This window comes from Oncorhynchus mykiss, chromosome 2 (assembly GCF_057628025.1).
Source record: "Oncorhynchus mykiss isolate SJ-2025 chromosome 2, ASM5762802v1, whole genome shotgun sequence".
NCBI lineage: Eukaryota > Metazoa > Chordata > Actinopteri > Salmoniformes > Salmonidae > Oncorhynchus > Oncorhynchus mykiss.
The window spans coordinates 76,407,558-76,509,481 of record NC_143023.1 but is presented as its reverse complement, the minus strand read 5'-3'; the positions used below and the strand labels follow the sequence as shown (position 1 = coordinate 76,509,481).

The window sequence follows — 101,924 nt, the reverse complement described above, 5'->3', positions numbered from 1 at the left end:
GATCGTTTATTTCAGCTCGTGAAACATGGGACCAACACTTTCCATGTTGCATTCATATTTTTGTTCAGTGTAACACTGCAAAACATTTGGCAAAGCATTTCACTTTTTGTCCTGAATAGAAAGTGTCATGTTTGGGGAAAATCCAATATAACACATTACTGAGTAGCACTCTCCATATTTTCAAGCATGGTGGTGGCCGCATCATATTATGGGTATGCTTGTAACCGTGAAGAACAGCTGAGGTTTTCAGGATAAAAAAGAAACGGAATGGAGCTAAGCACAGGCAAAATCCTAGAAGAAAACCTGGTACAGACTACTTTCCACAAGACACTGGGAAATAAATTCACCTTTCAGCAAGACAAGTACCATAAAACACAAGACCAAATCTACACTGGCCTTGTTTACGAAGAAGACAGTGAATGTTCCTGAGTGGCCGAGTTACAGTTTTGACTTACAGTAAATGTGCTTGAAAATCTCTGGCAAGACCTGAAAATGGTTGTCTAGCAATGATCAAATACAGAGCTTGAAGAATGTTGAAAATTATAATGGGAAAATAATCCATGTATGCAAAGCTCATAGAGACTTACCTAGAAAGACTTACATCTGTAGTCGCTGCCAAAGGTTATTCTAGCATGAATTGACGCAGGGCTGTGAATACTTACGTAAATGTAATATGTCTGTATTTCATTTTCAATAAATTTGCAAACATTTCTAAAAACATGTTTTCACTGTCATTATGGGGTAGTATATGTAGAGGAGTGAGAAAAATATATATATAGGGGTACGAATACTTTCTGAAGGCACTGCATTTAAATGGGAACCATCACTTTTTGGATTACATGAAATGGTCATTACCAAAACATAAAGCAGTTACACAACTATTTTGAATAAATTGCTACTGAAGGGCCATTAGCCACAGTTCTAGAGTAAAAAGGGGCCATGCAGGATTCTATCCTTGCACCTTACACTTTTGAATTGTATCTGACCATTATTTTTGTTGTTGGATGAACTACCACACACTAAGATACTGACAGAACGGCAAAACCTCCAATGACATGATATGTGTCGGTCACGAAGACCTTTCTCAAGGCCATGACCAAAATGTTGGATGTTAGCAAATGTTACACAACTGTTTTGAATACTGTGCTACTAAAGGACCATTAGCCAGGGAATTCGATTGGCTAAAACCTTGACTCCTCATAAAAGGAACAGTCAAATAAGGAGGGGGCAGGTTTCCAATAAGTAAATAACTCTCCATCCATTATAAAAGCAGCCACAACTCCTTCATCCTCCTCAGAACATCCAGTGAATATTGAGGATCACTTCTTGTCGTGAAGCCATCGCGATGAAGTGGAGTCCAGTTTGCCTCATGGCAGTGGCCATGCTTATCGGTCTATGTGACGCTCAATCCGTGAAAGGACAGAATTCACTACCGACGTGGCCTTCCCAACCGCTTCCTCAGGAGCCTGCTCAACTCCTTCCTCAGACGCCTGCCCAACCCCTTCTTCAGAAGCCTACCCAACCCCTTCCTCAGCGGACTACCCAACCCCTTCCTCAGTGGCCTGCCCAACCCCTTCCTCAGAGGCCTACCCAACCCCTTCCTCAGAGGCCTACCCAACCCATTCCTCAGAGGCCTACCCAACCCCTTCCTCTGTGGCCTGCCCAACCCATTCCTCCGTGGCCTACCCAACCCCTTCCTCAGAAGCCTGCCCAACCCCTTCCTCCGTGGCCTGCCCAACCTCTTCCTCAGTGGACTACTCAACCCCTTCCTCAGCGGACTACCCAACCCCTTCCTCAGTGGCCTTCCCAACTCCTTCCTCAGAGGCCTACCCAACCCATTCCTCAGAGGCCTACCCAACCCATTCCTCCGTGGCATGCCCAACCCCTTCCTCCTTGGCCTGCCCAACCCCTTCCTCAGCGGACTACCCAACCCCTTCCTCAGCGAACTACCCAACCCCTTCCTCAGTGGCCTGCCCAACCCCTTCCTCAGAGGCCTACCCAACCCCTTCCTCCATGGCCTGCCCATCCCCTTCCTCAGCAGACTACCCAACCCCTTCCTCAGTGGCCTGCCCAACCCCTTCCTCAGTGGCCTTCCCAACCCCTTCCTCAGAGGCCTACCCAACCCCTTCCTCAGTGGACTGCCAAACCCCTTCCTCAGTGGCCTGCCCAACCCCTTCCTCCATGGCCTGCCCAACCCCTTACTCAGATGCCTACCCAACCCCTTCCTCAGAGGCCTACCCAACCCCTTCCTCAGAGGCCTACCCAACCCCTTCCTCAGTGGACTGCCCAACCCCTTCCTCAGTGGCCTGCCCAACCCCTTCCTCCATGGCCTGCCCAACCCCATACTCAGATGCCTGCCCAACCCCTTCCTCAGAGGCCTACCCAACCCCTTCCTCAGTGGCCTGCCCAACCCCTTCCTCAGAAGCCTACCCAACCCCTTCCTCAGAGGCCTACCCAACCCCTTCCTCAGTGGCCTGCCCAACCCCTTCCTCAGAAGCCTACCCAACCCCTTCCTCAGAGGCCTACCCAACCCCTTCCTCAGTGGACTGCCCAACCCCTTCCTCAGTGGCCTGCCCAACCCCTTCCTCCATGGCCTGCCCAACCCCTTACTCAGAGGCCTGCCCAACCCCTTCCTCAGAGGCCTACCCAACCCCTTCCTCAGTGGCCTGCCCAACCCCTTCCTCAGAAGCCTACCCAACCCCTTCCTCAGTGGCCTGCCCAACCCCTTCCTCATAAGCCTACCCAACCCCTTCCTCAGAGGCCTGCTCAACTCCTTCCTCAGACGCCTGCCCAACCCCTTCTTCAGAAGCCTACCCAACCCCTTCCTCAGCGGACTACCCAACCCCTTCCTCAGTGGCCCACCCAACCCCTTCCTCAGAGGCCTGCCCAAACCCTTCCTCAGATGCCTGCCCAACCCCTTCCTCAGAGGCCTACCCAACCCCTTCCTCAGAGGCCTACCCAACCCCTTCCTCAGAGGCCTACCCAACCCCTTCCTTTGTGGCCTGCCCAACCCATTCCTCCGTGGCCTACCCAACCTCTTCCTCAGAGGCCTGCCCAAACCCTTCCTCAGATGCCTGCCCAACCCCTTCCTCAGCAGACTACCCAACCCCTTCCTCAGAGGCCTACCCAACCCCTTCCTCCGTGGCCTGCCCAACCCCTTCCTCCGTGGCCTGCCCAACCCATTCCTGAGAGGCCTGCCCAAACCCTTCCTCCGTGGCCTGCCCAACCTCTTCCTCAGAAGCCTGACCAACCCCTTCCTCAGAAGCCTGACCAACCCCTTCCTCAGAGGCCTGCCCAACACCTTCCTCAGTGGCCCACTCAAACTCTTCCTCAGTGGCCCGCCCAGCCCCTTCCTCAGAGGCCCACCCAACCCTTTCCTCAGTGGCCTGACCAACCCTTTCCTCAGTGGCCTGCCCAGCCTCTTCCTCAGTGGCCCGCCCAACCCCGTCCTCAGACGCCTGCCCAACTCCTTCCTAAGAAGCCTGCCCAACCACCTCAGGCGCCTAAGTTACCCACTGGCCCAATACACCAAGGCCCAAAGCAGACCTGTGATGTTGAGGGCAATGACAAGGTGCAATGTGGACTTCCTGACATCACTGGTGCCAAATGTGAGGCCATAAACTGCTGTTTCGATGGGCGTATGTGCTTCTATGGGAAAGCAGGTAGGTGTTGGACCATGCTCATTTTAATCTAGAACTCTATGTTGTAACAGTGTGATTTGAATGTTTATAGCCAGCTGGGCACATTCCATTTGGATGCAGATGACAAAATGATGTAAAAGGAATAATAACGCCATCTGCTAGCCGGTTGGGCTATACTGGTAGCAAAGAGAAGCCAGCAGCCATGTGGATGAATGGAGACCAGGCTAAACGTGTGTTTGTCACCAGAGCAGTTTAGAACACGTTGTGACGTATTCCCAAAAATATAATACATTGATTTTGGCTAATATGTTAGTTGCCACTAATGTAACCTCTAAGCTGAGCGCCCACCGAGAGAAGTATGAGATTGAACTTCACTCAACTTTCTAGAGCAGTGGTCACCAACCGGTCATCTACAAGGCCTTACCTGTCGATCGCAAACATTTCTGTAAAAACCCCAACGATAAAGCCTTGTGGCCATTTGATAATTGTTCAGCAGTCTTATGGCTTGCCGGTAGAAGATGTTAAGGAGTCTTTTGGTCCTAGACTTCAGTACCGCTTGCCGTGCAGTAGCAGAGAGAACAGTCTATGACTTGGGTGACTGGATTCTTTGACAATTTTTGGGGCCTTCCTCTGACACCACCTAGTATATAGGTCCTGGATGGCAGGAAGTTTGTCCCCATTGATGTACTGGACCATACGCACAACCCTCTGTCGCGCCCTACGGTCAGAAGATGCAGAGAGTTTTCATACCAGGCCGTGATGCAATTGTTATGAGTTCAACCAAGCAGAGCTACTGTTTTTATGAGTTAATGTTTATGTTCTTACTCAGCACTGTCAGCACATTTTAATAAGCCTTAAAAGGCGCGTTCTTCCTATTTCCACTCAGCGCTACAACTAGCACAGCAGCAGTAATGAATAAGTAGGAAAGCATATCGACAGACTATTTCAGTTTCTCTGTTCATAGGAGTAACAACATGAATTTGTGCATGAGGCAGAAATAAGCATAAGTTGATTTTGACATTCATGCGCTTCACTCCAAAATGGCCAGCATGCATCTTGGTCAGCACGGCCTCCTTCTTCTCCTTGGTAAAAAACACCCTCCTGTGTAGCTGGATATCCTTCCCCCGTAGGTAGTCTAACAAGTTGGAAGAGAAGAGTTATTGAAATACTCAAGTCTAAGTATATTTGCACTGTTGTGTTTCTCTCTCCATCTCTCTGTCTTCCACTTCCCACCTTTCTCTCCCTCTCTCACCATTTGATGGATCAGGTTTAACTGGAAAACACTTGGTTTGTAATTTTGTATTAAATTAACCGCTATTCATTATATACCAATACAGAACTTGTTTTTGCGTGGATTCCTCAACTCGGTTAGCTTTAACAGCTAGGATTGCTATTTCTTGTCCCGGATTCGCGCTTAACAGAAAGGTTGAAGCCTGCTTGACAGAGACGCTAAGCTGCTAGCCACCAAGCTAATGAAGTTAGTAACAGATTACTTTTGCAATGGAGCCCTCTTTGTCTGGAGAAATAAATTAACGGTTCCAGCTCTGTATCTATTATGCTTTGTTTCGGGACAAACCGGATAACTTGGAGTACCAATGCAATTGCCAAGGATTATAGGCTTGGCTTGAGATGGCTTCCTTGATCATGCAGGTCGCCAGCGAACGTAAGAAACTGGGGAAAACGCAGAAAGGAATGTTTACATTTTCGACACCGGTGGCTGGACGGCATTTGCGCTTGTTGGATGTATCTCCACTTTGTAGTTCGTCATTATCCGACTGGCCGGTGTTGCCCAGAGCTCTCCCATCTGATAGCGTAGTCAAAGGAGCACAGCATGAGGAAAAAGGCAGTCAACGATGGTCGCATGTTACGAGCAGTGGAAGCCGAAGACAGCGACCTCCCCGCAAAGCCGTCAACACTCCCAACGAGAGACCTGGAGGGGATACAAATTAATACTTTTGCCGTCCTGGAGCCTGATCTTCCTGCACCTTCATGCCTACTACTACATTTTCAAAGTTGGATCGAGCAGGGCTTTTCCATCTGTCGAAGGCCTGAATCCTGTGAAGCGTGGGGGTGGGTGGATTTCCTCGTTCTTTTCGCCAGCAGTGATTTTGGGCAGCTCCATGATAATAATTGTGACCGTTCCTGATGCAAAAACAATGTCCTATCCAGGAGCGAGCGTAAATGACATTACTAAGCTGCTCCCGAATGTACTAGGCCAGGACATGGAAATCGATTCTATCATAGTCCATGTGGTTTTAATGACATTATGAAGGGCTGAACAGTTGAAACTGGATTTTAAAGAGCTGATTGACTCACTGCTTGACACTAACAAAAGACCCATCATATCTGGCTCTGTGCCCTCTGAATCGTGGCATTGAACGCTTTAGCAGAATTCTTTCTCTTCACAACTGGCTACGTGATTATTGCAGCTCAATGGAGGTAACTTTTGTTTACAATTTCGATAGATTTTGAAAACAAAACACATTTTATAATGATGGGATCCACAAATTTTTGGGATTCCTGGATCCTGTCACAGCATTATAAGACTGCGTTGAGACAATGACTTACCAATTACCCAAGCCCAGCTCAGCTAATCACTACCATTGTGACGCAGAGTTGTTATAATGCTTCAGCAAATGTACATTACACCAGGGGTGTTGGTAGAAACAATATAAGTAACAATTTGTCTCTCTAACTGCTCTGAATGCCTCTGCTGATCCTACTGCAGTAATCATGTGCCTACTGTTAGGTTCTAATTATCAGAGAAAGAACTCGACAGATACTATGCCACATGTAATCGTTTTCCCTGCACTCAGCACATTCCAAGCTTAATTGCACCCACGATAACCCTTCCTCCTACAGAACCATTAACTCCTGGCGTAGACCCTCGACTACGGCACCCCTCATATCTCTAGCGTAACTAATGATTAATATTCAAAGTTTAGAAATCTGAACTCATCAGTCCCTCTTTGAACATTTGATATCATACTGTTGGGTTCGACATTTTGAACATTGAGAAATTAAATAAATGATAGAGAAGAAGCATAGAATCAAAGGAGAAAGTTAAGGGTTCCCTTAAGGGAGTAATCAGGGTTTCTGTTGAAGTATCTGGTTACCTTCTTCCTGTTGGGCATAAACTGTATGGATTGGAGAGAGGGAGTGTCTTAAGTGGGATATAAATATCTGTATGTGACAAATGTTGGGTTGTCTGATTACAGTTGTACAGAACTTTTAGGAAGAATTCAACTTGGTTAAACTTCTCTAGTGTCCGTGGGTTATTTACTTTGAAAAATAAGAACCTAACAGATGGTGAGCTTGCCAGGAGTTCACCATGATTTGTAGTCAAACCAAAAAGAGTCCAGATCAGTGGAGCAGAGCTGGCAACAAACAAGGTAGGCTAGTTCCTTTGTCTGTCTCCACTCATTTTGACATATTGGGGAGATGAGATTCGTTGGCTGAATTTATTATAGGATACGGACCTGGAGAACCAAAGTTTAATTCTATTGGCCCATTGTGTAATGACCTAGGGGGTAAATCCCTAGTAGGTTGGTTCCTGCTAGTACTATAAAGTCAATAGTAACTCCCAGTGGGTTAATACCTGTGATTACTATTAATAAAGGGTGAGTCCCGGAAGGTAAGCCTGCGCAGGTTGTTAACCTGCGAAGGTTAAGTCCTAGGGGGCAAATACCCTGCATAAACTCCCTGCATAAACTATAATGGAGTGAGAGCCTAGTTCTAGTAGCCATAAAACTGAGTGTGTGAATGGGAGGTTAGTTGTGTGCCCTGTTGGGGTGATGAACCATGGCAGATTATGTGGAAATAGGAAGGCAAGCGTGAATAATGTTGGTGATGTGTGTTATCAATAATAGGGATATTGGAGGAGGTACGGCACAAAGCCATTAAGTTATCCATATTCTCCAGTAAAAGATTTGCAGATGCTATGGTATCAGTTCTAAAACAAGGTATTAACTGTTGTGACCAATTAATTATTATCCTGGGAAGTGTGTAGTGCTATTTTAGAAAATAGTTAATAGAAGGTGTGTATTATAGACGGGAGTGAAGAAATCTAAAATACATGAACACTGTCGGGAGTGTTAGGGAATAATAATCATAATAATTATTGATATGGCGACAAACGGACCCGTTTCTCCCTGTAATATGAAATTTAATAAAGCCATGGAGGCGCTAAAAGAAGCGCACCAGCATTCTACCAATTCAACTGGAATATGAAAATTGTTTTGCTGCTGACATTTTCCTGCTGACGGAGAATTCAAATCAAATAAAGAATTCAGGGAGACAATTATGACTTGGCACAAGGACATAAAACCCGAATCAAAAGCTAAATATACCAGCGTTTTGATGTCAGTATTCTATAAAAAAAAAATCTATCACGATAAAGCCAGAAGGTGTAACACCAGTACACTAATACAGAAGGACTGGGAACAGAAGTGTATTAGCGCTTCTGCTTTAATGACTTAGTTGAACCCTGTGATAAAACGATCATTGTGGGGGTAGTAGATTTAATTAAAGACAATGTTTTGAGAGTGGAATATGACTACGCTCACCTCGCAGACGTGCGAGGGGTTAATAGGGCCATAGAGAAAATCACTAACTATAGTTTCAATGGCCAGGATAAAACGTAGAAATGTAGCGAAAAAACATCAAAGCATAAGGAGATAGACTCACATTTAAAACAGGGAGCTATCGGGCATTGGAAGAATGAGTGTAAGGTGATACTGGAACCTAGTGCATTAGCAGGAAATGCAGCTATACAAGAGTTTGCATCTTTTTCAAAAGATCAACAAATACTCGTTTTGAGGTTAGCATGAATGGAACTTTCACCTGGCGGTGTATAGTCTCTGTTCAATCGATAGGTGGTACATAGATATTACAGTTTCTATGTGAAGGAAGACGTATGAGATAATGTTTTACTTAACTGTTTAGGAAAGATCAGTAATGTACTGGAGTAAATCGCTAGACTCAGTGGCAAAAAGAATGACACCGTGCCTTAGGGCAGTAAAGGCGACAGAAATGGTGTTGCATCACATGGCTTCCATTATAATGGGTAAAAAACTAAATAGATGTGTATGTTCCACACGCAGTAGTAACCATAGTGGACAGCACGAGAGCACAACATGTTACTCGTGCAAGATGGACAAATATTAAATGGGGAAAATCTACAATTTCATAAGATTGGTGCTTTGAATCCTGCGTTGTTAATGCTGTTGCATGGGGAGGGTGAATCGCATACATGTGACCCAGATCAGGTTACTCCAAAACTTAGGCCTGATTTGCAATAGACAGCATTAGCATCGGGAAAAATATTGTATACAGGCTCTAGTTATATGAACAAAGAAGGGAATAGAGCAACGTGGTATGCATTTGGAGTAATTCATGATTTCGGTACATTGTGGTCACCACCGGGCAGGTTAACCTCTCTGGGATATGTACTGTTAGGGAAAATGCACTCAGGGAAAATGCAGAGCGCCAAATAAATTACTTTAAAAATCTAATTTTCATTAAATCACACATGCAAGATAGCAAATTAAAGCTCCACTTGTTGTGAATCCAGCCAACATGTCAGATTTCAAAAAGGCTTTTCGGCAAAAGCAAACGATGCTATTATCTGAGGATAGCACCTCCGTAAACAAAGAGAGAAAAGCATATTTCAACCCTGCAGGCGCAACACAAAACGCAGAATAAAAATATAATTCATGCCTTACCTTTGACAAGCTCCTTTTGTTGGCACTCCAATATGTCCCACGAACATCACAAATGGTCCTTTTGTTCGATTAATTCCATCGATATATATCCAAAATGTCCATTTATTTGGAAGGTTTGATCCAGAAAAACACCGGTTCCAACTTGCAAAATACAAAATATCTCAAAAGTTACCTGTAAACTTTGCCAAAACATTTCAAACTACTTTTGTAATACAACATTAGGTATTTTTTTACGTAAATAATCAATAAAATTGAAGACGGGATGATCTGTGTTCAATACAGGAGCAAAACAAACTGTAGCTAGCTTTCTGGTCACGCCCCTCTATCTAACAGTACACTTCAAGTGACCCTCATTCAAGATGACCGTACTTCTTCATTACACAAAGGAAAAGCCTCAACCAATTTCTAAAGACTGTTGACATCCAGTGGAAGCGATAGAAACTACAAGAAGGTCCCTTAGAAATCTGGATTCCCAATGAATACACATTGAAAAGAGAGTGACCCCCCCCCCCCCCCCCCCCCCCCAAAAAAAAAATCTGAATGGTTTGTCCTCGGTGTTTCGCCTGCTAAATAAGTTCTGTTAAACTCATAGACATGATTCAAACAGTTTTAGAACCTTCAGAGTGTTTTCTATCCAAATCTATAGAAAACACTCTGATAATATGCATATCTTATCTTCTGGGGATGTGTAGCAGGCAGTTGAATTTGGGCATGCATTTCATCCGGACGTGAAAATACTGCCCCCTGTCACCAAGAAGTTAACAGCAACAGGAACACCAATAAAAAGGGTCTGGAGGTAAAGGTAATTATTAGAATAATGTCAGTTACCCAGTAAATTAACAGTGGTGAAATGTGAAGCTCATATTAGTCGAACAGATAAAATCATCATAGGTAATCGTAAAGCAGACGAAATGGCTAAGGCGGCTGCCTTGGTGAGAGAAAGTGTTATGGAACCACATGTATATATTGTGGATTCCTTACGATGAGACATTGGCTAAATTTGCCACAGGAAAATGTATTATGGGTTGAAGATTCTAGGCGAAATGCCAGGGAATGGATTCTAAAGACAACACCTTTAAATTTTATGACCGAACACTCATTGCAAATGCAGAAGGCCTTAGGGTTTGTTTAAATAATTAGACATTTATGTGGTTTTATTTTTAAATACATTTACATTTGATTTTGTCTTATTCTGGAATGGGATTCTAGAATGGTCGAAAGGGTGGAAGGGTCACGAGGAATTAGCATTGGGGTTACCAAACCAAAAATGAACTTTACATTTTTTATGTGGTATGATGGTTACAGAGAAGAGGATGATAAACCCCAGATTAAGCTGGAATGGCATTTTGTTGTGTGATCATAGTTCGGAGGCCATAAGTCTCTGAATTTGTAAACTTCGCAGTGACTGTCTGTTCATTGTTTGTTCATTTGTTTGTTTGTTTAATTAATGTTTTATAATCATTTCTTAGTTTGTTTTATTCATGTTTTATTATCATTGTTCTACATTTATTAGTAATTTCCAAGTTTATATGAATTGAACATTAGGATGCTATTGTTCAAGAGGAGGGACTGTTGGGTTTGACATTTTGAACATTGAGATATTAAATAAATGATAGAGAAGAAGCATAGAATCAAAGGAGAAAGTTAAGGGTCCTCTGTAGAAAGCCAGAAGGCTTTGGAATGTGTTTGATGGAGGAGAGGAGAGCGACGTGTTGATATAGGGAAGACAGGTGGATATCTGTGGATTAGGTGAAGGTGGGGTGGAGGTCAGCAAATGAAGGGTGAGGTTAGTTCCCCTTAACCTGTCTGGGAACGGGGTTCTACTAGTGGAACACCTCGCCAACAGCCAATGAAATTGCAGGGCGCCAAATACAAATCAACAGAAACCTCATAAATCAAATTTCTCAAACATACAAGTATTAGGCACCATTTTAAAGATGAAATTGTCATTATTCCAGCCACAGTGTCTGATTTAAAAAATGTTTTACAGCGAAAGCTCCACAAACGATTATGTTAGGTCACCACCAAGTCACAGGAAAACCCAGCCATTTTTCCAGCCAAAGAGAGGAGTCACAAGAAGCACAAATAGAGATAAAATTAATCACTAACCTTTGATGATCTTCATTAGATGACACTCATAGGACTTCATGTTACACAATACATGTATGTTTTGTTCGATATTTATATCCAAAAATCTCATTTTACATTGGCGTGTTATGTTCAGTAGTTCAGTAGTTCCAAAACATGTGGTGATTTTGCAGAGAGCCACCTCAATTTACAGAAATACTCATTATAAATGTTGTGAAAACACAAGTGTTATGCATGGAGCTTTAGATACACTTCTCCTTAATGCAACCGCTGTGTCAGATTTCAAAAAAACTTTACGAAAAAAGCAAACCATGCAATAATCTGAGTACGGAGCTCAGAGCCCAAACCAGCCAAAATAAATATCCGCCATGTTGCGCAGTCAACATTAGTCAGAAATAGCATTAAAAGTATTCACTTACCTTTGATGCTCTTCATCAGAATGCACTCCCAGTAATCCCAGTTCCACATTAAATGTTTGATTTGTTCAATAAAGTTAATCATTTATGTCCATTTACCTCCTTTTTTTAGGGCGTTTGGTTAACAAATCAAAACGCGCGTGCAACTTCCAGCGGAAAGGTCGGATGAAAATTCCAAAAAGTTATATTACTGGTCGTAGAAACATATCAAACGTTGTATAGAATCAATCTTTAGGATGTTTTTATAATAAATGTTCAGTAATGTTCCAACAGGAGAATTCCATTGTCTGTAGAAAAGCCATGGAACGAGAGCTAACTCTCTCGTGGCCGTGCGTCACGAGCCTGTGACACTCTGCCAGACCACTGACTCAAAGAGCCCTCATTCCCCTCTCCTTTATAGTAGAGGCCTCAAACAAGTTTCTAAAGATGGTTGACATCTAGAGGAATCTTTAGGAAGTGCAATTTCACCCCATAGACACTGTATTCGATAGGCCAAGCTTTGAAAATCTATAAACCTCAGATTTCCCACTTCCTGGTTGGATTTTTCTCAGGTTTTCGCCTGCCATATGAGTTCTGTTATACCAACAGACATCATTCAAACAGTTTTAGAAACGTTAGAGTGTTGTCTATCCAAATCTACTAATAGTATGCATATATTAGCATCTGGGACTGAGTAGGAGGCAGTTTACTCTGGGCACGCTTTTCAAGTGGGATATAAATATCTGGACGGGACAAATGTTGGGTTGTCTGATTACAGTTGTACAGAATCTTTGGGAAGAATTCAACTTGGTTAAAGCTTCTCTAGTGTCTGTGGGTTATTTACTATGAAAAATAAGAACCTAACAATATTATTCAACATTGCAGAAACCTGGAAATTACTTAAAAATGTACAAACAATGACACAAAAAAAATCTAAAAATTAACATTCACAGTGAGGTTTACAAACTCAAGAGAGTTATGGCCTCTGTTCTACAATCACATCATACACAATCGTATTTCCATTTTTCATAGAACACTGATAATAACATGTCCACTGGAGCTGTTGACTTCTTCCATTTCAACTTTCTCCTTCTGGTTCCTAAGAGAGTGATAGCACAAGACTTGAAAAGCAATGAGAATCACAAAACATTTTATATATATATATATATATATATATATATATATATATATATATATATATATATATATATATATATATATATATATATATATATATATATTCTATATCTATATTTATTGAGTATCCAAAACATACAATATACTTGCAATGAAGCCGGTCAACAACTACACCACACCAGTCATCCAACAGACTCCCATTCAGAGTGACACACCGAAGCATCCTGGGTCAATGACCCTGGCAAGGGACGTAGACAGATCTCCCACCAGGCAAAAAAACACTATTACATGCGTGTGTCCTGTATGTGTGTATTTGAGTGTGTGTATATGCATGTGTACAAACACCTGCATGGCATCACCCTCAGGCAAACCAGCATTAGCCTTTAAAACACTGCCTCTCAGTGTCATTCAAACATACTTTTTATTGTGTTTATTTTTACTTCATTTTTTACCGTCATTCTATCTCCAGCACAGTAACTCCACTCCCTCTTGTCACCAATTCCACATCCCAACCCTCAGCTTCCCTCAGCCCTTCCCACCTATCTCTGCTGGCCAACCTCTTCGGAATTCTACGCAACATATATCTTTCAACTATGCTGTGATGTTCAACGTAAAACTACAATCTATCTAATCGAATAGAATCCACAGATTGCGAATTGAAGATGAATAGTTTTACTAAGGGTATTAGTATATTAGTAATTGACTGACCCGGTCTTTCCATATCTCCTAACAGTACTATATCCAGGGTCAATTTTAGATCAATGCTATGCATTTTCAGCCATTCCTGAACCTGAGACCAGAAACAGGCTAACAGAGGGCAATAACAAAATAAATGGTCTATTGATTCTGTATCCTCACAACAAAATCTGCAGAGCTTCGATGATTTTATGCCCCAAATATTCAACATTTTGTTGGTGGCAAGCATTCTATATAATAATTTTAGCTGAAAAGCACGAAGTCTTTAATCTTGCGTCGTTTTACATATCAACTCATACACCCTGTATCACGGAATCAATGTATCATGAATCATGAATTCATGAATCATGTATCATGAATATCATGAATCAAAAATCTCAAACTATTTTGCAATCTGTGTGGCACAGTAGTCAACATCCTGGTCTTCAAATGAAACTGGTATACTTTGCTATTTATGCTCTTTTTATTCCTCCACCAGTTTTGATCCTTCATATTGGGCAGACAGACCAGTTCCCTACCTCCTCCCGCTGCCACCTGCCTCCTCCATTTTGGGGGTAATGCTGTAATCAGTTGGTTGTACTCTTGGATTGAGCAGACCTTCCCGCACAATTCTGGAAACTCCATGAAGGACATAACTCCACCATTCCAATTTACAATATAATTTATGAACAAAATACCCTTTTCAAACATCTTTCCCATAAATACAGGTATTTTATCAACCAGCACATTTGATTTCAGCCATAATAATATATATATATATTTTCAGGGGGATGAAATTGTAGCCAGCTCTGCAATGCTTGATTGAAAAAGAGAGATATGTTGAAAAAAGTATAATTTTCAATTAATCGAAAATGAGACATGGCAATCTGCACAAGGGCAAAAAGGCAATTTTTAAACAATGGATTAGCTTTTCTTAGTAATCTACTTGAGAACCATTTAGAGTTCAAGGTAAGCTTTTGAATAAGTGCAGCTTTTAGAGAGAGGTTTAGTACTTCTATATTTAATAATCCCAACCCACCCAATTCATATTCATTATATAGATAGCTTATATAGCTTTATTTTGCCTGGTTTAGCATCCCAGATGAAGCAAAATATGTATTGCTCATATGATTTGAAAAATGAATCAACAGCAGAAGGCAGCACCATTAATGAATAAACTGAGATATGACTAAGGAGTAAAATCAGGGAAATTTTCCAGAAAGAGGCAAAAAAACACTATTACATGCGTGTGTCCTGTATGTGTGTATTTGAGTGTGTGTACACACAAAATCTACAATGGAATGGTTCAAAAATAAACATATCCAGGTGTTAGAATGGCCAAGTCAAAGTCCAGACCTGAATCTAATCGAGAATCTGTGGAAAGAACTGAAAACTGCTGTTCACTAATGCTCTCCATCCAACCTCACTGAGCTCGAGCTGTTTTGCAAGGAGGAATGGGAAAAAATGTCAGTCTCTCGATGTGCAAAACTGATACAGACATACCCCAAGCGACTTACAGCTGTAATCGCAGCAAAAGGTGGCGCTACAAAGTATTAAATATCCAATAAATGTCGTTCCACTTCATGATTGTGTCCCACTTGTTGTTGATTCTTCACAAAAAAATACAGTTTTATATCTTTATGTTTGAAGCCTGAAATGTGGCAAAAGGTCGCAAAGTTCAAGGGGGCCGAATACTTTCGCAAGGCACTGTATTTACCTCTCCATGGTTGCAGGATCTTGTCTATTTTTACAATCTTTCTATTGAAATTCATTGTGATATGAATACAGAGTATGTCTACTTCACCATCAGCCTGTTTTATAGGGAAACTGCAGGGTAATGTAAAAGTTGTATTTTTTTAAAGATCCAATACGTAATATTGTGCACAATTAGGTTTTAGTCCAGAGAGTACAGAAAAGTTATCTAAATCTACAATGAGACATTGCAGGGATCTAGCTTGCGGACTTAATATAAAACTTGAGTCATCGGCATACATGGACACCTTTGTTATTAAGCCTTGGATTTCTAATCCTCTAATGTTGTTATTGGATCTGATTTTAATAGCAAGTATTTCGTTGGCCCTAACGAATAGATATGGTGACAGCGGACACCTTTTTTAACAATTCAAAACTCGGAGAAAGACGTTATTTACTATTTTACACCCGGGGTTGCTATACATTACTTTTACCCATTTTATAAAGAGACTCACCAAAATTGAAAAAAATCCAGGCATTTATAAATAAAGTCCAGTCTTGTTTTATCAAATGCCTTTTCAAAATCCATTATAAATTCCAGGCCTGGCTTCTTAGATGTTTCATGATAGTTCTATTATTTCTAGTAGTGTTTGTATATTATCTTCAATATATCGCCCTAGTATTTTTGCATCACAACATTGAAGTGTAAGGGGCCTCCAGTTTTTTATATAGACTACATTTGCCATCTGGGTCTTGTTGTAAAAGATAAATTATTGTTGGGGCAGGATGGCGACGGTCCGTCTGCCTTGGGCCCGGGGCCTGAGGAGGCGGCATGAACCATCTCAGGGTCTCCCAGTCCCTACGAACCTTATCGGTCTGCTCCAGAATCTCATCAACCCCTAGGCCAAGCGTCAGCCCTGGGGTGATGGGGAGAGTGGTAAATGTGCTCTGGAGATCAGCTGGCAGACGTAATTGGGCCAGCCAGAGATGGCACCGGGGGGTAACCACCTGCACCATGGCCCATTCGTTGGCTCTGGCCACATCCCTCTGGAGCATGGAAAGCAGGCGAGACACCTCCATCGCTTGCCGGAGGACCTCCTCTGTACCCTCCTGCAGCCGGGGCAACAGAGTCTGCAGGAAGGCCTGCAGCAGCATGGCCACATTGGTAAAGTGGCCAAGAGAGCAGAGGGACCCATATGTGGCGTTCAAGTACGCATCAAAGACTCTTGGGGGTCCCGGGTTTAGTCGCAGATTACACCCTATAAATCAGAACTATGGCAGCTATCATGATGTCCATGGTCGGGTACTCCCGGAGGCACAGTGACTCTGCACCTACAACATAACTCAATGGTCTAGTCTCTTCTTTGAGTCGGAAGGGCCCCTTCGCAGAGGCCCATCTCTCCTGCAAGGCCTCGTGGAACTCAGCGGAGATGGGGACAGATGACAGGAGAGTCATCACTGTCTACCAGTATGATGTCCAGTGCAGTGGTTACCTGAGTAAGTCGGCTCCTCATAGCCTCTCGGGCCGCTGGGGGCAATGAAGCCCCGCTGCCGGTTTCTGATGGCCTGTTAGCCCCGCTCATGGTGGTGAACAGTGCCAGCATCATCCCCCAAGAACAGCCCATCACTGGCCAACAGAGAACAGCTGTCGTCGCCATCGAAGCTATCAACCTCCTGATGCAGGGCATGTGCCCTCCGTTCAAGGTGGCCCCAGCAATCTGACTCCTGCCCCTGTCCAGGACTAGCAGCAGATGGGCTCTGCCTGCGGTGGCTCCGGCCACGCTTCCAGTGTGGGGTACTGGGCCCAGTAGAGGGACTAACAGCTCACTGGCGCACCACTCCTGAAGGAGGGAGCTCATCCCCAGCCTGGCCAACCCACTCGCACAAAGCCTCCAATCGCACCAGGCGCAGGCGTTCTGAGTACACCACACAAAACAGGCATTCAGCACCGCCCTCTCTGCATGGCTCAAACCCAGATGGTGCATACACGAGGTATGCAGATCCCCAGGGGGATGCCACCATCACATCTGTCACAAAGGGAAGCCATAATCTCTGCCAAGCCAACAAGACCAAGCCCTGGGAGTGCTCATGTCGTGACCCGCTTGGAGGAATAGCAACCCTGTGAGGGATAAATGACCCAGTACCCCTGCAATAAACAGGGAAGACCCGTGTAGGAAAAGCATGCAGACAAAAAAACAGCAACCAGGTAATGGATTTTATTTGTTTTTTGTTTTACGCCAACTGCAATCTTACCTAGCCGGTTTAATATCCAAGCAGTAAAAGCAGCACCATATGATGGAGTAACTACAAAGAAACTACAAAGTCTCAACGTAGTGGAAAGCCCACCACGATACTATTACACACTGCAGGGGAAAAAACATGAAAAAAAACCTGCAGGGTAATTAGCAGAGAATAGCATGTTAAAGCAATTCACAACACACACATCGAAAAAGCCAGTCGGCAAGAAGTGTAAGGAAAATTACAGTTTGTGGCAGCAAGAACCACCACACAAATGGATGCACACGGAGTCGTAGTGTAATGCTAACGAAACAAGTATGACAAACCACAGGCGGAAGATACAGATCAACCGCATGCAGAGAGTAGATCACTCAAGAGGGGCAGGCCATACCTTTTGCCCATGGAACGCTGAGCTCCCCCCATTGTTTTCCTATGGAGAGACATACTGGTATATTTCGCCAAATATCTCACAATGTGTATATTTAGATTTTTTCAAGTTGGACACCATTTTAATCAGGATAATATCCTCTTTCTAATTACATAAAGGTGGGCAGCGAACTCTGCTGTCATCAATCGCTAGACCAGAAATAGTCAGAAGTTGCCATTTTTTTCCTATTTCCTCATTATGCAGACATAAGCAAACTTGGCACCATCGAGGTGCGGATTTTTACTTTCTACACAAGTTGTTATTTTTTAGTTTTGTCCTAAAAACATATTGTAGTGGTAAAATGAAAGGGGATACATTTTTTGGTGCCATTTAGGACAAATGGAATTCTAAGAGTCACTCCAATCAAAACAGGCTCTGCAAACATTCGATTCCATTCATCTTCTATGAGCTCACACTAGTGTTCCTGCTTAGCCAACGTTCTTTCGCCATTTTTTTGACAGAAAGCTGCAATAACAGTTATTCAGTAGCTTATTTGCTTCCTAAATACAACTGTCCGGCTTGCTAACTAGGCAGGCTGAGGTACAGTTGAAGTCAGAAGTTTACATACACTTAGAATGTAGTCATTAATACTCGTTTTTCAACCACTCCACAAATGTCTTGTTAACAAACTATAATGTTTGCAAGTCGGTTAGGACATCTACTTTGTGCATGACACAAGTAATTCTTCCAACAATTGTTTACAGACAGATTATTTCACTTATAACTCATTGTATCAAAATGCCAGTGGGTCAGAAGTTTACAAACACTGAGTTGACTAACTTTAAACAGCTTGGAAAATTCCTGAAAATTATGTCATGCCTTTAGAAGCTTCTGATAGGCTAATTGACATAATTTGAGTCAGTTTGAGGTGTACCTGTGGATGTATTTCAAGGTCTACCTTCAAACTCAAGCTTGACATCATGGGAAAATCAAAAGAAATATGGCAAGACCTCAGAAAAATAATTGTAGGCCTCTATAAGCCTGGTTCATCCTTGGGAGCAATTTCCAAACGCCTGAAGGTACCACGTTCATCTGTACAAACAATAGTACGTGTCTCCTAGAGATGAACGTACTTTGGTGCGAAAAGTGCAAATCAATTCCAGAACAACAGCAATGGACCTTGTGAAGAAGCTGGAGGAAACAGGTAGAAAAGTATCTATATCCACAGTAAAAACGAGTCCTATATCGACATAACCTGAAAAGCCGCTCGGCAAGGAAGAAGCAACTGCTCCAAAACCGCCATAAAAAAGCCAGACTACGGGTTGCAACTGCAGATGGGGACAAATATTGTACTTTTTTGAGAAATGTCCTCTGGTCTGATGAAACAAAAATAGAACTGTTTGGCTATAATGACCATCGTTATGTTTGGAGGAAAATGGGTTAAGGCTTGCAAGCCGAAGAACACCATCCCAACCTTGAAGCACTGGGGTGGTAGCGTCATGTTGTGGGGCTGCTTTGCTGCAGGAGGGACTGGTGCGCTTCACAAAATAGATGGCATCATTGGAACGAAAAATTCTGTGGATATATTGAAGCAACATCACAAAACATCAGTTAGGAAGTTAAAGCTTGGTCGCAAATGGGTCTTCCAAATGGACAATGACCACAAGCATACTTCCAAAGTTGTGGCAAAATGGCTTAAGGACAACAAGGTCAAGGTATTGGAGTGGCCATCACAAAGCCCTGACCTCAATCCTATAGAACATTTGTGGGCAGAACTGAAAAAGCATGTGCGAGCGAGGAGGCCTACAAACCTGACTCAGTTACACCAGCTCTGTCAGGAGGAATAGGCCAAAGTTCACCCAATTTACTGACCTAAGACAGCAAATTTTTACTAGGATTAAATGTCAGGAATTGTGAAACACTGAGTTTAAATGTATTTGGCTAAGGTGTATGTAAACTTCCGACTTCAACTGTACAAGTACCGTAGCTAGCAACTTCAATCTATAAAACAGCATACGTTCTTTTTTCCTATTTAACTAAGACTAATAAACTCAGCAAAAAAAGAAAAAAAGAAAGGTCCAAATAACTTCACAGAACTTAATTTCAAAGTGTTTAAAAACTGTTTCCCATGCTTGTTCAATGAACCATAAACAATTAAACCTCTTAAGGATCCGCCTCTTTTTTTCAATTTTCGCCTAAAATGACATACCCAAATCTAACTGCCTGTTACTCAGGCCCTGAAGCAAGAATATGCCTAGTCTTGGTACCATTTGAAAGGAAACAATTTGAAGTTTGTGGAAATGTTAAAGGAATGTAGGAGAATATAACAACAGATCTGGTAAAAGATAATATAAAGAAAAAACCAAACGCTCTTTTTTATTTTTTTGTACCATCATTTTGAAATGCAAGAGAAAGTTCATAATGTATTATTCCAACCCAGCTGTAATTTAGATTTTGGCCACTAGATGGCAGCAGTGTATGTTCAACGTTTTAGACTGATCCAATTAACCATTGCATTCCTGTTCAAAATGTTGTACCAAGACAGCCCACATGTCTAATTTGTTTATAAATAACTTTTCATGTTCAAAACTGTGCATTCTCCTCAAACAATATGGTATTCTTTCACTGTAATAGCTACTGTAAATTGGACAGTGCCGTTAGATTAAAAATAATTTAAGCTTTCTGACAATATTAGATATGACTATGTCCTGGGAAATTTTCTTGATTACTTTCAATCTCATGCTAATCGCATTAGCCTACGTTAGCTCAACCGTCCTGTGGAAGGGACACTGATCCCAAAGAAGTTTTAATGAACATGCACCTGTGGAACGGTCGTTAAGACACTAACAGTTTAGAGACGGTAGGTAATTAAGGTCACAATTATGAACACTTAGGCTTCTTTAGTGTCCTTTCTACTGACTCTGAAAAACACCAAAAGAAAGATACCGAGGGTCCTTGCTCATCTGCGTGAACGTGCCTTAGGCATGCTGCTAGGAGGCATGAGGACTGCAGATGTGGCCAGGGCAATAAATTGCAATGTCCGTACTGTGAGACGCCTAAGACAGCGCTACAAGGAGACAGGACAGACAGCTGATCGTCCTCGCAGTGGCAGACCACGTTTAATAACATCTGCACAGGATCAGTACATCGGCACATCACACCTGCAGGATAGGTACAGGATGGCAACAACAACTGGCCAAGTTACACCAGGAACACACAATCCCTCCATCAGTGCTCAGACTGTCCGCAATAGGCTGAGAGAGGCTGGACAGAGGGCTTGTAACCTGTTGTAAGGCAGGTCCTCACCAGACATCACAACTACGTCGCCTATGGGCACAAACCCACCATTGCTGGACCAGACAGGACTGGCAAAAAGTGCTCTTCACTGACGAATCGCGGTATTGTCTCACCAGTGGTGATGATCAGATTCACGTTTATCGTCAAAGGAATGAGCGTTACAACGAGGCCTGTACTCTGGAGGGGGATCGATTTGGAGGTGGAGGGTCCGTCATGGTCTGGGGCGGTGTGTCACAGCATCGGACTGAGCTTGTTGTCATTGCAGGCAATCTCAACGCTCTGCATTACAGGGAAGACATCCTCCTCCCTCATGTGGTACCCTTCCTGCAGGCGCATCTTGACAAGACCCTCCAGCATGACAATGCCACCAGCCATACTGCTCGTTCTGTGCGTGATTTCCTGCAAGACAGGAATGTCAGTGTTCTGCCATGGCCAGCAAAGGTCCTGGATCTCAGTCCCATTGAGCACATCTGGGACCTGTTGGATTGGAGGGTGAGGGCTAGGGCCATTCCCCCCAGAAATGTCCAGGAACTTGCATATTCCTTGGTGGAAGAGTGGGGTAACATATCACAGTGAGAACTGGCACATCTGGTCCAGTCCATGAGGAGGAGATGCACTGCAGTACTTAATGCAACTGGTGGCCACACCAGATACTGTTACTTTTGACCTCCCCCCTTTGTTCAGGGACACATTATTCCATTTATGTTAGTCACATGTCTGTGGAACTTGTTCAGGTTTTGTCTCAGTTGTTGAATCTTGTTATGTTCATACACATATTTACACGTTAAGTTTTCTGAAAATAAACGCAGTTGACAGTGAGAGGACGTTTCTTTTTTTTGCTGAGTTTACATGGTAGAGAAAGTGCTCTCTTTCCACTATTTTCAGTCCTCTAAAAACATCGTCATTGCTGAACAATTCTGAAGTAATAGTTTTGCGCGGACTTAGCGAGCATTTATGCGGTGAAACAGAACTAGAACTGCCTGTTATAATTGAGCCAAGCAACCAGCACAGCAACAGACGCTTTGGTTCATTACGTAATCTGATCAGAATGTTGCAAGTTCTAGCAACAATCCTAGCAACAGAAGCTAGAACTAATCTAATCCCATTGTGACGTAGAGGGAGACACTATTTGGCGCGACGCCTCCCCCCATCTTACATTCAGAACCTTATTGGGGTTTCACACATCTTTCACCTGTGTCATCCATGCAAATGAGTTTTTCATGAAATACCATGAGCACATTTGGTTTAGTCACCAATACATCACATAATGATACGCTAGTAATTTAGTCATTTTAACTAACATTTAATCCAATAGCAAAACATAGAATAAACATTTCTGAATAGAAAGAATAGCAGATGGTAAATATAATTTTCCAAACATTTGTCTTGACATGCAAAACCTTTATTTGTTTTATCCAATGGCATATTGTGAGCATGTTGAGAATCTTTTATTTTTTAAACATTTTTTTATATATATTTTTTTAATATTTATTCAAATTTTCTATTGTGAAACAAACAAGAAATAAGACAAAAAAACACAAAACTTGAGCGTGCATAACGATTCACCCCCCAAAGCCAATACTTCGTAGAGCGACCTTTTGTAGCAATTACAGCTGCAAGTCTCTTGGGGTATGTCTCTATAAGCTTGGTACATCGAGCCACTGGGATTTTTGCCCATTCTTCATGGCAAAATTGCTCCAGCTCCGTCAAGTTGAATGGGTTCCGCTGGTGTACAGCAATATTTAAGTCATACTACAGATTCTCAATTGGATTGAGGTCTGGGCTTTGACTAGGCCCTTCCAAGACATTTAAATGTTTCCACTTAAACCACTCGAGTGTTGCTTCAGCGGTATGCTTAGGGTAATTGTCCTGCTGGAAGGTGAGCCTCTGTCCCAGTCTCAAATCTCTGGAAGACAAACAGGCTTCCCCTAAAGAATTTCACTGTATTTAGCGCCGTCCATCGTTCCTTCAATTCTGACCAGTTTCCCAGTCCGTGCCAATGAAAAACATCCCCACAGCATGATGCTACCAACACCATGCTTCACTATGGGGATGGTATTCTATGGTTGATGAGAGGTGTTGGGTTTGCGCCAGACATAGCGTTTTCCTTGATGGCCAAAAAGCTACATTGTTGTCTTATCTGACCAGAGTACCTTCTTCCATATGTTTGGGGAGTCTCCAACATGCCGTTTGCTTCTTTTTTCTATAAGCAAAGGCTTTTTTTCTGGCCACTCTTCCATAAAGCCCAGCTCTGTGGAGCGTACAGCTTACTGGTCCTATGGACAGATTCTCCAATCTCCGCTGTGGAGTTTGCAGCTCCGTCAGGGTTGTCTTTGGTCTCTTTGTTGTCTCTCTGATTAATGCCCTCCTTGCCTAGTCTGTGAGTTTTGGTGGGCGACCCTCTCTTGGCAGGTTTGTTGTGGTGCCATATTCTTTAAATTTTTTAATAATGGATTTATTGGTGCTCCATGGGATGTTAAAAGTTTTTGATATTTTTTTATAACCCACGCCGGATCTGTACTTCTTCACAACTTCGTCCCTGACCTGTTTGGAGAGTTCCTTGGTCTTCATGGTGCCACTTGCTTGGTGGTGCCCCTTGCTTAGTGGATTTCCAGACTCTGGGTTCTTATAGAATAGGTGTATATATACTGAGATCATGTGACACTTAAATAAAGTCCACCTGTGTGCAATCTAACTAATTATGTGATTTCTGAAAGTAATTGGTTGCACCAGATCTTATTTAGGGGCTTCATAGCAAAAGGGTGAATATATACACTATGCACGCACCACTTTTCCGTGTTTTTTTTTAAACAAGCACATTTTTTTTTCACTTCACCAATTTGGACTATTTTGTGTATGTCCATTACATGAAATCCAAATAAAAATCCATATCAATTACAGGTTGTAATGCAACAAAATAGGAAAAACGTCAAGAGGGATGAAAACTTTTAAAAGGCACTGTATTTTTAAACACTTTCTCATGCTTGGAGTCCTCCCAGATTTGGCCAAGAATGTGTGACAAAACATTAACTTTATTTCCTTACATTTATGACACTGTTTTTTGTTGTTATACCATATACTAAGCATTTAATTATTTACTTTCACATTGACCTTGATCCTGTGAAATCCTGGATATTACTGTCAGATTCTTTTGTATGGAGATCTCAGAAGTGTACTGTAACCTCATAACATTTAGTATCACCCTATGTTACATGTGAACACACATCTAAAATAATGTATGTGATTGACAAATCCAAAGCTTCAAACAGAAGGTGTAACTTTAATATGATTAATAAAACAAAAATTGATACCATCATTTAAACCTCTCTAGGGTATGTGGGACACTAGCGTCCCATCTGGAAAGAAAACAAAACATATTTTACATAGGTTTTGTGAATCCAACCACAGTGTCAAATTTAAAAAATGCTTTACGGCGAAAGCATACCTTACGATTATTTGAGAACATAGCCCAGTTGACAAATTATTACAAACAGTAACCAGCAAAGCAGAAGCGTTACAAATCTCAAATAGCCTGTACTGAAGAGCTCAGTGACTTTCAACGTGACAACGTCATAGGAAGCCACCTTTCCAAAAAAGTCAGTTCATCAAGTCCTGCCCTCAATGTGAAGCCCCACAATCAGACTTGTCTCCGTGCGCCAAGCTGTTTGTTGCTATTTGGCAAACTTTTCGTTTTTTACTTTCGTTTTTTACGCCTTTGTTTTTTCCTGCTCAACATTTTTCATTCAACCTTTTCACCCCCGGACATGGTTATATGGACATGGTTCTACAGGACCTCCACCATCTGAAAAAGCTAAGTAGTAACGTTAACACTGCCATCTAATTGCAGTCGCTGTACTCATAATATACAGGAGCAGTATCGTCTTATGGTGAGGTAGCCGTGTTGCAAGCACAGCTTCAGATGCAATCATTAGGCAAGTGCAATTTAAGCGTAGGAAAGGATGAAACAGCATCTGTGCCACCAGTATGTACAGATAGTAGTATAAATCCCCCCTACAGTCCCCACAGCCGGACAATTTTCTCAAGACTTCTGAAATGAAATACTATCGCATGCTCAACCGGTGTCGCTCATTCAACTGACAAACTTTTAACCTTTTCTCCACATTGAGCAATGAGTCGGAGTCAGAGGCGGAGCCTTCTCAGGTTAGGCTGGACTATAGAATGAGTCAAAATTCACCCAAGGCTGAAAAACAGCAAAATAACTTTGGCTAAGCTGGAACACTAGCGCGAGCCCATAGTAAATGAATGGAATCGATGTTCGCAGAGCCTGTTTTGACTGGAGCGATGCTTAGAATTGAATAAATTATCCCTTTTTATTTTATCACTACAATCGGTTCGTCGGACGAAACTGGAAAAAAAACAAGTTGTGTAGAAAGTCAACACCCGCACCTCGATGGTGTCAACTGTGCTTATGTCTGCGTAATGAGAAAGTTGGGAAAAATGAAAACTTCGGACTATTTCTGGTCTAGTGATCGATGACCAACGAGCTTGCTGCCCAGACTTACATAATTAGAAAGAGGAGATTCTCATGAAAAAAAATCTATATACACATTGTGAGATATTAGGCAAAATAGACAGGCATGCCTATATTTCCCTTATTGGAATCAATGGGACGACCTCAGAGTTCCATGAGTAATTTTGTTTACATGTTAACTATAAACAAAGTGAGCAAAGCAGGCATTGTGACGTAAAACAATACGCTGGGAATATAACTTTCGGAAGGGGAGTTGTTGCCACGGAGCTCAATAGAATTAATAGGAGCTGGCAGGATGAAAAATGCCCTAAAATAAGGCCTGTTTTTTTGTGAATACTTAAACGGTGGCAAGCAGCTGAGAAATATAGTCATATTGTGACACTGGGCTCCACACAGCGGATGGAATGAACTGGTTATCAGAAAAAAGCGTTAAATTCCATGTGTCCAGCCTACACAGGTCTTGCCTCCACCGGTTACGGGGTCTGAGCCGCTGAAACCTCCTACCATTAGCTCTGACAAATTGAAAACCCTAGTCATTAGTGACTCCATTACCCATAGTATTAGATTTTAAAATAATCATCCAGCGATCAAATCAAATCAAATTTATTTATATAGCCCTTCGTACATCAGCTGATATCTCAAAGTGCTGTACAGAAACCCAGCCTAAAACCCAAACAGCAAGCAATGCAGGTGTAGAAGCACGGTGGCTAGGAAAAACTCCCTAGAAAGGCCAAAACCTAGGAAGAAACCTAGAGAGGAACCAGGCTATATGGGTTGGCCAGTCCTCTTCTGGTTGTGCCGGGTGGAGATTATAACAGAACATGGCCAAGATGTTCAAATGTTCATAAATGACCAGCATGGTCCAATAATAATAAGGCAGAACAGTTGAAACTGGAGCAGCAGCACGGCCAGGTGGACTGGGGACAGCAAGGAGTCATCATGTCAGGTAGTCCTGAGGCATGGTCCTAGGGCTCAGGTCCTCCGAGAGAGAGAAAGAAAGAGAGAAAGAGAGAATTAGAGAGAGCATACTTAAATTCACACAGGACACCGGATAGGACAGGAGAAGTACTCCAGATATAACAAACTGACCCTAGCCCCCCGACACATAAACTCCTGCAGCATAAATACTGGAGGCTGAGACAGGAGGGGTCAGGAGACACTGTGGCCCCATCCAAGGACACCCCCAGACAGGGCCAAACAGGAAGGATATAACCCCACCCACTTTGCCAAAGCACAGCCCCCACACCACTAGAGGGATATCTTCAACCACCAACTTACCATCCTGAGACAAGGCCGAGTATAGCCCACAAAGATATCCGCTACGGCACAACCCAAGGGGGGGCGCCAACCCAGACAGGAAGATCACATCAGTGACTCAACCCACTCAAGTGACGCACCCCTCCCAGGGACGGTATGAAAGAGCCCCAGTAAGCCAGTGACTCAGCCCCTGTAATAGGGTTAGAGGCAGAGAATCCCAGTGGAAAGAGGGGAACCGGCCAGGCAGAGACAGCAAGGGTGGTTCGTTGCTCCAGAGCCTTTCCGTTCACCTTCACACTCCTGGGCCAGACTACACCCAATCATATGACCCACTGGAGAGATGAGTCTTCAGTAAAGACTTAAAGGTTGAGACCGAGTTTGCGTCTCTTACCAGGGTAGGCAGACCATTCCATAAAAATGGAGCTCTATAGGAGAAAACCCTGCCTCCAGCTGTTTGCTTAGAAATTCTAGGGACAATTAGGAGGCCTGCGTCTTTTGACCGTAGCGTACATGTAGGCATGTACGGCAGGACAAAATCAGAGAGATAGGTAGGAGCAAGCCCATGTAATGCTTTGTAGGTTAGCAGTAAAACCTTGAAATCAGCCCTTGCCTTGACAGGAAGCCAGTATAGGGAGGCTAGCACTGGAGTAATATGATACATTTTTGGGGTTCTAGTCAGGATTCTAGCAGCCGTATTTAGCACTAACTGAAGTTTATTTAGTGCTTTATCCGGGTAGTCTAACCTAGAAGTAACAAAAGCATGGATTAATTTTTCTGTATCATTTTTGGACAGAAAGTTTCTGATTTTTAAAATGTTATGTAGATGGAAAAAGCTGTCCTTGAAATGGTCTTGATATGTTCTTCAAAACAGAGATCAGGGTCCAGAGTAACGCCGAGGTCCTTCACAGTTTTATTTGAGACGACTGCACAACAATTAAGATTAATTGTCAGATTCAACAGAAGATCTCTTTGTTTATTGGGACCTAGAACAAGCATCTCTGTTTTGTCCGAGTTTAAAAGTAGAAAGTTTGCAGCCATCCACTTCCTTATGTCTGAAACACATGCTTCTAGCGAGGGCAATTTTGGGGCTTCACCATGTTTCATTGAAATGTACAGCTGTGTGTCATCCACATAGCAGTGAAAGTTAACATTATGTTTTCAAATAACATCCCCAAGAGGTCAAATATATAGTGAAAACAATAGTGGTCCTAAAACGGAACCTTGAGGAACACCGAAATGTACAGTTGATTTGTCAGAGGACAAACCATTCACAGAGACAAACTGATATCTTTCCGACAGATGAGATCTAAACCAGGCCAGCACTTGTCCGTGTAGACCCATTTGGGTTTCCAATCTCTCCAAAAGAATGTGGTGATCGATGGTATCAAAAGCAGCACTAAGTTCTAGGAGTACGAGGACAGATGCAGAGCCTCGGTCTGATGCCATTAAAAGGTAATTTACCACCTTCACAAGTGCAGTCTCAGTGCTATGATGGGGTCTAAAACCAGACAGAAGCATTTCGTATACATTGTTTGTCTTCAGGAAAGCAGTGAGTTGCAGCGCAACAGCCTTTTCAAAACATTTTGAGAGGAATGGAAGATTCGATATAGGTTGATAGTTTTTTATATTTTCTGGGTCAAGGTTTGGCTTTTTCAAGAGAGGCTTTATTACTGCCACTTTTAGTGAGTTTGGTACACATCCAGTGGATAGAGAGCCGTTTATTATGTTCAACATAGGAGGGCCAAGCACAGGAAGCAGCTCTTTCAGTAGTTTAGTTGGAATAGGGTCCAGTATGCAGCTTGAAGGTTTAGAGGCCATGATTATTTTCATCATTGTGTCAAGAGATATAGTACTAAAACACTTGAGCGTCTCTCTTGATCCTAGGTCCTGGCAGAGTTGTGCAGACTCAGGACAACTGAGCTTTGAAGGAATACGCAGATTTAAAGAGGAGTCCGTAATTTGCTTTCTAATAATCATGATCTTTTCCTCAAAGAAGTTCATGAATTTATCACTGCTGAAGTGAAAGCCATCCTCTCTTGGGGAATGCTGATTTTTAGTTAGGTTTGCGACAGTATCAAAAATACATTTTGGATTGCTCTTATTTTCCTCAATTAAGTTAGAAAAATAGGATGATCGAGCAGCAGTAAGGGCTCTTCAGTACTGCACGGTACTGTCTTTCCAAGCTAGTCGGAAGACTTCCAGTTTGGTGTGGCGCCATTTCCGTTCCAATTTTCTGGAAGCTTGCTTCAGAGCTCGAGTATTTTCTGTGTACCAGGGAACTAGTTTCTTATGAGAAATGTTTTTAGTTTTCAGGGGTGCAACTGCATCTAGGGTATCGCGCAAGGTTAAATTGAGTTCCTCAGTTAGGTGGTTAACTGATTTTTGTCCTCTGGCGTCCTTGGGTAGACAGAGGGAATCTGGAAGGACATCAAGGAATCTTTGTGTTGTCTGTGAATTTATAGCACGACTTTTGATGTTCCTTGGTTGGGGTCTGAGCAGATTATTTGTTGCAATTGCAAACGTAATAAAATGGTGGTCCGATAGTCCAGGATTATGAGGAAAAACATTAAGATCCACAACATTTATTCCATGGGACAAAACTAGGTCCAGAGTATGACTGTGACAGTGAGTGGGTCCAGAGACATGTTGGACAAAACCCACTGAGTCGATGATGGCTCCGAAAGCCTTTTGGAGTGGGTCTGTGGACTTTTCCATGTGAATATTAAAGTCACCAAAGATTAGAATATTATCTGCTATGACTACAAGGTCCGATAGGAATTCAGGGAACTCAATGAGGAATGCTGTACATGGCCCAGGAGGCCTGTAAACAGAAGCTATAACAAGTGATTGAATAGGCTGCATAGATTTCATGACTACAAATTCAAAAGACGAAAACGTCTTTTTTTTTTTGTAAATTGAAATTTGCTATCGTAAATGTTAGCAACACCTCCGCCTTTGCGGGATGCACGGGGGATATGGTCACTAGTGTAGCCAGGAGGTGAGGCCTCATTTAACACAGTAAATTCATCAGGCTTAAGCCATGTTTCAGTCAGGCCAATCACATCAAGATTATGATCAGTGATTAGTTCATTGACTATAATTGCCTTTGAAGTAAGGGATCTAACATTAAGTAGCCCTATTTTGAGATGTGAGGTATCATGATCTCTTTCAATAATGACAGGAATGGAGGAGTTCTTTATCCTAGTGAGATTGCTAAGGCGAACACCGCCATGTTTAGTTTTGCCCAACCTAGGTCGAGGCACAGACACGGTCTCAATGGGGAGAGCTGAGCTGACTACACTGACTGTGCTAGTGGCAGACTCCACTATGCTGGCAGGCTGGCTAACAGCCTGCTGCCTGGCCTGCACCCTATTTCATTGTGGAGCTAGAGGAGTTAGAGCCCTGTCTATGTTGGTAGATAAGATGAGAGCACCCCTCCAGCTAAGATGGAGTCCGTCACTCCTCAGCAGGTCAGGCTTGGTCCTGTTTGTGGGTGAGTCCCAGAAAGAGGGCCAATTATCTACAAATTCTATATTTTGGGAGGGGCAGAAAACAGTTTTCAACCAGCGATTGAGTTGTGAGACCACTAACTGGGAGGGGGCCAGAGACAATTACTCGATGCCGACACATCTTTCTAGCTGATTTACACGCTGAAGCTATGTTGCGCTTGGTGATCTCTGACTGTTTCATCCTAACATCGTTGGTGCCGACATCGTTGGTGCCGACGTGGATAACAATATCTCTACACTCGCCAGATTTAGCTTTAGCCAGCACCATCTTCAGATTAGCCTTAGCCAGCACCATCTTCAGATTAGCCTTAAGGTCTGTTTACACTGTTTACCAAGGGGCAGGTCTAGCGACATTAAGGCTAATCTGAAGATGGTACTGGCGAAGGCTAAAACTGGCGAGTATAGGCATATTGTTATCGGCGTCGGGAACAACGATGTTAGGATGAAACCGCCAGGTCACCAAGCGCAACATTGATTCAGCGTGTGAATCAGCGAGAAACATGTGCCGAAAAGCTCCCCCCTGACAGAATTCTCCCCCCCCCCTTTGCGTGAATGCACACACACTCAATTCTTCATTGCTCTAACTTGCTTGCTAGTTGAGATTTCTGGTCACGTTAGGCTCCGTTTCATTTTATTTTCTATGTCGGTTTGATCATGGGGAGGAACTAGTAATGTCTTCAGTTTTCAGTTTGGCTATTTGTTTCAAGTGTATTAGTCTAAATAAATATTTTTTTCCCAAATGTGTCATCTCTCCCATGTCTTAATCGACTAGTAGTTGTTCTGAACTGTTTATTGCTTGCCTACATTTTACTCCCTCCTCTATGTTTAATATAACACACATACATTGGTTACTGATTTCAGTTGCCTATTCTGATGTGAAGTTTGTTCTATAGAAAGTATTTGACTGATGTGTTCCACAGAAAGTATGACTCTAGCAACAAAATTAAGGAAATTATAAGTGAGAGGGATTTTTGGCAAGGCTATTTTCTTGCCTGAAACGATTTATACTTTTACTTTTGCTAAAGTATATTTTAGCAATTACATTTACTTTTGATACTTATGTGTATTTCTTTTAGACTTTTACTCAAGTAGTAATTTACTGGGTGACTTTCACTTGAGTCATTTTCTATTTAGGCATCTAATTTTACTCAAGTATGACCGTTGGGTACTTTTTCCACCACTGGTGCAGGCCAGGCAGCAGGCTGTTAGACACAGTTAGTGTAGTCAGCTCAGCTATCCCCAAATGGCTAGGTATTTATTTTTAAAATGTAACCTTTATTTAACTAGGCAAGTCCGTTAAGAATAAATTCTTACTTACAATGATGGCCTACTGGGGAACAGTGGGTTAACTGCCTTGATCAGGGGCAGAACAACATTTTCTTTACCTAGTCAGCTCAGGGATTTGATCCAGCTACCATTCGGTTCCTGGCTACCTGACGCCCCTGATCCTGTAACCTTGTCTGTGCCTTGATCTAGGTTGAGCAAAAGAAAACATGGCAGTGTTCGCCTTAGCATTCTCACTGGAATAAAGACCTCCATCCACCTCCATTGATGTGATTGGCCTGACTGAAACATGGCTCAAGCCTGGTGCATTTACTGTGTTAAATGGAGTGCTCTCCTCCTGGTTACACGAGTGACCATATTCCCTGCGCATCCCGCAAAGGCGGAGGTGTGTTGATGACAGCAAATTTCAATTTACAAACAAATTACTGCGTTTGTCTTTTCAGCTTCTAGTCTGGTGTAACCGAAGTGAAATGGCTAGGTAGTTAGCGCGCGCTAATAGCGTTTCAAACGTCACTCGCTCTGAGCCTTCAAGTAGTTGTTCCCCTTGCTCTGCATGGGTAACGCTGCTTCGATGGTGGCTGTTGTCGTTGTGTTGCTGGTTTGAGCCCAGGGAGGAGCGAGGAGAGGGACACTGTCAATACTAAAGTGCCTATAAGACCATCCAATAGTCAAAGGTTAATGAAATACAAATGGTATAGAGGGAAATAGTCCTATAATTCCTATAATAACTACAACCTAAAACTTCTTAACTGGGAATATTGAAGACTCATGTTAAAAGGAATCACCAGCTTTCATATGTTCTCATGTTCTGAGCAAGGAACTGAAACGTTAGCTTTCTTACATAGCACATATTGCACTTTTACTTTCTTCTCCAACACTTTGTTTTTGCATTATTTAAACCAAATTGAACATGTTTCATTATTTACTTGAGGCTAAATGTATTTTATTGATGTATTATATTAAGTTAAAATTAGTGTTAATTCAGTATTGTTGTAGTTGTCATTATTGGTCCTCCAATAATCGGTATCGGTATCGGAGTTGAAAAACCATAATCGGCCGACCTCTACCCTAGATACAGTCGCACCCCTAAAAACAAAAAAAACATTTGGACATATTCATGAAAATCGTCACGTCCTCTAAACCGTCAAGCTGCATACTGGACCCCTATTCCAACTAAACATACTGAAAGAGCTACTTCCTGTGCTTGGTCCTCATATGTTGAACATAAGAAATGGCTCCCTATCCACCGGATAAAAGTGGCAGTAATAAAGCTAAACCATGACCCGAAAACGCAAAAACTATCGGCCTGTATCGACTCTCCCATTCCTCTCATTTTGAAAAGCCTGTTAGGCAGCAACTCACTGCCTCCCTGAATACATAATGTATAGGAAATGCTTTAGTCTGGTTTTAAACCCCATCATAGCACTGAGACTGCGCTTGCAAAGAAGGAAAATTACCTTTTTAAATGGCTCTGCATCTGTACTTGTGCTCCTAAACCTTAGTGCTGGTTTTGATACCATCGATCACCACATTCTTTTGGAGAGATTGGAAACCCAAATTGGTCTACACCGACAAGTTCTGGCCTGGTTGATATCTTATCTGTCGGAAAGATGTCAGTTTGTCTCTGTGAATGGTTTGTCCTCTGACAAATCAACTGTAAATGTCAGTGTTTCTCAAGGTTGTGTATTAGGATCACTATTGTTTTCACTATATATTTTACCTCTTGGTGATTCCATTCAGAAACATAATGTTAACTTTCACTGCTATGCGGACGATACACAGCTGTACATTTCAATGAAACATGGTGAAGCCCCAAAATTGCCTTCCCAGGAAGCCTGTGTTTCAGACATAAGGAAGTGGATGCCTGCATATTTTTTACTTTTAAACTCTGACAAAATGGATGCTAGTTCAAGAAACAAAGATCTGCTGTTGGATCTGAAAATTAATCTTGGTTGTACAGTTACTTCAAATAAAACTCAGAAGGAGTGAACGTCAAGGCACTGGAGCAACGAACTGCCATTTGTTGTCTCTGCCTGGCCGGCTCCCCAATCCACTGGGATTCTCTGCCTCTGACTCTATTATGGGGGCTGAGTCACTGGCTTACTGGTGCTCTTCCATGTCGTTTCTAGGAGGGGTGCGTCAACTTGAGTGGGTTGAGTCAGATGTGATCTTTCTGTCTGGTTTTGCGCCCCCTCGGGCTCGTGCATTGGAGGAGATCTTCTTTGGCTATACTCAAGCTTGTCTCAGGATAGTAAGTTGATGGTCTGTTGCCATACCTCTAGTGGTGTGGGGGCTGTGCTTTGGCAAAGTGGGTGGGGTTATATCCTGCCTGGTTGGCCCTGTCCAGGGGCCAGTGTCCCCCAACCCTTTCTCCCACAATGTCCCCCAACCCACCGCTGGTGGTGTCCTGTGTGAATTTAAGTATGCTCCCTCTAATTCTCTCTCTCTCTCCTTCTCCTCCTGGAGGACCTGAGCCCTAGGATGATGCCTCAGGACTATCTGGCATGATGACTCCTGACTGTCCCCAGTCCACCTGGTCGTGCTGCTGCTCCAGTTTCAACAGTTCTGCCTGCGGCTAGGGAACCCTGACCTGTTCACCAGATGTGCTACCTTGTCCCCTACCTGCTGTTTTCGACTCGCTCTCTACCGCACCTGCTGTCTCGACCGCTGAATGCTCGGCTATGAAAAGCCAACTGACATTTACTCCTGAGGTACTGACCATGCTTACCCTTTACAACCACTGTGATCATCTTGAAGAATAATCTGGCCTTAAATGTCCATGTACTCTTATAATCTCCACCCGGCACAGCCAGAAGAGGACTGGCCAACCCTCAGAGTCTGGTTTCTTCCTAGGTTCTGGCCTTTCTAGGGAGTTTTTCCTATCTACCATGCTTTTACATCTGCATTGCTTGCTGTTTTTGGTTTTAGGCTGGGTTTCTTTATAGCACTTTGACATCTGCTGATGTAAAAAGGGCTTTATAAATACATTTGATTAAAAATTGTAGGTGCTGTGATTTTAAAGTGGAAACGTCTATGAGCAACAACGGCTCAGCCGCAAAGTGGTAGGCCACATAAGCTCACAGAATGGGACCGCCAAGTGCAGATTCATGTAAAAAATAATCTGTCCTCAGTTGCAATACTCACTACAGAGTTCCAAACTGCCTCTGGAAGGAAAATCAGCACAATAACTGTTTGTCGGGAGCTAAATAAAATGGGTTTCTATGGCCGAGCAGGCACTCACAAGCCTAAGATCACCATGCACAATACCAAGCATCGGCTGAAGTGGTGTAAAGCTCATCGCCATTGGACTCTGGAGCAGGTGAAACACATTCTCTGGAGTGATTAATTGCACTTCACCACTTTTCAGTCTGATGGACGAATCTGGGTTTTGACGGATGCCAGGAGAACACTACCTGCCACAATACAGTGCCAACTGTAAAGTTTGGTGGAGGAGGAATAATGTATGGGGCTGTTTTTCATAGTTCGGGCTAGTACCCTTAGTTCCAGTGATGGGAAATCGTAACGCTACAGCATACAATGACATTCTAGACAATTCTGTAATTCCAACTTTGTGGCAAAAGTTTGGGGAAGGCCCTTTCCTGTTTCAGCATGACAATGCCCCAGTGCACAAAGGAAGGTCCATACAAAAATGGCTTGCGGGATTGCTGTAAGAACTTGATTGGCCTGCACAGAGCCCTGCCCTCAAACCCGTTGAACACCTTTGAGATGAATTGGAATGGCTACTAGGCTATTAAGCGAGCCAGGCCTAATCGCCCAACATCAGTGCCCAACCTCACTAATACTCGTGCCTGAATGGAAGCAAGTCCCCGCAGCAATGTTCCAACATCTAGTGGAAAGCCTTTCCAGAAGAGTGGAGGCTGTAATAGGACCAACTCCATTTTAATGCCCATGATTTTGAAATTAGATGTTCAATGAGCAGGTGCCCACATCCTTTTGGTCATGTCATGTATATCCTAGCTAACCATTGGTAATCTTTTAAATGATGCTATACATCCAAAACAACAGTATCAATTGCTAGACTAGAGATATGACTTAGCTATAGATAATCAGGGGTTGCACATCTAACTAGCTGAAATGAAGCATGGGTATGAAGACATGTAAATATATCCTTTCACTGTTTACAACAGGTTTCCAGCTACCCAGTCCGGTCTGATCAGCTTGATAGGGTGCCGTGGTTGTCCAGCTTACACCTGTGCAAATCTGTGTATAGCAATGTAATTAAATATCCAACCAATACCTCAAGCGTCAAGCTGTAGGTCCACCACACACCCAAGGGGTTGTGGGGTCGTGTCCAGAAATAACCCTTGTGAAGATCTGAGAGAATTGGGCAGCGTAAGCAATAGTGCCAAAATTCCACCAAGCATATCAGAGGGTAAGGTGGAGCTCTCATGTCACGACCCATCAATCCCTTTTAGATCTCCACAAATGTCTAGACTCTGGCCAGTAGGGGTTGTTTCTGGACAGGCCATGGGTATCATGGTACCTCAGTCAGCCAGGCACTGTCAAAATATTAATAGCTGTCAAATACTTGCGTCCTCTGTCTTTGGGAGAATCTCAATTTCATTCCTTGATTCGTTACATCCTTTCATCTCCTTCTCAAAACGTACATTCCCCAGCAAGAAAACCAAAGTGTCGCTAAAACAGGACTAACAGGGTCACTGACCAACAACCAAAACAGATTGGGTTTTAGTAGGGATTCTGAAAGAATCATGGGGGTGTTCACTGGAAGTTGATTAGCAACAACACCTGGAAACTAAAAGATACCCATCATGAGCTCCCACTAAACAAAAGAAAACCCACACCCGTCTTAAAGACAGGGAGCAAAACTAAATGAGGGAAATCAGACAAAGGTATCTTTTCCTAGAACTCAAAATAAGGAGCGCCAAATAAATGTGTTAACTCTCCACATCAATCAAGGCAACAGGCGCACTGGGCCAGCCACTCTTAAATAGCACCTGGGCCAGCACAGCTGAAATACCTTCCCACTAACGAGACGGCAACCAGCACAGGTGTAACACATACTGCTGTCAGGGGTTCACCTAAGGGTCATGATATGGGCTGTATCAAATGTTTGATGTATTATAATGATAGATTATCCTTATGTTGTATTAATAGAAGACCCCGCCCTCCTTACATGTATAGGGTCCTAGACTACAGATTAACAATATATATATTCATTATAGAGGTTTAATATTGTTCCACAGTTGTTTTCTAGTTTCTCTGCCTCTTATGAAGAAACGGTCTTAGAAATGTGTGACTGAGACAGAACTCTGTAGGGGAGTGTATGAGATAGGAGACTAGTCAGACATTCCACAATAAATCAACTTGGGGAGTGGACATTTATGGCCTAGGCCTTAGAAAATACTGGAACTATTGTATCTCTCTTGCAAATTTATATAGCTGTGTATACATGGGATTGGTCTGATGAGTAGAAGGTAATGACATATGCAGTGACATCACAATGATTGGACTTTGGGTTTAATAAAAGAACTTGGGACCTTTTATATTTTGCAGAACTTACTCAGAAACATGCGTTATGTTCCTGTTATCAACTTCTGTCTGCAATTTCATTAATAAAGGTTTTTGAATGATTTAAATGAAATATATTGTCATAATGCAAATTTCACCAATGAGCCAATGATTGGCATGGAACAAGGAAACTAACCCCAGCATTGTCTAATGAGGTGATGCCAACCAGTGTGCCCTATGTGCTAACAAGCTATATGTGCTGAAGTCCAACCTCAAAACATAAATGTAAAACCTAAGCCTGTAACACCTTGCCTCTTAAGACAACAAATATAACCTATATATCCTATCCTAAGGTTGCTCACCACCAACAGAAAACAACTTCCATCTCACAACATAATCAACTTAAATGTGTCGCCTTCTCGAATGTATACATGGCATCTACTGGCTGTCAGCAATTAAATAGAAGACAAAACATCAACCTTATTAAAAATAAAAAAATACAATATTTTTATTATTATTTTTTCCCTTTTTAAAAATTATTTCTATAGTTGCCTAAAAGTTTTTGAAAAACGTATTTCCTTCTATAACACTCATCCCATTGGATCGAGTCCAACCAAAACAAAATTAATCTCCAAAATGTATAGTCAAAATAAATTGTGAGCAGGGCAACACCTAACTAAATGCAAAACTTATTGACTGCACCCCCCCTGAGACAACCAAGTTGTCCTTACCACGGACATGTTTAATTTCCAGGTGAAACTCTTGCAGTATCCGTAGTTACTTTCTTTTCGTGATTTGCCTCAGTAGAATTTGTTAGATTGGGGGAGAGTCCCCAATGTCAATGTCATGCTCTAGTACATTGTCTGGGTTGAAACATCTGAGAATAAACTCTGATATTCTAAAAGCAGCGCAACCAATGTTGCCTTTTTCCTCTGGAGACAAGTGTGCCACAAAGACAAAGGTTTTACAGAATCTCTGAATTACTCAACCGTCCAACCGGCACAGTGTGTATTGGACTTTCCTCATACCCTTGGAAGACTATAGTCAACAGTGACAGCAGTGGCCAGAGGCAGAACATCCCTAACGGTTTCCACTGACTTTGCTGCCAATTGTAGTGGGTGAAGTATGGTTTCAACATGTTGACATGACACAGCCTGTTTATTTTCCTGTGCTCCAGTGTGGCAATGATGTAATGCAGATCACATTTTTTTTTACTATGGGGTAAGGTCCTAAAAAGGAAGCCTGCAGCAGTGACACCAGAACGGGCAACAAAGCCAGGACTTGGTCACCCACATCGAAAGTGTGGTTTCGGGCATTTCATTTTAGTTTGCGCCCTCTCAAGATTCTCACTGGCAAACTCACAGGCGCGGTGCAATCTCTATCGAAAAGCGCTTACGTGCGCCAACAGATTATTTTTGTTTTTAAAGTGTCGCCCTGCAACAACCTGTCTCTCAACAAATTCAAGGGACCTTCGACATGATGTCCAAACATGAGTTAATTTGGACTAAAACCAAGAGATTCCTGAACAACCTCCCACGCTGCAAAGAGCACAAGAGGGATCACTTCATCCTAATATTTTCCAAACTCAAAGCAGTAGGCTCTCAACATAGACTTCAAAGTCTGATAATCTCTCAAGAGCACCTTGAGACAGTTTCACATGAAATTCAAATTGCACAAGTCCATACGTTTAAAATTATTTCACAAGGGCCTGGAGCCATTTCACAATACTGGTAGCCATGATTTTCTTCAGTGGAATAGCCTCAGGGAAACGAGTGGCAGCACACATTATGGTTAACAGAAACTCGTTACTACTCTTGGCTTTGGGCAAAGGACCAACACAGTCCACCAGAACCCTGCTGAAAGGTTTGTCAAAAACAGAAATAGTCTGCAAAAGTGCAATCGGTACAACGTTGTTCCGTTGACCCATCCACTGCCAAACATAACAGGATTTACAGTAAGACACAACATCCTGTTTCAGACCAGGCCTGAAGAAGTTACCTAAGATAGTCATACGTCTTGTCGACCACAAGATGGCCTGCCATACTACCATTGTGAGCCAACCTCAGTATCTATTGTCAAAGCGTAACTGGAACAACAATTAGAGATACACTGGTCCAATCGTCTTGCCCAGAAGTGGAGCAAGAATGCCATTGCCTCATTAGAACACCATCTCTGTCAAAGTAACCCACACAAACTTCCTCAAACGCCTAAAGAAACATCTTTACTCTGTTCCGAAATCAGCTGCTTCCTAGACATCAATGTGTCAACTGTAGGGACCCTCTCTTCCTTCAGAGGTCCTACAAACTAACTCACCTTTAGAGTTTAATGGATAGGTCAACTCAGGATGTTTAGCGAAATCAGGATCACCCATAAACATATTGGACAGATCGACCATGGTGGGATTGAATACATCCTCCTCAACTTTTCTGATAACCCATCAGGTTCCTCTACTCAGGCACAACCTTCCCTCCAGCCAAATTGTTTCCCAAAATGAATGAGACTCCCTTCACCGTTAGGCTAGGCCTCACTCCGATGACAATGGAATCAGAAATAAGATCAGACTCGAGTTCCACATTATACAAAGGAACTTCCATGCAACCCATTTCCACGCCTTGTACAAACACTCTGTAACCAGTTGCTGAAGTGTCAGACAAAGGCAAAACACCCTCCAAAATGATGGATTGGGCCGCCCCAGTGTCTACTGGTATCTTCACCAGCTGCTTAAAAGCATTTCCACTCTGCAGAAACACAAACCTGTCTGAAACAAAGGATTCATACACATCTGATCCAAAATCTTGTTTAGGAGATACACCAACCGCAACCAGAGACTTAATGGGCTGTTTCAACTTGGGACACAGACACAAACTGGCAGATATGAAAAGATCTGCAGAAAACTGGATTTATCTTTAGGAACTGTAGAAAAATACTCTAACCTCACAGTAGGAGGTGACTTCTCTGGATTGATTTTTGTTAAGGTAACTTTATGTGTCAAAACAAACTCATCTGCAAGAACTACAGCTTTCTCAAGAGTGAGATCCTTGTGCTCCTAAATGTAGGTTGCAACCTTTTTGTGAAGGCAATTCTTGAACTGTTCTAGAAGTATGAGTCTTTAAATCCTCATGGTCCTTGGCCTCTTGAGAACCACACCACTGATAAAAAATACATGCTTGTTGCCTTGCGAATTCAACATGGCTTTGTGATTCTGTCTTTTGTCATTTACAGAACTGTTGTCTCTGTGCCTCTGGGACCAACTCGTAAACCTGAAGAATAACGGCTTTAACAGTGTACATAATCTGAACTCTGGTCAAGAGATAAAGCGGAGTACACTTTGAGCCTTTCCCACAAGAACACTTTGGAGGAGCAGTGACCAAATATCTCCCGGCCATTTTAGGTATGGCAATCTGCTCAAACCGAGTAAAATATACATCCACTTATATCCACTTACTCATCCACGTAAAATATACATCCATTTTTCGTTGAAAGGCGGTACAACCTGTTCCAACCAAGATCAAACTCTGAGTGTCACGTTCTAACCTTAGTTCCTTTGTTTTTGTCTTTGTTTTAGTATGGTCAGGGCGTGAGTTGGGGTGGGCAGTCTGTTTTTCTATGTGGGTTTTTGAGTTCGGCCTAGTATGGTTCTCAATCAGAGGCAGCTGTCAATTGTTGACCCTGATTGAGAATCATACTTAGGTAGCCTGGGTTTCACTTTTGGTTTGTGGGGGTTTGTTTCCGTGTGAGTGTTTGGGCCACACGGTACTGTTTCGGTATTGGTAAATTCACGTTGTCATTTCTTGTTTAGTGTTCTGAGTTTTAATTAAACATCATCATGAACACTTACCACGCTGCACCTTGGTCCTCCTCTCTATCTCCAGATGACATCCGTTACACTGAGGGTGTAGGATGGCCTGACTGGATTTGGAGTACTTCCAGATCTCCCTTTGTCGCACTTCCATCTCCATCTCTTTCAATCGAATGGCATGTGCATGTTCTTCTTGTTCTAGTGTGTTGTTCTATTGTGTTGTATGTTCTTGTCTTTCCCTGTGCTCTAACTCTAATTTCTGTTGTTCCCATTTTGCCTTTAGTTCTAACTCTCGCAGTTGCACGTATATGGGGTGTACTCTACCAGCCGTAGGACCCTTTTCATCATCCTCACTCTCTGGAAGGATTTCCTCCTCCACTAAAACTCTTTGACTTCTGTTTTTGGATCGCCAGATGCCACCTTGATGTTATAATGCTTTGAAATGATACGCAGATTCGCCTTTGTACATTTATCTAGCATCTCCCATGTAGGGTTTTCCACAAATGCTTCCAACTTAGTCCATGTAGTTTTTTGTTATTAGCCTGTGTTTATGCAAATTTCAAAATGATTCCACCAATCTAATAACCCCTCAAGGTGGATGTCAGTGACAAACTCTACCACAAAATTGTATTTTGAACATTCCAATATCTGAGCACAGCAGAGCTTCAGAGTAGGGGACGAGAGCGACTACCATACTCATGGGAAACATCCCGGACGAGCCCCCATTTTATGTTAACCAAATAGTGTCACTCAAACAGGACGGGGAACTAACAAATGACCAACAACCAGAACTAAACCGGTGGGGTTTTAGGAGGGGTTCTGAAAGACACTCATGGGGGTGTCCACTGAAAGTTGACTGGCAACAACAACTGTAACCTAAAAGACACCCACCATGAGCGCCCACTAAATTTACCTAATAAGAGGCAAGCAAAAGAAAAACTTACACCAAACTTAGACAGGATGCTAACCAAAAAAGTGGAGCAAAATGAAATCAGACAAAGGAATATTTTTTTTCTAGCTATCAAAATAGGGAGTGCCAACTAATGGGGTTTCCCTCCGCATCTATCAAGACAACTGGAGCACTGGGCCAACCACTCTTCAAAAGCACCTGTGCCAGCATTAACGAAATGGCAACCAGCACAGGTGTAACATATACTAACTAAAGAGGTCACACCAATTGGTGTGCCCTACATGCTCATGATCTATTTGCACTAAAATCCAACCTCAAACCATAAATGGAAAAACCAATGCCTGTAACAAAACCGATTGGATGAGAAGGTCCCTCTCACCTTCTTATCCAATGGGTTTTGAGAAGGAGGTGAGGATGTGAGGAATGAAGGAAATGGAATTGAGATTCTCCCCTTGTTTCCTCCATTCCTCACCTCCCTCTCAAAGCACATTGGGGGAGAGGAGGGAATGTTCCTCCCCTCAGGCTCCAATGCACTTTCAAGGAGAAGCAAGGAGTGGAGGAAACAAGGACAGAGGAAGCAAGAATGTGATGTCTGGTGTTCAGGCAGGCAGACAGACAGATGGATAGACAGACAGGCAGGCACGCAAGCACACATTGCTTGAAGAGTTGACTGATTATAATTATTTAATTCTTATTCATATTGTCAATTTTTTTTTTGACCGAACCCATTGTATTATATTATTGTATTAAATGATTAAATAAACTATTAAAAAAATATATTGAAATGCAGTTTTTTAGGTTTAGCATGGCTATAAATTATAGAGAAGTTGACTAAAGCACAAACAGACCTCGCTACTAGCCATGACAAAGAAACATGCAGTGTCCACATTTCATGTGATATTTTGAATGACATGTAGATATTTTATTGTTGCTAGGAGTTATGGTCTCAGTGTGAAAATCTTGCCTGTTATTCCTGCATCTACAAATGTGAAGCTGCAAGAAAATCATATTGAATGTATTTCAAACCATTTTGAAATGTTGACCCTTGTGTCACACATTGGCCCCTTTACTTATAGAAAGACTAACATACACAGGACAAATCATAAGAAATAGGGGTATTGTAAAGATTTGGCTATTGTAAAAACATAGCAAGGTGTTGTATGCCATTTCTGCCCCATGCAGTATTGTACTAGATCACCTTTTCTACATGACTTGTCAACTGATACCGTACTGCAATTCATCAGCTTAGTGTATCAACGAAATTCAGATAATGAGTGGAATGTATTGTTATATATGTACCCGACACTATAATTACAAATGGTAGCACATAAAGTGACTCTTCCACTCTCTTCTATTGAAGCACACTGGCTGATGGAGAATTATGACATAATATTTACAGCCACTCCCATACGGAATCTTAATTTGAACATTCTGTTGTTGCAGTATTTTCCTTCATTGCAGGAAATGCAAACTAGTAGTGTATTCAAGATTTAAAAAGGCTACGAAAGTTTGTAATTTCCTCTTTAAAATGTCAGACGTGATTAGCCCTGAAGAGAAATGTATCAACCCCTACAAGAAATAAAGATATAAAGAATAAAGAATAAAAATCCACATAATAGTTCACATTTCCTATTGCTGCAGGATTATTTGATAGAGTGATTTGGTGCAGTGAACAAGTGAATTTTTGAATTTGTTTGTTGTACCCAGTCAATTCTAAATGTTGTTAGAGTTTTGAAAATGTACCAAAGATGTAATAAAGGTTAAGCTTGTACACTTGCAGTTCTGCAGTCTTGTTATATATTGACATAAGTGCAAATGATACTAAAGAGCCATTAACAAGGTTAAGTTAGTCACAATTTTGATGCATTATAATATCACATCTGAAATGTCGCAAATAGTCATGGAAATTCTTAGTCTTTTCGGTGAGCTTAATGGTTTTTATCATTAACTTAATATTCTTCCTATGCTCTGTAACTAGTGACTGTCCAGTGTACCAGGGATGGCCAGTTTGTGGTGGTGGTTGCCAGGGATGCCACTCTGCCCAACCTGGAGCTAGATTCTATCAGCCTGCTGGGGGGGAACGAAGCCCACTGCACCCCTGTCGGCATCACTTCTGCTTTTGCCATCTACCAATTCAAAGTCACTGAATGTGGAACTGTCATGACGGTACGTATCAGCTGTATTTGGCTTCAGTCTAAGTACAGGGAGGTAGTTCCTCTCTCCTTCAAAGAATTGGATCACATCATCCATATTAGTTGCAACAATGATCATATCATTGATTGTTTATTCAGGTTTAAAGATGTTGCCGCATTGTGGCAAAAGCGCTTGGTCTAACCTATGATGATTTTGCCTCTTGAAGATGAGCTGTATAAGAGTTGTGTTTATTGCAGGAGGAACCTGGTACTATTTTCTATGAGAACAGGATGTCCTCCTCATATATAGTGGAGATGGGACGCCTCGGCACCATCACCAGGGGCAGCCAATTTAAGTAGGTGATTTAAAATAATAATGATAATAATAACAACAATATCCTAGGGAAGTCTAAAATAAGCTAAAAACTGTCATGTTTTTTTCTGTATATTGGGACAGTTTGGGAATTTTGACAAGACACTGGAGTTAACATAATTTATCTTCTTAAATGTGTAATGGGATCTTTAGTAAAAATAAAATACAATTGTATTTGTCATATACACAGATTACAGCAGGTGTGCTAGCTCCCTCAACATTGCAGTACAATAATAAATATCAATAATAAAGAGTCAAATGGTCGGAGTGGATGGGTGGGAAGATACCAGTAACGTCTAGCAACCAAAAGGTTGTGTGTTCGAATAATTAGTGCCCAAATTTAGCATTTTAGCTAATTAGCAACTACTTACTACTTTTTAGCTACTTTGCAACTACTTAATATGTTAGCTAACTCTTTTCCTAACCATTACCTGAACTCTTTAACCTAACCCCTAACCTTCTTAACCCCAACACCTAACCACTAGCCTAGTGAATGATGGCCACCTAGCTAATGGTAGTTTTAGCCACCTAGATAGCAAAAACATCAAATTAAATCAAAATTTATTGGTCACATACAGATGCTATTGCGGGTGTAGCAAAATGCTCTTAGCTCCAACAGTGCAGTATTATCTAACAATTCACAACAATACACATCTAAAAGTAAAAGAATGGAATTAAAAAATATATAAATATTAGGATGAGCAATGTCAGAGTGGCATTGACTAAAATACAGTAGAATAGAATACAGTATATACATATGAGATGAGTAACGCAGTATCTAAACATTATTAAAATGACTAGTGTTCCATTATTAAAGTGGCCAGTGATTCCATGTCTATGTGTATAGGGCAGCTGCCTCTAAGGTGCAGGGTTAAGTAACCGGATGGTAGCCGGCTAGTGATGGCTATTTAACAGTCTGATGGCCTTGAGATAGAAGCTGTTTTCAGTCTCTCGGTCCCAGCTTTGATCACCTATACGAACCTCGCCTTCTGGGTGATAGTGGGGTGAACAGGCTGTGACTCGGGTGGTTGATGCCCTTGATGATAATTTTGGCGTTCCTGTGACATCGGGTGCTTTGGTGTCTTGGAGGGCAGGCAGTGTGCCCCCGGTGATGTGTTGGGCAGACTGTCCAGTAGTCAAGGTGCAACAAAACTAGGGCCTGTAGGACCTACCTTGTTGATAGTGTTGTTAATAAGGCGGAGCATCGCTTTATTATAGACAGACTTCTCCCCATCTTAGATACTACTGCATAAATATGTTTTGACCATGACAGTTTACAATCTAGGGTTACTCCAAGCAGTTTAGTCATCTCAACTTGCTCAATTTACACATTATTTATTACAAGATTTATTTGAGGTTTAGGGTTTAGTGAATGTTTTGTTCCAAATACAATGCTTCTGGTTTTAGAAATATTTAGGGCTAACTTATTCCTTGCCACCCACTCTGAAACTAACTGCAGCTCTTTGTTGAGTGTTGCAGTAATTTCAGTCGCTGTAGTAGCTGACGTGTATAGTGTTGAGTAATTCACATAAATAGATACTCTGGCTTTACTCAAAGTTAGTGCATAGGGCCTAAACAGCTACCCTGGGGAATTGCTGATTCTAACTGGATTATATCTGAGAGGCTTCCATTAAAGAACACCCTCTGTGTTCTGTTAGACAAGTAACTCTTTATCCACGTTATAGCAGGGGGTGTAAAGCCATAACACAAGTTTTTCCAGCAGCAGACTATGATCGCTAAAGTCAAAAGCTGTCTAATAAGACAGCCCCCACAATAATTTAATCAATCAATTTCTCTCAGCCAATCATCAGTCATTTGTGTAAGTGCTGTGCTTGTTGAGTGTCCTTCCCTATAAGCATGCTGAAATCATGTTGTCAGTTTGTTTACTGTGAAATAGCATTGTACCTGGTCAAACATATTTTTTTCCAGAAGTTTACCAAGGGTTGGTAACAGGCTGATTGGTCGGCTATTTGAGCCAGTAAAAGGGGCTTTACTATTCTTGGGTAGCGAAATGACTTTAGCTTCCCTCCAGGCCCGAGGGCACACGCTCTCTAGTAGGCTTAAATTGAAGATGTGGCAAATAGGAGTGGCAATATCATCTGCTATTATCCTCAGTAATTTTCCGTCCAGACTGTCAGACCCCAGTGGCTTGTCGTTGTTGATAGACAACAATAATTTTTTCGCCTCTTCCACACAGACTTTACGGAATTAAATTATTGTCTTTCATAATATGGTCCGATATACAGTACTTGGATGTGTAGTGTCAGCGTTTGTTGCTGGCATGTCATCCTTAAGTTTGCTTATCTTGCCAATGAAAGTCATTAAAGTAGTTGGCAACATCAGTGGGCTTTGTGATGAATGAGCCATCTGATTCAATGAATGAAGGAGCTGAGTTCACTTTTTTCCCCAAAAGTTAAGGTGCCCCAAAGCTTTTTGCTATCATTCTTTATATAATTGATATTTGTTTCATAGTGTAGTTTATTTTTTATTTAGTTTAATCACATGATTTCTTAATTTGCAGTATGTTTGCCAATTAGTTGGGCTGCCACACTTAATTGCCATAACTTTTGTCTCATCCCTCTCAACCATACAATTTTTAAATTCACATTTTAAAATTCAAATTAACAGTTTTAGTAATTTTCTTAATGGTTGTGTGCTTATTAGTAACTGGAATAAGTAGTTTCATAAATGTGTCAAGTGCAGAATCTGGTTGCTCCTCATTACACACCACAGACCAGCAAATATTCTTTACATCACATGAAAATGAAAATGAAAATTACAGGCCTCTCTCATCTTTTTCAGTCGGAGAACTTGCACAATTGGTGGCTGACTAAATACTTTTTTTCCCCACTGTATATGCCTAGAGAGCAATGATTATGTGAAACAGAGTATGTTACAGTCCCCTGATGTCTCTCTGGAAGGAGATCCTCGCCTTGAGCTTTACTGTCCAGAGACTGAACATTAGCGACTAATATACTTGTAAGCGGTGGATGGTGTTCACGCCTCCTTAGTCGGACTAGAAGTCCACTCCGAATAGCTCTTCTCCGCTGGTGGCGTCTTGGAGCAGCCTCTGGGATAAGTTCAATTGCCTTGGGGGGGTATGAACAAAGGATCCAATTCGGGAAAGTCGTATTCCTGGCTGCTCTGAAATCCAAAAGTTACTTCCATGTAATATGTAATAACACAAAAAAACGTTCTCGGCTGATAATGTAAGAAATAACACACACAAAAACTAAATACTGCAAAGTTGCTTTGGAACTAGAAGCACTAGAAGCAGAGCTGCCATGTCTGTCGGCGCCATCTTGGAATTTGTAGCAAATCATACAAATTATAATTCAGAGCATATCTTATGAAACGGATGATGGACATCCACAAACTAATACCAAACACAAAACATATACTAATTTGAGTGTCCCGGATATTTGTTTACTATGTTACGTCTACCCCTGATTCAAGGTTAGTGAGTGAGTGAGTGTCTCTGTCTGTCTAAAATGGATGGTAGATATGGTGTATCACATTTAACAAACCAAACATTAAAATACCATTATAGAAGGCAAAGTAAAAACCCAAACTGGTCCGTGCATAAATACCGGTGTACGGTATACCACCCAGCCATAGGCTACCTTGTACTTCATGTTTGAGTTTTTGCTTGTAAGCAGGAATCAGGAGGATATCGATATGGTCCGATTTGCTAAATGGAGGGTGGGGGAAAGCTTTGTATGCATCTCTGTGTGTGGAGTAAAGCTGATTTATCCCTTTAGTTGCACAGGTGACATGCTGGTATAAATTAGGTAAAACAAATTTAAGTTTTCCTGTATTAACCTTTTACTGCAGTCGGCTAAATCAGGGTCTGTGATAAGGTGCGTCTCGGTGAGAGGTGTAGGAGTCAGGCGCAGGAGAGCAGGGATTTCTGAGAAGCGTGTTTAATATATATATATATATAGTCCACCAATACAAAAATGGCACAGACAAAAATCCAAAACTAGCTCTCGAATGATCAGAATTGGCACGAAGGAACAACCACAGTTCCGACACTTACATACACGTGCCTAAATAGTGAAAGCAATACAGAAACTCGTGCAAAACACACGGAGGAACAAACTCAGTTCCGAAACTTAACTACACGTGCGTGCGTGATAGTGAAAACAATAAACATCAAAGATAACTGTTTGACATTTCGGAAGATTTCGGAAGATTTTTTGCATGTTTTTTAAATGTTTATCCAATATGAAATTATGAAAAGTATTTATAACATTCCACCCATGAGGCCACTAGAACATTTGACTGCAGGAAAGGACAACAATCACCGGCCACTAAGAGCACCGTCTCTGGATTAGCATTTTCTTGTTTACTTATGGCCTTATACAGCTCGTTGAGTGCTGTCTTAGTGCCAGCATCGGTTTGTTGTGGTAAATAGACAGCAATGAAAAATACAGATGAAAACTCTCTTATTAAATAGTATGGTCTCATGCTTATCATGAGGTATTCTAACTCAGGTGAGCAGAAACTCGAGACTTCCTTAATGTTAGAGATCACGCACGTGCTTTTTTCAATGAAGAGACAAACATCACCCCAGCTACCCCTCCTCAAACTTACTAGGTTCAGTCCTGCCGATGCATAGAAAGATGTATTGTATATTATCCATGTCCTTCTTCACCCTTGAATCTGAGAAACATTGTATATTACAGTTCTTAAATGTTCCGTTGATAGGATAGTCTCGAACGGAGCTCGTCCAGCTTATTGTCCAGCGATTGCACATTCGGCAATAGAACAGAGTGTAGAGGCGATTTACCATTCACCGCCGTAGTCTCACCAGGGTGCCCATATATCTGGCGTCTACAGTGCCATCTTTGCCTCCTTCGAGTGTTGGGGATTAGGGCCTGGTCCGGGATAATCAATATGTCTTTTGCCTCTGACGTCCAAATCGAGGTTAGTGATAGATGTTCTGATGTCCAGAAGCTTTTTTTCAGTCATTGGAAACTATGGTCAAAACATGCTACACCAAAAAGGTTAAGAGCAGTGCAAAAAAATACACATACACAAAATAGCACAATTTGTCAGGAGCCTGGAATACGGCCGCCATTCCCTCCAGCGCCATTCCATTAAATGACATATAGGCAAGCCAAAACGCCTCCTAAACCTTAAACAGCCAGGTCACCTGTGATACAAGTCAGCATTCATGTCCATCCATGTCTGAGGACATCGGGAGATGACGTGGAAACCGTCCACTAGGGGCTACAATTAGAGCTGTTACCTTCAACTAGATTTCAGTTTTGTTAGGGTGTTATGGATGGGGATGGTGAATAGGCATAAGCATCTGCCTCTGTTTCGCTTTTTAGATTTTTGTTTTCTTAGCCTATACCAAACCTTAACCCTTAACCATTTGGAGTTAATGCCTAGCCTTAAGATTTCGATGTTAATGCCTAAACTTTACATTAAACACTTCAAAATTTGATGTTTGCAACAACTTTGAAATGTGATGTTTGAGAAACATGGATTAATGTCTATTTCTGACGTGAGACTGTGAGAGCTAGTTTCCTTATATGGCCGGATTTGAAGTTGAGATGTCAAGATGTCTGACCACACTCCCTTTATTCCCAGTCTAATATTCCAGTGCAGATATAGGGGCACCGTGATTGAGGCTCTTGTGATTGAGGTGAAGCAGGTGCCTCCCCCAATTCTTCTACCAGCTCCTGGACCCCTCAGAGTTGAGCTCAGACTGGCCAATGGAATATGCCTCACCAAGGGATGTAAGGAAGGCAAGTGGCACTATATTCGTTGATTAGTTTGTTGGATTAATAAATGGGCGTATTAATGAATCTTTCCTCTTTTGAAACAGAGGAGGCGGCCTACACCTCTTACTACACGGAGGCAGACTACCCTGTCACCAAGTTCCTCAGGGATCCCGTGTACGCTGAGGTTCGCATCCTGGAGAGGACAGATCCCAACATTGTGCTGACCCTGGGTCGCTGCTGGGCCACCACAAACCCCGACCCTCTCAGCCTACCCCAGTGGAACCTTATCATTTCTGGGTAAATATCTGAATAAGTAGAAGTTGTAAAAATGTTTAACTGTACGTCCAATTTCTTTTATACCATTTATTGTAAAGATGAGGAAAACGTTCAGCAGCTCTAGGAGAACTTCACTTCAACGCAGCTCTCTCTCGCTCGCTCTCTCTGTGTCTGTCTCTCTTTCTTTCTTTGTATCTTTAGATGTCCGTACAAGGATGACCGTTACCTGACCATGCCCATCCCTGTGGAAGCCTCCTCTGGTCTGTCCTTCCCAACCCACTACAGGCGCTTCGTCCTCAAGATGTTCACCTTTGTTGATTCGACATCTATGTCCCCCCTGAGGGAGAGGGTATGACCATAGAAATACATATATAGTACCAGTCAAAAGTTTGGACACACCTACTCATTCAAGGGTTTTTCTTAATTCTTTATTATTTTCTACATTGTAGAATAATAGTGAAGACATCAAAACTATGGAATAACACATATGGAATCATGTAGTAACCAAAAAAGTGTTTAGATTCTTCAAAGTAGGCACCCTTTGCCTTGATGACAGCTTTCCACACTCTTGGCATTCTCTTAACCAGCTTCACCTGGAATGCTTTTCCAACAGTCTTGAATGAGTTCCCACATATGTTGAGCACCTGTTGGCTGCTTTTCCTTCACTCCGTGGTCCAACTAATCCCAAACCATCTCAATTGGGTTGAGGTTGGGTGATTGTGGAGGCCAGGTCATCTGATGCAGCACTCCATCACTCTCCTTCTTGGTCAAATTTCCCTTACACAGCCTGGAGGTGTGTTGAAAAACAAATGGTAGTCTGACTAAGCTCAAACCAGATAGAATGGCTTATCGCTGCAGAATGTTGTGGTAACCATGCTGGTTAAGTGTGCCTTAAATTCTAAATAAATCACTGACAGTGTCACCAGCAAATCACCCCCACACCATCACACCTCCTCCTCCATGCTTCATGGTGGGAACCCCACATGCGGAGATCATCCGTTCACCTACTCTGTGTCTCAAGACACGGCAGTTGAAACCAAAAATCTAAGATTTGAACTCTTGAATTTGAACTTTTAACAAGGCACGCCTGTTAATTGAAAAGCATTCCACACATACCTCATGAAGCTGGATGAGAGAATGCCAAGTGTGTGCAAAGCTGTCAAGGCAAAGGGTGTCTACTTTGAAGAATCTTAAATATATTTGGATTTGTTTAACATTTTTGGGGTGAATACATTATTCGATATGGGATTCACCTGACAGACACTCTAAATGTGACCACCACACGCAGAAGATGATGCCCCCATTCCGCCCACTAATTGGGCTTCTTTTGCACATTATGTGTTGTTTATGTGGGGGGGATGCTGTAAATCAAAATTACTCTATGTGTTCTAAAAGATGAGACATTGAGAATTATAATAAATCCTGCTTTAATCCATCAGCAAAATTGTCACGGGGGAAAGGGGGACATGAACAGGTTGATTCATCCGCTCATTTTTATTTACATTTAGGGACATTTGGGTCCAACTCGAAGTCAAGCCCCTCCCTCTCATCCTAATGGCAAAATTTTGAAGAATACCCTGCATGAGAGGAGCTATAAAACAGCACATTTCTTATCTTTTCCCCATGGCAAAATGTGTAGAATTGTAGGAAATTAGCTTTAAACTGCATCATTTTTTCTCAGACTCATGACAAAGTCTAGAATAGCATTATAAACTCAACATTTTCTCTCCGCCCCATTGCAAAATGTGTTGAAATGCAGGAATCTAGCTGTTTTCCTAAAGAAAACATGTTTGGGGGGACTTCCATTTATCCTTCCACTTAAGCCGTGTTTTCAAATTATCTCTCCCTATAACCCACAACAGAGGCATAATAATGTCAAACTGTGTAGAATTGCAGGTAATATGTTTTAAAATGTCAAAAACATTTCCGGGGGAGGACCCGCCCTTTACATTTCCATATTATAAAAATCATGTTACAGTATCAATGTTTATGATCGCTATGTGTATCATACCCAGGGCTGTTCTGAACAGAATTAGCCTATTTTTGTGGCATTGTCCAGAAGACTCATCTGAATGCACTCATGACTCCATTCTATGTGCACCAAAATGACTTTCTGTTTCTTTGAAGTTCTTTGTGAAAAACTAACACTGTAAAATCATATTTTATTACTTAGCTAGTTATTTTGACAACAGAATAAGCTTTTAAATGATGTACTCCCGACCCTGAATGAGATTTATAATGGACCATTTGTTAATTGCGTAAACAACAAAGAGTAGTTGTTTTATGGTTGGGATGCAGGGCTGTTTTCCAAATAGAACTACAAGTGCGCTTGCTTCAGTTCCTCAATGGCAGCGCTTGGAGAGCAAAAAAAGCTCAAAATAGTTAAAAGCTCTTTCCTTCATAAAAGTGCATTGAAATGACTGGTACCACTTGAAGACACCAGTTAGACCCCTCACTAAAACGCTTCAATTTTTTTGTCTTATGTTGCACTTAATAGTTTTCCTGGAAAAATTGGACTATGTTATTGAATGTATACAGAGTATTTCCAGATTTCGTTATCAACATATGCTGCGAAAAGTACAGTTAATGTAAAATGCAAATGAGATGGATTGAGGCTTGTCTTGTGTCAGGTGAACTGTTGTGTCCTCAACTTTGTTGGATCATTTCCCCCTAATCCCCATAAGTGATCGACTTCAATTGCTACCATTGTTATGCATATTCTTCTCATATTTCTTAGGCCAATTTCCACGAGTGTAAATGGTTGATTCTGTGGGTATGACTGTGTTTTAATTCTGCTGAATAAGATAGTTGGAACAACTCCATTGATGTTCTTGATTACCATGCTAACACTGTTTATTAAATGCATTCAATTAAAATGCACAAAATAGAAAAAGTAATTTATGCAAACATATTTTTCAGTGCCGCTTTTTTTAGCTGTCCTATTACATTTGGTATTACTTTCTGGTAATTACTCAATGATTTAACATAATTATTTTTGCTTGCTTCTTGGTCACAATTGGTACTTTCTAGCAGTATAGTTTGTATAAATATGAAACTATTATACATTGTTCTTGGGTAATAATTATCTAAATACATAAGTATTACCTCCTTAAAAAACATTTTAATGTAATATCTCTTGCAGATGTTCATCCATTGTAATACAGATTTGTGCCAGCCATACCAGGAAAACTGGTACTGTGTACCAAGATGCTTCAGAACGAGTGAGTTACGTTTTCTCAGTTAGGCTGCATTCCATTACAGAAAATGGTTTCCTTCCCCTCTACCCTTCCCTACAGTTTAAGTCTCGTCCCTCTCTGCAACTGACCACATACAATTTCCTTTCCAGGGAGACACATTGCCGATGCAGTTCAGAAGACCACCAGAAGCGAGTCTACTTTGGTTTCCAGTGGCGAACTGATCCTGACTCAAGCAAGCCCACCAACTAGAATATTGGTTGACTGAATACCAGCACTTTGGAGGCCATTGGCCAGTGGATAAATTGGTCCACTTTGGGGTTGATTTAATGGAATTAAATTGTTCCCCAAAAGCCCCTGACCAAATTGATATTTGGTGAGGCTGTTTTTCACACCTTTAGCGAAATATCTTGTATGGAAGTCTATGCAATATAATGTTTACAGGATGATAAAGGAATGTTGAGACAAGTTGGAATGTTCACATGCTCATTGAAAATGACTGTATCAAACAACAATGGAACATTCTATTGGATGGGTTTTAGTTAATGTTACAAATAACATAACTACATATTTGTTTTGCGGAAATTGGTCATACTGGGAAATAATACAAGTCCAAGAGATCCAAATCTGGTAGCATATTGATTTATTTGCCACCTGTAATAGTCTGTTGTATAGCGGTGCTCAGCATGCTAAAATTAAAGGTGTGCTCTGTCATTTGTTGAGCAAGTTAACACAAAGACATACAGATGAAGGATATTAATTTGAATACCTTATTGTTGAAGGAAGTTTTCTGCACAGCAGTAAATGCAAACTTGTAGTGTATTCAAGGTTTAAAAAGATTTGGCCTTACTAAAAATGCATCAACTCCAACAAAAATATAAATTAATTATAATCCACACAATAATTGACATGTTCTGTTGCAGGATTATTTTCTTGCTGTGAGAAACTGGGCAAATGATCTCTAAAAAGGAAGATTGGTGATTTTAATCTATTCGATCCCTGACCATCAAGATGAAAGTTATGCTCTCTAACCTTACAAGTTATTTAATGAAATATGTTCCCTAATAATTTCATAGACATTAGTTAAGTGGCTGGTTGACACATTTTATAGAATCTATGCTATTGTTAATTAGGAAAAAATCCAGCCTTTTAGCAATTGGGCCATTGCTGATGCCCTCGACAACCCTCAGCAGCCACAACTAATACATATTTTACATTAACAGTGTAACCATCTATAAAGGCCGTGAAGTAGTGGCGTCAAGTGATATACGTTATATTGATGAATATAAAATATACAGTTGACGTCGGAAGTTTACATACACTTAGGTTGGAGTCATTAAAACTAGTTTTTCAACCACTCCACAAATTTCTTGTTAACAAACTATAGTTTTGGCAAGTCGGTTAGGACATATGCTTTGTGCATGACACAAGTCATTTTTCCAACAATTGCTTTACAGTTAAATTATTTCACTTATAATTCACTGTATCACAATTCCAGTGGGTCAGAAGTTTACATACAATAAGTTGACTGTGCCTTTAAACAGCTTGGTAAATCAAATTTTATTAGTCACATGTGCCGAATACAACAGGTGTAGTAGACCTTAGTGAAATGCTTACTTACGAGCCCCTAACAAACAGCACAGTTTAAAAAAAATACAGATAAGAATTAGAGATAAGTAGCAAGTAATTAAAGAGCAACATAAAAAAAATAACATACACAGGGGGGTGCCGGTACAGAGTCAATGTGTGGGGGCACCAGTTAGTTGAGGTAGTATGTACATGTAGGTAGAGTTATTAAAGTGACTATGCATAGATGACAGAGAGTGGCAGTGGCGTGGAGGAGGGGGGAGCAACGCATTTGAATTGATGTTCATTTCTTGGGGGTAGAAGCGGTTTAGAAGCCCCTTGGACCCCTCACATAGGTGTTCCTTTAGTCCAGGTGGGAAAGGGCAGTGTGGAGTGCAATAGAGATTGCATCATCTGTGGATTTGTTGTGGCAGTATGCAAATTGGAGTGGGTCTAGGGTTTCTGGGATGATGGTGTTGATGTGAGCCATGACCAGCCTTTCAAAGCACTTCATGGCTACAGACGTGAGTGCTACGGGTCGGCAGTCATTTAGGCAGGTTTCCTTAGTGTTCTTCGGCACAGGCACTATGGTGGTCTTCTTAAAACATGTTGGTATTAGACTCGGACAGGGAGAGGTTGAAAATGTCAGTGAAGACACTTGCTAGTTGGTCAGCGCATGATTGCAGTACACGTCCTGGTAATCCGTCTGGCCCTGCGGCCTTGTGAATGTTAACTTGTCTAAAGGTCTTACTCACATCGGCTGTGGAGAGCGTGATCACAATCTACCGGTACAGCTGGTGCTCTAATGCATGTTTCAGTGTTATTTACCTCGAAGCGAGTTTAGTAGTAGTAGTTTATCTCATCTGGTAGGCTTGTGTCACTGGGCAGCTCTCGGCTGTGCTTCCCTTTGTAGTCTGTAATGGTTTGCAAGCCCTGCCACATCCAACGAGCGTCAGAACCAGTGTAGGTCAACTCAATCTTCGTATTGACGCTTTGCCTGTTTGATGGTTCGTCGGACGGTATAGCAGGATTTCTTATAAGCTTCCGGGTTAGAGTCCCGCCCCTTAAAAGCTGCAGCTCTAGCCTTTAGCTCAGTGCAGATGCTGCCTGCAACCCATGACTTCTGGTTGGAGTATGTACTGTACGTATGGTCACTATGGGGACGACATCATCGATGCACTTATTGATGAGGCCAATGACTGATGTTGTGTACTCCTCAATGCCATCGGAGGAATCCCGGAACTTATTCCAGTCTGTGCTAGCAAAAACAGTCCTGTAGCTTAGCATCTGCTTCATCTGACCACTTTTTTATTGATCTAGTCACTGGTCCTACCTGCTTTAATTTTTGCTTGTAAGCAGGAATCAGGAGGATAGAATTATGGTCAGATTTGCCAAATGGCGGGCGAGGGAGAGCTTTGTATGCATCTCTGTGTGTTGAGTATAGGTGGTCCAGAGTTCTTTTTCCTCTGGTTGCACATTTAACATCCTGATGGAAATTTGGCAAAACATTTTTAAGTTTCCCTGCATTAAAGTCCCCGGCTACAAGGAGCGCCGCCTCTTGGTGAGCGTTTTCTTGTTTGCTTATGGCAGAATATAACACATTCAATGCTATCTTACTGCCAACCTCTGACTGAGGTGGTATGTAAACAGCTATGAAGAATACAGATGAGAACTCTCTCGGTAGGTAGTGTGCTCGAGACTTCCTTAGATATAGTGCACCAGCTGTTTTTTTCTCTCAAAAATACATAGTCCGCCGCTCCTTGTCTTACCAGACGCTGCTGTTCTATCCTGCAGGTACATTGTATAACCAGCCAGCTGTATGATGATATTGTCGTCTTTCAGCCACAACTCCGTGAAGCATAAGATGTTACAGTTTTTAATGTCCCGTTGGTAGTTTCAACTTCTTTGTAACTCGTCGATTTTATTGTCCAAAGATAGCACGTTTGCTAGCAGAATTAAAAGAAGTGGGGGGTTATTCGATCGCCTTAGAATTCACAGAAGGCAGCCCGCTCTTCGGCCCCTGTTTCTCCGCCTCCTCTTCACGCAGATCACGGGGTCGGGGCCTGTTCCCGAGGGAGACGTATATCCGTCGCCTCAGGCTCGTCAAAGTCGTGAAAGAAGAAAAATGATTCTGCTAGTCTGTGGTGAGTAATCGCAGTGCTGATGTCTAGAAGTTATTTTCGGTCATAAGTGACGGTATCGGCAACAATATGTACAAAATAAGTTTTCAAAAATAAGTTGAAAAACGCAGAAAAACATACAAAAAACACAATCGGTTGGGGGCACATAAAACATCTGCCATCTTGTTGTCACCTTAGCTTGCTACATAACTTCTGTGTGATTGGAAGCACGAGCACCACCAATCAGCCTACACCACTGTGAACACACCTGTCGTTACTATGAAAACTAGCCATGTCTGCAAATGACTGCTGTCTGAACACACACAAATCCAATTTGGTCACTTGTAACTTGATGTTTGGACAGTCAGTATTCCAAAACGGATTTGAAAAACAAAACTGAGCATTAAGGTCTGTAGTGTGAACTAGGCTTTAGAGTGTGATGTTGCAATGTAGTGTATATGACAGGATTCAAGACTTTAACACTCTAAACTAGGTCATTCGAGCTCTGAATGCTGAGGTGCTGAAAGCCGTAGTATATGAGAACATATACCACAGGTATGACAACATTTATTTGTAATATTCTAATTACATTTGTAAACAGTTTATAATAGCAATAAGGCACTTCGGGAGTTTGTGGTATATGGCCAATATACCACAATTAAGGGCTGTATCCAGACACTCCGCGTTGCACCGTGCGTAAGAACAGCCATTAGCCATGGTATTTTGGCCATATACCACACCTCCTCGGGGCTTATTGCTTAAATATGGCATTTTATTTTACATCATTATAATCCGAACAAACCACAAAGATCCATCTGTGATTTCAACTGTAAAACTGCATCAGGCGCTCCATATTTGAAGTAAAATAATAAATAAGGTAACAATTCAAAGCTTTTAATACCTGTAGTTGCTTCAAATAATGTCCCAACATTCAGGCACTTCCTTTCAGACATGTTTACTAAGACGGTTCCAATGCGTTTCAAGAGAGATAATGTTTTTTGTCACAACAAAAATCACATGTATTACTCACAAAAATGTCCAGAGTGGTCACATAGTTCCATTTGATGATGAATGGTAAAGCAAACATGATTGCCAGCTACGTATTCTGGTAGACAGATTGTAATTGATATTGATGGCAAAAAAAAAAAAAAAAAAAAAAAAAAAAAAAAAAAATGTAAGGTAAAGTAGATGAATAGCTTGAAATCAAAAAGGTAAATCCAAAAGTATAAATGCTCAAATGAAACAATAGAATATGGTTGAAAACTATCACAAGGCAACTTTCTAGCAGCAGGCTCCTTTCACCTATTCTAGTCACTGTTCAACTGATGCGCCATCTTTATTTAACCCTTTAAAAGCTGAAATGTTCAAAGCTAAAAAATGTAAAGCTGAAATGGCTTGTGTCAATAAGAATTCAACCACTTTGTTATAGCAAGCCTAAATATGTTCAGGAGTAAAAATGTGCTTAAGTCATGTAATAAGTTGCATGGACTCACTATGTGTGCCACAGTGTTTAACATGTTTTTTAAATGACTACTTAGTTTAATGGCTGTGATGGGAAAAAACTGAGGATAGATCAACAACATTGTAGTTAGTCTACAATACAAACCGAATAAAGAGACTGAAAAGAAGGAAACCTGTACAGAATAAAACATATTCCTAAACATGTTTGCAACAAGGCACTAAAGTAATAATGCAAAAAATGTGACATAGCAATTCCATTTTTTTCCTGAATACAAAGTGATACTGTATGTTTGGGGCAAATCCAATACAACACATTACTGAGTACCGATCTCCATATTTTAAAGCATAGTGGTGGCTGCATCATGTTATGGGTATGCTTGTAATCGTTAACTAGGCTAATGCAATTAGCATGAGGTTGTAAGTAACAAGAACATTTCCCTATCGGATATTGGCAGAAAGCTTAAATTCTTGTTAATCTAACTGCACTGTCCAATTTACAGTAGCTATTACATTGAAATAATGGCATTCTATTGTTTGAAGAGAGTGCACAGTTTTGAACATGAAAAGTTATTAATAAACAAATTAGGCACATTTCGGCAGTCTTGATACAACATTTTCAACAGAAATACAATGGTTCATTGGATCAGTCAAATTTTGCACATACACTGCTGCCATCTAGTGGAAATAATCTAAATCGCAAATGGGTTGGAATAATACATCATGGCCTTTCTCTTGCATTTCAAAGATGGTACAAAAAACAAATACAAAAAAAGGGTTGGTTTTTTCTTTGTATTGTCTTTTACCAGATCTAATGTGTTATATTCTCCTACATTCCTTTCACATTTCCACACACTGCTGAGTGTTTCCTTTCAAATGATACCAAGAATATGCATGTCCTTGCTTCAGGGCCTGAGCTACAGGCAGTTAGATTTTGGTATGTCATTTTAGGCGAAAATTGAAAAAAGGGGCCGATCCTTAAGAGGTTTTAAGGACTGGGGAGTTTTTCAGGATAAAAAATAAACAGAATGTAGCTAAGCACAGGCAAAATCCTAGATGAAAACCTGGTTCAGTCTGCATTCCATAAGACACTGGGAGAGTCATTCACCTTTCAGCAGGACAATAACCTAAAACACAAGGCCAAATCTATACTGGAGTTGCTTACCAATAATACAGTGAATGTTCCTGAGTGGCCGAGTTATAGTTTTGACGTAAATCTACTTGAAAATCTATGGCAAGACCTGAAAATGGTTTTCAAGCAATGATCAACAACCAATTTGACAGAACTTGAAGAATTTAAAAAGAATAATGGGGAAATGTTGCACAATTCAGGCGTGGAAAGCACTCAGACTTATCCAGAAAGACTCACAGCTGTAATCACCGCCAAAGGTGCTTCTACAAAGTATTGACTCTAGCAAAAAGACAATACCAGACAACAACAGATATAGACAGAAATTATACTGTACTTATCACTCCTGGACTCCTCTAGCTATGAAGCATCAGAGCCGGGACCGAGAGACTGAGAAACAGCTTCTATCGCCTGGCCATCAGCCCCACACCTTGAGACTACTGTCCCATGAACGCTGGTCACCTCATATTCTGTTTATATACTGTTGTTTACTCACTGTGCCTTCAAAGTATTCATACCCCTTGACCTATTCCAAATTTTGTGTTACAGCCTGAATTCCAAATATTAAATTCAATTTTGTTCCATCCATCTACACACAATATCCCATGATGACAAAGTGAAAACAGGTATTTATAGAATGTATTCAAAATTAAATACAGATCCCATTTACATAGGTATTCACACCCCTGAGTCATTAAGCCAGTGACTCTGCCTCTGTAATAGGGTTAGAGGCAGAGAATCCCAGTGGAGAGAGGGGAACCGGCCAGGCAGAGACAGCAAGGGCGGTTCATTGCTCCAGAGCCTTTCCGTTCACCTTCACACTCCTGGGCCAGACTACACTCAATCATATGACCTACTGAAGAGATGAGTCTTCAGTAAATACTTAAAGGTTGAGACCGAGTCTGCGTCTCTCACATGGGTAGGCAGACCATTCCATAAAAATGGAGCTCTATAGGAGAAAGCCCTGCCTCCAGCTATTTGCTTAGAAATTCTAGGGACACTTAGGAGGCCTGCGTCTTGTGACCGTAGCGTACATGTAGGTATGTAAAGCAGGACCAAATTGGAAAGATAGGTAGGAGCAAGCCCATGTAATGCTTTGTAGGTTAGCAGTAAAACCTTGAAATCAGCCCATGCCTTAACAGGAAGCCAGTGTAGGGAGGCTAGCACTGGAGTAATATGATCACATTTTTGGGTACTAGTCAGGATTCTAGCAGCCGTATTTAGCACTAACTGAAGTGTATTTAGTGCTTATCCGGGTAGCCGGAAAGTAGAGCATTGCAGTAGTCTAACCTAGAAGTAACAAAAGCATGGATAAATTTTTCTGCATCATTTTTGGACATAAAGTTTCTGATTTTTGCAATGTTACGTAGATAGAAAAAAACTGTCCTTGAAACAGTCTTGATATGTTTGTCAAAAGAGAGATCAGGGTCCAGAGTAACGCCGATCTCCTTCACAGCTTTATTTGAGACGACTGTACAACCATCAAGATGAATTGTCAGATTCAAAAGAAGATCTCTTTGTTTCTTGGGACCTAGAACAAGCACCTCTGTTTTGTCCAATCATGCTGGAATTGTGGCAAATTCAACCACTTTGCTAAAGTCTGCAGGTCTGCACCAGCTGACACTCAACAACGGTATGTTCCAACCACCATCATTCACAATGTCAGCTCTGGACAAGATGCATTTAAAACATGCACTCTGATGATTGATGAGGTCATCCTGCCCCTCCTCCTCAAACTTATTCTCCCATCAACCACTGGGCACCCGCTCAACTTCCCTATGTGGTTAGGGCAACTCCAACATTGACATTGTGGGGTCCCACCAGCTTCCTGTTAAATACAGTAATGCAGTTTTGCCTGCTGTTCAGTTCCACATGTCTTGCCATGGTGCCAACCTCCTGGGCCTCAACCTGTTAAGCAGCCTAGGCTTCTCCCTCTTGGACACCAGTGGTTCAGAGATCCTCACTGTCACCACCCCATGGCAGCACCCTAAACTGTTCGATGGCTTGGACTGCCTCACCTCCTTTGCACACTAGACCCCCGTCATACAACCTGTGCGCCACATCCCACTGGCCCTTCGCGCAGACGTTGATGCCGAGCTCTGGCGCCAGATAGAGGAAGACATCATCGAGCATATCAATGCATCCCCCTGGATCTCAAACCTGGATGTGGTAAAAAAAATATATACCATCAGTGAGCCTGCGTACTGTACCTGTGTAGACAAACAAGGCCATTAACCCAGACAAATACCCCCTGCAAAAGAGCCCGCTGACCTGTTCTACGGCTTCACTGTGTTCACCAAGCTGGACTACATCAGTGAAACCTACAGGTGCCGCTACACCCCAGCAGCCGCAACCAACTTAGGGGTTTTCCGCTACAGGTGTCATGTTCTTTTGGCAGCAGCTGGGGGCAGAGCTTAATCCAAATGCATGGGAGGGAATCCCAGGAATTGTTCATTGGCCCACCACCATGGTCCACGATGAGCACCTACACAGCGTGTTGACTGCACTGCCAAAACACTATGTCACTCTCAATGGAGAAAAGGGTTTATTCTCTGTCCTGGCCATTGACTTTGTGGGATTTCTCTGTATGCCTGGCAGACAACTCTGCTTGGATGTCGGCCCACCATCTCAACCAAGACGGAGCTTCTCATCCTCCCAGGGAAGGCCTGCCCTCTCAAAAACCTCTCCATCACAGTTGACATCAACAGTGTCACCCTCTCTGTGTGCAAAGAACCTTGGCATGACCCTGGACAACACCGTCATACTCTGCAAACATCAAAGCAGTGACTCGCTCCTGCAGGTTCATGCTCTACAACATCTGTAGAGTATGACCCTACCTTACACAGGAAATGGAGCATGTCCTAATCCAGGCACTTGTCATCTCCTTTCTGGCCTACTGCAACTCGCTGTTGTCTGGGCTCCCCGCTTGTGCCATCAAACCCCTGCAATTTATCCAGAATGATGCAGCACGCCTGACTTTTAACTTTCTCAAGTTCTCCCATGTCACCCTGCTCCTCCACACACTCCACTGGCTTCCAGTCAAAGCTTGCGTCGACTACAAGACCATGGTGCTTGCCTACGGAGCAGCAAGAGGAACTGCCCCTCCTTACCTTTAGATAATGCTCAAACCCTACACTCCAACCCGAGTACCCCATTAAGCCACCTCTGGTCTATTCCTTTCGCACCCCTACAGGCATTTGCCTGTGCTTAGCTCCATTCCTTTTATCCTACAAAACTCTATAGTCCATGACAAGCACACCCACAACATGATGCAGCCCCAACCATTCTTGAAAATATGGAGAGTGGTACTCCGTGATGTGCTGGATTTGCCCCAAACGTTTTGTACTCAGGACAAAGTAAACTCAGTAAAAAAAAGAAAAGTCCTCTCACTATCAACTGCGTTTATTTTCAGCAAATTTTCAGCAAACAAAAATATTTATATGAACATAACAAGATTCAACAGAAAAACTGAACAAGTTCCACAGACATGTGACTAACAGAAATTGAATAATGTGTCCCTGAACAAAGGGGGGGGTTCAAAATCAAAAGTAACAGTTAAAAGTTAAAAGATGAGCCTGCAAGAAGGGTACCACATGAGGGAGGAGGATGTCTTCCCTGTAAATCACAGCATTGAGATTGCCTGCAATGACAACAAGCTCAGTCCGATGATGCTGTGACACCGCCCCAGACCATGACGGACCCTCCACCTCCGATCCCCCTCCAGAGTACAGACGTCGGTGTAACGTTCATTCCTTTGACGATAAACGTGAATCCGACCATCCCCCTTGGTGAGACAAAACCGAGACTCGTCAGTGAAGAGTACTTTTTGCCAGTCCTGTCTGGTACAGTGACAGTGGGTTTGTGCCTATAGGCGACATTGTTGCCGGTGATGTCTGGTGAGGACCTGCAAGCTCTCAGTCTAGCCTCTCTCAGCCTATTGCGGACAGTCGGAGCACTGATGGAGGGATTGTGTGTTCCTGGTGTAACTCGTGCAGTTGTTGTTGCCATCCTGTACCTGTTCCGCAGGTGTGATGTTTGGATGTACCGATCCTGTGCAGGTGTTGATACACGTGGCCTGTCTCCCTGTTGTCTGTCATGGTCTGTCTCCCTGTTGCGCTGTCTTAGACGTCTCACATTACAGACATTAGGGCTAGGCGATATGGCAAATCAATTATCACGATATATGTTTTTTTTTTCATTCGATAACGATATTTATCACGATATGTGATGCATATCTGCTTCAGACTCAAGAATGCCTCATGCCTGAACAAACCACTAGGCAGGTAGCGTTGGGCCAGTAACCGAAAGGTTGCTAGATTGTCAGCTCGGGGATTCAATGTAAAAATCTGTCGTTCTACCCCTGAACAAGGCAGTTAACCCACTGTTCCCCGATAGGCCATCATTGTAAATAAGAAGTTGTTCTTAACTGACTTGCCTAGTTAAAGAAAGGTTACATTTTTTATTTTTTGAGCTACACATAAAATTATACTTTAAGGAAAATTGCTGGCTGCGAACATGGAACACGTACCTGGGGTCAATTAAATTGATGAGCCTCTTGAAACCTTCCTTTTCAACTGTGCTAATTGGTAGTATGTCCTTAGCAATGCAATGCATAATAGCATTTGTGATGTCTGTCTTTGATGTTTTCTTGTAGGGCATAAACACTGTCAGTGTTGACTGCTTCGGGCAAACATCCCTAGGTTGGCTGGTGCTTGAGGGGCGTTTATCAACCGTAGCGCAAACTCATACTTCCTGCATGTTCCAAAGAGGAATTTTGCTTCAGATGTTGAAAGAGATTTGTCATATTACCAGACTTCGTAGCCACCTTTCTACGGCACAATTTGCACAGAACATTGGTCTGCTCTTTGTCGGACTTCAAAAGCCAAACCACTGAAACAGTTTAACCCTTTTTATCAATAATTTATTCGTTGGAAGCTGCTCCTTCTCCATGGCTATCACTGCCACTGTTTTCGCCTATATCACTAATTTTTCGTGGTTAAATAGTGGCTACTACATCACTCGAGGTGCTAAGTGGTTTTTAGTGGGCGTATACCTCTCCACGTGCATATTGTCACTTCTCTGCACGTTCTTGCTGCGTCAGAGGTGAAATGGACTGCTGTACCTAATTATTCTATATCGACATTATCAAAAATTAATCTCAACATTTTTATATCGTTAGAGGGAATAATTACCTCAATAATTATTGATATTGATTTATTGCCCAGCCCTAACAGACTGTTACGTTCCCCAGTTTGTGTTGTAGTTTGTGTATTTGCATGTGTTTATTTCAGGAAATGGCTTCCTGAAATCCCTCAAGCAGCTGATTGGTCGACTCCAGGGCTAATTGGAGAGCTGACCCCGCCCCCTCGTCAAGACACAGCTGTCTCCAGTTAGACATTCATTCAGAAGCTATATAAAAGCCAGTGTTCTGTTCAGCTGGGAGAGATTTTGAGGTAGGGATTGCTGAGAGATTTTTGGAGGTAGGGATTGCTGAGAGATTTTGAGGTAGGGATTGCTGAGAGAGATTTTTGGAGGTAGGGATTACTGAGAGAGATTTTGGAGGTAGGGATTGCTGAGAGAGATTTTGCTAGAGAGATTTTGCTGAGGTCATTGCTGAGCGATTGTTTGTGATAGAGTTTTTGCTAGAGGTTGATTGTGCTGGGAGTTCATTGCTGAGAGTTGTTATGTTCTGTGAGTTTGTTGCTCAGGTAGAGCTTATTTGATGTCCTTTGTTTCTTAGTTTGTTTGTGAAATTGTTTAATATTCTGTTTCATTTGTTCCTAGGGCGGAAGGGGAAGGCACCTTGGGAGTGCTTAGGCAAGAGGCCCGCGGGCATACATATACCCGTAGTATATTCACTGTCTAGGCACACTAGGTAAGACCTGGGCGGATCACTCCCTGTATTTTGGTTAGGGCACCAGGTGGTGCTAAATTAGGTAAGTAGTGGGTAGGCAGGTAAGATAGGAGAGGGGGGGCTTTGAGATTTACTTTCTTTGCTTTGGTTCCGTCCAGCCCCTTTTCCCCATATTACCGTGTACAGGAATAAAGTCCTTGTAAAACGATACCACATTCTGCCTGTTGTCATTCTTACTCGCACCTACAGTCCATACCTTTTTCACTTCAAAGAGTTTAGTTGTAGCAGGGTGTTGCGTTCCCTCTTCATAGAGGCGTGCGTAACACAGACATTGCAATTTCTTGCCCTTGTCACATCTGCAGTCCTCATGCCTCCTTGCAACATGCCTAAGGCACGTTCACGCAGAGATGAGCAGGGACCCTGGTCATTTTTCTTTTGGTGTTTTCCGGTGTCAGTAAAGGCCTCTTTGGTGTCCTAAGTTTATCACTGTGACCTTAATTGCCTGCCGTCTGTAAGCTGTTAGTGTCTTAACGACCGTTCCACAGGTGTACAGTGCCTTGCGAAAGTATTCGGCCCCCTTGAACTTTGCGACCTTTTGCCACATTTCAGGCTTCAAACATAAAGATATAAAACTGTATTTTGTGAAGAATCAACAAGTGGGACACAATCATGAAGTGGAACGACATTTATTGGATATTTCAAACTTTTTTAACAAATCAAAAACTGAAATTGGGCGTGCAAAATTATTCAGCCCCCTTAAGTTAATACTTTGTAGCGCCACCTTTTGCTGCGATTGCAGCTGTAAGTCGCTTGGGTTATGTCTATCAGTTTTGCACATCGAGAGACTGAAATTTTTTCCCATTCCTCCTTGCAAAACAGCTCGAGCTCAGTGAGGTTGGATGGAGAGCATTTGTGAACAGCAGTTTTCAGTTCTTTCCACAGATTCTCGATTGGATTCAGGTCTGGACTTTGACTTGGCCATTCTAACACCTGGATATGTTTATTTTTGAACCATTCCATTGTAGATTTTGCTTTATGTTTTGGATCATTGTCTTGTTTGAAGACAAATCTCAGTCTCAGGTCTTTTGCAGACTCCATCAGGTTTTCTTCCAGAATGGTCCTGTATTTGGCTCCATCCATCTTCCCATCAATTTTAACCATCTTCCCTGTCCCTGCTGAAGAAAAGCAGGCCCAAACCATGATGCTGCCACCACCATGTTTGACATTGGGCATTGTGTGTTCAACTGTGCTTTTACGCCAAACATAACGTTTTGCATTGTTGCCAAAAAGTTTAATTTTGGTTTCATCTGACCAGAGCACCTTCTTCCACATGTTTGGTGTGTCTCCCAGGTGGCTTGTGGCAAACTTTAAACAACACTTTTTATGGATATCTTTAAGAAATGGTTTTCTTCGTTCCACTCTTCCATAAAGGCCAGATTTGTGAAATATACGACTGATTGTCCTATGGACAGAGTCTCCCACCTCAGCTGTAGATCTCTGCAGTTCATCCAGAGTGATCATGGGCCTCTTGGCTGCATCTCTGATCAGTCTTCTCCTTGTATGAGCTGAAAGTTTAGAGGGACGGCCAGGTCTGGTAGATTTGCAGTGGTCTGATACTCCTTCCATTTCAATCTTATCGCTTGCACAGTGCTCCTTGGGATGTTTAAAGCTTGGGAAATCTTTTTGTGTCCAAATCCGGCTTTAAACTTCTTCACAACAGTATCTCGGACCTGCCTGGTGTGTTCCTTGTTCTTCATGATGCTCTCTGCGCTTTTAACGGACCTCTGAGACTATCACAGTGCAGGTGCATTTATACGGAGACTTGATTACACAGGTGGATTGTATTTATCATCATTAGTCATTTAGGTCAACATTGGATCATTCAGAGATCCTCACTGAACTTCTGGAGAGAGTTTGCTGCACTGAAAGTAAAGGGGCTGAATAATTTTGCACGCCCAATTTTTCAGTTTTTGGTTTTTAAAAAAAGTTTGAAATATCCAATAAATGTCGTTCCACTTCATGATTGTGTCCCACTTGTTGTTGATTCTTCACAAAAAAATACAGTTTTATATCTTTATGTTTGAAGCCTGAAATGTGGCAAAAGGTCGCAAAGTTCAAGGGGGCCGAATACTTTCGCAAGGCACTGTATGTTCATTAATCGTTTATGGTTCATTAAACAAGCATGGGAAACAGTGCTTAAACCCTTTTACAATGAAGATATTTGGATTTTTACGAATCATCTATGAAAGACAGGGTCCTTAAAAAGGGACATTTCTTTTTTTGCTGAGTTTATATTTCTTTGCCACTTTACTTTAGTGCCTTATTGAAAACAGGATGTATGTTTTGGAATGTGTTTTATTATGTGCAGGCTTCCTTTCATTTAGAATAGTATTGTGGAGTAACTACAATGTTGATTGGTCAGTTTCTTCAAGTGCAGTTGCAAAAACCATCAAGCGCTATGATGAAAGTCGCTCTCATGAGGATTGCCACAGGAAAGGAAGACCCAGAGTTACCTCTGCTGCAGAGGAAAAGTTTTGTATTTATTATGGAGCCAAGGCAGCAACTATTCTTCCTGGGGTCCAGCAAAATTTAGGCAGTTATACAATTTTAAAAACATTACAATACATTACAGAATTCACAACACACTAAGTGTGTGCTCTCAGGCCCATACTCCACTACCACATATCAACAACACAAAATCCATGTGTATGTGTGTGTATAGTGCGTATGCATGTTCTGTGCCTGTTTGTGTTACTTCACAGTCCTCGCTGTTCCATAAGATGTATTTTTACCTGCTTTTTAAATCTGATTCTACTGCTTGCATCAGTTACCTGATATGTGATAGAGTTCCATGTAGTCATGACTATGTAGTACTGTGCACTTCCCATAGTCTGTTCTGGACTTGGACTGTGAAGAGACCCCATGTCTTGTGGGGTATGCATGGGTATACCTTCAGCTTGTCAACAACTCAGTTCATTAGAGTTACCAGCCTCAGAAATTGCAGCCCAGATAAATGCTTCAGAGTTCAAGTAACAGACAAATCAACTGTTCAGAGGAGACTATGCAAAATGTTTTAGCTTTAATTTACAATCTGTAAAAACAGCAGTACCAGTCAAAAGTTGGGACACCTACTCATTCAAGGGTTTTTCACATTTTCTACATTGTAGAATAGTGACATCAAAACTACGAAATAACACGTGTAATCATGTAATAACCGGAAAAAAAGTGTTAAACAAATCAAAATATATTTGAAATTCTTCAAAGTAGCCACCCTTTACCTTGACAGCTGAACACACTCTTGGCATTCACTCAACCAGCTTCATGAGGAATGCTTTTCAAAACAGTCTTGAAGGCGTTCCCACATACAGTGCGGCAAAAAAGTATTTAGTCAGCCACCAATTGTGCAAGTTATTACACTTAAAAAGATGAGAGAGGCCTGTAATTTTCATCATAGGTACACTTCAACTATGACAGACAAAATGAGAAAAAAAAATCCAGAAAATCACATTGTAGGATTTTTAATGAATTTATTTGCAAATTATGGTGGAAAATAAGTATTTGGCCACCTACAAACAAGCAAGATTTCTGGCTCTCACAGACCTACCATCAGTAACACACTACGCCGCCAGGGACTCAAATCCTGCAGTGCCAGACGTGTCCCCCTGCTTAAGCCAGTACATGTTCAGGCCCGTCTGAAGTTTGCTAGAGAGCATTTGGATGATCCAGAAGAAGATTGGGAGAATGTCATATGGTCAGATGAAACAAAAATATAACTTTTTGGTAAAAACTCAACTCATCGTGTTTGGAGGACAAAGAATGCTGAGTTGCATCCAAAGAACACCATACCTACTGTGAAGCATGGGGGTGGAAACATCATGCTTTGGGACTGTTTTTCTGCAAAGGGACGAGGATGACTGATCCGTGTAAAGGAAAGAATGACTGGGGCCATGTATCGTGAGATTTTGAGTGAAAACCTCCTTCCATCAGCAAGGGCATTGAAGATGAAACGTGGCTGGGTCTTTCAGCATGACAATGATCCCTAACACACCGCCCGGGCAACGAAGGAGTGGCTTCGTAAGAAGCATTTCAATGTCCTGGAGTAGCCTAGCCAGTCTCCAGATCTCAACCCCATAGAAAATATTTAGAGGAGGTTGAAAGTCCGTGTTGCCCCGCAACAGCCCCAAAACATCACTGCTCTAGAGGAGATCTGCATGGAGGAATGGGCCAATATACCAGCAAGAGTGTGTGAAAACCTTGTGAAGACTTACAGAAAACGTTTGACGTCTGTCATTGCCAACAAAGGGTATATAACAAAGTATTGAGAAACTTTTGTTATTGACCAAATAGTTATTTTCCACCATAATTTGCAAATAAATTCATTAAAAATCCTACAATGCGATTTTCTGGATTTTTTTCTCTCATTTTGTCTGTCATAGTTGAAGTGTACCTATGATGAACATTACAGGCCTCTCTCATATTTTTAAGTGGGAGAACTTGCACAATTGGTGGCTGACTAAATACTTTTTTGCCCCACTGTATGCCAAGAGAACTTGTTGGCTGCTTTTCCTTCACTCTGCGGTCCAACTAATCCCAACCCATCTCAATTGGGTTGCGGTCAGTTGATTGTGGAGGCCAGGTCATCTGATCACTCCATCACACTCATTGGTCAAATAGCCCGTACAAAGCCTGGAGGTGTGTTTTGGGTCATTGTCATGTTGAGAAAAAAAGGATAGTTCCACTAAGTGCAAACCAGATGGGATGGCGTATCGCTGCAGAATGCTGTGGTAGCCATGTTGGTTAAGTGTGTAGTTAATCCGACCCTCCCTGCCTAGTCAACACCATTTTACCTGCTGTTGTTGTGCTAGCTGATTAGCTGTTGTTGTCTCACCTACTGTTTTAGCTACTGTTTTAGCTAGCTCTCCCAATTCAACACCTGTGATTACTGTATGCCTCGCTGTATGTCTCTCTCAAATGTCAATATGCCTTGTATACTGTTGTTCAGGTTAGTTATCATTGTTTTAGTTTACAATAGAGCCCCTAGTTCCACTCTTCATACCCCTGATACCTCCTTTGTCCCACCTCCCACACATGCGGTGACCTCACCCATTACAACCAGCATGTCCAGTGATACAACCTCTCTCATCATCACCCAGTGCCTGGGCTTACCTCCGCTGTACCCGCACCCCACCATACCCCTGTCTGCGCATTATGCCCTGAATATATTCTACCATGCCCAGAAATCTGCTCCTTTTATTCTCTGTCCCCAACGCTCTAGGCGACCAGTTTTGATAGCCTTTAGCCGCACCCTCATTCTACTCCTCCTCTGTTCCACGGGTGATGTGGAGGTAAACCCAGGCCCTGCATGTCCCCAGGCACCCTCATTTGTTGACTTCTGTGATCGAAAAAGCCTTGGTTTCATGCATGTCAACATCAGAAGCCTCCTCCCTAAGTTTGTTTTACTCACTGCTTTAGCACACTCTGCTAACCCTGATGTCCTTGCCGTGTCTGAATCCTGGCTCAGGAAGGCCACCAAAAATTCTGAGATTTCCATACCCAACTATAACATTTTCCGTCAAGATAGAACCGCCAAAGGGGGAGGAGTTGCAGTCTACTGCAGAGATAGCCTGCAAAGTAATGTCATACTTTCCAGGTCCATACCCAAACAGTTCGAACTACTAATTTTGAAAATTACTCTCTCCAGAAATAAGTCTCTCACTGTTGCCGCTTGCTACCGACCCCCTCAGCTCCCAGCTGTGCCCTGGACACCATTTGTGAATTGATCGCCCCCCATCTAGCTTCAGAGTTTGTTCTGTTAGGTGACCTAAACTGGGATATGCTTAACATCCTGGCAGTCCTACAATCTAAGCTAGATGCCCTCAATCTCACACAAATCATCAAGGAACCCACCAGGTACAACCCTAAATCTGTAAACAAGGGCACCCTCATAGACGTCATCCTGACCAACTGGCCCTCCAAATACACCTCCGCTGTCTTCAACCAGGATCTCAGCGATCACTGCCTCATTGCCTGTATCCGCTACGGAGCCATAGTCAAACGACCACCCCTCATCACTGTCAAACGCTCCCTAAAACACTTCTGTGAGCAGGCCTTTCTAATCGACCTGGCCCGGGTATCCTGGAAGGACATAGACCTCATCCCGTCAGTTGAGGATGCCTGGTCATTCTTTAAAAGTAACTTCCTCACCATTTTAGATAAGCATGCTCCGTTCAAAAAATGCAGAACTAAGAACAGATATAGCCCTTGGTTCACTCCAGACCTGACTGCCCTCGACCAGCACAAAAACATCCTGTGGGGGACTGCAATAGCATCGAATAGTCCCCGCGATATGCAACTGTTCAGGGAAGTCAGGAACCAATACACGCAGTCAGTCAGGAAAGCTAAGGCCAGCTTCTTCAGACAGAAGTTTGCATCCTGTAGCTCCAACACCAAAAAGTTCTGGGACACTGTGAAGTCCATGGAGAACAAGAGCACCTCCTCCCAGCTGCCCACTGCACTGAGGCTAGGTAACACGGTCACCACTGATAAATCCATGATTATCGAAAACTTCAACAAGCATTTCTCAACGGCTGGCCATGCCTTCCGCCTGGCTACTCCAACCTCGGCCAACAGCTCCCCCCCCCCCCCCCCCCCCCGCAGCTACTCGCTCAAGCCTCTCCAGGTTCTCCTTTACCCAAATCCAGATAGCAGATGTTCTGAAAGAGCTGCAAAACCTGGACCCGTACAAATCAGCTGGGCTTGACAATCTGGACCCTCTATTTCTGAAACTATCCGCCGCCATTGTCGCAACCCCTATTACCAGCCTGTTCAACCTCTCTTTCATATCGTCTGAGATCCCCAAGGATTGGAAAGCTGCCGCAGTCATCCCCCTCTTCAAAGGGGGAGACACCCTGGATCCAAACTGTTACAGACCTATATCCATCCTGCCCTGCCTATCTAAGGTCTTCGAAAGCCAAGTCAACAAACAGGTCACAGACCATCTCGAATCCCACCGTACCTTCTCCGCTGTGCAATCTGGTTTCCGAGCCGGTCACGGGTGCACCTCAGCCACGCTCAAGGTACTAAACGATATCATAACCGCCATCGATAAAAGACAGTACTGTGCAGCCGTCTTCATCGACCTTGCCAAGGCTTTCGACTCTGTCAATCACCATATTCTTATCAGCAGACTCAGTAGCCTCGCTTTTTCGGATGACTGCCTTGCCTGGTTCACCAATTACTTTGCAGACAGAGTTTAGTGTGTCAAATCGGAGGGCATGCTGTCCGGTCCTCTGGCAGTCTCTATGGGGGTGCCACAGGGTTCAATCCTCGGGCCGACTCTTTTCTCTGTATATATCAATGATGTTGCTCTTGCTGCGGGCGATTCCCTGATCCACCTCTACGCAGACGACACCATTCTATATACTTCCGGCCCGTCCTTGGACACTGTGCTATCTATCCTCCAAACGAGTTTCAATGCCATACAACACTCCTTCCGTGGCCTCCAACTGCTCTTAAACGCTAGTAAAACCAAATGCATGCTTTTCAACCGTTCGCTGCCTGCACCCGCACGCCTGACCAGCATCACCACCCTGGATGGTTCCGACCTTGAATATGTGGACATCTATAAGTACCTAGGTGTCTGGCTAGACTGCAAACTCTCCTTCCAAACTCATATCAAACATCTCCAATCGAAAATCAAATCAAGAGTCGGCTTTCTATTCCGCAACAAAGCCTCCTTCACTCACACCGCCAAACTTACCCTAGTAAAACTGACTATCCTACCGATCCTCGACTTCGGCGATGTCATCTACAAAATTGCTTCCAACACTCTACTCAGCAAACTGGATGCAGTTTATCACAGTGCCATCCGTTTTGTCACTAAAGCACCTTATACCACCCACCACTGCGACTTGTATGCTCTAGTCGGCTGGCCCTCGCTACATATTCGTCGCCAGACCCACTGGCTCCAGGTCATCTACAAGTCCATGCTAGGTAAAGCTCCGCCTTATCTCAGTTCACTGGTCACGATGGCAACACCCATCCGTAGCACGCGCTCCAGCAGGTGTATCTCACTGATCATCCCTAAAGCCAACACCTCATTTGGCCGCCTTTCGTTCCAGTTCTCTGCTGCCTGTGACTGGAACGAATTGCAAAAATCGCTGAAGTTGGAGACTTTTATCTCCCTCACCAACTTCAAACATCTGCTATCTGAGCAGCTAACCGAGCGCTGCAGCTGTACATAGTCTATCGGTAAACAGCCCACCCATTTTTACCTACCTCATCCCCATACTGTTTTTATTTATTTACTTTTCTGCTCTTTTGCACACCAATATCTCTACCTGTACATGACCATCTGATCATTTATCACTCCAGTGTTGTTAATCTGCAAAATTGTAATTATTCGCCTACCTCCTTATGCCTTTTGCACACAATGTATATAGACTCCCCTTTTTTTCTACTGTATTACTGACTTGTTAATTGTTTACTCCATGTGTTGTCTGTTCACACTGCTATGCTTTATCTTGGCCAGGTCGCAGTTGCAAATGAGAACTTGTTCTCAACTAGCCTACCTGGTTAAATAAAGGTGAAATAAAAATAAATAAATAAATAAAAGTGTGCCTTGAATTCTAAATAAATCACCAGAAACCATAACACCTCCTCCATGGTTCACGCTGGAAATCACACATGCGGAGATCATCTGTTCACATCCTCTGAGTCTCACAAAGACACGGTGATTGGATCCAAAAATCTAAAATTTGGACTCATCACACCAAAGGACAGATTTCCACCAGTATAATGTCCTTTGCTTGTGTTTCTTGGCCCAATCAAGTCTCTTATTATTGGTGTCCTTTAGTAGTGGTTTCTTTGCAGCAATTCAACCATGATGGCCTGATTCGCACAGTCTCCTCTGAACAGCTGACGTTGAGATGTGTCTGTTACTTGAAGTCTGAAGCATTTATTTGGGCTGCATTCTGAGGTGCAGTTAACTCTTCTGCAGAAGAGGTAACTCTGGGTCTTCCTTTCCTGTGGCGGTCCTCAGGAGAGCCAGTTTCATCATAGCGCTTGATGTTTTTTGCGACTGCACTTGAAGAAACTTTAAAAGTTCCGGAATAGACTGACCTTCATGTCTTTAGGTAATGATGGACCGTTGTTTCTCTTTGCTTATTTGAGCTGTTCTTGCCATAATATGGACTTTATATTTGACCAAATAGGGATATCTTCTGTATACCACCCCTACCTTGTAACACAACTGATCGGCTGAAATGCATTAAGAAGGAAATAAAGTAACTTTTAACAAGGCACACCTGTTAAATGAAATGCCTTCTTGGTGCTGGTTGAGAGAAGGCCAAGAGTGTGCAAAGCTGTCAAGGCAAAGGGTGGCTACTTTGAAGAATATAAAATATATTTTTGTTTAGCACTTTTTTGGTTACTACATGATTCCATATCTGTTATTTCATAGTTTTGATGTCTTCACTATTATTCTAAAATGTAGAAAATAGTTAAAAAAACGAGAAAAAAATTTGAAAAGGTGTGTCCAAACTTGACTGGCACTGTATGTTATGTAGGAAAAAGTCAGTTATAAATTATTCTGTCTTGGTTAAAAAACAAGTTGTCATAGGCATTTGATTATATTTTCAATATACTTGCCCTCTCGTAAATTCTGTAAGAGTAATGTGAACACCAATTATTTATAGTGCCAAAAATAAAGGGTGAAATACATAAAACAAATAAAGTTCTGATCCTTCTTATATCGCTCAGATATAGGACATACACTTCAGAAAAACTTTATTTTGATTTATCTGTTCCATGTAGTGAATATGTTATTCAATGTGTTTGTATGGGCTAATAGCAGTATGTCCAAATACAATGTTCATCAAATACTTATTAAATATTGTTGGGGGATACTTCAAGCTGTCTTAGAATTAAAACAGCAAAAGTATCCTTGGTATGACCTTAAAACAATTCCATATAGCTTAGTAGGCATGATTACCAACAATGAGACAGCCTACAGGTAGGAGGTGAGGGCCCTCGGAGTGTGGTGTCAGGTAAATAGCCTCTCACTCAATGTCAGCAAAACAAAAAAGAGATGATCGTGGACTTCAGGAAACAGCATTGGCCACTTTAATAAATGGAACACTAGTCACTTTAATAATTCCACTTTAAGAATGTTTACATATCTTGCATTACACATTTCATGTATATACTGTATCCTATCTATTCTTTACTTTATCTATTGCATCTTAGCCGCTGTCATTGCTCATCCATATATTTTCTACTTATATATTCTTATTCCTTTACTAGATTGTGTATTAGGTTATGTTGTGGAATTTGTTAGATATTACTGTTGGATATAGAAGCATAAGCATTTCGCTACACTCGCAATAACATCTGCTAACCATTTTTCTGACCAATAAAATGTTGTTTGATAATTCCACCGATTCTATTCATAATATAATACCATTTTTTTTTTCATCCAGAAAATGTTTTAATTAATCAGTATATTTGATGTTAAGTGGCATGATGGATGCATTTACTCATGCTTTTTCCATAACCTAGTCCTCTGATCGGAGAAAAACAGCGGGAACCGGTATTCATCAGACCAGGCAATGTTTTTCCAAATGTCCAGTTGTTTCGTTCTTTAGCCCACACAAATGTTGTACTGGGCTGTCAGTTGACTAATTGTAGCCCGTCTGTTGCTCTGCACAATTTGCCTCCTTTGTCCTCTTTCATCAATCACCCGTGTTCAACCACCGGCCTGCGGGTTGGCCAGATGTACTTTGGGTGGTGGACTATTAATACACACCGGAAACTGTTGAGCGTGAAAAACCCATTAGCGTTGCAATCTAGTGCACGGGACACCTACTACCATACCCTGTTCAAAGGCACTTCAATTTTTAGTCTTGCCCATTCACCCTCTGAATGGCACACATAAACAACCCATGTCGAAAGGCTTCGAAATCCTTCTTTAACCTGTCTCCTCCCCTTCCTTCATCTACACTGATTGAAGTGAATTTAACAGGTGACATCAAGAAGGGATTATAGCTTTCACCTGGTCATATGTCATAGAGAGGGGTAGAAAGTGCCCCATGAAATAACATTATATATAGATTCTACAGACCCTAGTGAATAATCTCAACACCTAAACAAGTTTTCTCTCTAAAAACCAATGTATAATACAGTGTATGCATTGGGGGCATTTATTTGACATTGGAACATGTTTTAAACCCCAAATGTAATGAAAATATCACTCAACAATATTTAATATTTTTTAATGTTTAACATTTAGACCATTTTTCATATATCATGAATAAATACAGATTAATAATGGAACTCTTCTACTATTACATGAGAGACTTTTATTATGAACGTTTCCGAAATTCCGTGACCCGGAAGTACTTTTTGAGTGTTGCTGACGACACACTAACGCTGGTCAAATTCAGCAGAAAACGAGGAAGCGGAGATATGAAGTACTGTATCTCTGGAGAAAGTATCTAACGGGTGGCATACAGTAATCTACCGAGGCGACATTACCACAATTATAAGAAAGAGCTAGAAACGAACAAGGTTAGTTACAAATATCTTTGACATTACTCTCCAGCCTTCAAGGTGGACATCTCACCACTGGTAACGTAATACAGTATCCTTTCATCCCCGTTTAATTTTTGTAGCTAGCTACTGTAACGTTTGTTATTTTTGTTGAAGTTAGAAAACTAACTAGCTAGTTAGGTTAGCTAACTGTTACTGCCTAATTTACAGTTTTTATGCAATGCTATTGGTAGCAAGTTAACTAGCTAGCTATGTCTGATCATTCAAGTTAATTTAGCCAACTAACTGAATCTGACAGCGAGTTGGGACTCAATTCATTCTGAACTACAACCAGCCTAGTCAAACAGCGATGCAGTCGGGCCAAAATGTGATGGAGTGTCACAGCGAAGGGGCGCTTGGCAAATCTGACAAGACGGCGACTTTGAGATACATTCCCACTCTGAAGACGGGGGACACTGGTCCAACCGTGGATAATAAAAATGTTGGGGACACCCTGGTCATCAATGAGAGCAACCTCAGGGCGCCGAGTCCCCGTGGAGCAAATGGTGATGACGACTCTGAAGCAGAGTCGTACCGGGATGGGCGGACAGAGGTGGTGGACATGGATATGAAAGGCAGAGCGTTCGCCTGGTGCCGAGACTTCCTTTCCGGGTCATGGAAAAGCATTCCCGAGGCAGATTTTCAGATCAGCATTGTCAGGTAATCTGGGATGAGGATTGAAAGATCTGGGACTTTTTCTCACACAGGCAAATCATAATCTCTCTCTCTCTGAAACACACACTTAAAATAATGCCACACTATCTGACATAACTTTGAGTATCCTATATGGTATTGTACTGTGCTCCACACCGTCCACGTTAGCACACATGAACGTGACAATCCAATGTCCAATTTCTCTTTCTCTCTTTGTTTGTCTACAGTGGTGGACTCAGCAACCTGCTGTTCATGTGCAGTCTGCCAGACCATGCCCACACTATTGGAGATGAACCTCGCAGGGTCTTGTTGCGAGTTTATGGGGCCATCTTACAGGTCAGCCACCTTAAATCAAGCCGATAATTGTCCCAGATGGCTAATGGAGTTTGTCTAGCTACAGCCTAGATTTAGTTTAACTCTTCCTGTTCACATTGAAGTGACTGGGAATTTATGATCAGAATTAGAATGGCCTTGATTCATCAAGTAAATAAATACATCTTGCTGATACTGGCTTTCTGGAACACAGTCTGAATTAAAGCTTTGCAAAAACTTGGCAAGTTTCTGTACAAGCCAGAATGTTGAATACAATTACAATTGAAGTCGGAAGTTTACATGCACCTTAGCCAAATACATTGAAACTCAGTTTTTCACAATTCCTGACATTTAATCCTAGTAAAAATTCCCTGTCTTCGGTCAGTTAGGATCACCACTTTTATTTTAAGAATTTGAAATGTCAGAATAATAGTCGAAAAAATGATTTAATTCAAGCTTTTATTTCTTTCATCACTTTCCCGGGTCAGAAGTTTACATACAGTTTACATAGCCTTCCACAAGCTTCCCAGAATAATCTGGGTGAATTTTGTCCCATTCCTCCTGACAGAGCTGGTGTAACTGAGTCAAGTTTGTAGGCCTCCTTGCTCACACATGCTTTTTCAGTTCTGCCCACAAATTTCTATAGGATTGAGGTCAGGGCTTTGTGATGACCACTCCAATACCTTGACTTTGTTGTCCTTAAGCCATTTTGCCACAACTTTGGAAGTATGCTTGGGGTCATTGTCCCATTTGTGACCAAGCTTTAACTTCCTGACTGATGTCTTGAGATGTTGCTTCAATCTAGCCACATAATTTTCCTTACTCACGATGCCATCTATTTTGTGAAGTGCACCAGTCCCTCCTGCAGCAAAGCACCCCACAACATGATGCTGCAACCCTGTGCTTCACGGTTGGGATGGTGTTCTTCGGCTTGCAAGCCTCCCCCTTTTTCCTCCAAACATAACGATGGTCATATTGGCTAAACAGTTCTATTTTTGTTTCATCAGACCAGAGGACATTTCTCCAAAAAGTATGATCTTTGTCCCCATGTGTAGTTGCAAACCGTAGTCTGTCTTTTTTATGTCAGTTTTGGAGCAGTAGCTTCTTCCTTGCTGAGCGGCCTTTCAGGTTATGTCGATATAGGACTCGTTTTACTGTGGATATAGATACATTTGTACCCGTTTCCTCCAGCATCTTCACAGGGTCTTTTGCTGTTGTTCTGGGATTGATTGGCCCTTTTCGCACCAACGTACGTTCATTTCTAGGAGACAGAACGCGTCTCCTTCCTGAGTGGTATGACGGCTGCATGGTCCTATGGTGTTTATACTTGTGTACTATTGTTTGTACTGACTTGTGGAGGTCCACAATTTTTTCCCGAGGTCTTGGCTGATTTCTTTTGATTTTCTCATGATGTCAAGCAAAGAGGCACTGAATTTGAAGGTAGGCCTTGAAATACATCCACAGGTACACCTCCAATTGACTCAAATGGTGTCAATTATCCTATTAGAAACTTCTAAAGCCATAACATCATTTTCTGGAATTTTCAAGCTGTTTAAAGGCACAGTCAACTTAGTGTTTGTAAACTTCTGACCCACTGGAATACAGTGAAATAATCAGTCTGTAAACAATTGGTGGGAAAATTACTTGTCATGCACAAAGTAGATGTCCTAACCGACTTGCCAAAACTATAGTTTGTTAACAAGACATTTGTGGAGTGGTTGAAAAATGAGTTTTAATGACTCCAACCTAAGTGTATGTAAACTTCCAACTTCTACTGTACATACACACTGATTATACAAAACATTACGATATAGCTTTCACATGTTCAGTCTATGATCCCTTATTGATGTCACCTGTTAAATCGACTTCAATCAGGGTAAAGGAGATGGGTTAAAGAAGGAATGACTATGTACAGAAAGTGCTGCAATTTCTAAATGATTCACCTGATATGTGTAAAAAAAATACCCTCAAAGCAAGCTGACAGTCTGCACTTAGAGCCAAAACAATGAAATGTGTCACTGTCCCAATACTTTTGGAGCTCACTGTATTGGAACATCAATTTTCAATAGTATCGCATCGCAATACATATAGAATCACAATACAATAGTATCGTGAGGTCCCTGGCATTTATTTACCCTAGAATATATAGATGAGAAGAATATACGATGTGCAAGTGACATTATCCTAAGTCATACTTCTGGGGTCATGTCCTGGCTCTTTTGAATGTGCTTCAATATTGTCATCATATTCATGAAAATGTGGTCATTTAAGGGGGGGGGGGGGGGGTGTGTGTGTGTATATACAGTGCCTTGTGAAAGTATTCGGCCCCCTTGAACTTTGAGACCTTTTGCCACATTTCAGGCTTCAAACATAAAGATATAAAACTGTATTTTTTTGTGAAGAATCAACAACAAGTGGGACACAATCATGAAGTGGAACGACATTTATTGGATATTTCAAACTTTTTTAACAAATCAAAAACTGAAAAATTGGGCGTGCAAAATTATTCAGCCCCTTTACTTTCAGTGCAGCAAACTCTCTCCAGAAGTTCAGTGAGGATCTCTGAATGATCCAATGTTGACCTAAATGACTAATGATGATAAATATAATCCACCTGTGTGTAATCAAGTCTCCTTATAAATGCACCTGCACTGTGATAGTCTCAGAGGTCCGTTAAAAGCGCAGAGAGCATCATGAAGAACAAGGAACACACCAGGCAGGTCCGAGATACTGTTGTGAAGAAGTTTAAAGCCGGATTTGGATACAAAAAGATTTCCCAAGCTTTAAACATCCCAAGGAGCACTGTGCAAGCGATAATATTGAAATGGAAGGAGTATCAGACCACTGCAAATCTACCAAGACCTGGCCGTCCCTCTAAACTTTCAGCTCATACAAGGAGAAGACTGATCAGAGATGCAGCCAAGAGGCCCATGATCACTCTGGATGAACTGCAGAGATCTACAGCTGAGGTGGGAGACTCTGTCCATAGGACAACAATCAGTCGTATATTGCACAAATCTGGCCTTTATGGAAGAGTGGCAAGAAGAGAGCCATTTCTTAAAGATATCCATAAAAAGTGTTGTTTAAAGTTTGCCACAAGCCACCTGGGAGACACACCAAACATGTGGAAGAAGGTGCTCTGGTCAGATGAAACCAAAATTGAACTTTTTGGCAACAATGCAAAACGTTATGTTTGGCGTAAAAGCAACACAGCTCATCACCCTGAACACACCATCCCCACTGTCAAACATGGTGGTGGCAGCATCATGGTTTGGGCCTGCTTTTCTTCAGCAGGGACAGGGAAGATGGTTAAAATTGATGGGAAGATGGATGGAGCCAAATACAGGACCATTCTGGAAGAAAACCTGATGGAGTCTGCAAAAGACCTGAGACTGGGACGGAGATTTGTCTTCCAACAAGACAATGATCCAAAACAGAAAGCAAAATCTACAATGGAATGGTTCAAAAATAAACATATCCAGGTGTTAGAATGGCCAAGTCAAAGTCCAGACCTGAATCCAATCGAGAATCTGTGGAAAGAACTGAAAACTGCTGTTCACAAATGCTCTCCATCCAACCTCACTGAGCTTGAGCTGTTTTGCAAGGAGGAATGGGAAAAAATGTCAGTCTCTCGATGTGCAAAACTGATAGACATAACCCAAGCGACTTACAGCTGTAATCGCAGCAAAAGGTGGCGCTACAAAGTATTAACTTAAGGGGGCTGAATAGTTTTGCACGCCCAATTTTTCAGTTTTTGATTTGTTAAAAGTTTGAAATATCCAATAAATGTCGTTCCACTTCATGATTGTGTCCCACTTGTTGATTCTTCACAAAAAAATAGTTTTATATCTTTGTTTGAAGCCTGAAATGTGGCAAAAGGTCGCAAAGTTCAAGGGGGCCGAATACTTTCGCAAGGCACTGTGTGTATGTGTGTGTGTGTGTGTGTATATATATATATATATATATATATATATATTGCAGTGAAAAAGTATTTTCCCTGTTGCTGATTTTTGATGCTGAATGTTATCAGATCTTCAACCAAAACCTAATATTAGATCAAGGGGACCTGAGTTAACAAATAAAGTTATGCAACACTCAATTTCCCTGTGTGATAAAGTAATTGCCCCCTTACACTCATTACTGGTTGTGCCACTTTTAGCTGCAATGACTGCAACCAAATGCTTCCTGTAGTTGTTGATCAGTCTCACATTGCTGTGGAGGAATTTTGGCCCACTCAGCGACATTTGTAGGTTTTCAAGCATGAACTACTCGTTTCAAGTGCTGCCACCAATATCTCAATTGGGATTAGGTTTGGACTTTTGACTAGGCCATTCCAAAACTTAAAATGTTTTGCTTTTTAAGCATTTTCATCTTGACTTGATTGTGTGTTTTGGATCATTGTCTTGCTGCATGACTCGGCTGTGCTTCAGCTCACAGACGGATGGCCTGACATTCTCATGTAGAATTCTCTGATACAGAAAATAATTGTTCCTTCTATTAAGGCAAGTCGTCCAGGTCCTGAGGCAGCAAAGCATCCCCAAACTATCACATTACCACCACCATGCTTGACCATTGTTATTCAGTATCAAAAATATGCAAAAGTAGAAAAAAATAGAAAGGGGCAAATACTTTTTCACAGCACTGTGTGTGTGTATATATACCATTGTTTATTGATTTAGCCATACCTGATTTCCTTTCATCAAAATATTTGACGCTCAAGAAGTAAGACCCATTGCCAATAGTCTTATTAGGACCACGTCTCCTGCTGCTTTGATAGTCAGTGTTCCTGCTCAAGCTGAGGATTTAGAGGATGGTAAGAACCCATTAGTTACAGGCCATTTGTGTATTATATTAGATTAAGCAGTTTTTTTTTTTAAAGAATCTTTGCCAGCCAATACCTTTTTTCAAATGTTTAATTGTAGACCAGCAAGCTGTCAAGATTTGTAGTTCATAGTTCATGTCTTTAGATTTAATGAAACGGATGAAACTTTTTGGGTCGTGCTACTTCACTTGGAAACGCGTTTAAAAAAATATATCTAAAATCGTCGCATTTTCATGACTTTGACGGTGCAACTTTGAGGCTCATTCTTAACCTACAAAATAAGTAATACAGAAATAAAATGACGTGTCGCTTGCACAGCGTATTATAATTAAACAATGCCTTTGTGTTTATTCAAAGCAACTTAGTCATGATGTGTGCTTACATTTGACCTTTGAGTAATCCTGGGAATCAAACGGACTATTCTGGCGTTGCAAGTGCAATGCTCTACCAATTGAGCTACATGGGCTAAGCATTGCTACACCACATGAGCTAAGCATTGCCACATTCCATATACAATATGTACATTGTAGATCTACACCGGATGAGAATTCCCGTGTTGAGATTAGTCATGTAGAACTGACAGATGGATAGATAAGCCTATTGTCTGTTTTTCGCATATTTGCTTTATGTACAAAAAATGCACTGCGATAGAGAAGGATTCATGACAGAAAGACATGGCATAGGCTAGACCTTACATCAAACATACAGATTACTGTTATGTACTCAATATTACACAGTCCCTGAGCAGTCCCTGAGCAGAATGGTCTCTGACTCATCTCGTGTGTGTGAACAGGGAGTGGATTCTCTGGTCTTGGAGAGTGTGATGTTTGCCATCCTGGCGGAGAGAGCCCTGGGGCCACGGCTCTATGGAATCTTCCCTGAGGGACGCCTGGAACAGTACCTGCCGGTATGTATGTGTGTGTGTGTGTGTATATATAGTCAGTTATGAATGTGTGCCTACCTAACACACAGCAAAAGTTGCAAGGTCTGGATATTACAATATTTATAGATTTTATTATTCTCGTGTGTGTGTGTATGTATGTATGTATGTATGTATGTATGTATGTATGTATGTATGTATGTATGTATGTATGTATGTATGTATGTATGTATGTATATGTGTATATATATGTGTATATATATGTGTATATATATATATATATGGGGGTTGGAAATGATGCATACATTGGAAGCTGCAATCTATCTGCAATATTAAAGCTGATCTCCCACCATAATAATATATCTTTATTTTATTTATAATTACTTTAATATAACTTATGAATGCCTCATGAGCTTAGTTTAACTGTAGTACCCGATCAGAATCCCAAATAAAAGCTTTTTTTTTTTTTTTTTACATCATTGTAAACAGACGTATACCCTCAACATGGTTAACTATAATCTCATGAATGGTCAGTTCTTGCTTCAGCCCCATCTCTTTGCTGTTTACCAGATTAGTGGTGGGAATATCCCTTTTGTTATTGTTTGAACAGCAGACTGCCCCTTTAAAAACAGTATCAGTTTAACAATGTGCAATACCTATGCATCGCTATATTGATCAATCAGTTTGAAATGGAATCCATTCACAAGTGCTTCCAGAATGCATGATGTTGACGGGTCTTCTCTCTGACCATCACATTACTTGTCATTTCTTATTTACACTTTCTGACAAAGCCTCGAATAGATTTGACATTCGCAAACTGTCCGTTTCAACCATGTGTTTGAAAGTATCTCTCTCCCTTTGTGTTTTTCACTGTGAGCTAAATGTATACAGATTCACATTCCATGTGTGTAGAGAAATGTCTGCATATATTTTTTTGTCCTGTGTTTATTTTTGCCATGCGCGCTTACAAACAGACATACGCACTTGTCATGTGTGTTCATAAAAATGTCTCTCAAACTCATATCGAACTCAACATACAGGTCGACAATAACAGATATCTCAATTAATAGTTTTAAGTTAGCATCTTTGTACTGATTGAGGGGGGACAACCGGCGCTGGGATTTATGACTGACGAGTGCACCTTCTTTTCCATAAAGGTCCAGACTTTTGGGCAGATGTTGCAGAAATGTCCCATACATTAAGTGAATATGAGTGTAAAGTCCTGTATCTTTGTGCTTATCTCCCAGAGCAACCGCCTGCGTACAGAGCAGCTCTTTGTTCCGGAACTGTCCGCTGAGATCGCCTCAAAGATGGCCCGCTTCCATAGGATGGTCATGCCCTTTAACAAGGAACCCAAGTGGCTGTTCGGGACCATTGGCAGGTGAGGATAGGATGGAACTGCTCTCTCCAAGTCAAAGCCTACACCAAGTATTGCCTGAGGAGTACTGTAAAATGATGTATTGATTTGAATTTGAGGTAACTGTTTGCAGGTAGTACTTTTCATCAGCTGTTTTCCACAATACTCAATAATGCTCTGTCTGGTGTTGTCTCAGGTACATGGATCAGGTGATGAACTTAAAGTTTGCCCGGGAGGCTCACGTCAAGAAATACAACAAGCTGATTAAGTACGACCTCCCGGCAGAGCTGGAGAGTCTCCGGTGAGTCAGGAGATGCTGGGGAAGGGAATGGCTGGAAAGGACAATGATCTGGCAAGGGAGATGTTGATGTCTGGGAATGGCGAGGCTATGGGAGGAGGTGGGAGTGGCCGGGGAAAGTAATGCTATGGCGAGGGAGCTAAAAGGGGAAAGTAATGCTATGGCGAGGGAGCTAAAAGGGGAAAAACAGGAATGTTTAGGGAAGGTGGGAGCGTTGGTAGGTCCATGTCACAATAGACCTCACTCAACTGCACACAAAGATACACACACACACATGAGCAATCTCTCACATCCACAAACATGTTACTCTCTAATAAATATGTAGTTCTCTCTCTGCAGCCATTAGAAAGTTGACCTCTCCCCCAGTGCCTTTCTCTGACACTGCCCTATCAGGAGACTGTTGGACTTTAGCTTCCTGTGACACCACACACACCCAGACCAGCAGTGTGTGCCCCATAGAGATAGTTAGAGAAGGACGCAACTTTGTATTTGGCCTATTATGCGTCTGTGAGAGCATGGGCAGTACCATTGAGGCCATCTCCATTTTGAAGTAGTACATTTTCTTCTACTACTTCTATGAGTTGGTAACAAACTGAAAGTGTGCATACTGCCACCTGAGGGGTATACCATGTACCAGGTTTGAGGAGTTAGTGAGGTAAGATTGGTCAACTCTGAGTTCAACTCAAGATAACTGGTCATACGAAATGGCTCACCTTTTAGCCAGGTACATTTCTATGGCAACGAATCCTTCAGAACTAACCTGCTATGGGCAGGCTAACTCCATTTTATCCTGAATGAGCCACAAGTTGAGGACTAATGAAATCAGATGCCCTCCCTCTGGCAAAGATTGTCATCATCCCCTTCATTTGAGGAAGACAACTGATCAAATATTTTACTAATATAATTTTAAAAATCACATCACACATTTAGTATGATAGCCTTTGCATTACAAACTGTTTCTCGTGATTGTAGCCTTTGCTAGTGTACCCATGAGTTTAACAGTCAAATTAAGGTTCCAAAACCCTTCTTTGGATGATGTCTATGACCACAACACGTCAAGCTGTTCCACAGATAGATGGAGCAATAGGAGTGGGAAAATGGTGCTTGTGCATTAATAAGCACACCAAAGACGGCATTAACAATAAATAAAGACGGCACATAAAGGCCTATTTCACACCATAGCCTGCTGATTTTACAAGATAATGTCTCTTTCATTTTGATATCGGCACAAATGAAAATGTGGCACTGAGCGCCCAAGGATTCACGTTTCAGCATTGTCTCAATGAAGAGTTGGGCCTTTCACAGGCCATGTGCGAGATGCACGCGCAGTTACAAGCCTGCTAGAGTTAGCGGCAACTGGACGAGCAATATTCACCGTCGTAGTACGGATAAAGCTTGACCTGGAATGTGAAGCTAACTGAAGCTGGATAGCTTTATAAAATTCTGAGTAGATTGCTCTGTAGTATACCTCTCCAGAGTGTGTTGTTTGAACAGGTATAAGGCAAATTGGCGATTATTGGCACTTGCTGTTTATGGAATGTTTGCTCTCAAGTGTAATTCAATGGCTGATCCTTCCCAATGACTTAGATGGAATTATTTGAACCTTCTGTAACCCATAGGAAGTCCCACTGAGTTAACTACTTCAAAATGTTGAAACTCAATGGTGCTTCGGCGCTGCCCATGCTCAAATGTGCTTTTGGGCACTAGGGATGTCTAGCTAAGTCTATGGTGTGCCCTTACTGTCTGGCAGCCAGTCCCCTACACACCTCAAGGTCGCCTGCTCTAATGATAATGATAGCTCACATTCATATAGTTTTCTACTACGTCAAGGTGCATTCAAGCGATCAGTCACATTTTATCACATGCTTAACAGCAACCTGGACCAATATTATACGCGTCTGTACAGCTTTGTTATATCATTAGTGGTGTATCTACATGTCAATGTCTAGCTACGAATTGCTTTGTAATAGTTGTAGAGTTACTGAAAGTGTTACCACATACAGTGCCCTCAGTAATTATTGAGTCAGTGACAATTTGTTGTTTTGGCTCTGTACTCCAGCACTTGATTTGAAATGATACATTATTTACAGATATCATATCCCTCCAGCATCCTCACTCATCAGTCATTCAGGACTATCTGTAATCATGGTAGCATCCACATTAATGTAGAAGTGTTTAGAAACATATTCTATTGTTATTTACAATAAAAGTGATTCCAAAATGGCACAATACATTATTTACCATTAATTTCTATTGGGCACAAAATAATCTCAAAAGCAACCAAAAAAAACAGCAAATGGATCCAACAAGTTTAGTGTCACAAACTTGATGAAGTCTTTGTGTGCTAGGAATATGGGACTAAATACTGAACTTTTGCCTACTTTAATACCTACATAAGTGAAAATCTTCTAATACTTTTGGTCCCCTAAAATGGGGGAGGGACTATGTACAAAAAGTGCTGTAATATCTAAATGGATTAAACTCTCTAAAATTACATCTGTCTGTACTATAACCTCATAGTCATTGTATCATTTCAAACGAAAGTGCTGGAGAACAGAGCCAAAACGACAACAAATATGTCACTGGCTGGCACTGCATCTACACCTACAGCCACTGCCACAGTTGGCTAATGTTAGTGTGGTTGAGACTCTTCTGTATATCATCTACCTGTGACTATCAGGAGCATAGATCAACATATCTTACAGAACCTGCTTCTGAATATGGCTGCTCAATCTATCACAATCGCGTATTTCACTTTTGCTCAGTTCATTTCCTATTGAGCTACCCTTGGAGAGTCGGGCATGCATGACATGCCATTATTGCACAATCCAACTAAATAGTTACTCCTCTGCTATGCCATGGTGTCCAGTACTCATTGCTTCCCATAACTACTCTACCGTCATGATCATGCACTTGAAATCGTGAAGGGAGTAATCGGGTCTACCAAATAGTAAAGGTAATGTGTGTAATTCCGTAGTCTGTCTTTGTCTACAATAAAACATATATTTTTTGATATTGTACAGAGTGATAACCTATGAGCTGTTGACATGTACCATAACCTCTGCCACTTAAAGTTGACTGAAAGTTGAAGTGTGTACATAATACATTAGTCATGTTCTCTCTCCCTCTCTGACAGAGTGTTGTTGTCAGCGACCCCATCTCCAGTGGTGTTCTGTCATAATGATGTGCAAGAAGGTAAAGGTCTATCTTTGTGCTCTCTTCCCTTCACTCTCTCTACCCATCACCCTCGCTCCCCTCTAACCATATTTACCTCTAATTTGGGCTGCTTGACCCTCCCCCTGGCTCAACAGTGGATGTCCGTCACTTCCTGAAAGGACAGGATATTAACGAAGTTGGAGAAAGAAGGGGTGGAGGGTATCTATTTTTAGAGACTGAACACATTCATATGCAACACCCTCAGGCAGGTGCAAACCAATAGAATACATGGTACAGGTGGTGGCTGTAGATTGCCTATGTATACATGCAGTTGACTCCTGAAGTGCACATCAGGACCCACTGTGAATGTACAGTCATATTTTAGTGTTGTAACCTCCTGTCTCTTGTCCTCAGGTAACATTTTGATGCTGGAGGACAGAGACCACACCTCCACTGGGAAACTCATGCTCATAGACTTTGAGTACAGCAGCTACAACTACAGGTAAAGGCCTTTTGTGTACATACACACTCAACTCTTACACCTGTAGTTTTAGTTGTGACCACACACACTCTCAGCTACAACTACACAGGAATGCTTATAGTCCCATATAATGTACTTATCCAACGCGCTTATCCAATGAAACTTACAGGAGCAATTTGGGTTAAGTGCCTTGCTCAAGGGCACATCAACAGATGTTTCACCTAGTCGGCTCTAGGATTCAAACCAGCGACCTTTCGGTTACTTGCCCAATGCTATTAACCACTAGGCTACCTGCCATCAATCAAAGGCACACACAGCTTAACGGTAACAGCATTGATTAAGGTACAGTTGAAGTCGGAAGATGACATACACTTAGGTTGGTGTCATTTAAACTCGTTTTTCAACCACTCCACAAATTTCTTGTTAACAAACTAGTTTTAGCAAGTCGGTTAGGGTCGGCATGACACAAGTAATTTTTCCAACAATTGTTTACAGACAGATTATTTCACTTATAATTCACTGTATCACAATTCCACTGGGTCAGAAGTTTACATACACTAAGTTGACTGTGCCTTTTAAACAGCTTGGAAAATTCCAGAAAATTAGCTTTAGAAGCTTCTGATAGGCTAATTGACATCATTTGAGTCAATTGGAGGTGTACCTGTGGATGTATTTCAAGGCCTACCTTCAAACTCAGGACCTCTTTGCTTGACATCATGGGAAAATCAAAAGAAATCAGCCAAGACCTCAGAAAAAAAATTGTAAACCTCCACAAGTCTGGTTCATCCTTGGGAGCAATTTCCAAACGCCTGAAGGTACCACGTTCATCTGTACAAACAATAGTACGCAAGTATAAACACCATGGGACTACACAGCCGTCATACCGCTCAGGAAGGAGACGCGTTCTGTCTCCTAGAGATTAACGTACTTTGATGCGAAAAGTGCAAATCAATCCCAGAACAACAGCAAAGGACCTTGTGAAGATGCTGGAGGAAACAAGTACAAAAGTATCTATATCAACAGTAAAACAAGTCCTAGATCGACAACCTGAATGGCCGCTCAGCAAGGAAGAAGCTACTGCTCCAAAACCACCATAAGAAAACCAGACTACGGTTTGCAACTGCACATGGGGACAAAGATCGTATTTTTTGGAGAAATGTCCTCTGGTCTGATGAAACAAAAATAGAACTGTTTGGCTATAATGACCATCGTTATGTTTAGAGGAGAAAGGGGGAGGCTTGCAAGCCGAAGTACACCATCCCGACCGTGAATCCCGGGGGTGGCAGCATGATGTTGTGGGGGTGCTTTGTTGCAGGAGGGACTGGTGCATTCACAAAATAGGTGCCATCATGAGGGAGGGAAATTATGTGTATATATTGAAGCAACATCTCAAGACATCAGTCAGGAAGTTAAAGCTTGGTCACAAATGGGTCTTCCAAATGAACAATAACCCCAAGCATACTTCCAAAGGTGTGGCAAAATGGCTTAAGGACAACAAAGTCAAGGTATTGGAGTGGCCATCACAAAGCCCTGACCTCAATTCTATAGAAAATTTGTGGGCCGAACTGAAAAAGCATGTGTGAGCGAGCGAGGAGGCCTACAAACTTGACTCAGTTATACCAGCTCTGTCAGGAAGAATGGGCCAAAATTCACCCAACTTATTGTGGGAAGCTTGTGCAAGATTACTCGACACGTTTGACCCAAGTTAAACAATTTAAAAGCCAATGATACCAAATACTAATTGAGTGTATGTAAACTTCTGACCCACTGGGAATGTGATGAAATAAATAAAAGCTGAAATAAGTAATTCTCTCTCCTATTATTCTGACTTTTCACATTCTTAAAATAAAGTGATGATCCTAACTGACCTAAGACGGGGGATTTTTACTTGGATTAAATGTCAGGAATTGTGAAACTGAGTTTCAATGTATTTGGCTAAGGTGTATGTAAACTTCTGAATTCAACTGTATGTCTCTACAAGTAAAAGGGACAGATCTAAGTATTATATTATCCATATGTAGTGGCGATTGTCTCTTTCTTTGATTGTCGTCTTAGATTGTGCTGCAATGTGTTTGTTTGTTTGTTTAGGGGTTTTGACTTTGGGAACCACTTCTGTGAGTGGTGCTATGACTACACATACAGCCAGTGGCCCTTCTACAAGTGTACACCTGACAACTACCCCAGCAGAGAACAACAGGTGACTACAACCTCTACCACACCTATATCAAAATGCTCTCTAACATATCTATGCAAACACAGTGGTTGTGTCCGAATACCCATGCTGGCGTACTACATACTTAAACTGCATACTATGTACTCGTCGTTGCATACTATTTAGCACATACTGTTTAGTAAAAAGTATGCAGTATGCCATGGTCGTAACGTAATATTGGTTGGTGACTGGTTGAGTGGGTGCGGTAGGGAATGGGTGGATTTTTCCAAATTTGACAGACATGCATCAATCACATTAACCAGTCTGATAATAGCTCATTTCCAAATTCACTACATTTCTCTATTCTCTGAATAGAATAGGAAGAGTTATCTTCCTACCCAGGCTGGTTATTGGCATCACAGTCAACCTCTACCATAGCCCATCTATCCAATAACTGAAGACAGAAACCGATAATTTGGTTCCATTTCAACATGGTTTATTAGTGAAACCAAAGTGCTGTAACATATATAAATATAATTGCTTTGTACACACACACACTTTTTAAATGTTCAAATCAAAAGGCTACTGCACAGAAAAATGTGGACGGTCAGGTGATTCGCTAATTCAGAACCACTGGACATCAACATAATAAACTAAAGCACTGATTATTGGATCAGAATGATTGCCAGGGCTTGATCCATTAATGAAATGGGTTCAAATCAAAAGGCCTGATTTAACATGACATCAACAACGCAGCCAAATCCTGAGTCCCCGTGCCAACACATTCACAAATCAAAATATGGTTTTGCATTTAGTTTAAAAGCTCTGACAAAGGTAAAGAGAACAAGAAACACTTTTTTAATGAGAAAACAGAAATCCACTTTGGGTTAAAAAAAAGAAAGTTTTTTTCAAAGATGTAGCCTACGATGAAAAATCTGATCATTTTAAGGAGAACAAAAACAACTTAATTTGAACACAACCGCTGAAGCTTTGCTATTCGTCATCTTCCCAATTAAGTGGCATAGTTTTGTTTGGCTAAATAAAGATAACTAAGGTCCATCACTCGCAGCCCACCTCTTCCAATGCATTGTGGAAAAGTCTGCATCAAATTTTACCAGATGAAGAGCCAAAATTAGTATATCATCCTGGCATTTAAACCATACTCGATTTTAGAAAATTCATGTACTATAAAATTCTGTTTTCGCATACTGAGAATACGTCATGTGTAATTGCGTTGTTTCCCGCTATTTGTTGATTTCCCCACATCTAACTGATCAGCTGTTGTCAAAGCCAAAATGACTATGACATCCGGGCATTTAAAGTATGCTCGATTTCTAAATGTGGAATACTATTAAATGTTATTTTTTTGCATACTAAAAAAACGGCCTACTATTTAGGATGCAAGTGTGGGTATTTGGACTCAGAAACTTTCTCTCATGCATCTTTCTCCCCATTATCACACTCCCTTTTCTCCCTATGAACTATCAGTATGAAGTTTCTGTCTCTTGACTTTTCTTCTGGTAGGAGTGTGATGCAAAGGTTAGCATCCATACAAGGGAATACAGTTAATAAGTGATCATTTCTAGATCAATGGGCGTGTTCGAGTGGATCCATTTTGTCTAGTCGGTTACCATCATTAGTCACCACTTTTAAAAGTGTGTTGTATTATGGGGATAAAAATGGTCTGACTTGCAACTACATGTCAACTGCATGTTTTTTTTTGTTTAAAAAATCGTGATCAAAGGTCATGTAGTTTTTGATGAAGTTGCTGCAGTTGCTTCTCGCCAACTTCACCATGCAGCTATCGACTGGCTAGTGAGAGGCACTATTTGTCAATGGATAATTAGGTTGTTTTTGGTTGACCAACGCAACCATGACCTGACTAAAACCGGAACCAACTTTTGCCGCGATTCTAAAGCTACAGGGGATACAAATGAAAGTGATATTCACGATCTCTCTCTAACCAATTCATTGTACACATACGTTTTCACTTTGTGAGTGTGATATAGAAACATGTATTACAATATTAATAAAGAAAAACCTTGAAACAATAGCAGCTATATTAACACTGCCATGTTATGAGCCTTGCTATTGGAAAACCACTACAGTGCCCGACTTCAATCGTTAACTGTCTACAGTCAAACACACCCAATATCTGTCATCAGTCACTATAACATGTTCATGAGTCCACCACAGAAATCCTTCCAGTGAGCACATGTCACGTTCACTGTTGGTATCCCAACATCATTATTCTAATAAACACATTATCGCTAGTGTAACTTTCTTTACCAACCACACTACCAGTAGCCTCAGTGCAGTGTGTATCTATTTTACCTCAGTGTGGGACATAATGTATGTCTGTCCAGTCTTGTAGATAACTAGTTTTCTGACCACATTGTCTAGTTGAACCAAAACTATGCATGCACATTTCCAGAACTCAATGAAGTCAGCTGGTCTAATACAATGACGCAATTGCAAATGCATTATTTTTAAGTTAATGATACAAGCCAGGGAATTCCATTTATAGATTAAGTCTATGTGGTGTCCCTCATCTCTGAGCGAATGTGTTTCTCTACAGCTGCATTTCATCCGTAACTACCTGGTGGAGACGGGAGGCTATTCAGAGAGCACCATGCACGAGGACCAAGCTCGTATAGAGCAAGACTTGCTGGTCGAAGCCAATCGGTAGGACACAGACTTCTACCACAGATGAATCCAAAAAGGACAGTTCACTCATAAATCAAAAAAAAAAATATATATATATATATATATATATTTTTTTTTTTTTACTTTTATCCTAAAATGAGTCTGCTATGTGCTCTGTTTTGTAACAATAATCATAAATGATTGGATTTATATTGCTTTTCCACCTAGAGCTTTACATAATAAGAGGGAAAAGTCACCTTTACCACTACCAATGTGCTACTTACCTTTGAAAATGTCTAATCAGTGTTGATTTTGGTATGAACTATTCAATGCTACTGTATTCACATGTACAGTAAGTAGCCAGTCCGTTGGCAGTTCATCTAGGGATGAATGATTTTCCCACAGATTCGCCATGGCATCTCACTTCCTCTGGGGCCTGTGGTCTATCATTCAAGCCAGGATATCCAAGATCGAGTTTGGCTACATGGTAAGTACATTAGTAGACTTTACTTCACCTGGTGAGATAGACTTCACCTCACTAGAATGAAAGGATCCAGTAGAGCTTCAGCGTACTGGAACATTGATTGTCATTCACGTGACATTGCAGGTGTTTAGTGGTCACGCTTCCCTGTCGCTCTTGTTTATTTGCCGAGCGATTTGTTCTATGACCTGGCTAAATAGTGCTTCTAAAACACGATCCCTCGAAGTTTACACCTGTTCATTTGATCTCTGTCGTTTCAGGACTATGCCCAGTCACGATTTGATGCCTACTTCAAGCAGAAAAAGTTATTTTCCTAAATCGCTAAAAGAACAGATTGACTTCAATGGAATGTACTGTCATTTTTATATCTGCTGATTCTTCCTGTACGCAACTGTCCTGATGCAGAAACGTAGTTGGCTAGGCATATCTGTTAAGTGTTGAAACCAAACCAAATATGAGGGGTAAACGCCCACTGAAGAGTCTTGGGTGGATTTTTACAAAATGATCTATTGTTTGAACTTGATGTTTCTAATATACCAGGACCCCATCCATCTAGTAGCATCCAATACGTTGCTCTGACTGAGACAAGTAACAGTGAAGCAGGGACTCAGCTGCACTCCAACAAAATGCACTTATCTTCCCCTACTATGAAATGTGAAATTCTGTGAAAATGCACAGCAAAAAAAAGCATGTTATTTGTTTACATTAGTTATGATCTACTGGTTCCATACATTTTATGTTTCAAACCCTGTAGTCATGTGCTTTATTTTAGTCATTCAACTCTGCTTCTTTCTTTACCCCACCTCGTAATGTAATTGTTGAACTTCAGAACACCCTTGATTTCAGGGTCGAAATATGCTCATTTTGTGCCGTCTTTTTTCTTTTTCCTTGACTTGTTTGTTAAATGCCTGTTCTATGCATGGACACAGTACAGCATGGCAGAGAATCAAGCTGCATAGCACAACTCTGTTCATACTGTAGTTCTGTTTCTTTGTAGTGCAGTAGGGAAATCTGGACTCTTGGCCCTATTCATTCAGAACTAGTAAGAAAAGAACATGCTCCATTGCATAGCAAGTCAAATATGTTCTTAAACAGGATGTTGTTTTTGACCTTTCTCCATGACTGGTTCTGATTGAATTGGGCTTAAAACCCATGTATGACCTGTCTGTTTTAGCATTTTCTCTAGTCAAACTATATATAGAGGGGTTGCAGTTGTCAGAAATCACTTAGCAATCATGCCAGGCGCCATGTTGGAAGACCAGTCACTGTGGTGGAAGAATAGTGCAGCATGCTAGCTGTTTGTGAGCATGCACACTGCATTGCACTGCCAATTGTTTCTTAGCAAGGCAATTTGTTTTCTCAGCTACAATGTCTTGGCTCCCAATTACGGCACAGAAATTGACCATGGTGATGAACCAAGTGGGTTTAGGCACTGTTATCATTCAGCGTGGGGTTGCCACTCAGTTGTCAGAAGAATTGATGCGGTGGTCTTCCAACATGGCTGCCAGGAGGTGTCGCAATTCATCTCCTGGCACAAGTGTTTTGTGTCATTCTACCTCTTCACAACAATGAGGGTCATTTTACACTTTGAATGATAAATTAGCAAATGTAGACCTGAAACTAAATGATTAAAAAATTATTTTTTTTTTGGTTATAGACAATAACAGCTTATTGCACAACCTCTCAGAAGAGAGCAGTTTATGAAAATATATATATATATAGCTTTTGTCTGGCTTTGATGTCATTGCATTCTGACTAGGTTTACCATTCATTCTAAAGCTGTTCCATTACTAGTAAACTGGTATAGAACTGTCTGTCACGGTTTGACTCTGCCCAAGGTTTGGATGTTTTGTCCTTTTCCATTTCTGACCAAGAACCACAATGGTTAAAGAAAGCTGTCCATGACTTTCAACAACAGATGTTGTATCTTATTTAAATGTGCATTTGGCTCCTGTGCGTGTCTGCCTGCCTAACATTATTAAAACCAAATGGAATATCTGCATGCTTTTGGAATTCAGATCCAAAGATTTTGAAAATGGGATCATGGTTGTTTTTTTTTTTTCTCCAATGGCAATCATTTGAACACATGGAAATGTTTTTCAGTATAATTTGTTATTTATTTGTTATATTTGTTTGCCCAGTGAAGTGCTCTTTGTTTTGATGTGAGTTCTAATAAAGGTGGACCTGTGAGGTTACCCTTTTGTATAATGTTAGAATATATGTTGTGGATGTAGGCCAATGTTCGATTTCCGAGAATATGAAGCTGCCTAGTCTAGAAGCCAGTGTCTCGTCAACTAGCTAAATTAAGTAACTTTCTTTTCATTGCACATCAATCCTGTCCAAAACCCTTTGGTGTTATTGATATTCTCCCTGCAATGCAGCTGCTGTGTAAGTATAACTGAACTGCAAATAAACATGCTTGATACCTGATTGAATAGGTCTTCATTTATTGATGATTAGAAATTAAATTGAATATTATGGCAACAGTTATTTTAATCTCAAATCTATACTGTAGAAAATACATTTTCAGGAACGGGAGCTCCCCCTAATGGGACAATTCATAGCAGATTTTGGGAAGTCCTATTTCTAACTTGCAGACTTGGTCCATTTCAAATCAATCCCTGGCTTCATGGCACTTCATGTCAGTCTGCAAGAATTGGATAGATATTCAATATGCCAATAGCTGCACCTCTTACGAGCTGGGAGTTTCACTGTATCACTTATCTGTTCCTCATTTCCAGTGCATAGAAGGTAGGGGATATGGGGAGTAGCTAGGGCATAATTTAGAATAAGCACAAGTCCCCGATGAGGCCTAAAATCAGTCCTGTAGAGCTGTTTTCCTGCACCGAGTTCCAATGCGGGTATATAACTGACTGTCTGCTCACTCTGCTCTCACATGGGGATCAAAGCTGGATTTATGCAAGTTTGGGATGTCATTTTTAGGGGTCCAAGCAACATAGTTGCTGGAGGCTAATTGTATTTCTTGCCATTTGTTCTGTTGCGTATCCACTGGTGTGTGGTGGTCAGGCCAGTCTTATAGCTGCTGGTCTGTAACTTATCAGACAAGCTACTCTGAGCTGCTACGGATCAAGGAGATAAATGTTTGTTAGGACCCTGGAGTGTCTGTTCATTTTCCATCGTGCTCTGGATTGTTTCTGTATAATGTTACTGCTTCTCCTTGTTCTCTCTAGCAGGATGTTGTTCAATGTTTCCAGGATCTAAGGTTAAATATCTGTTTCTCACAGTTGGTGTCTAGTGTAGGCCGTTTCTCTTCCTGTGACAAATATGACTACAATATTAGCATAATTGTTCAAATTTATTACATTCTTTAAAAAATTATACAGATTTTTGACAAGTCCCAACACTGTTTTAAGAGAAAGTTCTGTACAAGAGATTGATGAGGTAGGTCCCTTTTTAATATTAGGGTGCATTTGTAAATTCAACTCTGGCTAGCTACTCTGATTTCTGCGCACTCTCGTCTGAGTGTGCCAAAGTGCAGAATATCTGATGAATTTATGAACGCTCAACACCTGTTGAATATGACTGGTGTCAGTAAAAATGCAATTCAATTGTTCCCAGCAGCACAGTTCGTCACTAATAATCTAGATAACATGAAAATAGCCTAACCAGATCTACTAAGGAGAATAAAATAGAGTGCGGTGTTCTCTCATTAGTGTCTGGAAGTAGCTAGCGAGCTAGCCAACTTTAGCTAGTTACCTTGGGCACTTGACTGTCGTGAGGTCAATGCTTGGATCAACCCTATTCCTCCGCCAGAGCGCCCAGTTTGTGCTCCGAAACGCTCAATTTACAAACAGACAATCCTCTGAATTTACCAACGACCCAGAGAGCACTCTGACACACTGTAGGCAATTTACGACCGCACCCTTAGTAAGGAATCTCGTCTCCTCAGTATGATGAGTCTTCTCAGACAGTATGTAACAGTTGTGCTGCTGTGGATCAGCGGGTGGTTGAAGTATGCTTTAGAGAGGGTGTGGCGAACGCCCTTCTCGGTGCCACACACCTGGCTGACATCATCAGGTGACTCAGGTGAAGGACAGGGTGTCAGAGGAGTGGCAGACCAATGAGGCATATCATACCTATGACCATGGAGATGGAAGCGGAACCATGGTTACAGTGCAGACCAGCACACATACCTTCCACGTAAGTTAACAGCTACTGTATGTCATCACATCATCCCTGCATTACCTTTAGAAATGGTAGCGCTCACTTCTCCATTATGTAGAGTGTCCCATCAGACTTTGCAGCATTTTTCCATAGCTTGACATAATGACAACGCTAACCTTCCATCTCTGTGTATAAGGTAAGCCTGGGTCGTCTGTCTGACTGTAACGAGTACTTCAGAGCCATGTCCCAGTCCAGTATGAGAGAGACCTCAGAGAGCCTGATTCTCCTGGACCACATTCCCTTCTCAGTCTTCCACTCCCTTCTAGAATTCAGCTTCTGGAATGACTTCAGCGTTCCTCAGGAGGAAATGGGAGAACACATCTAAGTGGGTATTATTCCTCATATATCATACTTCATTTTCCATTCATGGAAATTCATCTGGCCCAGGCTGGCACATCACACACAGCACCAGCAATGTATTGTTTGTAAGGTTGTAATGTTTCTAATGTGGCAATGCTCTCTGTCTGACTCTGGAGGTGGGCAGCTACCTGCTGGCTGAGACCTTGGTGTCGCAGTGCCTTTTGGCCCTGTCAGGTGTTCTAACCCCAGACACCTCACTGTCCTACCTGGCTCTAGCCCGGGACATCTGCTGTACTGAGCTGGAGACGACTGTTCTTCTACCTCAGCAGGCACCTGCTGGAGCTGCCTCACCTCACCAGGTGCAGCATGACATACTGTACCCCCATTCCCCCCATACCTGACCTCAATCAGCCTACTTGATGGGTTTCAAGTTCCACACCAAATAATCTTAAATTGCAAGGAGTGAACTCTCCTTTCAATTGAAAACTGTTTATTCATATTGTGAATGCATTGCCAGGTGTCTGCCGGCTGAAGGCAGGGCTGAATTGACCTCTCCGAGGTAGCAGGGTGAGCTCTGGCTCTGCAGCATGAGGAAGGAGAACCTGACCTCCTGGAACGACCCAGAAGCCGGCCGCCACCTCTTCACCCTGGATGGGTCAGAGGTCACCGGTGACTAGCATCCAATAACAGAGCTCCCCTTCATGGCTGATAAGTGGTGCTTCACTGCGTGATTCTATTCAACTACCTCTACCTCATTGGGGGCTACAGGCAATGGGCCAAGAGGGTCTGGGAGTTTAAAATGGCCTCCTTTAGGTACAACCCCTTCATAGCATGCAATGGCCACATCAAACTTGTGGCTCTACAAATGTCTACCTTTTGCCTACACACAAGTACATTTTTTATACAAAAAGCATTACAAGAATATTGATGTCTTGATTTTGTCCAAAGCAACAGCAATCAGGTAAATTGATAAAACACACGTTCATTAACCTCAATGTTAACTTGTTTGAACATCACATTGTGGTTTTTAGCTGTATGCATGATGTATTTAGGATGTTTTCAGTCTATTTTCAACACTTTCAGACGTGATTAAAAGCAATAACCAAAAAATGTGTGCACTAAAATTACAAATGGTGAACTCGAGTTGAACTAACTCTGTCCAACCATAGGTGTGTGTGTGTGTGTGTGTGCTCCGCTGCAGGTTTGTTGTCTCCTTTCTGCCTGACTGACTGACTTTCAGTTCACCCTGTTCCTGTCCCATGACCTCCCTCTGGCCACAAGCCTGGGCCCCTGTCTCTATGTCCTGGGGAACATCCAGAGGACTGGAGAAAAGCTGCTACTACAGCATGACTCCAGGCAAGGTCAAACAGTCTTGTCTCAGGTAGTGAGTGGAGTTGTTAATTTCAACCTTACATGTTGGTCAATTGCAAGCTGCAGTCTAATGAATAACAGCATTGAACCACCTAACACACACACTTGTTCTCTCTCTCTTTCCCAGAATTGTGGTCTGAACTGCTCCCTACCCTAACCAAAGCCACTGTTGACCTTCCCAGTCTCTACTTCCTGGGCACCACCGACCGGCTGTTTGTGATTGGAGGAAATAACTCAGAATGTGGTGGCATCAATCTGTGTGGTGTCTGGGCAGTGGGGGCAGGTGAGACAACCACCTGAGTGTTGTTTTAAATGCCATAGGCCTATCTATCTAATCCTCCCGTATCTGGTCCTAGGTGAAAGGGGCTGAGAAGGTGGTGTTAGCTGGTGTGAGCGGACCAAGTAATTGGGCGTCACTCTACAGCAGAAAGGTGGAATAAACGAGTCAGTTTTCTTGATTGAACACAGTTTTCTATTGAGGGCATTTGGGCAACACAAACACTCCAACATGATCAATGAAAATCTCCCAAGGACAAAACATACATCTTCTCCAGATTTAACAGGAACACAATACGACTATCTTTAAACTACAACAAAAGTCACGGGATTGTCACCGTCTTAATGGTTCTTCATGGATAGCTCCTCTGTCTCGGTGGCCATCTTCCAGAGATAGTTTCCCCCCCTTCTCTGCTGGTTCCATTCTCTCTCTTATAGGGGAAGGAGAATATGTCATTAGTACTGTCAGCTGTGCTTAATTGCCTCTGACTACCTTGTCTCCCATGCCTTGTTGGGCTACTATCCGTGAGCCCAGCCTGCCCTCTGGTGGTCCTTCCAAACTGGACAGGGGACAGTGTTGGGTGACCAGGTATACATGCCAGGTATAGAACACAGCACTGCTGTAATGCTGGATCGTCACTCCCTCACTGTCCTCCCTCCTCTACCCGCTATGAAGCCCTACTTCAACTCTCCTTCTGACACAAACGTTCATCAATCAATCTGATTTGCCTTGGTTTGCTCTGTTTGGGGTTCAGGCCCAGACATTTTTTGAGCGTATCTGGAAAAAAGCAACGTGGGTCTTTGCTCTATGAGGACTGAATCCGTTCTGTGTCAGCAACAATAAGCCTTGCCATGCTTTCGCTCTGCCTTTAATGACAACTTGAACTAAAGTAGTCTAAAGGAGAAAACTCACCAGACAATTGTCGGTACAATAGGGGGTAATTTGTTTGCCAATCGTTCACTTGGTGACGGCGCGTTTTGTAATATCATGCGTATATAAAAAAAATAATTTTCTCCCGTTTCTACATATCGAATCGGTTTGGCTCGATTTGCAAATTACGTTCGGAACTCTGTTCAGAGGTGCTAAGTACTCTCAGCTGGCAGACAATCGACAATACTACCGATCTGTACGTGCC

General features: G+C 41.9%; 2 protein-coding genes across 7 annotated transcripts; both read left to right on the top strand.

The window, feature by feature from the left end:
* The first annotated feature begins 1,235 nt into the window (after positions 1–1,235).
* Positions 1,236–54,330, top strand: LOC110502016 (uncharacterized). The gene is made up of 8 exons (XM_090208279.1): positions 1,236–3,662; positions 43,973–44,160; positions 44,385–44,482; positions 50,101–50,258; positions 50,339–50,531; positions 50,712–50,859; positions 53,653–53,731; positions 53,857–54,330. The coding sequence occupies exons 1-8, from the start codon at positions 1,346–1,348 to the stop codon at positions 53,970–53,972; spliced, it is 3,297 nt and encodes a 1,098-aa protein (XP_090064405.1). The 5' UTR covers positions 1,236–1,345; the 3' UTR covers positions 53,973–54,330.
* Positions 54,331–77,226: 22,896 nt separating this feature from the next.
* chkb (choline kinase beta) lies at positions 77,227–97,086 on the top strand. Of its 6 annotated transcripts, none has more exons than XM_021572520.3 (12): positions 77,227–77,469; positions 77,713–78,077; positions 78,299–78,407; positions 83,999–84,112; positions 85,333–85,466; positions 85,639–85,743; positions 88,877–88,935; positions 89,311–89,398; positions 91,466–91,574; positions 94,108–94,214; positions 94,581–94,662; positions 94,917–97,086. In XM_021572520.3, the coding sequence occupies exons 2-12, from the start codon at positions 77,728–77,730 to the stop codon at positions 94,971–94,973; spliced, it is 1,314 nt and encodes a 437-aa protein (XP_021428195.3). In that variant the 5' UTR covers positions 77,227–77,469; positions 77,713–77,727; the 3' UTR covers positions 94,974–97,086. The 6 variants fall into 6 exon arrangements, with proteins under 6 accessions (XP_021428195.3, XP_021428187.3, XP_021428208.3 ...); XM_021572512.3 differs by having other exon boundaries at positions 77,677–78,077; XM_021572533.3 differs by having other exon boundaries at positions 77,234–77,456.
* Positions 97,087–101,924: the final 4,838 nt, after the last annotated feature.

Excerpts from the sequence above, each read along its gene's own strand:
- LOC110502016 (XM_090208279.1), top strand. The coding sequence starts at position 1,346 with ATGAAGTGGAGTCCAGTTTGCCTCATGGCAGTGGCCATGCTTATCGGT. Across the intron at positions 3,663-43,972 it reads GTGCTTCTATGGGAAAGCAG|TGACTGTCCAGTGTACCAGG; the intron begins GTAGGTGTTGGA and ends CTCTGTAACTAG. Across the intron at positions 53,732-53,856 it reads ACCAAGATGCTTCAGAACGA|GGAGACACATTGCCGATGCA; the intron begins GTGAGTTACGTT and ends TTTCCTTTCCAG.
- chkb (XM_021572520.3), top strand. The coding sequence starts at position 77,728 with ATGCAGTCGGGCCAAAATGTGATGGAGTGTCACAGCGAAGGGGCGCTT. Across the intron at positions 78,408-83,998 it reads TTTATGGGGCCATCTTACAG|GGAGTGGATTCTCTGGTCTT; the intron begins GTCAGCCACCTT and ends GTGTGTGAACAG. Across the intron at positions 85,467-85,638 it reads CTGTTCGGGACCATTGGCAG|GTACATGGATCAGGTGATGA; the intron begins GTGAGGATAGGA and ends GTGTTGTCTCAG.